We start from the raw sequence: 115,807 nt of genomic DNA on the forward strand, positions 1-115,807 counted from the left end.
TGATGAAGGTGGTCTGCAGGTTTTTTTAAGAAGATGATCCCATATTGGTCAAATTTAAAACATACGAGGGTTTCTGATGTTTCTGGGCCACTTACTTAAGCTTTTCCCTGCCCTTATTTACAAAACGAGTTATTAACTGCAATCTACAAGCAGTTCAACATTAAAAATGGACTTGCTTTACTTTAAAAAAAAAAAAAAAAAAAACATATCACATGAGAAGACTCATTTAGCACAGAGTGGGAGTCCTAGTTTAGCATAAAAGCTTAAACCAGGCAGAAATAGCACAAAAATCCAATATGGAATCAAAGCTTTTCAAACGCTCTCTAATTAGCACGTTATATCAGCTTGTTTAACAGATACAGAAAGAGAAATGGAAACACTTCCATTTGTGGTTTTAGGTGGAGTTGCATGCTGAAACTATTTCTTGACAAACAACAGGCAGATTGTTGGGCACTGTACCCAGCGTCACAGTCTTGTCTCAGTCGCCATGTTCGGCCCCACCGCCCATCGTCTACAGAACAGAAAGCCAAAATCAAACTCTGCAAAGACGTACCATGATGGAAGGCTGATTTTTACTTCAGTTAGAACTGTAGGCGGTTTAATCTTAATGCTGACCATATCTGAACTCCGGCACGATGTATTTATTGCACAGAGTTTAGCGGGATATCAATCTTCTTGTCCAACGTTAAGAAAAAACAGGAATAAGTATATTTGTCAAAATGCCGGCCGACTCCTTTCCCATTACTGACACAGAAGAATGTATTCAACTGTGTTCAAGGTGCTGATGCATGCCGAGGAATGCATGCAGACATTTTGTGTAATTCTTGGGAAACAAAGTCCACAAAATAAACAGATTCGAAATTGACACAACTACAAAGTGGAAATCATCACATTGGCTGAACCACATGAAACAATAACTATTAAGTCATTCTCCTGCCCTCTTAAAATCCATAATATGTTGAGTCTGTTAATCGTTTCCTCACTTGCTGGGACATGATGAAATGTGCTGACAATCAAAATAGCATTTGGTTTATTTTCTCTCCTCATGGTTACCCTGTATACATGAACATAAAACATGAAATGCAACTCCTGGCACAGGCCTCAGAACCCTGCCAAGTAATGAGTGCATGTGTGTGTGCTTTTACCCCGTTGGGCTTCGGATTGATCGTGATTGTTTCCTTCTACGTCCCTTCAAAAAGTTCTCATGTTTCTCAAGGCTGAAACTTTATGTTGACTGTGGTCTCGGGGTTTGGTTATTTTTGAGAGCAAATGCAGAGAAAAATATCCCAAACATTTTAACGGCCTTTCTTCAAAGGAAGTCGACTCTCTGTTGAATTTAATTAACAGACAGAATCGAGATTGCTCTTAAATAGCTTGGCTTTTTACTGTGCTTTTAAAAACTTCAACATAAAAACCACATTTAGCAGTCATTAAGTCCACGGATCGCCACACCACTTTACTTAAGTACAAAATTAGGCTAAAATGGGAGAAATCTTTATAAACGTAGCGGGACATTTTTGGGACTCGAATGCAGACATGTGCACCCAAGATACTCTGCACAGCTTTTAACAGCATCACAAAGGTAAATACGGACATAGCGATTCTTAAAGAACAGATAGGCGTATGTACAGTGCCTTGGCAGTTCTAGTCCAATATTCTCGGTGATGGATTCGTTCTCCAACAGGTTTTGAATAGTTTGTTTAACCTAAAAAGTATCAGACAAATAATCACGTCTGAAGAAACCTGAATCAGCGGTTGATACGTGCGCCACAGGATACATCAAAGATTTGTTTTTACGAATCTCATAACATCCTCGGTCCTCTCACTCTAGGCTACATGTTACACATAAATAAGGTCAAGCATGTGCAGCTGCTTCACGTCCCATCTGTTTAACATAAGAAAGAGCTCCCTCCTGAGGCCGTTCTCGGCGCTACCCGGCTTTTCCCTGGAGAGACGAGAGAAGAAGCGATCCAGATGTGGAGGAGGAGAACAGAAAGGGTGCAAGGGCAGGTAAAGTGACAGGACTTGTACGTGTGTGATGTCTTCATTGGTCCGGTGCGTGTGTGTGATGACTTAATGCAAGTCCCAGCGGGCTGCAGATTTTAACAGAGCATGGATCACAATTACTGTTCCTCAGAGAGAGAATGGCAAAAAAGGGACATAAATGTTCTCTCTCTCCAAGTCTCACTCTTTCTCATACATACACACACCACAGACAGGCACACACACATACATCTGCTTTGTTCCTTAAGTCCGGCAGCTGAAATTCCCATCAGAACTTTTACATCGTAAAGCCCCATCATCATCACTGCAGCCTCTCTTTGGTTTCCTCCTTTGTTCTTCGGCCTCGCTCTCCATTCCTTCATCTTTAGGTCACACACACACTATTCTCTTGCAATAGTTATTAAACAGAAAAGAGCTGTGTTTACTTTCAGTTTTAGAAGGAAAACTGTTGAGAGAACTACTGCAAACGCAGGTTCGTGGCAACAGAAGGTTTTCAACAGATTAGTGGATGTCAGCAGGCCTCAGCAGCTAGTTCAGCCGCCAAGCACGCCATCCAAGAAGAAAGAGGGTAAAGGTTTTATTCGTGAGAATGCAAAGCTCACCAGAAGAAGATCATAACGCGTTATAATGTGTTGGCAGCAACATATGAAAATATACGCACTGAGACAATCTTTCTTAAGGTGCCAGAGCTTCACTAGAAGTCTGTTCGGCACGCAACAGAGCGACACAGAGGTGACAGCAGTGATGACTAAAGCAGAAGTAACATCAGATGGTGAAGGACACACACGCGTGAAATAAAGCACCTCGGAGGCAACATATTGCCAGCTCATTACATTCACTTGCACAGTGGCCTTTAACACCGCACACCACCTAGAGAGCTGCGTGGCCCCCCACGCTGCAGCGTCATCTCACACATACCGACCCAGAAAACAATCTTCTTTATGTGATATGTTTTTGTCACATTAGCTACACTGCACAGGGTTTATATCAGAAGGCTCTTTCAGGACCTGAATCGGTCAACAAAAGCACCTAAGTTACACCTAAATACAGTGGTTAGAATTATTTATTGCCTCAAACTAAGGTAAGTCGATGCAATACAACATAGTCGAGCTGTCGCACACAACGGTACTGTCCTGGGTCGCAGGTCAGAGGTCACAGGTCCCACTGACATTCTGCTGACTACTCCTTCTTCAGCCAATCATCAATCAGCTTCCATTATCAGATCACATAACTGCAGCAACGAGCTCTGTCAGCAGTTAGCTGAAGGCCAAGAAAAAGAGCTGTGTGTGTGTGTGTGTGTGTGTGTGTGTGCGCATTCCAGGCCCTGATGTGGTGTGAGGGTCAGGGGTGAGCCGTATGCAGGCCCTCATCAGCTCTCCTGGGAGGGAGGGGGGAGGCGAGGGGGCGGATGAGTAAATGCACACTTGTTGACCACTCACTCTGTTTAAGTGACATGAGTGTAATGATGAAACAGTGGAAACATGCAAAGAATCCACCAGCAATCAGCACTGTTGTTCTTTGCTGGTGGTTTCGAAAACAATTAGATTTCAAAACCAATTAATTTGAATAATAATGAACTAATAATTTGAATTTAAAAGCTGTGGGTTGCAACAATGAACTCATAATTTTTACATCAAGGGGAAAGATTTTCTTTGGTCTTGAGTAATAGCCCTCCAGGTTTTTCTTGGACACTGTCATTTTGCGTGCAGTCCTTATACCTGACCAGAGTTGACCCGTCTACTGTAAACTGAAGTTTCATAAGAAACGTCTCTGGAAGGGTGGCTGTCAACAAGCTATTCTTAAGGAAGAGGGAGAAAAGCCTGGGATATGCCAAATTACACAAGAACTGGAACAGGTCTTTATGGAGTGATGAATCCAAATGTGACATTTTTGGTTGAAATCGTCATCAGTACATATAAACACATCAGTGAGTGTCTACAGCCATTTGTAAATCATGATGGAGTCTATATCATGGTTTGGGGCTGCATTTGCAATACCATCTGCAAAGCGTTTGATGCATGACAACGATACTAAACAACGGCCAATGCAGAAAACTACACACTGGAACACCATCAGTCATGGATTGGCCTCCCCATTATTGAAGCAGTGCAGGATCATGCCCAAAAGTTGATTCTGTTCATCTGGATGTAGCATTTTCAGTGGGAGAGATGTTTCATATTTGCATATTAATGATCAAAGAACTGACCTCCCAGCCCATTGTTCCTTCAGTGGGCTGGTTTCAGTCATTATGCAAATGTACTGTTTATAAGATTGGGGAAACCTGCAGTCAGCTGAGACTGAAGAAGTCACTTGGATGAGTGACGAAATGTTTCTCCCACAAAACGCTACGTCCAGATGAACAGAATCAACCTTTGGCGATTTACTTACCTGAATGATTGAGAATGCATCAAGAACTGTGGGATCAGAACAGAACAAAAGGCAGAAACATCCAAAGAAGAGCTTTGAATGTCCTTCAAGAAGCCTGGAGAACTATTCCTGAAGACTATTTAAAGACATGACAAGAAAGCTGCCCAAGAGAGTTCTGGCTGTGTGCAGAATAAAGTTAATCACAATTATAGACTCTGACTTGGTGCCATGTGATTGGTTGATTAGCTATTTTCATTAAACAGTTTAATTAACCGGCCAGTGAATACATACTGAATAAAATAAATACATTAAAAAAAATCTATTTATTTAAAACAGTCAGGCAGTTCAGGCTGGCAATCAAATCAAGCTAAACATCAAACAGATGTAGTTTTTACAGGTTAAATCCATTCACTTGTTCCCTATGTGTTCAGTTTTAAGTGAAAATAAAGAAATATAAATGTCATTTTTAATAAACCTTTTTAGGAACTTACATTACCGACTTTGTGCTCGTCACCTTCTCTGTTCTGAACATAGCCACTAAGTTCCTTCACTGTAATTTTCCGTATAGAAACCCCAGAGTGAGAATGTCCACCTGCACCTCAGTAAATTGAATTTTGTCCACTTTCCCTCCTTTCATCCTGTGTTTGGCTGAGTTCACGCACACATACTTCTGTCACACACACACACACACACACACACACACACACACACACCCCTCTGCTCTGCTTTAAAGCACTGCCTATCCAAACAGGAAAGTGGCCTCTGCCCTGCAGCAGTTGAGGGCACAGCAGTGGAGATTTCATTAGTCACAGCTAACAGGCAAATTATTCGCTTCAGCACACCTGTAAAACTTTACTGTGTGTCAATCTCACACAATCACAGACACAGCTTATAGGTGAGAGTGGGTGAGTTTGTGGACCTGTAGGTGGGTGTGAAAAGATGGGTGTGACACACACACGTTTTTGTGTTAATATGAACTGTGTCAGTCGGGCCTCCCTGGGTATGTGCACATTTTATGTCCAATAGTATGACTGGCAACCAAAGGCGATGGGTTATTTATATTTAAGGTAAAGCAAACTCAAAAGCCGTATGCTTATTTAAATAGCTGTAATCAACTTTTAAAACACAGACTGAAAAACAAAGTGTGGGGATGGAATAAATACTCTTCACAATTTAACACACAACACCACCCTGGGAATTTCACCCAGAGAATACTGGATCGAAATAATGCCAATTACCAGGAAGACACTCAGAGCCGTTATACTCGAGACCAGTGTTGGTCAAGTTACTTGAAAAAAGTAATCAGTAACTAATTACTGATTACTTCCCCAAAAAAGTAATCCCGTTACTTTACTGATTACTTATGTTCAAAAGTAATTAATTACTTAGTTATTTAGTTACTTAGTTACTTTTTAAAAAACACGATTTACAACCTGAATAGGTGATAAAGCGATAGATCTGTCAGCCCAATTCTACTTTTTCTGCATAATCCATCATACAAAATGTAATCAAATGGAAAAGTCTCTTTTTTTTTTATATTTGTTTTATCAGTTTTAATCTTTTAACTTTATGCATCAAGCAAAAATTTAATTATATGCACCATTTTCTGACTTGAAGAAATTAGTTTAACATTTAAACCTATTTTCTGCACATTCCAGCACATAAAATACATTTTTTTTGTGTTTACACTCAGTCTTTCAAATAGATGCAAGTAAAACACAGCAGAAAATAAATAAAATCAAAGACTAGCGGTCCTGTTGCTCTATTTTCACCTGTAAAGCAGGAGTGGGGTAGGCGGAGGTTTACCCTGGTGCAGGTGTGCCGCAGCGGTCAGTGGAAGAATCCGCGAGTTTCTCTGTGAATTTCCCATTACGTCGTTGTGCACGAGCTTGTTTAGGGGTTTTTTCGGTGTAAAAAGAAGTTTTCTTCCCACGCACAACAGACACTAATGTTTTTGTCACTTTTTATGGAATCAAACTCAAAGTAAGGTCAGTACTTCCACGCTTTAAACGCTGCACGCTCATACTCTCTCCGCACTCGATATATGATCCACTGTTGATCTGCACACAGCTGTTGTCACGAACGTCGCACTTGCTTACGTCACTGTCATGAGACATTCTCGCAAAAAAATCATGGTTTTAGTAACGCAGTAACGCAGCGTTCCTACGGGAAAGTAACGGTAATCTAATTACCGTTTTTGCAATAGTAATCCCTTACTTTACTCGTTACTTGAAAAAAGTAATCAGATTACAGTAACGCGTTACTGCCCATCTCTGCTCGAGACGCGGTTCAATGATAAAAACAGATTGTTTTAAATAGTTGATAATAAATTGTCAATGTAAAAGCACAAGCAGAGATATCAATATACAAGTATTCTAAAAATTCAGAGCAGAGGCTTACCAGTGTGGGGGGGGGGGGGGGGACAGGGATGCCACACACAGAACAATTTAAAAAAGGAAAACTCACCAATACACAAGTGCAGCACACTATCATACACTCACACTAATACAACTGAAAAACACAGGTGTGTCATACTCAAAGGATCCCACCACCAAAGCACCTCAGTCTCCTCCACGTCGGGCCCTCTGCATCTGAGTAAAAGAAACAAAGAAAGTTATAACGTGTTCATAAAAAACTAATATGCACACGCTGGGGTCAGCCCAACTGCAGAAACACACTGGTGATCTGCAGCTAGAAAAAGGGCCTCCTACCAGTGGTGTGACAAAAACCAAACTACAAATCAAAACAACAGAGAGCCAGGCATACAAACTCAATTAAACCTTAAATCTGGAATAGACGAGTCATTGTGTTATTCCAAATTGTCCCCCGCCCCACTACTCCAATCTAATAATTAAGTCAGTCACATGTACGCCAGCCGGCTCCCGTGGCCGTCATGTATGTAGCCACTGTCCACGCAGACGTCCACTCGAAGCTGGCAGCAGAAGGGAAAAAGAAACCTCTGTCAGGAAAAGACGCCCACACTTCCTGCAAGGTGTCATACCATACATATTTACTAAAAGAAAAACAACATCAAGCAGGGATTATTACAAATCAAAATTACACACCGATCAACGGCGCCACTCAATTTACTAACGAGGTGGCTCGTAGGAGGCTCCGGCAGCTACAACCTATGAATAGCATTAGTTTACCACCGAGCGACATAGTATACACATGCGCCAAATAAACACCTACCAGCCACAATGGAGGCTTCAAGAAGGTATCCGCGGGTGATGTCTGTAACATGAGTAACACCAGTCAACACACGCACCACCAAGTCAGGCTGAGACAGCAGCGACATGCACGCAGCTCCTACCTGCAACACCGGGGGAAGTCAGGTGACCGAAAGGAGACGACAACAGGTACGCGGATTCAGGGATGTTCAGATGGCCGGTACTATTTATACTAGCGCCCCCTGATGCGCCTGACTCAAAGTGGGATCAACAAGAACATCCTGCCCAGTGGAGTATTCTCAGGGTCTAACCTGTTCATCTGATAGATATTACTTTCATCAGTAGTTGAACTTGGTCACTAAACCCTGCTATTTTTGTGATATTACTCAAGATTTTCATCTTGTGAAAGTGCAGGTCTGGTCACTACAGGCCAAAGTTCAGCCACCATCTTTTTTCCCTACTTAAGTAATGGCTCGGTCACACTAGATGAGTAAAAACAGTTTGGAAAATTAGAGGAAAAAAAATGGTGGTTACCTGTTGATTGTACTAAATTTTGTTTTTTGCATTTGGCAACCAATTGCAAGTACAGGTTGAGCAGGCAATGCCCACTAGGAGACTAGTTCATCCATCCATCCATCCATTCGCTTCCGCTTATCCTTTTCAGGGTCGCGGGGGGCGCTGGAGCCTATCCCAGCTGTCGGAGACTAGTTCATACACTAGGAAATTGCACAGGTTTCCTGGTGGGAGGCAATGTGTCTCTAAACAACCGCAGTCCAACTCCGAATGATTTCAATCACTGTCAGACAGACAGGCGATGGTTTACAAGTACTTGCTGTCCAATTTATGGAGGCAAACAGATCGGCAACAGGTTGCAATCAATCTGAGTAAGTCTCACAAACAGACTGGACATGATGAACAACTTTACACTATTCAAATGCAAACTGATCTAGTGACTCTTTTTCTGTTTTCTTCAAAACCTTCTTGTGGTAACTTTTCTTTTAGGCCTTTGAAAGCAAAGGATACATTTTCAAGTTACAACCACGCAGGCTTTCGTCCCTCCAATTTAATAATGGTCTTAAGTTGGTCACATCTATAAAAATAACCAGTTTCAGCCACTAAGGAGTCTTCTGAGGTCTTGCTGTGAAGTCTTCCTTTTAGCGACTACAGAGGAATGAACATCTATATAACAGGATATTTTTAGTCAAAAATAGTAAAGGAAATCATTGTAAAGGCAGACGTCATCACTTGTTCAACACGTAGGCTCTTTAAAGCATGAATTGATGGTGAAATGACGCACAGCTTCCAACTAAACATTTAGTGTCTCAGGGTTTAATTATTTTTTCTACACGACCTCTATTTGAATGTTTCTCATTTAGTATCCTTTCTTTAAAGCCACACGTGCTGAGGCCCAGAGAAGAAGAAGACAGCATTAATCAAAAGCCCCATTCACCTGTTTGAGGGTTTAGGGTTTCTGTGTTTAAAATAACCTAAAACAGAAAGATGAAGGAAGGCCACCGATGTGCGTATGTGCAAAGAGGCTTTGAGGTTAAGGGAAATTCTCACCATTTTACAGCAAGTGCCAAAAATCTGCATCCTGCCTGATGAATAGAGCTGGAGAATCACACAAAAACGTCCACACACAGACACCGGTACCCCCTGTCTGGCAGCCTCTTTGTAGCCATGTTGTGATTGTATCAGATGTGGAGCGATAGAGGTTTGAAGTATGGGGGTGTTGGTAGGGGCATGTGTGAATTTGTAATGTGCTTATACTGGAACCGCAAAGACAGGAGATAGGGGCTCCAAAGCGGTGCTATACTCCCACACGCTCACTCAAAGACACACACACTAATACACTGTGGGGAGTGGAACTCTAGCTCCCTGAACTCCTTTCATCTGAAGGTGGAAGTGAGTGCCAGGTTTCCTGGAGTCACACCGAGATACAGCACTCTATATCCTCTGCAAATCTACTGCCTGCTGCCTGTGTGTGTGTTTTTGTGCATTTTGGTTCAAAGACTTAAAGTGTACATTGCTGAGGTGAGCTGTGTCTGATCTCTCGAGCTACAGCATATGTATAGCACCTCACAGTTTGAATTGTTGGACTAAACCGTAAAGCACCTTTTGTAAGGGGGCTCTGCAGATGTCGGAGTTAACAGAGAGGATTTTTTAAAACTTTGCTTTACTGTACCTGTGTTGCTGTGATGTACAAGGCTCAACATGCATAAGAGATCAGATAGCCTCCATGTGTGGTGGTGACTGAGGTCCTTGAAGGTCACCAGAAGCTAAAGGACAAGTAGCAAATGGTGTCACTTAGCTTAACGGCAGGTTAGGGGTCAAAGGAGAAATGCACGGGACTGTTGAACTGGACAGCAACAACATACCTACAGCACGCTGCACTGTGACATAAAAGAAAACATCCAGTGTGGTCCATAAGCAACCACAAGGGATTTTAAATCAAACAATCAATGTTTAATTGAAGTGCAGACTTTTAACTTTAATTCAAATTACTGCAAAAGGTTTTCATGAATGGAGTTTTTTTGTTTTGTTTTTTTGTTCTCCAAAGCTCAAAAGTAATTGGACAAGAAAAACTATTTTAAATGTAAGGATTGTTTTAATATTTGAATGGAAATTCTTTGAAGTTAGTGACTGCATATACATATAAATATGAGTGTGATGGGTCCTAACAAAGGGTCTATATCTAACAAGTAAGGTGTGAGAATGTGTTTCAATAATCTAACTGTGCACAAAGAGTGTAACATACTGAATTCTTCAGGCAGATACAGACAAGAACAACAAGCTCTCAGTCCCAGGATGTCGAATACTGACGTTTTGTGAATCCTTATTTCATGAGTTGACTTATGCTACTCAAAGCTGTCAGCAATTATCTTACCTCTGTGCAACTGATCATTTCCTGTCTGCTACCCTTAATAAATCCCTGAGACAACAAGAGGTCGTTATATTAACTGTGGTAGTGTGGTTAGGCTCTTCTTGCTGTGTGTTTTTGCCTTGTCGTTTGGATCAGTGTTAGTGATTGGACTCACCTCCTTCTATGTGCAGGTGCTTCCAGTCTCAGAAGACTGAGACAGAGAGAAAGCTGTCTCCCTGTGCCGCATTCCCAAACACTCCAAAACAGCTTCATCAACCTGTTTTCCTTCAGTTTCCACAATAAACATGTTGAACTTTTAATCTGTGGCCAGTGTTTGAGTCCAGCCCTCGGTCTCAGCTCGAACCGGACCACTATTATTCATTGATGATGTGGCTGCTGTGCACAGGGCTAAAGTCTCAGCTCACGTTCAGCCCAATGCTGAAGAAACTGATCACAGTGCAAATGGATGACGCCTTTCAGTTTTTTGAGTGGTTCAACAAAACTTTTTAATCACAATTTCATTATCGTCATACAACAGCCAGCCTGTCCTGGGAGAAGGACGCTATGTAAATACGAGATGCTGACAGGCACAAACGCATACGTGCACATAAACACACAGAAGACTTCCTCTTGCTCACTGTGGTCGTGGTATTGTGAGGGTAGCTGGTCTAGCTCCTGTTTCTGTTTCTTCATATAATATTATCAAAGCATCTCTCTGTGTCTGTGGATCTCAGAAAATCCGCCCTCACTTCCTGAGCTGACGTTCTCTCTTTATCTCTCTCTCAGGCTCTCGCTATCTCACCTTCTCTTTCACTCTTACACATATGCACACACCATGCATGGTGATGAAGGATGGTAACCCTCCTTTCCCCGGTCTCCTGCTGATTTACACACACCCTCTTTGACAAAGCACCTGGAATAACACCTCAACACACACTGGCACACATACCAGAAAGACAGAGCCGCTCTACTGTTGCTGTGCCAAGATAACCATGAAGCAAAAATCACACAACAGGACTGTTGCATTAGACATGACTGTGGGATCATTATGCAAACAAAAGGGGGGAAAAAACAATTTCCTTGTTTCTCTGTTAATGACATTTCAACCGAGGTTCTCCTCATTAAGCCATTACCACATAAACTCTCAACATACTGCAGCTGCGGGATTAAACTGCATATCTTTGACCAATACACCACATCAGCAACATTACTGTCATGGAACATTTCATGAGCTTACATGATTCATTTGACCTTTGTTTCACTTGCTCCTTAACATGACTTCTTCCTCCGCCAAATGGCAGACGCAAGGCCCCACTGGGCAAGTCTGAGCTGGAGGACACAGTGGAACAAATGGAGCAAAGAGAGAACGAGAGAGAAGGCGAGAAATGGCGAGATAGTGAGAGTGTTTTATCTTATGTGAAAGAAGGACATTGGCATGATGGAGAAAAGTACTTAACTGCATCTAAATGTGCACTCTCTGGGTGTTTTTGCTATGTGGGCAGGAGAGTGAGTAAAGACACCAATCTATGAAGATAAAGCCCATCCTGGTCAGGAGGAGGAGGAGGAGGAGGAAGGGGAACTGGAGGAATAAAAAGATAAGAGAGAAAAAAAAACAGTGAAGCCATTCATAGAGCTTCAGGGAATGTGTAGCTTTGTACTGGGAGGAACTGAGTGAAAGAGAAGGAATTAAAGTAATTTTTAGGAGCTACAAAAATAATAGGATAGCTACAAAAATCAAAGATATTAGCAAAGCAACGGGGCTGTTTGATCTATATGGAGATACATATACAGTGTACAGTGTGCCATGCGTGTGGTCTCATGCTCTCATCCTGTTTAGGAAAGAGAGACCCCTGCTTCCTTTGGCTCTGAACCCACTGTTGTGACTACATTACAGCTCCTCCACTGCCTCCCCCAACTCCATATGTCTACCATACTAAAACCCAACAGCAGCCCATGCACACACGGCTACACCCTTTTCAACAGCACCCTTTCTAGCTTTTAATTAAACACAATTAAGGTAACAGTTAAGGTTTAAGAGAACACATGAGAAACGCTTTGCTCTTTATTGTCATTTTAAAAGCAGATTTTACTATAGTGTGTGATAGTAAGTCCACAAATTTGCTAAACACTGCTCGGTAATTTCGATATTTCCCTGTTACCAGATTTAAATATGAATCCATTAAACTTTAGCAGCGTGTAATCAATTAGAGATACATAAGACTGCTTATGGTGTATGAAATAGCTTTGCAAATATTTGGGGGTTAACAGTGATATACCCTGTTTACAGCAGTGATATGCAACTACTTCACAGTTTAAAAAACTGTTTCGGTCATTCCTGGTGTTTCTTTTTGACAGTACAGCAACTCATAACACAAACAAAGAGTCTATTATTTTCTTTCGCTTACTAGCTTGGATGAGAAGTACAATCTTCCTAAAAAGCGCATTGCTATATTATGAAGGTTGTGTTTCTAATGTTGCTTAGAGCCTAAATTATGGCCAATGGGGACACATGTCTTATAGCAGGTCACTGGAGGAACAAGTTCTGGATGCAGCGAGTCAGAAGAAGCTCTGTCCACAGAAGCAGGAGAAGTGAACGCAGGTAACAAACTTTGCTTTTTGTGGTCAAATTTTACTCAATAAGTTCCACCTGATCCTACCACCCAGTTAAAACAAAGCAACAAAAGGAGAGGAGGAACCATTGTGCCTTTTATTTGATTGAAACTAGGCTTAAGAGCAACTTGGCTCTTCACAGCATTAACCGTGCATCACTGAAAAATGGTGCTAAAGAGTACCCAAGGTTCTTTAACCTGACATCAAGTGTTCCTCAACGATTGAAATATGTGACAAGTTGACGGTGAAACTCTTCTCACTAGTGTTATGTACAAACAGAAAGACAGCACATCACAGAAAATATGCCAAAAGCCATCTTAGTCATATCTCTGGGATACTAGCTGCTTTGATTCCCAGGAATGTGAATGGATTGTTTTAGCTGCTACTTAGACATCTTGATGGAAAGAAAAATCATCTGCTTTACCATGACACTGGCTTCTTTCTACAAATAAACTGTGTTTTTCCCTTTCATTTTATTTTGAACCCATCTTTCAGTATCCCAAAGTAGGTGGATGAATTGTACAAAGGCACCGTCCCAGCTGAAAATGAGCAAGAGATGGGGAAGAGCCATGAAAGAGACTTATAAAAGATTCATGGTCACATCCACACCTTCAGCCAATCTGGGATCACTAATTAACCTAAAGACTTACTAATAAACCACTCCAACCGTTGTTAAAATGTTGCACCAAACCAATTAACAGAAACTTACACATGTTTTTGTTTACAAAAGCGAAAAACAAGATGCACAGCTGATTAGTAAAGTTTCAAAATCTTTGTGGATGCATGACCGAATAGTAGATGAAGCCAGCGAAACAGTTTTCCTGTGGTTTCAGTCGTTATCCTAAGCTAACAGCATTAACAGAGTGGAGTCGCATTGATCTTTTCATTTTGTGCTCTCTTAGAAAGACAGTGAACTCGGGAATTCCCCTAAAATTTGGAAACATTTTTTTAAAGGAAAAAAAAAAGCTTTTAGACACACAGTAACATCTTTGTCTTAGCAGACTAATAGGAAATATACACTGGCAGTAAGGGAAAAGAGGAAACCTGGAGCGAATTTCTTTATGTTTACCCAAAATATACAAAGCCCAATTCCCTCCTTCCCAGCTGAGCCCTCACAAATCCGCCAACCGCTTATCAAATTAAACCCCCATTAGCAGCATAAACATACAGGCTCACACACACTCGCACAAACAAGCCATTACCAATACAAACATGCTTGTGCCTCACACATGTTTAACTACCCTTCCTGCTCAGAGTGTGTTACTGGCTCTCCAAATAATCTTTCACAGCAAACTCGACTTGTCTTCACATACAGGTAAACGGCTCTGTGCGTCACACGCTGCCCCGATACAGCACGGCTTCTTGACCTGCGTCTTAATTGTCAGCACTTGTCGCTCCGTGCGTCCTCAAGCATTTCAGATTTAGCCCCATATTGTCACACCTGATGAGACCCGGCACCCAGCATGGAGTCGGCAGTCTAATTCTTTCCATGTGCACTTGTTAACATGTAGGATTTTCTTTGCAGCCACCATAAAGCAGAGTGCAGGTAACACAATCTCATGAAACTTGGCTCTGTCTGCCAGCTGCTAAAGGGATTTACCTCGTGATGTGGTAATGTAAGCCCCCAAAGTAAGACACCGACGTAAAAAGGACAATTTCATTTGTCCTTCTTCTTCTTCCTGTGTGGCCCCGAGGGGATGGCTGGCTAGCAGTCGAGGGTGAGAGATTGGGGAAAGCAGAGAGTAAATGGAACGCTTATATGCACTCCATCAGCATAAACCAATCAACAGATGATTTTCAGGTGGACACCAGTGTTTGCATGCGTTTATGGGGCACGTCCAGGGTACGGATATAGCGGGGGTATTGGAAAACCCGGGGGCAAAGCTTTTGGTCAAAGGTAGCCAAAAATTCAAACTCTGTAAAGATTGTTTATGGATTAACTCAAGCAGCAGAAGCTGAAGCTCCCTCGGTATGTTTCAAACTATCTTATCTCGTCCATAAAGTTCGGCTGAATAACACCAACTTTAAATGAATCCCTCAAACGTAATAGAAAGTTCATCAGGAGTATCTTCCATTCTTCCCTCTTATTCAACTGATACGAGCAGGAAGGACCATGTCTCAAGGTCTTTGTAAATGTATTAACAGTTTGCCAGAACTTCTTTCACACATCATCAGTAGTATGAGTTATTCTGGAGGCCTGCGGAAACAGAGGGAACTCATGCAGCAGCTTCGCTCTTTTACTCTGCATTTGGTTTTGTTTGTAAGACGTTTATGGTCATTTGCTGAAACGTGCTGAAGAGCCATTTTGCTGCTGGCAATTTTTTTTCTGAAAGCAGACCCACATTTGGATCGCTGTTTTAAGTGAAATTACATTACTCACATTGCTTTATAGTCTGGAGACTTTCCATGATCACCGCTGTAAAAGGCATCCAATCACCTCTACTTAACTATGCACCCTCATAAAAGGTGGATTAGGAAGCCATTTTTATTGTTTATTTGCATGCTCCATAGAGATACACTCTGTGGCTCTTAAATGCTTGGAAAAGGCTCTAAACAAAAACCCTGTAGTCCTGCCTGCTTTCTTCCTCCTCTTTCCTCTTCTTCGCCTTTCTTCCTCCACTCTGGAATTCTACTCTTTCTCTATTCTAATAAATCTGAAGGGGCCTCTTCCACTTTTACAGGAACAGCAACTCATTAAATGGTTGATTTCAGATGGCAGAGTGTGAATGTTTTGAGTTAACTTTATTGATCTGCGAGTGGGTCTGTGGGCCAGAGAGTAACGGACGTCCCCTCCGGCACATGGGCAGTAGATTTACACCTCTGCATTTAAAGACACCACTAAACCCAGATGGCTGCAGGCCTGCTCTCGCCTGTGCCGTGCTGGCAGGGACACTGTGGTTGTCTCTGCTATACACATACATAAACACAGCAAAATGGGAAAAACCTATTTTACTCACTTACCTGCATGAATGCATCCTCCAAGGGCTGAAGTGACGTGTAACAGCCTGTGAGTCCACACCTTGGAAATTCAGCTCCGGCTGTCTGCGGCACACAAAGAGGTCGTGTGGCAGTCATGCAAAACAGATTTAAATTACAGAATAAATTATTTTAGCTGATTTTCATTCACAGTGAGAATGAAGGAGAAGCTGCAGAGCCTGGGGTAAGTGGAAGAAACAGAAAACAGATGACATGAAATCCAACTTACTCAGCCGAATGAATCAAGCCAAATTATTTTATTCTTCTGTGACATGTCTTTGAAATATGGCGGTTGCTCTTTGAGCATGACCTAACAGTGACACTTAAGGGGGAAAAGGACCTGAAAGACAGTCCCGTTTAATTAAGGAGTGTTTTTTAGATCCTGCAACTTGTATTTGTCCTCCCTTCACTGTATCAGCCAGAGAGAATTTGGTCTGTCTCCTATATATATTACATCACTCGCTGAGCATGAGCCATTTCCCATAAACCTCTGTGGTCCCCAGGGTTTCCCACCCATGAGATCAGGGAAACGGGCAGGGTGATTACGAAGAACCAAGACTGCCTTTTACCAGTAGTGAGTTCAGTTTTTATCTTGCCTGTTTCTGTTCAGCCATCCAACAGGTTCCTGTGAGAGCCAACCATGCAGCACATCATTTGTTTTGCAACCGTTTCATGCTCATTTAGTCATGGAGTCTCCATCTCTGTGTGCCGGATTAATCTGTTTAGACTGTCTCTTCCCTTTCTCTCTCCGTATCGCTGCCTCTCTCGCTTCCCCTCAGGGTGGAAAGCTGTGAGGCTGTAAGGTCCTTCTCTTCCCACAACTGCTCACAATCACCCCTGTGACTGTTCGCCTGTCAATCACTTCATCACATCAGACCCACACTGAGCAGATTGAGCCTGCTGGCATACAAACACATATAATACACCGGGACAAAAAAAAAGAGACGGGGTTTACGGGGGGAGTGGAGAGATGAAGGGGGTCCTGTCAGCACCTGCTGCGCCTCACCGGAAAATGTGCACAGATGCACACACATATACACACACCACAGAGCACAACTCTGTGAAGGTACCTCTTTAATATTGGTCGTATTTACTCAGCCTCCCTCTACGTTGCCTCCAACCATGCTGACCTACAGTGTCAGCAGGGGCTACTCTGCTGAGAACCACGCTGTAAAGCGCATAGATGCAGAAATGACACAGAGGCGCACAGAAGCATGTATGTGCAACGAGAAACAGGAAGGTCAAACAGCTTGAAATACACACAAACATCTAAGGCACCCTAAAATCAGGTACTCTCTATGAGCTGCGCAATCACACCGAAATATAGACTTTACTATTTCTCAGATTGCTTCTTATGAATGCTCAACCTCCCAATTAATTTCATCTGTTTCTGTCCAAACCACACACACACACACACACACACACACTCAGATGAAACGCACACACACAAACATACACACCGAGTCCATTAGGCTCATGTGTTGGGCCCAAACCACGGCCCAGAGTGCTCTTTCATGGCTCCATCATTACATCAATAAGTCTTCACATTAATCTCAGCACAGCACACAGGCTATTACCAGACCAGCCCTGCACCACAGAGGCTCGCTCCGAAGCAGACACAGGCAAAATAGTAGACAAATATATTCTGGATACTTGAAAAACACACTAAGGCGTGCTCGGTTTGTCTCGGTTTGCCGAGGGATGTGTCCACTTCTGAAGCTGCTTAAACAGCAGAGGGTGAATTACGTATGCCTTAAGCAGTTCAAATGCATGAAACCGTATCTAGATATATTCATCTCCGTCTGCTGTGAAAAGACCTCAAAAAGACTTAAAGAGTTGTGTTTTTTTAATGTAAATGCTGATTTAATACACAGCCCAAAATTATTTTTGAGGAGCTGGTTTCAATAGCGACTAATAAGAAGCTTTCGCCAGAGCCTTTTCGAATCTGTGTAACATAAGATCATGCCCTTTTAATAAAGCTCTTGAGAGTAGTGTGGAAAAAAAAGCATGGTAACTCTTGAGAGATTACCTTACATTGCTTATTATTAAATCAGTCTTTGGTCTGCAGTAAAGAGCACCTGTAAGAAAAAGCGGTTGCTTAATAATCAGTGGGATGAGCTGCTGAGGCAGCTAAGGCGAGGCAGCCGTCACAAACACATCATCAATCGCATTTAAAATGAAAAGAAAATGACTCAAGACATTCAGAGAAAGAAAGAATGAAAGAAAGGGTAGAAGGAGAAAACATGGAAGAAAGAAACCGAGTGGGCTTGAGAGGAGGCCACTTCTGTCTGGACAGGAAAGGGGGTTTTTTAACCCCTGACCCAGGTCCACTTTTCGTCTGTGTGTGTCTGTGTTTGCGCGTGCGTGTTTCTCCCCTTAGAACAGGTTCTTTCTGACACTGGTACAGGGACAGATGGTGCTTGTTGTCATGGCAGTCCACGCAGGTGCGTATGTGTGGGGTTTCCTGTCCCAAGGTTCAGGAAGGCAGTGTGGAGGGGTGTTTATTATTCGCAGTGCCAACGGGTAGCAGATTCCTGCCGTTCCCAAGAGTCAGGAGGAACGATAGAGGATAGAGGGAAAGGAAAAAAGTGTGTGTGTGTGTTGGGGGGGGGGGTGATGGATAAATGAAGAAAGTCAAGGAGAGAGTGGTAAGCTGTAAAACTCTGGAAGAGCGTCCACTTTTATCGCTCTGGATCTGTTCTTGGATGAGAAAAGCTGTGAAGTATGTTTTTCACTCGTCTCTCATTCTCTGCCATAATAAAAGAATAAAAGAATATTGCCTCAGAAACCTCCACTGTTCCCGGAATGCCGGCCTCAGCGCCGATGACCTCAGATATTGTTCCGCTGTATTCTTTTATTCTCTTTCAACGTTTTGGGCCGCAAATGCGAGACGGGAGAACGAAGGGGGGGAGGCGTGGCGGGAGCGGAGAAGCTGGGGCCAAGGGTCACTGCTGCAGAGTCTCCCCTGAAGGCAAGTCCGCTACAAACGGGGTAATAATAAACGTTTGTCGTTTTGAGTTTCCAAACCCCACCGCCCCATTACTCTGTCATGTTAGTCTGCAGGCTTCGACTCCTTTACCAAACACACTCGCCTAGACCCATCGAATTCAAAAACTTACTGTGAACGCAATCTTAAACGCATGTTCTACAAACTGTAAATCAATAGTTAGGGTTTTGGTTAAGTCGCTGGATAAATATGTTGTAATCGTTGTCCTCTGAACTCTCACAAAAAAAATCTAACATTACTAATGCCGCTTCAATTCAAAAATACTAAAAATCTGAAGTTACAAGAGCAAATTTTTTTTTTTAAATGATAATCATATCTACCAAAAACTCCCAAACCTACTAAAAAATAATAAGAAACCTATTTTCTTTTGTAAGAGTTAACCCCAAGCTCAATAAAAATTAAAAATGAAGCATGAAATTAAATAACCCTAACTGATTTGTCCCAACATGCGTAGAAACACATCGGCATTTAAGAAATATGTCAGTGCTGTCCGTCTGATCCCAGGCTTTGCTGTTTGACTTGTTTGTTTTAGTGTTTACTCAGGAATGTCAGACATCCGAGGACACAGCAGAGAGGAAGGTCAAAACCGCAAACCTCCAAAGGCTCAACAAACATTATTAAATTCTAATTTGTTATAAAATGTTTGTGGAAAGTGGCGCAGTAAAACTATTAATGATTTCACTGGTTTATGCACTGTGGGAGCGTGTTCCCTTTAAATCCAAACTACACAAGCCTGATGATTAAATCGGGCAGGTTTGTATATCGTGCCGGATCTCGAGCATACAGTGCATCATGTAAAGAAACATCACCGCAAGAACTGAGTGCCATCAAAACATAAAACAAAGTCGTAACTGAGGAAGCAAAACTTTAAAGGTATAAAAGAACCTAGCAAGAAAAGCCACAGGGTGCAAAGTTTGAGTGGACAAAGACTAAAAACCATCTCCTCAGAGCACATGACCTAAGATGATTTCATTGATCGTAACTTTTTTCTTTGGATTCATTTTTCTCAGTAGAAGCGTATGAGTCAATACCCTGATGAACGCAAACATTAATGACACATTCACTGAGCTTTAGAAACAAAAAGTTGATAATTAGAAAAAAGCTCCCGAGGAGCAGAGCTCTGGTTATTTGAGTGCATCATTTAGCAAGAATTCTGAGATCAGGCTTTCCACTTTTATCTGTAAAAAAAAAACCCAAAAAATGAGCCTGATCTATAGTGTGGAAGAGAGGAGAGGAACGGGGGATCATAGTGCTGAAAGGGCTGTTAAGTCAGATAGATCTTTTGGCACCTTAACAGACATAATTACTCTAATAATGACGGACTATACAATAGCCAATATCGCTGCAGCCTGCATGAGGGAAACATGTGTTGCTGCTATGTGTCCATTTGTGTGTACGCTGTGTACTCATTAGCGAAAAGCCTCAGTGCAGACTAGCTCCAGTTACAGTAGTAAACGCTGCCTTTGAACTTTTAATGGAGCCCTGAAACCCAACTAGGCCTTAAAAACACACAGATCTGCAGCAGAAGACAAAATGCTGAGAAAAAGGGAGAAATGGTAACAATAAATAAATTCACATAAAATGCAAGCAATGTATGAACTAAGACAGCGAGCTAAAACACATATAATACACCGGATCCACAACACCGTAATAACATCCAGGCACAAATGCTATGGTTTGGTCCATGTTAACAAAGCAGCTGTTAATTAGCCAACTAATGAAGCACAACATGTTAAATAATCGCACACCTGTTCACCTGCTGATGGACACATATTGTAGCTTCATATTGGTATATCAGGTATCTTAAAATTCTCATTTACGCACATCATTATCATCATTAGGGCCCCTGCTCTGTGCGGCACCTGTACCTGTGCCTGCATGCAGTAATTAAATCGCCAACCGGTGTGTGTGTGTGTGTGTGTGTGTGTGTGTGTGTGTGTGTGTGTGTGTGTGTGTGTGTGTGTGTGTGTGTTTGTGTGTGTATGTAAGTCAGTGGGTATTTATCGGGGTGGGTGTTTGTGCTGCACAATCTCCTGGTATGTATTGCAATAAACAGATGTTGAGTCTTTATGGGGTCTTTACAACAGGTTCAGTGTGTGTGTGTGTGTGTGTGTGTGTGTGTGTGTGTGTGTGTGTGTATGGGAGAGAGAAAGCTTACATGGGCCTAACATGGAAACCTCTCATCAGTGAGCCAAAAAAAAGACAGACCACAAATGGAAATAAGCAGGAAATGTAAATGTTAAGAGAAATACTGCTCATTAAAACATGAGCAGTTTAAACCATTGTGAGAAAACCGTCTACGTTAGCAAACAATAATGACAGCAATGCCACCTCTGCTAATTGTTTTATATGTCGATTTGTCAGAGAAAAACTGGATGTCACTACAAAATATGAATTTTAACTGCCTCAGTAGGTCTTCCCAGTGGGTAAGCATGCAGATTGCATTATCAGCATTAAACAATAAATTACACGTGTGCTTTCCTTGCTATCGCGTCTCCAAATCTCTACTGAAGGCTCGCTCAGCGATGAGAGTGGGGAAGGCTTGTGAACAGAACTGTTTATTTGACTATGAGCTGTTTACAGAGATGGACGCTGTGGGGCTGAGTGACAGCATGAGAAAATACCTCTGATAATATACTGACATGCAGAGAACTCGGCAGTGAACCTGACTCCTTGCTCAGCTCTCAGGACCTATGGGCATCACTCCATAGCTAATCGGAAAAAAACATTTTTAATCACGTTCCTAATTCTATTAACTCTTAAAATACCACGATCTTGACTTATCCCAGCAGGAAAAGGCCAGGTGTTTAAATAATATTAGCCGTGGCTTTGCAAGTGTAATGGCTATACATTTGTTTTCTAACACCTCTGCCAGGTCAAAATATCTGCTGAGAATAGGCCTATCTAACATTATCTAATATTTGCTTTTATTATTAGATACTGTAAATACTGCAACACACAGGCCTAGAGATCGGTCAGTGAACATCTGGCAACCACTGGGGGAAAATGTATATTCCACAACTGGTTGGCAAGTGGTTGCAGGAGTTGCTGGATGTCTGTGAAATCAGCTGCTAAAGTCCAATTCACACAAGCCTAGAGACAAGTCAGTGACCCCCTGGCAACCACTGGTCGCTAGGGAAAAGTGCGTACTCCACATCCGCTTGGCGAGCAGCTGCTGGAGATTCCTGGCAGTCAGTAGCATAAAACCAGTCACAAAGAGCTGAACGGTGCTGCACTAAAAACCTCTTAGTTGACTTCTACAGTCGCCAGTAGTTTCTTCCTTGATCTCTCGGCCTGTGTGACTGAGGCCTTATGCAGATGTTTGGATAGGTAAAGAACCACCTACTGCTTTTCAGGTCTGACTGAAGGATTTATAGAATATTGTCAGTACTGAATAGTTCCATAAAAGCAACTCCTTTGCATTTTACATTGTTAGATGAGTACTAGAGAAACAAATTCATCTTCTAGATCTTCGTGGTCGTATGTAAGTCTTATAGCATCGTACCAAAAATATCATATTACATGACACCACTTTGTTTTCTGAGAATGAAAATGTTCCACATGGAAATGTTTACTTACTCACAATCTTGGACAAGCACATGAAGCTAAGACTTCACCATCCTTTTTGCCGCTTGTTTTTCTCTCTGCCCTTCCTGTCGCACAACAACATAAAGATGATGATTTAGAAATGTTTCAACCCTTTTTCAGATCAAATTATTGAACTTTCCCAGTTATAATGACAGTGAAACATTGAAACAAGTCCATCTCATTTTAACAGTTGGGCCTGTAGGTACAGAGTACCTCCTGCTGACAAAACAATGATCACCACCTGAACCTATTGTTAAACAGAGCTGAATACTGCTGCTTTTATAACCAATAAAAGTGTTCATCGGAAGAGTCTGGAAACGTAAACATTGAAAAATCTCCATTTATTGTGTTTTCTCATTCTATCAGCATCTGTTTTTAACAGGGAGAGAGATTTGTGCAGGGAAATAAAAAGTGAAACTTTACTTTTTTTTTCTCCCCACTTTCACAATAAAGTTCTAGACAGATGACAGCTGTGGACACACAGAGTGCAAGCTGCATGTTTTATCGCCTTCACCCATAAATAAAAAACGCAGAGTGGAAGAAATACAGTCAAAACATACGATTTATGGCAACGGGCACAGAAGGGAGTCTGGAGATTTCTTGGACAATATGAAAATAAAACTGCAATAAAACTGCACGGGCCTTGATTGTGGGCTATGGAGAGACATGGAGGGACTCCAGCACAGCTAACTTTATTACTTCATCTAAGAGAGAGCAAGAGAAAAGGAGGAACACATCAACAGATTCAGACACTATTACAGTCAAATCCTTTACCCAAAGTGGCCACAGTCTCCATCCAAGGACCCCAGCCCCTTTTTCACCCAGCAAAAAGGGGCACAGTAGAGGACAAAACCTTCCCAATTGAGTTTACCCAGCTCTGTATTTACATAAACCTTTTACAACTTAACTTCATGGCAGGCATCATCAAGTCTTAAACTGATGGTAGTTGTATAAACATTGTGGGGAAAGAAGAATTAATGTTTTAAATAGTAAAATGGACTGCTGTTTATGTAAGTGGTTGGTAACCTTATGGTGATTGCCAACTTAACAAATAATTTACCACCATTTTCATTTCCCACAACATCACAGCACCCAACTCTGCTGCTCTAAGCATTTAAATTCGCTTTGAGGGAGCCATCTTTCTCATCTGGGAGGCAGAGAGGTGAAAGGGAGACGGGAAAGTGTGCATTTTTTAAGCGATTAGAGCAACAGATAACTGGGCGCTAGGCGAAAACAGCCTGATAGTCTGCAGGCCACTGAAAGAAAATGCTCCAGACTTCCATGGAGATTTAGCAGTAAGAATCTTCTCCTTTTCCCTCTTCTCTGAAAATAGGCTATTATATGGTGTTGCATCTTTCTTGGCTGGAGCTTCGCAAAAGATGTAGGGTTTCAGAGAGCATACCGGGGGACCGGTGAAACTGGAGACAATATCAACAAATATGGCCTTGTATTTTTAGGTTGTGATTATAAAGCTCATTTCACAGTTTAATACTCCGGGGAAGCCAAACAAACATGGTTGTATAAAGAAACCAGCATCCAGTATTGGATCAAATCTCTACTGCTCCCAAATGTCCTGGACATACAAAAAGATATGCACATGCAGTATATATACTTAGCACTGACCCTATGAAGTTCAGTGACAGATTTTAATGCCATACACTGACGTACAACAGGTTCTCTTTTAGCAAAGGAGTGATTCCTGTCATTTACTTAATGCATGCTATTCTGAGGAAAACGAAGACACATAATTAATTACAGATAAACTAGATCAACACTGAATTTTTTTTAATGGATAATTTTCTTTTCATATTTAGACTTTTATTTGGTTTATTAAAAAGTCCTTTCAAATATCATGAAATACTCCTTTGAAAAAATATAAATAAATACGAGAAAAATAAGTGTTGTACATATCCAGTTCCTTATTTAATACTGCCAGAAAACAATTATTAATACTTTTTTACTCTTTTTATTGGCCTCTTCATTCATCTAATAGAAGCAATTCAGTTTGAAATTATAGTTTTACATCAGCAAAAAAAAAAAAAAAAAAAAAACTAGGCTATTTCTTTAAAACAAAAATTATTTTTTTTAGATCGGAAAACCGTGTATGGTGCGTTAAAAAGGCATGACCATTTGATGCATTTTTTCCTGTCTGATTATCGGTACTTTGCTGGCCCCTGCTGACCAAACAGAACAGAACATTTCCACTACTGATACCTTCAGTTGAAAAAACAAAATGTGGAAGCGGCATAGCAGATATCATGTAAAATAGGCTGTCAAGTAATAAACTGTACTTTATTAGGCTATGATACACCTAAAGGTAAACTTTGCATGCCCACTAATTTGTTTAAATTCATCTTGTTGTATATACTCCTCTTGTCTGGCACATCTGGTGTGGAGCATGCACAGTTTTGTTATACATGTACAAGATCAATAAAAGGCTATTTTATTTTATCCCAATCTATTTAACATTTGCACATTTACCTTAGTTGGTTAATATTTTATTGACTAATTATTTAATTTTGCTTTTCAAAACTGTTACAAATAGCTAAAACACACATAAGAACCTGAATTTTATGAGGAAAATGACTGTCAGCCTACCCGCTGCAGTTTTTGTAAAGTTTTTTTGTGCTTTGACCAATGGCAGCTAGTAGCTTAGAATTAAAGTAAAAAAAATTAAGTATTAAGACATTTAAATTGATTAAATTAATATTTTTTTAAAAAGCCTTAAATTACTTAAGATGTTGTATCCAGAATTGGAGAGCATTTGTTTCACTAATAGCAGTGCTCTTTTCAAACAAGCTAATTGGCTAACTTTTTGTCTTATCAGCTAGCAGTGCTAAACCAAGGTGTAAACACAATCATATTAGAGCAGTGCAATTCAAATGGTTTTATTTAAAAATAAAAATAAGACTGTGCCACAAAGCAAAATTGAGCTATTTATGGTTTGCAGTTTTGTTTTTCTGCAGATATATCAAGAGGCCTGATTTATCGGCTAGCTTAATTAGAAGAACAAACAAAAGTGTGTTAACAAGAATTGAAAGCATATCATTGCAGGTTTAAATAAATTAGCACTTTATTGTTATTAAAGGAGATAGTGTTTCTTACCATGGCCTGGCCATCTACATATGGAGTGTAAATGTAGGTGTAATTGTAGTGTTGAGTTTGGCCAAAAGTTTCTGTCACCACTGTAAATTACTGCTGCCTTATACATACGGAGCTTGATTGTTGATTTTTATCCATTGTCGACATCAATGCATTCTCAAGCCTTTTATTTATAGGTTTAACAATCTCACCTAGATGCCAAACACCTGAAGCTAATACTAAGTTTAAAACAAAATCCAACTCTTCAGCCTCAAACAGCTCTTTGAAGGGCTAACAACAACAACAACAATAATTTATTATTATTATTATTATTATTATAAAAGTGCAAATGATCGAATGCAATGCAGGTAACTATACTTACCTTTAACCTGTGTAGTTTAAGCCACCTAATAACTAAATTAGGTGGCTTAATAACTACATCTACCCCTGGTGGGGAAGCCTTTTATTTCCCTGACATGTGCATTTCACATCATCTTAAATTCTTTTTAATCCGTTGACAACTACCTTCTCTCCATGTACAAATGGGCTGGATTAAGCTCTCGCCGCACCAGAACAGGTAGCCTACAAATCCCAAAGACCATTGCGGCTATTGCTATAGCAGCGGGAAGCACAACGGCTGTCGTTTGTGCTTAACCCTCCATCATGGAAAGTCAGAGTCGAGTCTTCGCGGCGATAGTACCGGCCGGGCGGGAGCTCTCCGGTAACGAAAAAGAACAGGGGCTGGAAGTAAGAGCGGTTAGTCGGCAGAGTCCCGGTAAGTGTCTACGGGAGGTCCAGGTGACAGGGACAGCGGAGGTTCGCTGCCAGGCGGACCGAGCATCGGTGCGGGTTAGCGTGGGCAACAGCAAGGAGTCCGTCAGCGAAGCAACCCACAGCGTTTCACGGCGACTTGGATACATTTTACAGGCTCTCAGGTGAGAAAAGAAGTTGGAGCGAAGCAGGAGCAAACTGTAAAGTTAGCTAGCTACTGTTAGCATTATGCTATTACCGGTTAAAGAGGCAGCAGTGAGAGAAGTGCGTCCGCAGATACAGCCAACTCGTTTAGGATTACCAGCAATGGAAGAAGCGATGAAAAGTTTATTAATGGTATATTTAAAAACGAGAATACAACTAGAAGAGTTTCATTTCGAATTTTAAAATAACCCCTTAAGAGGACGAGAAATAACCGTACTTATTTCTGTATTTATTGGTCCTACTGCTGTTACAGCTGCATGCAGGGGCGGAACCTGAGGGTGGCCATCACAGACTTAACTCCTGCTACCCTCCATCCTTGTATATTTGAAGTCAATGATTTTGGCAAACTAACTAACTTGGATTTTAGTGCTTGTAAAAACGTAAACTGCACAATTACTTCAAATTAGCAGAAGGAGCACATTAAATATGCTTGCAAAGCAATTGGTGTCCAGTAAAGCAGTGTTTTAAGTTGATACAGTTTTGTTTATATTTTTTTAAGGGACAGTAGCTAATTTTTCAAAGTACACGGTAATTTTTGTGACCATGTGTTTATTTTTAATCCATTCTGCTTAGACAACATGACATCAGAGAAGAAGACACTTCAGTGAGGAGGTTTCTCCACCGAGACGCAGACATGTATCGGATGGATGCAGAGGTCGAGTATTTGGACAAACACAGATGAACGTGCAGCACAGACGTGTTGACCAGCATGTGACCGTGCTGTAATATATCTTATAGGTCATAGTGACTTTCTCAGACTTTGAGAAGATGGAGCGAATATGTAGCATCCTGCTGGAAAAGCTAGACAAGAGTGTTTCTGTGGGGACACCAGAGTTCTACCACAGTGCTGAATGCCTGAGTCAAATGAGGTATGAAAAAAAAAACAAAAACACACAATCGTACCTCTTTATTATTTTCATTAAATGGTGTGACCGTAACTAGCCTGTGTGTGCTGCAGGCTGCGTGCGTGTGTGTCTGCAGTCGAGAATGCTCAGCTGAAGGCCAGCAAAGTCAGTCAGCTCCTGGGACAAAGTCTGGGACCCCCTCTGCTGGTTAGAGAGGACGAAACCAAAGAGTGGAGGAACAACGAGGACAACGGTGGTGGGGGGCAGGGGTCTGCAGCCCCTTCTTACTTTCCCAGCTTACCTGCAGTCACTGCTTCCTCGCAGGTGTCCGTCTCCTTCAGCCTCAGAGACACGAGCAGGAAAATGAGATGACAGATGTAATGCTTAAAAAAAGTAGTTTTAATTCAGCCAACACTTTCTTGAAATAAAAAAATAATTTTATTTTGACTTTAAAAGCAATTTAAAGAATCTCAGTCTGTCAACGTTGTTTTTTTTTTTTACATATTTGGTAGACACTTTAAATTATTTTGTATTTGTAAACTTCAGAGAAATAAATGTAGTAATTCAGAAGCTTAATCACATTTCTTCATCTTTTATCATTTATCTTCAACTCCGTTAAAGGCAGGGTTCGATGGTCACTCTTAACTCCAATTTTTACTTGAGCGGGTCGATGACTCTTAAAGACGGCATTTTGTGTCCACTCATTGGACTCCAGTAGACAAACAAAAAGAAGAACCAGGCTGAAGAAAACCACAGAAGCCAAAGGATGAAACTGTCTCTTGGCTAAGGCTTTCATACTCCAGAGTCAAAAGTCCTCGCCCTCATCATCCTCCTCGTCTTCGGGGAAGAGCTCTCTGAGCCAGGGCTGCATAACAAAGCGTTTCCCATTAAAGTGCGTGAAGTAGTTCTCCAGGGTGGGAATATCCGGCTGGAAACATCCAACAGTAAGCCCAAGACCTATTTTAATATATATGATTGTATGCGCTGTGATTTTCAGGACTTACCCTCATCCCTGTGATGCGCTCCAGCTGTGTCTGGGGCAAGTATGCAACTATGACAGAGGAGGGTCCAGGTCCTCCAAAGATCACCTTGTAATGAGGTGTCTTTTCTGCTCTTGTGTCCTATATGAACACACGCTTCCGTTACTAACACTTAAATGATATATTACCAATAAATGATCAGAGGAAGTGAAGGAGGCCACTGACATCAGAGCCGGAGTACATTCTGTCAACCCATTCTGGAGGAGCTCGCAGTTCAGGGTCCCAGCTCACCACTACTCCAACCATGTGGCCTTTTGTCTCCAACACCACCTCTCCGACCCGCAGAAACACATACGGGGGACGAGGGCTGCGTGCCGTCTTGGATGCTGATGTGACAAAGAGAAGAGATTACTACAGAACTGACATGACATGCATGAATAAGATCTGTTTTTAATGAAAAACCACGACGTCTGTGTCTTTCTAGAAAGCTCTGCTGTTGCCAGGCAATAAAACTAAAATCCCATGATAATTTCTAATATGACCTCGGTAGGTTTTCTGAGTGCACAGGCTGTGATTAGCTAAACTGCTGCTCTTTGTGGATTTACACAACTGAATTCACCAAGACGTGTTTCACAGCTATCCTGGCCGATATACATTCCCTACACTGTTTATAGTATCTTTGCATTAGACAGTTGGTATAAAGTTGGAATTCAGTGAATGAATCTAAGCATCATAGTCTTAAATGCAAATTCTCTGCTACACTTCATTCTTTTTTCTCTCCTTGCAAATACAGAAGCTGGACCCATAGATAGCAACACATCGTGAGACAAACTGCACACAAACAGTTTGTGTGTTTGCTGATGTTTGTCGAGCTGATAGAAACGTTGAATTTGAAATTGCCTGCCACTTAAAAAACACATCACTCCCATTCATGCTTCCTCCCATCTGTAGAGCTATCTAGATGCTGAAGTACCGCAAACACAACATACGGATACGAGCACTCCTTCCGGCCGACTTTAAATCCTGAGCATAAATGCTATAAACGATACTGTTGAACCAAATGTAAGGAATAAAAAGTACAGATTTTTGGAAGTAAAAGTTGTCAGAAAAACAAATACTAATAAGGTGATTGCCAAAGTGCTTAGCTACAAACCTGTTATATCCCAACATGGTGTGGAGTGATTCTTAGGGCAAAAGAAACGACAGGCCTTAAAAAAAAAATACCTACAGCAATCCAAAGTCACGAAACGGAGGAAAATGCTACAAAAACCTGACACTGGGCCTGAGAGCTGCATCTTCAGCTGATCCGTCGAATGCCATGGTTTGGGGCTGCATTTCATACAGTGATGTTGGGGATCTTCTCAAAACCAATGGACTTACAAACAGAGCAATGTACCATCATCATCATTATATTTTGATCCACCATAGAGTAGCATCTGGAAAATGTGTGACTGGCAACAGCTTTAATTCATCAGAATGACACCAAACACAGCCAATGCAGTAAAAGCACACCTGGATAGAAAAACCGTGGAACACCATCAGTCATGGATCGGCCTCCCCAGAGCCTGAACCTCAACATTACTGTGGGATCATCTTGACAGAGAATAGAACAAAAGGGCAGCCAACATCCAAAGAAGAGCTTTGAATGTCCTTCAAGAAGCCTGGAGAACTATTCCTGAAGACTACTTAAAGAAATAACAAGAAAGCTTGGCTAAAAGAGTTCAGGCTGTGTGTTGAAGAATAAAAGTATGCACACCAAATATTGATTTTCAAGCTTTTTAGGATCATACAAACTCTTGTCCTCATATACTGTATTTCCATGTATGTTTCACTGCATCTATTTCCTATTTTCCTTGCAAAATATAAAGATATCAGGGATGGTTCAAGACTTTTGCACATTACTGTAAATGTAGTGCTTTTCAAAGTGCAATAGTTCAGGAGGACATGTAAAATTAGAATTAAATATCCATTAGTTTTTGGTAATTAATTGCACTCGATGGGGAAGGTGAAATTTCACATTTACCTATGAGAATGAGGATATGGACAGACTGTATCACATGTGGCTGGTTAAAAATGCTTCAGTATAGCAGAGCTATAGACACAAACCTCCAAAGAATCCCAGGTCATTGTCAAAAAGCATGGTCTCCACGGGAGGTGACCCTTGTCCCGCTTGATCTTCCTGTCCCAATCCAACCAGAGACCTTCAGGAAACAAACACGTCACCAGTCTCTAAATACAACTCATGTGTTTCCATAAAAACACCAGAAATCACTTTTTAGGTGTGTGGGATTTGAATATGAAACAAGATTATGCAAATAACTGTAGCCTCAGATCCCGAGTGAGCGAGCGATGATTCAGGTTAAATTCAGTCCTCATTTGAATGCCATTCATCTCAAACACTCACATGGCTTTGGACATCTGCTGGCTTGTCCAGTCTGACCATGCAGTGACATTCATGTATGATTTTGTCCATTCTCTCCATATTCGAAGCAATCTGAAACCAAAAAATGTTCTTTTTATTAGTAAAGCAGAAAGAAAACGGCCACAACAGTCCTTAGTCTAAGTCCCACTTTATCTAATAGTTCACATAAAATGTTACTGTGGGTCATTCACATCCAGCCAACTAAAGGCGTTTTTCCCCTTTTTGCAAACTTCGATGCGGTAAATAAAAGCCGGGTTTTGGCGCACTGATCTCACCGCGTGGTCGCATGGTAGCGCTGCGCCGCCGAGGAGCCGCTCCACCGAGAGATGAAGTACTGCGCGGGCACGGCGGAAAGCAGCAGCGCGATCTGCAGCACCGCAGAGGCCCTGAGCACAGGCATGACCGCACAGCTGGCACCTGCCCGGAAACCAAAAGTACATGCACGAAAGTGAGCGCCAAAATTAACCTAGGCGATAGCTATATATATATATATATATATATATATATATTAAATAAAATAAATATAGGAGGTTTAAGTTTGTTGAGCGTAGGCAACTACTTTCAGCTCAAACATATGTTTATGGCGGCTGTTAGATTTATATAAAGTTGTAGCAGGTAAAACTTTAAAAGACACGTGACCCCGCAGGTAGGTCAAACCAGGTCAAAGCTCTTTACTAATTCTAATTGTGACACTTACCTCTTGTTAAGCTCTAAAGTCTTCCCTCCGACTGTGTGTCGAACATTGCGTTTGAGTGAGTCTGCTGCGCGTGGAAACCAGAACACAGCGGCGCGGTTTCACTTCTGTTTTATTTACATAAACCACACTCCGGCCCATGTCGCCTCCAGCCACCTGTGTATTTACATTTTTGGAAAAATTGCCAAACAGGTATTCTAACCAATAGCCGCAGCCCACGGAGTACCCAAGGACCTTTAGCGGCTCGCCACGTCAGGAAGAGCCGGAGGTGTGGGAAGTGATTTTTGTGCACTTACCGTTTCCAACGCTAGGTGGGAGTGTTGTTCATTTTTCTGCACCTCATTTCCCACCTACAGCTCGAGCGTCAATGGAATAGTGTTTGTTCATTATCATTATTATTATTTTATCTTTATACAAAAAAGAAGCAACAAGCATTAAAAGTGAATATGGAAACACAACTTTTTATTCACTTAAAATATTGGTATGAACTAACAGGACAGCAGTACTCCCCTACACATACATTCTAGCCTTATGCTTCTTTTTTTGCATTAATTCCTTTATATATATATTTATATTAAAAAAAAAAGTATCCAAACTAACAAAGACGACCTCATCAATTCACATGAAAAAGACCCCTTCCCCTCCTCTTCTGAAAACATACCCAAAATTCTTCCTGGTGGCTAACATGAAGCCCCTTCTCTCTCTCTCACACACACACACACACACACACACACACACACACACACAGTGACCATTAACCAAAGACTGTGATGCCAAAACAGCACAGCTCTGCCACACATTAGCACAGGCCAGTGTGAATGTTTACATGAGCTCTGAAATGTAGCGTCAAGGTAGAGGTGCTGCTCTGAACCAGTAACACCACTATCTTACATTAGAATCTGAAAACCTAACGGCATATATACCTCCACCGTATAAAGAGCTGGATACAGATGTGTGTGATGTCTGTTTGAATGGCTTAACACCCAAAGTCTTGCTTATACACCAGTGAGTTCTTTTTAAGGCCCCTTTAAAATGATTAGGTTGCACACATTGACCTACCACGGTTAAGGTAATATGACCAGCTACGCTATATCAGCGCATCTACTTTGACCCGTGATGAGTACAGGTAGTGTGATGATCTGATGAACAGGGTGTCACAGCAGAAATAACCACATCTGATACCCACTGCATTCCCACTTTGACTGTATTTCAGTGAAGAAAAAAAAATAGATGGGAAAAAATATGCAGTATCCTTACCCATCACCTTATTGCATGGGGATTAAATGGCTATGTAGCACACCAGTAGTTCCTAATTTAATATGGCCGTGTAACCGATATCTCACAGTCCCATGTAGTTCTGGAGTACTGTTTATTTTTCAGCTGGCTCATGTAAACACATTAACGGGGATCTATTAAACTTCTTATTTTCTGATATATTTATATACTGTTATAATGGTGCCGATTCAATTAATGACATCAGGATATGTTATGGTGGCCCATCTGAGCCAGAAGCTCAGGCTAAACACTTTGTTTCCAAAAGTTTTTTTCATTTCTTGGCTCTGTATGATGTCAGCGAAAGCCGACACCTCCTTATACGGTCATTTGAGCACAGAAGCTCCGCCCACAGATTGTTTGTTTGCGGGAGCCACACAATAAAAGGAAAGCTGGCATAACAGCAGAGGGAGAGCTTGTTTAAGACACTGGATCAACTAGAACTACACCAAGGTCCAGTAGAAGGTAAAAAGGATAATTCTGAACTGTGAATTAGGCAAAACTATTGTAATGGAGTCCATTACAACAGAATACATGGGCATGGACGTCAGAGTAAAAGGTCCCCTTTAAAAATAAAGTCATACCTCAAATTTGAAAATCCTGGGTCAAAGCAAGCCTATCTCTGCTTTCATCACATGATAAAAATCTTTAAATCTTTGTGTTTCTGAAGAGTTTTTAGAGTGGTTTTTTTTTTTTTATTAAAGCCATGAATTATTACAATAAAGTTTCTCCACAACATAAATATTATCAAAGGCAAATATAACCTTGAAAGCTCAAGAATAAAATTAATTTTCATGTCATTTGTGGAGGATAGTGTCAGTGTTTTTAGGCAATTTTTGAATGAAACTCTTCACAAACACAGCATAAACAAAGCAATTATGAACCACCAGAACATCTGAAATAGGTGTGGCAGGGGATAAAAAACCCATCTTCACATATGCGGCCACTGGTATATCGTCCTTTATGGCAGGGACACAAACAGAAAACAGCCAACGCGTCATATGTAAAACAGCTCAACACACTCACGATGGAGACAATAAAATCTCTTTAGAAAATAAAACACATTCAAAAGCCATGTTCTACAACTTCAGTGCCCAAAGACAGAATTTGGCATTGACAAATCCATAACAACAACAAAAAGACATTGACAATAAAGATGAACAGATGAGATATATGTTTAGTAATATGTGACGAGACCTATGAAAAGAACCAGGTGTATATTGATGCTACCATCCAGTTCCGTCCAGTCAGTCCTGCAACACGAGTGGAAACTCATGGATTCTGGCATTCACTCACTCCGTGCTGTGGGGAAAAAACCCCAAACAAAACAGAAAAACCCCCACAAAAAAAACAAAACCCATCTTTATAAACTCTCACCTGTGTGTACAAAGAGTGACATAATATGTTTGTCCCCTGTCAAAATGTTAATGTTTCGGTCTTTTCATTATTTTCCTCACGAGCCTGTCAGGTCTAGTCCGCTCCCCGAAGTCCAGTTTCTCTGAACCCAGTGACGAGCGGGACCGGGAGATCCGAAACGATAACAAACACTAAAAAAATAAAGGCCCCAAAGAGGAGAAACCAAGGATTCAATATGCCAGAGTAGCAAAGGCACACAATCAGAAAGATGAAGGTAAGACTTGTCTCTTTCTCCGGTTTGCTTTCAGTTCAAATTCAGTCCGATGCCAGTTTGATCCGTCTCCTTCCTGTTTGCAGCAGGCGTGAGAAAGTGCTAGAACATGCGAGACAGATTTGCGTGTGTCTATGTGTGCGCGTACAAGTTTGGAGTCACCGTGGAAACATATCGACACTTTAAAACTTTATATGTTTAAAGATTTTAAAATACACATGGTTACTCCCTAAGACTGCATTGATAACCGGTCTCTGGTAAGTGCATCTCAAAGCTAGTCACCCGAAGCTCCACCCCTCTGTACCTTAGGTATAAACTGACAATAGGTTGGTTATAGGATAATATATCGACATGAGTAATGGTATGCTTACAACAACAGTAAATTTCTTTTCAGCTGCTATAAATACATTTCTTTGAGAGGTTTTCACAACGATCAAACTGTATGCCACTGTTTGCACGCTGAAATGACACGCTCAGTTGTGTTATTAAAAAAACAAACAAACGAAAAAACATACACACATTCCTTCAATTACCCGCATAGTCACAACTAAGTTCGTACACAAACAGGCACATGTACTTTGCAGGGCAGAAGCCAAGCACGCATACACCTACATGCACGCACACACCCATACAAAAGACATAAAGGCACAAGGTATTGCTAATGTTGAGGACGCTTTGAAACATGAACTAGAGAGACATAAATGACCCTTTTCACCCATGCATCCTTTTTCTCCTCCTCAACACAGTAAAAACAGCATCAGGAAAAGGAAAAAAAAGTTGCTTCCTCTTTCTAATAACATGCAAAGAGAAAAGAAAGGAAAAGAAAAAACACCCACACACATCAATAGTAAACAAAACCTACAGATCTACAGTACCTCCGAAAAGGTACACCATTTGGTATTTTAGCGCAGACAGATAGGTCAGCCAACGTGTAAGACTTCCAAAACAGAGAGCAGTGATCACGTACAAATCTTAGAAAAAGCAGAGAGCAGGTTGTATAAAAAAAGACTGGGAACAATGAGGAAGGGAGGGAGAGAGGGGGAAGCGGGCAAAGGACGTTGTTAGGCCAGCGGTCCCGTCGTCCATTACCGCGTTCAGCTCCGTGGGCATCTTCCATCTGTCCGGCGGAGACGCTTGAAAAGTCCTCAAAAATAGTAAAAGTTAGATAAGATACATCTGGCCTCCTCGTGATTTTTTTTTTCAAGTACTAAAAGTCTCCAACTACCAACAACTTTACCCAATCTGACACCAAACTGTGTACAAGGTCAGAAGGAGACAGAGTGGTTCACAAGAGAGGAGTCACAACACCGTCGACATGAGGCTCTGTGATTCGCGCTCCTGCGGGATCCAACATGGATCAATAATGTAGGAGGAGCTGGAACGCGCGAACATGCCATCGGATGTCGTACAGATGTGCTTACTGGGCAAGAGAGGAAGGTGGGGGGGGGGGGGGGCAGCGACAAGGAGTGGGCTGGTAACTCTTTGCACTCCTCAGCTTCAAATAGCAGCAGCTGAACCAGCGACTCCATGGATGTACGCACACATACGCACACACAAATGCATACACCGCTAAGCGTGACTTCCTCCACTCCGCCCTCCCAGTCCTCCAACGCACGAGCGAACATGTCCCAGCCTGCGTGGCTCCTCTGTTACCAGCCTATCAGGTTGGCTTTGGCTTTCTCTGTCAGTTTGCGGACACGCCCTTTTGAGGAGGTGCCAAAGGTTATTGATGAGTCCTCAAACAGCAGCTGCCTCTGCTCCTCCTCGGAGTCCTCCTCCATGTACCAGGCTGACCGTCGACCTTGGTTACGTGTGCGCATGGACCCTCCTGCCTCGTCGCCTGCCTCCTCCTCCTCCTTAGGAGGTTCTTTCCGGCTGGGTCGTTGGGTCTGGAGCGGAGGCGTGCCCTCTTCGTTGGCCCTTCTGCTGCTCCTCCTCAGTGGCGAGGGCTCCGGTGACTCAGGAGGAGGAGCAGGTTCCTCGATTCTCACCACTCGGGGCCGGCCACGCCGTCTCGGCGTCGACGCCATGCCAGAGTCCGACAACACTTCCTGTGCAGAAGACATGCCGCCTTCGTCGCCTGTAGACGGGTCGACCTCGTCGTCAGGGGTGAAGCTCCTGCGGCTGCCGCTCTGTCTTGTGTCCTCCGCCTCCTGCTTGCTCTTCCTGCCTCTCTTCTTGCCAGGTGGGCGACCTCGCGGTCTTGAAGGGCTGGCCGGGGTTGAGACCTCTGGTGGACTCACTGGCGGCTCTATTCTCGACTTCCTCCCCCTTCTTCCCACACCTAGGGTCACATGACTACCGTGGCCATTCAGGTGGACTGTGCTATGAGATGAAGTGCTGCCAGGAGAGCCTGAGATGGAAAAGAACAGAAACGTAAATGTTTACGTCCTGATCCTTTGCTTTACACGGTCACTTCACTGTGACGTGATCTCTTACCTGGTGTGTGTCGAACAGGTGTCCTGAGTTTCCGTCGAGTGCTTCCGCTGCTACTCTCTGTGGGTTGGGAAGGTGTCACCTTCTCAGGAGCTGGTGATGACGAAGCTGGCACAGAGTTATGAGCCCGCAACGAGCGAGTCGACTCTGTTAATGAGAAGGAGATAGAAGAAGGAAATAAACAGTCAGGCTAGGTAACAGGCGAGGAGATGTAGTGTGCTTTCTTGTCCAGCATCAGATAAGAAAATCAACATCACTTTGGTTAGCATAGCTTAGCATAAAGGCTGAAAAACAGGCAGCGTATAGTTAGCCTAGCTTTGTCCAAAGGTAACAAAAGGTGACTGTCAGCGACTCTGACTCACAAACTTATGTTGTGTGTGTATAAAAACCAAAATGTAACAGCAACATGCTGTGGCCGACTGCTCCTTTGCCTGCTGCAGTGACTTCCTGGAGCGTTATCGTATTTATTGAACACGTCTGTGATGATACCTGTTGTGCTCGGCGTGCTGTTCGTGACGTTATGTGATGAGGATGAGGAAGGTAGTGAGTGTGTAGTATGGCGCGCAGCGCTACGCGTGCGTCCTGGAGCTGGCGTTTCTGCTTTGCCGTTGACCATCTGAGGCGGCTGCTGCTTGACGGGGATGCTCTGCCTCAGAGAGGAGGGTCGTGAAGGGACAGGCGAAGGCTCCTTCTTTGCGTTCACTCTGGACGATACGCGTCTCTTCCTCTCTGGGCTAGAAATGAAATCAAAGAGTAACCGAGTGTGACATCGGGTTAAAAAAATATATATTTAAAGCTGCAGAGAAAGTTAGTCCCAGTGAGGGGGGGATTTCATCTACCTGGACGCGGTGCTGCTTGCAGGAGATTCGCTTCTCCTCCTCCTCCTCTTCATTACGTGCCGTGTCTGTCTGTCTGTAGTGTGTCGTGTCTGTCTGTCGGTGCCTTGTTTGGTCACTTTATCAGTCAGGCCGTGGATGGCTTTGTAGTCAGCCAGGATGGGGCTGATATGCTCCTCAAACAGGGCAGAAAGCCTTAGGCTCATACTATAAATCTGAAGAAGTTAAAAAATAATAATTTGAGGATTTAATTTTATGGACCCATAAAATCTATATTATAGGCATAATGAGCTGTAAATGTGTGTGTTTGTGACCCTCACCCGAGACTTCTTACTGGGCGTGTAAGCTTTGGAATTACTAAAAATGAGCCTGACATCCTTGCAGAGCTCGATGGGAGACTGGTACTTTCCTTCCGTCAGCGTGTTGAGAACAGTGCCAAAGTCCATCGGTGATTCAACTATTTGCAGGTAGTCCTTGAAGAAGCAGAGGGACAGTTGGGATATTTCATCTTTCATTGAATTGTTTTCAAAAGATGACAGAAGGAAGAGAGAGAGAGAGACAGAAATGGGAAAGAAGTGAGAGAATAGAGAGGTTTGAAGTTTTTACTGTCAATGAGCTGAAAAGGAAAAAAAACTAAAGCAGAAGTGAAAGAACTGCACCCTTCTTCTTTTGAAAAGAACTCAAGGCCACTGAAGCTGTGAGTCTGTTCACATCATCTCCTTCACAACATGAATGAAGAGGCATTTGCCTCAAACAGCAACTCCTCATAACTGAACTGGAGCCACTTGTGCCCCAGACTGTGCGATTCAAGGACCAAATAGGGTAACTGAAAACACAAATCAATGTGATTGTGATGGAAATTTACAAGGAGCTAAAAATTTAGATCAGTTCCAGAGAGTTGAGTTTGATTCTGAGCTCGCAGGTATGCACCACACATAACACAAAAAGCGAGAGGTTTGTTGCATAGTTACCGGGTACTCTTGTAGGTCTACAGGTTCTCTGAAGGGCTCAGAGTCTTCACATTGAAAGATGAGATCCAGCAGCTCTTTGCAGCGTCCCTTCCACGCGTGAGGGTCGTACGAATGAGGTCGAGCTCGCAGCTGGCGCTGCATGGGTCGACGGGCCTGTGGGAATTAGTAAAAAAACAGTAAACTGCCATTTCTGATACTGAACCTGCTTCGACACTGACACTGTATCCGCTCGTGTGAATCTGTTACATATGTTACCTTGTGGTTCCGTGTGGATGTTCCAGGAGTATTAGTATCTTCGTCCTCTTCCTCGTCATCCTAAAAAGGATAAAAGAAAAATAATCGAACATGTTTCTCTGTCAGCTTAATTAATTATATTTTTTAGCTCAATAATTTAAAAAAAGAAGGTAAAAAAGCAGGATTAATGTCTGTTTTCAAAGCTTTCCGCTTAACGTGCCCGGATCATCGTGTGAATGAATGCAGTGTAAACATGCATACGGACAGTCACACACACCTCATCTTCAGAGTCAGAGAAGGTCGCCTTCTTCATAGTTTTATAGAGGGGCATGATGTCTGTCAGACTTTGGTCCCTGTGGAAGAAATGAGGAGGAATCAGGAGTTATTCCTCTGTGATAGGACAGGGTCAATGATCTTAAAAATATTCATGTCAAATTATTAAACCCAAAAAGTCGACTGTTGCAGCTGTTGGGAAAGCTGTGGGGAATGAAACATTCACTGATGAGTAAGGAGGACATTTCAGATGATTATTTTAACATCACGTAACTGTGATTTAGTAACGCTCGACATTAAATGTGCTCACTTAATGAACTGCAGCATGAGGTCAGAGACAAACTTGGCGGTGGTGACGATGAATGACCCCGGCTCGTTGAACGTCTGGGCGTTGTGTTCTATGTAGCGAACCTCCCACATCAGAGAGGAGAGCCGCCTGAAAGGAAAACGCAGCTGTTACGGTCAGTCTCTTTCACACACGCTCTGTATCTGATAACCCGAGAGGACGCACCTGTAGAAGCGGTTCACCAGCCTTTGGCGTATAGTGCTGAGGTCAGTGACGTAGGCCACTACTGTGCAGTACGTGGGGTACGCCTGCAGGTCCACTGGGAAGGCAAACGGTGCTGCAACATCTTTGTTTGTTGAAGTAAGTACGTGATAAGAGAAATACACATGAGTTATATTAGTGGTGCACACACTAATACCACATTTGGTATTATGAGGAATTAAATCAGTTTAAACATAACATAGAAAAACACGAACTGATTTATTTTCTATGGCAGGATGGTGTGCATGTGTTTCTTTAATCCATTTGCTGAAATTGATTTTGATTCCTTTCCAACAAAAGAAGCCCTGCAACAGCAATGCAAACACTTTTATCCTGTTTTTCTTTCTGCAGCTATTCTGAACATCCCTGTCTTAATTTAGATGTTTCCAATGGAGGAAAGTATTTGATAAAAATCCTGTTCTGCAAAAAACAGTCTGCTCTTCATTATGATTACTTATTTCTCTTCATTTCCTTTCACCTATCGGACCATCATGGAGGATGTTTCTGTCCCTCAAATGCACTTTGAAGATGGCTGGCTCCTTTTATCATTTATTACATATAAATACCACGTGTTAGCTCCATTTAACACTGTTAGGGAACAAAATCTCTCTCTTTTGGCATCTTTGCTTCCTGCACCCTTTCATCTCATCCTCATATCTCTGTTTAACTTTGTCACTGGATGGAGCTAAGAGGTGAGGAGGCCCTTTAGCATAACTGGAAAACATTCCTGATAGTGAACCATGGGCTCTTTGCTCATTTCACTCAGCGCGCACACGGAGCTCTGCAACAAGATACGTTATTTTTATGCATTTTACTTTTTTTATCGCTCTATAATAGGATCAGTTATAGAAAACTTTGAAATGTCTAGTAGTACAACGATGTTTAGTGTTAGTATGTGTGTAGTAGTGAGTAGTAATGTGTGTATTCTTACAGAAAAAAAGAGCAACGTGACCATTTATAGATGTGGTGCAGCTGCAGCAAGTTCATTAACATGATTGGAACCTGATCCCTGCTGATCCCCATGTTAATGATTTGACTGCACAGGTTTATATGGTGGAATCATTCTTTATAAAGCAGCCCTGCTCTGGATGAATCCTGGACACAACCCAAGCTCTTTGATTTACTCTGAGAACGACTCAATCGACTTCCAAGACCCCTCGGAGCCCGCTCGTTTCTAACACAGTCCATTGCCCTCATATCAAAACCCAGTTGACATGCAAATTTGCGCCGCTTTTGGTAGATTGCATTGGTCATTATTTAAAAGTACCAAGTCTTTATTTCATATTTAGCAGAGTCGTACGTTGTACATACGTATATTGAATGTGACACGTGACACAAACACAAATGGAGAATGTAACATTGCATTTCAATAAATGTAATATAAATGAAAATCAAAAGAATTGGGACAGATTTAGATTTTTTTTAAACATATAGATGTTAATAATCGTTGTTTGTGAAACGATGTTTGTGCAAAGTTTCGTTTAAATTGGCACACCGATTAACCCTTTAAAGCCGGTCGGAGCGGGCTTACCATCAGGGCCTTATGAGCCTATACTGGTGTTTTTAAAAGTTATGTTTGACTTTATGACTTTCTGTGTCGTTTCTGGGATGCTTAGGACTCATATTGCCCTGCTGGAAATAGTTTATTTTGATGCATATGCTGTTTTTTTTTGCAAATTTGCATTGTAAGATTTCTTTTCGTTTTTCCTGCAGTATATAAAAATTGGTGTATTTCAAAAATAAAACTATGAAGACACTTAAAATAAATTTCCTGTGGTGGGAAACTATTTTGTGCAACTTTTTTGTATTTACAGTTTTGAGGGATAAGCTTCTTAAATTTCTCTAACTAGAAATAGATGTTAAAAAAACAAAAACGATTTTCAATTTTTTTGTAGTTTATTGCACCTTTTTGCAATTTATGTAATTACTATGCACTTAATGCATACATATTATTAAAATTTGGGCTATAATGGTTGTATTGATGTATATCAACTTGAAATGCTCCCAAAAATGGCACTACAGCATGTAAAAATATAATATAAGCTCTGGCGCACTTGGTTCTATGGTAGGTCTTAAAGGGTTAAGGAAGACATGAATACAGACTTATATAGATATGTTATAATCAATATAGCAGGATGGGCTGGCTGACTGTGTGTTCATAAATTAGCCATATAACCTGCCACTCCCACATACTTGCAGCTTCAGCATCACACCAATTTGCCCTGCTAAGTAAATCTGAGGCCAAGTGTGCTGTGCAGTGAGAGCTTGTGTGTGAATCTGTGTCTAATCCCCAAACTGTCACTAGAGGGAGCCATCACACCATCTTTCTTCCACTAGCAGGCCTTCAGTCTGTTCCTAATGTGTCATTACATCACTTAACGGGAATTCATGAAAGCACCTTAACATTTAGTTCACTGTGTTAGCAGCTTACTCCTTTGACCATATGATCCTGGCCCCTGGCTGGTTCATCTGACTCATGGGCTAAGAGTGGTGACTCACACTGGGAAGAGTCATCCAGCTGCTACCTTACAAGAAATGCGCCCTCATGGCGGAACTTCATATCACCGCTTACGTGGCTAATGTTAACGGGCGCTTTGTGACATCATACCGAGCGTGCAGAGCTGGTCGATGGCTTTGATGATGCGTTCGCACTCCTCGGCGCGTGTGCGGCAGCCCCATTCACCGTCCAGGGGAACGTACAGCAGCTCCTTCTGCTCCTCCTCGATGAGCGGAACACTCTGGCCCAGCTCATCTGGAAACGTGGCTGCAAAGACATAAGGACAAAACTGTCACAACTGCAAGCTGTTAAAACTGAAGGAATGAGTTCTTTGTTGTTTTTCAGATGAGCACCGCATTTCAGATTCCTACCATCATCAGGGATGGGTTCCATATCCCAAGGACTCATCTTCTCTGTGTCTCCATTATCCCAGCTGGATGGGAAACAGGGTTGGATTATCATCATCATCATCATCATCACATTGTAATCTTACTATTTTGCTAGTTCTTTTGTATTTTACAAAGTCGGCATGTAGAATTGAGCATACCGCTTCATTCTTTAACAAGGTTTCAAATAATGTTTGATGGCGAAGCGCTCAGTAAACATACAATATATGTATCAGTGCTTCAAACTGTAAAGTCACAGCAATGCAAAAGGTATTTTTAAAGTTTTTCCAAACCACGAGGTGTTTCGTGCAATAGCGAGGGAGATGCAGCATAATCACAAGCAGCTATCTGTCCCAGTTTGTCCAAGCAAGTAAATTCCTGTTAAGTGTTAATGGGAATATTTTAATGACAAATATTCTGTTGGTGTTTCAGGATGTAAGAACTTGAAATCGTTAAATAATAGTATTCACTATTATCTTTTTGTACCAGGAGACCAACTGGACAGTAGACAAAGTGGGAACTGATTCGAGGGTTTCACACTTTTGCAACAGCCAACATCAAAGAAAACAAAGAAGACCAAAAAAAAATCCTGGTTGAAATTTCTCTGAGTCATAGCGTGCAATTTTTGGGGGAAGTTTCATGGTGTCACTAAGAGGTGGCACCAGCTCTATCAAGTATGCCTCGTCTACGTTATCGTATGCCATTGTTGTACATGACTGTAGTGGAGTCTAGTAGAAACTGTCTGGTGGTGATTATCTATACTTTGGCTTTCTAACCCATTGTTTCAGCGTCTCAGAGATATTTCTGGCATTCAGAGGAAAAACACGTCAAGTATGTAGTGACTGTCATCATCACCTTTGAATCTGATAACAGTCAATGTGACACTTTGCTCCTCTTTACTTCCTTTTCCTCACCATCACCAGCGAGTTCTTTTGAATGTGATTCATGTTGGTCTTGTTTGCGTCATTCCTTTGATCTAATTTCTTTGTTTCTGTATGCATCTCTGCCTGTGCACATTTTTGTTCTTATATAGACTGTCTTGCAGTCTTGCCGATGCAAGACAGTCCTACCTAATGCAAATGCAACGGATTTGCTGTTATGCCAAAAAGAAGTGCAACCCTCCTGAGAACAGAGCAAATCCAAGCTGTGGTCATACCAGACATTGTAGCATTGGAACAAGCTGTCAGGATACTGGGACTGGTAGGGCTCCTGGCTCTCAATGGTCCCAAACCACCAGGCATCATCGATCACTGACCGAAACCTGTCACCTATGGAGACATCACATTACTACAGAGAACTCTGCAAAAAAGAAAATGAATGTCATATACGATATCATTTATATTTGAGTGAAGTCGCACTGCAAAGGTAAAACTGACCTATGCGCCACTGCCTTTTTCTGCCGTTGTCAAACTGCTGCCGCAACACCAAGAAGTCGATTACATCAGGCATGTCGTGGTACCTGCAAGTAGTCAAGAGATTTGTAGTAGCAGTTCATTTCTATATGCATAAAGTATATGCTATCTGCTGTCAGGAAATATTACTGGAGTCAGTGTTTTTATGAATAACCTCTTGTCTTGTGTAAAGATATGAAACCTTGCTGAAATGTGAGTTTTATAAATGACTTCAAAGAAACATTCAGCTGCCATGTTGCAAAGTTGAAGAGAGACCATATAACATCATATAAGACACGAGTCCCGTAGTGAACGGTTTTAGAAAGATTAATGACGTCGGCATGTTTGGCATATATTGCAGTCTTTTTACACCTATGCACAAACTCTTTTACAACAGCAGTTATTCCACAGATGATTTTAGCCAGAGCCAAAGAAAAACTATCAGTATTTAAAAAACAGCACACACATTTTTGTTTCTCAACTCAGAAATAAACTTTTCTACTTCTTAAAACTATCAACCAAATTGGTACTGCCAAGTACTGATTTGCATGCAATCAGTTGGTGCCAAATTCAGGTATTAGAACACATCTGGACGAAAGGAAGATGAAGAGCGAGTGAGACCATGTGCCGTTAATTCAGTTATGTGTCAAAGAGCAACAATCACACAGGCCAATGGCAGCAACGGTGTGCAAAAAGCAGCCTTGGGTGGGGCTACGCTTTTCAAAACGCAAAGCAGGCAACACAAAGCTGGCCGTGACAACACATCTAATCTGGGGAAGCACCTTGTCAGACTCAAGAATACATCTAAAAGCTGTGGAGTGTTTGACATCTTGAAAGCCAAATACACCAGAGGTCTGTTGCCAACATATGAGCCACTGAACCCACGGATGATGGTCGGGACCCCTACATCGTCTCAGGTAATTAGGTAGCTGGATAAAAATGTTTTATGTATTATTTTACAAAAAGCTGTACTGGAAAAAGGTATAATTGGGAAACAGTCCCAAATTCCCCAAATACCGGCTCTGGTACCAGCATTGTTTCAAACGTGAAAGGTACCAAACCCTGTTATTAGGGTAACTAAGTAAGGTAACAGAGTTGCAATCTGACTTGCAGTCAGAGGCCAGATATGAGTCAGGAAAAACCCTGTACTCTTATGTGGAGGCAGAGAGAGACACTTACTTCATAGAGAAAGATCCCCCGGTTAATTTTCCAGTGTCTGGGTCCAGAAACGCCAACTTCAGGCAGCACAGCGTGGGCAAACCCACCTCATACTTGATGCCAACTATCTTCATTAACTCCTGCTCCTAAATGCCACAAAAAAGACATAACGAGCATGTTTGAGTTCTCAAGACAAAAAAATAAAGAAAATCATCCTGAAAGTCTAATTCAATTCTCTGGTTTCGATTAATGATTCCTCTTTCAGTTATTTCTTGTTCTTTCCTACAGGAAAGCCCCAAATCAAGTGTTTGGTGTTTTTTGTTTGTGTGTAGGATGTAGGTTTGTTTCCAGCTGAGAAAAAGTGAAACCTAAAGATAGAAGTCTGGCTGTACAAAATACTAAGAGAAAATAAAAAGATGTCGTAGAAGAAAATGCTGCATTTCATACACTACAAGCAGCACATTCACAAGGAAGCACACTGTGCCCGCAATGCATTATGTTCTGCTGTCTGCACAGGGATTGCTATTTCGGCTTCCTCACGCAGAAGGACAGAAAAAAAATGAAATGTATACCAAATATAAAATGCAATCCTATAAACTGTTGCTCTCAAGTGTTAAAGTGTCTGAAGGGGGTGGCTTTTTTTCATGCTTCCGTAGACAACTCCATATGCAGTTTCATAACCTTTTTTTTATGCTCAGTAGACATTTGTCTTTCGGTAGAGAGACGTTTTTAGGAAAGAAAAAATACGATTAAACTAGGAGTGTGAAACCAGACGTGTGGCGGAGATAAAGAAGCCACACCGGTGAAAGGTTTGCAGCAATAATCCTGTCGACTTTTGCATTGCAACAAAACAGCAGTTAATGATTACACTAACATGTGCGTGAATCCCTGGGTCCTGCTATGTATTCCTAGGAGGACAGTGTCATTTTTTATTTATTTATTTGTCTTATTTTGTTTTAATTGTGTCCCGTCTGGCAGCTTTTGCAATGACAAATAGGAGCTGAGCGCACTGTTGTGCCAAACACATTTTGCTTTTCCAAGATCAGCTCTATAAAGTCTCTATAGGATCATCTTGTTCAGGGTTTAACTGTTTATTTCTTCATTTCTATTCATGTTATTCCAGTTATTACATTCAATGGGGTATACAGTATGACACGGGTAACAAATCAACACTCTTCTAGTGGTGTGTGTGTGTGTGTGTGTGAGAGTGTGAGAGAGAAAGAGAGAGCGTGTCAAGTGTGAGTGTGTTTGTGTGTCTTTGTCACCAAATGTACTTGAAAATGAGGGTGGAAAGCTGCAATGATGGCCCTCAAGAGCCCAGGCAGACAGAGATGGATCCGGGAAAACCGGGTAATCCCCATCCCTGCAGGACAAGGAGGGAGAGCCTAGATGGGGCGCCCAAAGCAAAGGGGCGCGAGTCCCAGATGACCAGAGGCAACGGGCAACCGACTCCACCAGAGGCCAGTCGTACTGGTGTGAGCCGAGATCAGGGTCTCAGGGCTCCATGTGCCAAAGAACCACCCCGTACCCGGCAGATCGCGGACCACCAAGGAAGTGGGTCAACGACCACGCCAGAACATCCAGCCACGCACCTCGGAACTAACAAATATCCACATCCCAGTGGGAGGGGGTAGCAGCACCCAGAGGGGAGATGTGAGGAGGGTGAACCCCTCCCTACACGACCATGTCCCACACGGACCAAAGCTCAGCAAGCCCACAGCGTCGTTTTTAAAAATTTCTCATGGGCTCGCCTTTTTACCTTTGGATGTCTACATTCCTAAAAGAGAAATGTCACTGAAAATATGACACCTTCAAAATGTCAGTGAAGCCAGGATATAACTGCTGTTCACTGCATATTTAGGAGAGAGGCAGCGCTTTTCAGAGAAACGCTGCTTTGGTTTGGATTTTACTGTCAAACTGTTTCTTACCCGGAGCTCCATCTTGTGCCACGGCTGCTTCTTAGGATTGATGCTGTAAATTTTTTTCTGTTTGGCCATCTCCACGTAAGCTTCATGGCCCTGTCTGAAGTAGTACACCTGCACACACACACACACACATATGCAAAAGAATTAACGGCTTTAACTGCACTTGTAAATTTCTTTGGTGCGTGTTTGCAATGTAATTACAACTACATGGCATAACTGCTCGAGATGTGCCCTTTTGTTTTCATGGGTGTAATGACCGTTAATGCCACATGAGGTCTCCGACTTGTGATGCAGACTTTAGTCCTTGTTGCCATGTAAAACATGACCCTGTGTTTTGGTGTGAGCAGACATGTGGTGAAGATGCGGTCGGCGTGTACCTCGTCGCCCATCTGGGGTATGTAAGGACATCTCCGGGGGACCGTGTCCGTGATCCAGGCAGAGGGAAGCCATTCCTCCAGAGTTAGCCCTTGCTCCTGAAACTGCGTCCTCTGCAAGACGCACAGCAGAATAAATATGACACATACAGTACTTATAATCCGGCGTGAAGCAAAAGACCTGACTGAATTAAGTTAGTTCATTCGTCAGCTTCAAATAACTTAGGAGAAGGAAAATGCAGTTCATTACTGATAACAAACCTTCCTCTTCTCCTTTGGCTTCTTCTTCTTTGGTAATGCGCCATCTTTATCTGCTTTGTCTTTCTTCCTTTCCTTCTTCCCCTCCCTCTTCTTCTCCCCATCCTCCTCTGAGCCGCTGCTTTTCTTCTTCACTTTAACGCTCTTCTTGGGCGGTTCAAGGTTGATCCCGGCATCGGCTGTCCAGTCCGAATAATCGCTGGAGTAATCGCTGCAAATACATCACGGGGCCGAGATTAAACACACAGATGTGCGGCGTCTGCTCGTGCAGCTTTCTGATTTGCATTTAGTGTGCGAACACATCGTCGGGAGATGAGTGACGAGATAAATTGGAGATACGCTCGGTGTTTCTTACCTCGAACTACTATGCTCATCTGGCCAGGGCTCCTTCTCCTCTTCATCCTTCTCCTCCTCTGAGGAGTGCCCGTTGATTTGCCGTACCTCCACCTCTCCCTGAAAACACATACAAAATTAAATTAGGACACAAAAGCAAATGGACAAAAAAAGACAAAGAATGACAAAAATCATCATAATAAAAAGTAAAATCCTCAGAACATCAAAACTAAAAACTATTCACTAAATTCGTAACAATGCAGTATGAATATGTACCTCTGAGGTGCTATCATCCTCATCTGCAGCCTCAGCACTCTGCCGACTTGTCTCTTCCATGGCAGCGCGGGTTTGATAGCCATGGTTACCTTGGCTCCTCCTCGCTTCGTCTACCACACACTCTGATGTCGGATGAACCTGGAAAAGCAAAGAACGGAGCTGAGTGTAACCAAAGTCCTGCGTTTGAGACATTTCTGGTTAAGAAATTCAAAATTAAAAGAAAAAATCATAATAAAACAGCCATAATCTAGTCGAACAGCTATGCTCATGAACTCACCCTGCTCTCCTTGGGGAGAGAGTGGAGAGTACGTCTTCTCCTTTCTGACTGATAAATATTGATCTCTTCCTCTCCTTTAGCTTCACGCCAGTTCACTTGTCTCCTGCACACACACAGATCACGAGGTTCATCATATTTAGGAGATCCTGTGTGAGAACGTGTTTGTGTACATATCTTTTTCAGGAGTTACCTGACAGAGGCTTCTTCGAGCTCAGGGACCAGCACCCTGCGGCTCCAGGCTACCAGATCTCCCTCTGTGGCCATTTGGCTGCGAGGGGCGTTGCTGTGCATCTGGCGGACTCCCTCGATCTGCCCGCTGCGCCGTAGACCCACGTTGGGCGGGGAGTGCACCTCAGTGGGAGATCCCACAGATCCTGAGGGGGTGGGGGAGGAGAGATAGGGTTTCACTTAAACTGTTGGGGAACTGTTGCACAGCACTAAATAAATGATGAGACCGCTAGCCAAATCTCAGAATTATTTCCAGTAGACCTTCTGTTAAGGTGTGACATATGGGACACTTCAGTGCATCACAGTAGAAAACTTTGATATAAAATGAAAAAGTAATGAGAAATAAATTGGAAAAACCTGTAACTAGAAATTATTTGAATTATCAGTAATAATAATTAAATCTGAGATTCTGAATTTTAAAAAATAAATGAAACTCATTGATTACATAAAACCCACAGAATTATCTGCAGTTTTCTTCCAAAACCAAAAGTTTAAAGCTCAAGTTCATGTTTTTCTTATTTAAATTATTTTCAAAAAAAGAACAATTTTCCATTTATTTTATCTCCCGCGATTAATCGACTAATCACCAAGGACTCAAACACAATTGGTTTGCATAGGTAAGAAATAGGAGTTTAAAAAATACTTTTTTAAAACGTGACTTCAAATAGTAGAGAGTCGATTATTAAGTATTTTAGGAACCCATCAGCTAATCTGCTGACTCTGGGGACATAACACAGGGGCTCAGGTGCAGCCAGTAGATATACAGGCTGAGACGACCAGTCACTGCTTAAGAATGCAAATAAATTTAATGCAGCTAGTAAAAAGCTTAATTGTCTTCAGCTGATGGTTTTGAGACTGAACATTGGCCTTTTTTGTCTCCACACTGGCCGTTTACCAGCATGTACCCATGTCTAATGTCACTGGTCAATAAAACCAACACCACAAATGGAAGCTGGGAAGCTTCCGGTCCAAAAAATGTTTATCTTTGTCTACAGATGTCTCCATCTTTACATGCAGATATCAGTTATTAAGCCACCGACTGATGGAATCTATAAAGGGAAAAAAAAGTGTTCTTTCATAATGCTCACAGTCTATTTTCATGTGCTACCACGGAGCACCAGAGCTGAGGACACAAATAGTTCTGATCTTCTGTACTCATCACTCTGAGAATTAATTGACCAAATAAAAAATCATATCCCACAAACACACATTACCTACTCTCAGTGTGCTCTGTGAAAACAGGTTCCCTGCATTCACTAACTCTTTGAATCAGTTTATTACATTTCCTGTTTAAAAATCCACTGAGACACTTATTTACATAATTGCAGTTGTTGCAAATTATGCATGCTGCAGGTTTCATTGAATAATAATAATAAAAAAACCTCTCTTCACGATCCACGAATCATGTTGTCAACCTAAAGGTCTGAGAAAACATAAATAGTGGCTGTAATACATGTGCTGTTAATTCTACGAATTAATCAATCACAGCAAACACGTCTGCTTCAAGTGAAAGATGATGCTCCAACATATTAGTGCTGCTATGGATAGATGTGAATAATGACTGAAATCCAGGAAAATGAGAACAAAAGAAATTTGGGTGGAGAATGAATCAGATTAAACAGTCAGCATCGCTTTAATGTCATGACTCCTACCTCTGCTGGACCTGGTGTTTGAGGCAGCAGCAGAGATGTCATTGGTTCCCAGTCTTTGGTCCTGTTCCTGCTGCAGCCTCTGAATCATGGTGTCCAGAGGACTGGGACCATCCACCGCCTGTTCACTCACCACTTGATTCAGGCCTGCCAGGAATAGCGCAAAAGTGAGAGAGAGAGAATTAAAAAAATGAGCTTAAATCCAACCATTGTTACAGCCATGACGAATACAACTGTGCCTAATAACTTAACTATCTCTGCTGTGCCTTACTAACACATTTCATTAACTGCTGATTGCTTCTGTTTATATCCCAGCCAACAGCCTTCTGAACTCTAATCTTAATTGCCATTACTACTGTAGTTTCAATAAAAGCCTCACATTGAGCTCATTTAAAGACAAATAAGATTATTGTCAGGCTATGACAGCACAGACAGATGGCCTCTGATAAGACAGAAGACAGCATCACCTCCAGGCAAATATCTAAAGCGCATAAGCAGAACTCCAAAGAAAGAGCTCTTATTTCAGCCTGAATACCTGAGGAAGTGACCCCCATCTGAGGAATCAGCTGCTCATCCCTGCAGTCCTCCCTTCCGGGCACCAGCCGCTGGTATCTTGGTGGATGTGGATTCCCATCCACATCCACCAGGAAGGGAGGGGGCATTAGGTGTGGAGCTTGCTGAGTTTGTTCGTCCAGCACGTAGTTATTGGCATCCCGGATCAGTGGCCGGTAGTCGGTATGGAAGAACATCTGATCTGCTATCTGAAACAGTTTTGAGGTTGAGAGGGTGCGGCGCTGTTGTTATTACTAATAACATGCGATGAGTTGTCGTGTATGTGCATAAATATTGCAGGTCAGTTTACCTTGTCGTACTTGCTGCTGGAGCCGAAGCCAAAGATGAGCAGGTGACCGTGGGAATCGGTGGCTGCAAAGTGCTGCCCATCTGGACTGCATTTGCAGTCAAACAGCGCTCCGTGCCCTTGGCCCTCAATCTATCAAGGGTGAGACAGAGTGGAGGGGAAATCTTAAAACTGCACTGTAGCTATTTGCACTGCATGGGCACAACCCACTATTAATGTCTTGTCAACAAGCCAGCAGAATTGTCCAGAAAGAAATATGCACACAAAGAACAAACATCAAACAGTTTGTAGCACAACAGTAGCCTGTTTATGCAAACCGACATGAACTGCTCCCCAAAAGGAGGACACCTGCAGAAAGCAAACCTTCTTCAACAGGAAATCAGCAAGAAACCCCTGACTGCTCTGACCGTCAGCCAGCTGCTGCTTTTGGTTTGATCTGCGGGTTTTCCTTCATTCTCACAAAGGCTCCATTCAACTGATGGAAATATGCCTTTATAGCTTCTCACACTTCTCATTCATGCAAAAGTGCCAAACTCAAACAGCACATAGACTACTCAGTTTTATACACCTTGCATGTGTTTTTGCCCAACTGGATGACAGAGTTGTTGGAAATTAGCACCATAATTTTGAAGAAATACCGATTCAAAAGAATTCAAGCTTAAAAGTGAAACCAGGGCATCCTGTAAACAGCCTCTGCCGTCCTGCACTAGTGACATCGTTCAGAGAGTCTGTGCAGCAGGTATGGGCCTCAACAGCAACTTTGAAGCCATGCGGTTTAGAGGGGACCTTGTTTCTGTGGTCTATGAGTGGGCTGTGTCCTCTGTTGGTGCTGGTAGTGGTCAGTGAAATTTGCTTTATCGAGTCCAAAGTCACCACAGGTGTGTACCAGGATATTTTAGACCATTTCATGCTTCCACCCACTCACAAGCTTTATGTAGAGGGAGCTCTCCCTACCCCACAGCGCCCAAACGACTACCAGATGATTCGCTGACCATGTTATCACAATGTTATTACTGTGTAAAGGCCCCTATAACAGCAACCTGGGATTCAACAACACCTCAGCAGTGCCCGATCTGATCACCTCCATCCCAGCCCACAGTGATGCAGTGATATGCAGGCAGTGAGTTTAAAAATGAACATACTCTCCAGAGGCTGGACCGATCTTCAGGGTTCAGACAGCTTTAAAAGCTACGTTATTTACATCACTGTGTAAAGTCAATGAGAGCCGATCTCTCTAATAGGGTCATCTCAGGCACTCGGCTCTGACGGTAAGCCACACCCACCTGCTGTTCACATTTTCTGCTTAAGAGGGGCAGCCAATTAAGAGCAAGACGTCTTAAAAGCAGAGGGAGGAGGGAGTTAACAGGGCTTGTTGCAGGCAGAGGATGAAGTGAGGGGGTGCACTAAGGCCCGGTGTAAGATAATTAAGGATTATGCAGTTCCCTGCCTGTGTGTCCTTTCTGCTTGTGCTAATCTTACTCTACATTCACCTTTACTCTTCAACCCTCTTTTGTGTTTTTTTCTGTCCACAGGGAGGTTTTCAAAGTTTGATCGGACCCAATGAAAAAACTGCTGTAGTAAAATTATTTTTCAAGGCATTGTTTTTTATGTTACTGCTGGGCATTTTTGACTTACTACTTTATTTTCCATGTATCTATCATCCCTATTGTTGTTCCTCCAACCAAAAGACCCATTCAAAGCTAGGAAAAACCCTGACAAGAGGACGCTTTTCAGGAGAAGTCTCACAGTCAGTTTCAGCCTGAAACTTGGGCCTTTTAACATGCACAAAGACTTTGTGTTGTTAAGCAACACTATTCACTGTCTATGACCAACACCAAGATTTGGCCAAATGACCAGCTCACTATGTGAGTCACATGTTCTGGGAATGTGGTTAATGCCGTCCTTGGTTACCATAGAAGCAGGAAGCAGGAAATACTACAATAATTAAAACACTGGATAAATTTGTAGAGTGGCATATGTGATTCATTTTGATGAGAGAGCCACGAAGGCACGAAGGGAGGTGAGAAGAGTAAAGAAAGCACAGAGAGAAAGTGAAAGTATAGCGTTGGGAGAAGGTTAACAGCGGGTGAAAGTGAAATAAAGGGTGAGACGAGGAGGGGAATGGGAAAAGAATGTGTGTAAGAGAAGCAGAAATATACCTGATAAAACCACATATCTATGCAGATAAACAGAGAGAATACAGTTTAAAAAAAGTGCAGGGAGAGGATCGAGATCTGGACACTTGTGAATGAAACAGAAGCGAGTGAAAGGCGATGACACGCGAGCGAGGAAACGTTCTGTGGACGAGACGCTCACCATGTTGAAATAGGAGCGGATCTTCACTCCTCTGGCTAGATCCCACACAATACAATTCCCATCATGCCCCGCTGAGAAAAGGATTCTCGGATCAAAGGGATGTGGCTCCAGAACAAACACTTCATCCTCGTGACCCTGTCGACCAACAAGGGAACATCTAGGATTAGATTAAGAAATAAGAAAAGAGAAGCAACAGCCAAACCTGACTTTTTATGCTTAAGCCCACACACAGCTGAGCATATTTTGCATTCCTCTCACTGTTAGTGTGCAAACCCACATGCTTTTTAAGTTAACAAGTAAAAAATTCATATTCATCTGTTTTTTGTTTGCTTTTTATATACACTGTTTTCATCAAATGTTCCAGTTTTATCACTGCGTCACCAAGGAGACTCTGACAGCGTGTTAGCAACTAGATTTCTGATCAAAAGATAAAGTAAAAATGATGAAAACAAGGCCAAGAGCTAAGTAGTGAAACAGCAGCAGCCTAAGATGACCCTAAGAGCAACACCGTAATACAGAAGAGTTACTTGAGTATAATGTTTAGTTTGTTAACTGACAGGAAGACAATAACTTAAAGCAGAAGGATGGCATCTCCATAAAACCGCTCTTGACACGTCTACGTGACATTAAAGCTTGGTTGGCTTTAAACATTTTAAATTTTAATGAAAAGAAAACAGAGGTGTTGGTGTTTGGTGCTAGTGGTCCCTGTGAGTCCTCCTCTGTTGATTTGGGATGCCTGGAAGTTTATTTTACATCTGTTATTACTGACCTTTGTCCAGCTGTTATCATTTAAGGCGACTGGCAAGAGTGACATTTTCTTTCTAGGCAGCATTTGGAAACAGTGATCCATGCTTTTATTCCTTCCCGTCTGGACTACTCTAACTCACTTTACGTGCGGGTCAGTCAGTCGTTGCTCTCACTATGTCCTTTAGAGCAGCGGTCCCCAACCCCCGGGCCTCGGACCGGTACCGGTCCGTGAGTCGTTTGGTACCGGGCCGCAAGAGTAGAGGCTCAGGTGTGAAATGTATGGTTTCCAGGGTTTTTATCGGTTTTCAGCGTTATTTTGTTATCGTTTTTATCGTTAACTCGGTTTTCCTGGGTCTTTTCACGTGTGTTATGAATAAATCTTGTTTTTTTTGGTACCGGTACTAGTTTTATCTTGTTGTATTTATCCGCGACACCTTAAAGGCCGGTCCGTGAAAATATTGTCGGGCATAAACCGGTCCGTGACGCAAAAAAGGTTGGAGACCGCTGGTTTAGAGTTCATCTTAATATTCTTATATTTGTTTTTAAACAATCACAATCTAGCCCCGCCTTACCTCTCTGAGTTTCTACGTCCCTACACACCCTGTCGGTCTCTTAGGTCAGCTGATCAGCTGCCCCTGAAAGTACCGAGACCCAAGAGGAAGCTCAGAGGGGGCGGGGCTTTTTCTATCATTGCTCCTAAATTATGGAATAACTTGCCCTCGCACGTTAGAGAGGCCCCTTCACTGTCCACTTTTAAAACACGTCTTAAAACCCATTTTTATTCTTTGGCTTTTGACCGTAGTGAGACTTAGTTTCTCTTGGAATTAAATTAGTTATTAACTAATTAATTCTTTTACTTTTTTCTTTTATTTGGCTTTTATTTATATCGTATGTAATTTTATTATTTAGTTCCAACGTACAGCATTTTCCGTCAGCTGTGGTTTGTTTTAAAGTGCTTTATAAATAAAGATGATGATGATGATTAAATAACCACCTGTTACAACCAAAAGTTTTTTCTCATGCACTTTGCCAATTCAGTTTTTATTTAGATTATTTTTACATCTTTCTCTGATATAGTGATGAATAATCTGAAGGACTAAAAAACTTATTAGCAAATAAATAAAAATGACATTTTGGCCACATCTGTACATATCAGCGAACCAGAACAAAACTAACTGATTAGCCTCAGCGCCAGTTCTATTCAGAGTAAAAGAACATTAATATTCTAATCACACGGTGCAAATATCAACACTCAATGGACACAACAAATCAAAAATTCACAACACAACATGGATGACTTATTCCGGAAACAGCCTACACTGCAGCTGCTGAGCCATATCACTCATGTGCTAATAGGCTGTAAGTCTGCAGGTTTTTTTAAAGTCACAACATCCGAAAAAGTGGAAATCTGTAATAACATCAACATGTGGATAAGTGAATAAGAGGGTTTAACCTCTGAGGGCCATGAATGTGTATACAGTGTGAACCGGCAGTGTGTTGTGGTCCAGTCAACAGTGATCTGAGCTGTTACAGAATAACACACAACACTGAACTACGATATTATGATGCACATCTTTGTTTGTGTCCGAGTGTCAAGTCACCACATACCATCAGGACATGGACCAGATTTCCAGTGATGGAGTTCCACACTTTCAACGTCAGATTGTTGGCCGCCGTTATCACCGTGCTGTCATGGCGATCCCATGCCACCATGGTAACCTTCAGCTTGGTCACTTTGTCTTCCAGCGGCGGAGGGTTGTACTTCCTGAGGGGGAGAGTAGTGATGCCGTTCAGGACTAAAATTTAAGCCCAACTAAGGTCTTTCTAGTTTAGTTTACACATAAAAATCAGACACAGAGTCGTTGCCAAAGGTATTAGCAGCAGCATCACTCCAAAATTCAAATTTTTATTTATTTCCAATAAAAGTTCATCTTCACTATATCACAGAAACATGGAAGAAATCATCTAAATAAAAACTGAGCAGCATACTGCATGAAAAACAAACTCTGTGCTACTGCCAAATGTTTTGGCCATGACTGTGTATCAAATATGAAAATACTGTAAAAACAAAACAAAAAAAAGTAGACGCAACAAAAAATTAAACGCATCTTTTTCTAACTACATTAGTTATAAGTTTAAAAAACTCGACTGTCCTTTTGAGGAATGTATTCTATTTTCCTCAGTCCCTTTTTACACCGTTAATGAGGAGCCAGACCAATCTGACAGTTAGACCTTATCTTTCTGCAGCTTCAGATAATTATTCACAACCCCAGCTGTTCCTGTTTACATAAGAAAGATGTGAAAATCAACACACCCAAAACATCCCAATACTTTTTGCTGCAATTCCCTGACCCAGACTTTCTTTATTTTACAGACCGATTGTAGGAGCAATGGTTATAGATTTAACTCTATTAAATACTTTAAGTAACTTCTTGTATTATCCAAGTTGAGGGCATTTAGGACTTTTTTTAGGTTTTGTTTTAGTTGACCTCATTGCTGCATTAGGTTTGTTGCGTTTGTTCAGGCAACAAAGACATAAACAGTCTGTCAGTGTACTCTACTCATGCACCGTCTGGGAATAAATCTATACTCTGTCTAGGAGCAGTCAGGTAATCAATCACCATGTCACACTTTATTCCACAGGTGTGAAAGAGATTTTTCTTTAACTTAACGATGCAGCTTCTCTATATTATGCAGTAGGTCATTGTACTTTAAATACATAAAAGCACGTGTAAAACACTTCAAAACTCTGCATTTTTCATGAGAAGAATTCATCACACACTGTAGCGTTCAATGCAGGTGATTGATTATTTTAAAATGTAAACTGACATCATCACCTGCAGGATGATCCCAGCTCACAAGGTCTTTATTCCAAGCACAAAAGCACTAATGGGAAGGCCAGGCCTTGACAGCAGTGCAGAGACACATACCCGGGTAATTTGGTCTGCATGTCCAGCAGAATGCTCTTCCAGCCCTGAGGGTGAAGCTGCCAGATCCGAGCTGTACCGTCCCTGCTGCCGCTCACAAACCTGCAACACAAGCGCGCGCGCGCACATTTATGTGAATGAAAATATAACACTTACTTTGAGATCAGCTTCCTGCAGTAAAATGGTTCCCTCCGTCTCCACACATCAACAGTAATTACATATACCCCCGGATCTCCACCTCTACCACCCTGGCTCTTTGCATACACCGTCTACACCTTCCTCCCTGCTTAGATTACAGCAACCCAGGGGAATTACAGCTGAGCTTGTTTTTCTGCACTCCGTCTAGGTACACGCCGTTTAATATGTCGCGCACAAGCACAAGTGTGTGTCTGAATGTGTGTTTGTGAGAGAGAGACACACACAAAGAGTGTGTGTTAGACATTAAGTAAAGCTGCTGACATCATCAAGTTATATCACAGCACCGCGAGGTTCACAACGCAACAGTGGTGCAGAAAAATTAACTGCAATAACTATGTACCTCACGCACACATGTATAGAAATGCAATCTGTGTAAACTCACCTGTCACTGCAATGTGAAAACTGGATGCTGTCAACTTTGTCCTAAGTGGGAAAATATGAGAGAGAAACGTCAGCGCAAGCCTATTTCTTATTTAGTTAGCGTTAAACTGTATTTTCAGCAAATTAAAAAATGTCAAATAACTAATTCATCTCAGACATTTTCAATTACAATTCCACGTTTCATTGACAAGAACAATATTTGTGACAAATCATTTCAAATCCACCTTTAAAGTTGACTACTATTAGAGCAGCTTTGTATTTTTCACATTTCCAAATAGATATTCCTATTTTTTATTTATCCTCTCAATTCCTCCTCTTTGGCTCTCTTCACAAACTGAAGGTCTGAACCGCAGCTGGTGCTCATGATCAGAGCAGTATGTCTGGAATAACTATATCCACTCTTGCTGAGATCATACACAGGCAAGAGTGGAAAAAACTGTTTGAAAATGAGCACTGTTTGTGCACATGTTGTATTTGTTATTTGAAGCATCTGTGGTTAGAAGAGTATATACAGGACAGAAAATAAGGAAGACTATTATAGGTCTGCTTCAGATGTTCATGAGGAGGTTAATATATGGTTGAAAACTTCAGAAGCCAGCTATAGATCTACAGCTACAGATTTGATCATTTTTAGTAATATTCTCAGAAAACTAGCTCAAATCTTAAACTTGTTCAATAAGCCAACACAGTGCGCTTGGATTAAAGCTGTTTTTGTAGTAACTAAATAATAAATAAATAAATAAAAAGGGCTCTACGCTGACTCACCGTATGGGACTCAAGCTCAGAGATCTTTTCTGGTTGGCCTGAGCCAAAGTAGTATACCCTGATGATGTGGTCTGTGCTTCCTGTGGCGAGGAACATACCACCTGGATGCATATATTTTTAAAAGGAAGAAAGAAAGAAAAAAGACTGGGGTAATATTTGTTTCACATTCATTGGTTTACCTCGGGGACATTGGTATACATTAACTATTTGCAAATGTGCGTGCTTTTGCAAACCAGTAATATTTCTAACCCTTAAAATAGAAATACCCACAAAAAACAGACCACAGTCATCCCACATTTACTGATAAGGAGCTGCAGCCACACAAGTGGTGACGCACAATGTGTGCTGTTCTCCAGTTAGTCTGAGTGAGCATCTTGTTCTGTTTCTCTGTCAGTGCTCTGGAAGCATGCATAAAAACACCACAGCGAGCTGCGTTCACCTGCGCTGAAGGAGGAGCAGATCATCTGGACGCCGGGTCGAGAGCGCTCTGTGAATTTACTCGGCCTCTGACTGGACACACACACAAACACACACACGAGAACAAAATCGTTTATAACACAATTTAACACAAAGAACTACCACCTTTGGCGTCTTGGCTGAGTTTGGCGTGCTTTACATACTGCACCTAAACATTTCTAAAACTGGCCAGTTGGCCATTAAATACAGTGACAATTATAAATTCATGTGTACTTAAGATCAATACAATCTTATAGAAATCTTCAGCATAGGATCAAACTTTTACACAAATAAGCCCCTTTCGGACATGCACTCCTTTCCATTCATCAAAATTTATCAACTTCATGTCTCTTTTTAAAAAACAAAAAGACCACGTGCGACTGAGTAATTATTTCAGTGCAACACATGCCTAAACTGCAAGCAGTCGAATTTACGTAATAAGATTACACCGCACTGACTTCCAAGGGCGTGCACAGGTTTCTAGCCAGTATATAGAGACCCATTAATGAAGCACAGGCTCTCTGCATCGAGTAGCAGAGACAATATGGGGACAAGGTTCACAGAGAGGTAATATGAGAGTCAGGAACAAGCCAGTGCAGGTAACAATAAGGAAGAAGATGCAGGAGGCTCAGATCAACTTCTAAAAATAAAAATAAGTTTTTTTACTCCACTGAAAACTGCGTGTCATCTCATGCCAAATATCGCATCCAAACCATGGCTTTCTACATCGCGGCTGCGCAATTCACTGAATGAGGCCTTGAGGAGCATGAGCTCAAAAAGTGACCTTTATCTGAATGACAGAACGCTGTCACTTACAGATTGATGAGGACAACTGTGTTATGTATGCCGTGTCTGAAAAGGAGCTGCAATGACGTGCTGACAAAATGCTTGATGCACAAAGTGTGAGAAATGTTTGTGCAGGTGAGACCATGTGTTTTTCTCACCCAAACTTGAGTGTCCGTGCATCCCACTGCCAGAAGCAGATGGTGCCATCAGCTCCGGTGGAGGACAGGTAGCGCTTGGAGCCACTACAGAGAGGAGAAAACTGCAAACACAACCAATCAGAGGTTAGCGGAATGAACAGAGGACAAAGACACACACAAACACAGTCGCTCTCACTGGGCACTTCATTAAGTTCTTCTTAAAACAAATATGGTATCAGCCAATCGCATTGACGGGCTACAGCAGCAGAAAGACTACATGAGTGCCACTCCTGTCAGCTACGAACAGCAAACTGAAGCTACAATTCTCATGGGTTCACCAAAACTGGAAGAATATTGCCTGGTCTGATGAGCGTCTGCTGTAACAACCAGATGCTGGGTCAGAATTTGACGTCAACCCATATTCTGATGGCTGCTTTCAGCAGGACGATGACACAAAGCTCCAATCATCTCAAAGTGGTTCCTTTAGCATCTCAATGAGTTCACTGGCCTCAAGTCAGCCTCCACAGTTACCAGATCTCAATCCAGTAGAGCACCTTTAGGATGTGATTTTTAATACAATGGATGTGTAACAAATCTGCAGCAGCTGTGTGATGGTATCACATCAATATGGACCAAAATCTGTGAGGGATGCTTCCAGCATATTGTTGAATCTCTGCCATGAAGATTAAAAGCAGTTCTGAAGGCAAAAGAGCATCCAACCAGGAGCTGATAAGGGTGACTAACAAAGCTTCCAGTAAACTAAAAGCAGTTGCACATGAAAAACTTGACACAAGTTAAACTGTGTGCTGTAAACACAAAAACATTTATATAGATATATATTGCCTGTTAAGTAAAAACTTAGCTTTCTACAGTAAAATGCAGTTGCAGTTTGTGGTGGCTTCTCCCAGTCTGTAAAGAATATGAAATAAAAACAGCTTTAAAACAATACCTGCAGTGAGGTGATGGAGGCTGCGTGTCCCTCCAGGACAGCCAGAGGAGCGCAGGTTTGTAAGCACCACACTCTAATGGTCTTGTCACAGGAGCCGGCGGCAATCATGGTGTTCTCATAGCTGACGGCCATGTCAGAAATCTCGGCAGCGTGGCCGCGCAGGGTTGCCAGCAGACGCCCGTCATCTGTTCCCCAGATCTTCACGAGACAGTCATCTGAGCCCTGGGACAGAAAGAAAACACCACCGCACATGAGTGACGATTCACATTTGAGATCAGCGCATCTGCTTCTGGGCAACGGTTCCGGGAAGACAAATTAAAAATGTGAAGTTGAAGAAGATTTCCAAAATCTATCTGGGCACGCTGCAGAGCAGGACTCTCAGCAGATTGGCAAATTTGGAATACAAACAGAGGAGGGAAGGAGACTCTTGAAATGTAAAAATAGATTAATGATTAATTTGCTTTTTGACAAAAAAGCTACAATGAACATCTCAAGGCACTGACGGTGCATTTGCATGCACTGTAACCAGCTTATTGTTAACTGGTAAAGAGAAAAAGACCGCAGCTGGCATGTAAACACATTCCCTGGATAATGTTATCAATGCAAAACAACAGTGAGCACTGCCAAATGAACACGCACACTGTTACTGTGGTCTGAGAATATCTTAGGCTGATTACATTTGACTCAGTAGACTGAGACTGGATGTGATGACACAGAGTTGGTTTTGCACACATGAGAACTCGACTGTTAGAACGGAGGGACAGAAAATAGATCAGGCAGGAACCAACTCATATCCTCTTACTTTGTAACAGTTTTGTAGCAAAGTAGAAGCAAATAATAATTCTATTAATATTTATAAATAATTACCAAAAAAAAGCTTTGTTAGTGAAGCATTTACAAGAATTGTTAGCTCAGATTCTCCTTAAACACTCATAAGTCTGCAATCAAAGTGCACGATCGAGTCTTCAATCGTGAAACCGTCTTTGGGGAGAGTGCCTGACTGCGATCCAACTCGCTGACGGTTAAAATGCTCGTGATTCAACATGTTGCCAGATCCATCTGTTTTTTGGTTAAGAGCTCAAAATGATTTAAGTAACAGGTAACCGTGATGAAGACGCGAAAGACACACAAACACAAATCCACTTGTTTTAAAAAGCCAGCGATTTCAGGATGTAACGCTTCTTCGCTTTAAAATAAGAATTTTTGTCACGCTGAGGGTCAGACACTGTTAATGACGGTGTTTCATTTTATGTGCTCCAACATGCACCTGAAACCTTTTTTTAAAAAATCATAACGCTTTATAAAATAACTAACACAGTGCTGTACATTAAGTATCAGCTGATGTATTGGTTGCCCCGAAAGCCTTGACCTTTTACTACAAAGCATTTTGGGAGACCTGCCACGCCGTCTGCACCACCATAGATTTAAGAGCAAAGTGCAATCCTCCCTGTTTCCTCACAACTACAGATAAGATTTTAACCACAGTCACAAGGACAACCAGCACAAACCAACTGTTCTCGATTTGTCTTTTCAAGCGACCACAAGAATTGGCTGTTTTTAAAATTATGTTATGCAAATCGATATAACTGACTGCAAAGCTGTTGTTGGACCAAACTTGCGTGCACTTGTTCACCGAACACAACGATCCCCGCGAATCTTTAGGCCGCACAAAATAATCAATTAATATGCCTGAAACAGCATAAGAGCCTGAGCAAAAGGACTGAAGAGATCTAAAAATAAGAACATATATAAATAAAAATGATCTCGTGATAAAAGGAGGGGAAAAAGTAGCAGAGAGAGAGGGGGGGGGGAAAAGGAGAGAAAGAGAAAGTGAGGGAGAGCAAGAATGAATTTTAATTCTGGCACTTAGCCAGCGCCTCAGAGGAAACATTTTCTCCAGTTATGATGAGAAATAGCAAGATGAAGAGTGGGGGGGGGGGAGGAAGAGAAAGGAACAAAGGAGGGGCAGCATAGCATGAGGACGGGGGGGAGAGAAAGAGAGAGAAAGAGAGATAACAGGAAAAAAGACACAGAGACACTCAATCTAACCCCCTCCTCCTCCTCCTCCTCCTCCTCTCAGCAGCCAGCCATTTTTAGAGATTTAAGAAGTGAAAGCTGAAAATGGTGTAGAACAGCAGGCAGTGTTTGACTCAAGATTCCAAACAGAAGGACGGCGACATTAAATCAACATTGTCTCATTGTTCCTTCACCATTTAACACGTTACCAGAAGCTGTACCTCTCTCAAACTAGGTGGAAAAGGCATGCGGCAAATGTACACAACGGGCACCCAGGGGTCAAAGGTCAGCTTACTTCTTTTGAGATAAATGCTTTCACTTCATTACCCGTGATTATTATCATCGCACAGCTGTCTGAGTTTTTCCGACGTGTAACCCAACAGGTTATAGCTGTGAGTCACTGAGTAAAAGCGTCCTACCACAGTTAGGTAAACAGTAATTACCGCCTAGCAGAACCGTTACAGCATGAAACGCAGATGCTTGTGCATCTTGGTGAGCGAGCGGCACCTTGTAACAATCTAGCACAGAATGCGAGAGGTGACTCTAAACAAACACAGAGCCGCCGCAATCGCGCAGCAGCCACAAGAAATTAGACTCAAACAGGCTCTCGTTCACAAGCTAATGTCAACGCAACGTCGAACAAAAACGCGCGTGGGAAAACTTACGGTGAAGATGCGTCGCCCCGTCCTGTCGAAGGTCACGCAGTACACGGACGACAAGTGTCCCAGGATCCTCTTGTGCATCTTCATGTGTGTGTACACGGCCGTGGGCACCAGCTGACGGAGACGGTAGGCGCCATTCAGTCGACGGCAGAAGCTCGTCTCCACTGGATGTCAAGAAAAACATGCACATTAGTACGGAAAGACACGAGTGTACAGAATGTACAGATGTAAACGTCACTAAATATTCATTAAATTGACAAAAGTCTCCACTCGTCTGCTTTCCCATGCACACTCCAATCTTAATGCAGTTTGGTACCATAACAGCTTTCCACAAGGTTTAGGAGTTTGTTTATGGGAATTTTTGAGCGTTCTTCCAGAAGCACGTTTGTGAGGTTAGGCGCTGATGTTGGATGAGGAGGCCGGGCTCGCATTCTCTGCTCTGATTCATCCCAAAGGTGTTTTATTAGGTTGAGGTCAGGACTCTGTGCAGGCCAGTCAAGTTCTCTTCCATACCACACTCGATCATCCATGTCTTTATGGACCTTGCTTTCTGCAATGGTGCGCAATCATGTTGGAACAAAACGAGGCCCTCCCAAAAGTGTTCCCCAAAGTTGGGAGCATAAAATTGTCCAAAATGTTTTGATATCCTGAAGCATTAAGAGTTCCTTTCACTGGAACTAAGGGGCTCCCTCAAACCCCTCAAAAACAATAATCCTGCCTCCGCCAAACTTTATACTTTATACTTGGCACAAAGTAAACCCAAACGCCAAACTCGTCCATTGGACTCGTCCACAGAACACGACTCTGTTCCTCTAGAGTCCAGTGGCGCCGTGCTTTACACAACTGCATCCGACACTTTGCATTGCGCTTGGTGGTGTAAGACTTGGATGCGGCTACTTTCATGATGCATAACCGTTTCCATCAAGCTCTCTACACACTGTTCTTCTGCTAATCTGAAGGACACAAGTTTTTACAATAGAGCATAAGAATGCTGAAATATTTTAAAGGGAATTATTTAAAAAAAAGACCTCCATCTTTTCACTCTTGGACTTATTAAGATTGGCTTTGTATGATTCACCATTCAAAATAATCCTCATTTATCTTATTTATCCTCCGCAGCACAACCCTCTTCTGATTGGCTGTCCCTGACACACAGTAGGTTTGAATGCAGCTGAGTAAGGCTCCTCTGCGCTGTATCTGATGCCGGTGGTATAGTTGCTGCATCTGCTAGTTTATAGAGGGTCTTTGGGTCCTTCACGTTTCATGAGATACTCTGTAGAGAAGTGTCCATGTGACCTGCAGTTTTTTGCAACCAGTGTGCCAAAATTCGCATGAATGCTTCAGATGGATTCCAAGAGGACTTGGGGAAAAAAATAGAACAGGAAGGACTACTCATCCATGGTGTCCACAGCTGTCCATGTGCATCTCCACAAGCAAGTATAATCCTGGACTGAGATGGTCGTACTGAGCACATCCGCTCTCACTGACACTGACATCAGATCCAGGAGTTAAAAAAAACTGCGCTCTTATACACGTCTGGAGTTGGAGCTTTTGGATTATTTGTAGATGCATCCCCCTGATTTTTGGAAACTTTTGCCATGTTTATTAAGCGCGAGGTGAAGCACAACAAGTCCACTTTAAAAAAAAAGATCCAAAACTCTGTGTGCAAACATACTGACTTCTTTAGGCAAATCAATACTTGGCCCAGTCATTTTGGCCCAATTTACCAAAATGAATGTTTTCCTTACCAATATTCGGCGGGCTCCCGTAGATAACAGGTGGCTCCGGTGGACGTCCACAGTGCAGCGCAGCCAGCGCTGAGCCTTTCCACACAACATGTTTGCAACCTGGAATTTACACACACAGCACAGATGCATAAGCACATGCACAGCTATAGTTAAGTGTGTGTTGTGCATGTTGATCTGGATGTATGCAGTCATATTTGCATAACCACGCAAATGTATACATTCACTCCATGTCTTGGTAAGTCAGCACTTACATGCAGGAAGACAAAGGCATTGAGCGTGTGGGTGTTTTTGCGCGTGTGTATATTTAAGGATGCAAATGCACTGCACGTGAACTCACTCTTGGCGGTGCGGAGAAGATTCTGTCTGCCAGCTCCTAGAAGGCTGGTGAGTCCAGGCACACTGGCAGGGACCTCCCTCTCCAGCAGCGGACAAACTCTGGTGCAGACCTGCAGCAGGTGGTCTGGCGTGATGTGCCTGTAGAGCTTTACCTGAACGCAAGCATACACTCAGATTAAATCTGTCTTCAGGCTGGTAAATGACCACAAAATACAACTACTGCTAGTGGGGGGAGGGTGGTAGAGTTTAAAAAAAATAAAAAAGGAAGCTGAGAGAAATGTGCTCAAAGAGCTTTCCTGCCATAAGCTGCTGTGTCAAGACATCAAACCCCCACCAGCTGGATGATTTCTGCTGCTCGAACCCGACGACAGTGGTGTGAAAAAGAAAACGTCTCAGTGGAGGTACAAATGGGTTCCACATTACTACGCCAATTTTCACACAAAAATCTACAAATCTATCGAACACATCAGGGGGTGAAAACATGTCAGAAGGCAAACAGTGGCTGCAAAGTAAAGGGAAATTGAAACTTTAATTTCAAATTCAAGTATTTCCAGCAAACAGAAACACTGAAAAATCCAGGCCACTTCCACAAATGAGTGTTGAGAATCTTAAAGTAAAGGCCCCTCTGCTCTCTGAGTGTGTCAAAGGAAATCACACTAAACCGATAACAGATAAACTAACAGATAAGATCCTCCTTTTTTTAAAAAAACAATACAACCTGAGACGTATTTATACACTAAAATGAAAAAGATGAAGGCTTTTAAATGGTGCGGCTCCCAGCAGCATACCCACTACAACAGTGGTGGTGGTGGGATGGAGGGGGTGTGGCATGCAACATAAGGATGAAGCAGAAACCTACGCTGTTATAAACACACAGCTTCTCTGATTCCACTGACACACGGGGACCCTCCTGCGTGGCCTACTTCTAAAGAAACATGCACGCCTGAATGAGTGGAATGGCACGCACGATACGGCCGGGATGAAAGCGAGACACGGAGGGGAATAATGCAGCATGCAGCAGTGTGTTTACTTGGAGGAAGCCAGATCGGTTTAAATGTATTCACTCAAATCAGACGTGCAGTCATCGGCTTTGTTTCAGACACGTAAGCCTGAAATTAAACAATTATTCCACTCAGTCACACACACACACACACTTTCTCCATTCCTTTATCTGTCTCTGTGACACACACACACACACACAATTAATGACCCCTTAATTGCTTTCAACATCCTTGCTGGTTCACAGACGTGATCAGTGTTTCTAAGTACATATCAGCCCCTCTTAGGTACACGCAGACCCACAACTGACACACACACACACACACTAAACTAAGTGATGTGCAATAACAATTTGCTCCATTTTCCTTCCTTCTGAAGGGTAATGGTTAACACTCCCCCAGCCACGGCTGCACCATCACAAAGCACATGGCCCCACACCACTACAAGTTACCCTCTATATAATCATTATTAGTATTGCTATTATTCTTATTCTTATTATTCTTATTATTATTACCATCCTGCTTTCCATTCATAGGCCTACAAACATCTTTCACCTCAAGCATCACTGCCTCTGACATAGATTTGCATTCATTAAAATGTATTATTACTGACAATTAATCCATTAATAAATGAGTCTAAACACATTTGTGCTGATAACGATGCAGGCTTCCACTTCCACTCAAAAACACGGCCGTATTTCATTGCGCTTCGTCTTCCTGATCAGTTTGAAATGCGACACGAAAGCAATCGAACATCTAATGAATCCGCCTTCGTTAATTAGCCGCAATTAATATCGTTAATTATTACAATATCATTGTTGAGTCCTCATTGATGCCCAACCCCCTTCTTTAACAGCGTCCCCCCCCCCTAGACATCTAACTACAAACGCCCACAAAAAAAATAATAAATAATCATAAATAAATAAATAAATCCAGCCGATATCCTGCCCTCCTGCCTCTAACCTCCCTGCTTCCGCTTGGTCTAATAATTAAAACCCCTCCGCAGTATTTTTTTAATACGGGAAATTATGCACAATAGACTGGAGGCAGGCTGAAAGACTGGGGACGGGAGGAGGAGGAACGGAGAGCCCAGCGAGCCAAGCAGGAAGAGAAAAAAAACACACACTCATACGAGCGGGCAGAACGACGCTGTCAATAATTTCTTAAACCTATACATTTACATGGCGATCAAGCTGCACTTTACGCCATCTAGTTCCGTGTGTGCTTTGGGACGTGAAGACGGAAATCGTCCCCCACAAACATTATCTCGTAGATTAACCAGGTCGCTGTTTTTTAAAATCAGTATTAAAATAAAACTTTTAAAATAACACAAAAAGGGGAAAAAAAGATAACGGGGAGTGCGCGCTTTTAGCAGGTCTGACTCGGAAACAAATATGTAAGAGGATGGTGAATTCACTCCACGCCCCCATGCGTAAAACCGCCGCTTTCAGGCGAAAGCCCCGTTTGTTTACATGACAATTAAGCGCTCCAATTAATAGCGCGATTATAAGACATCAAGCTGAACGTTACCTCGCATCTTCACACCGACTGATCCTTCCTCTGCTTTTCCGTCCGAGCTCGCACCAAAACAACCCTCTCCCCAAAAAATAAAAAATAACCACTCCACAACAACCTCAAAGAACAGGGGGCGAGCCGTGACTCCGGCTATACTGACTATACTCTTTATATTCCCCACGAATAAAAAAAAAAGTCCTGTTTTCTAACTCTTGTGCCCCCCTGTGTGTTTTCAACCCATGCACACAAATTATGGTTCTTGCAGGACAAGAGCGCCTCCATCTCTCTCTCTCTCCTAGAGGCTCGTGGCGCAGGGAGTCCCTCCTCCGGATCCTGGCGCTCCTACACCACAACACTCATGACGTATCAACATTTCACACACATTTTTCACCAACAACTCTCGCAACCTTTTGGACATGCATGGCCACCAAACTCGCACACCGTGGCGCACACAAGGTTGGGACCCGAGCCCCTTGTAAGTGCTCCAAAAAGAGCAGCTTCCCTCCCCCTAAAGCCTGCAGCCGACTCGCCCTGCAAAGTCCTTCTTCAGTTTGTGCTCCACCACCTGATTTAAAAATTGCGGGAAATTCAATTTTTATTTTGCTCTCTAAAAACTTTTTCCTCAGTTATACAGCACCCTTACCAAATTTTCGTACGTCCCGGGGTGTTCCTGCCCCGTCCAGTCCAGCCTTTTGGGCAGCAGCTGAGGTGGAAAAACAGTGTGGACCGTGATCATCCAGTTTATAGACGTTACAGGTGATGTTTTAAAACAGTAAATGGTAAATCAGAGTCAAAGCAACATCACAAAGTACAGTGCAGAGAGAAGCATCTCTCTCGTGCTGCTGACTGCTTACCTCCTTCTCCTCCACCTCCCTTATCAGGGTCTGAAAATAGCATAAAAATACAGAATTACACCTCGTGACAATTGCCGACATATTATAAATTCTCCTAAAATGCGAAAACACCAACCTCGGCTGCTTTTTGACACGGTCCAGCTTCTAGAAATCGGGCTATTAGGAAGTACAGTTCTGGTATGGTTGGAGGGGGAGAAGAGGACGGGAGCTGCGTTAGAAGAGGGCACCGAGGAAATTGGGGGGATATTACAACGACCGTGACATAGTTTCCGATCTCCTTTACTCACCAGAAGTCAACTGCGCGATGTGTGTACTGTCTGAAGCCATTTTGGTGTTGTTTGCCAGGGCAGCGCCAGAGCCTGTGTGGTGGGTCTAGGTGGCTGCCCTGTAGCTGTCACTGTTTATCCACCAGGAAGAGGCTGCCTCCATTCAGCTTCGCTCGCACGAAGTCCCGGCTGCGGGAGTATACCTCCGCGGAGCGATAATTAGTGCGCGCTGAAGGCTTCACCCCGCCAAACACCGCCTTCCTTTAACAAAGACCGAATGGCTAAATTGTGGCTGTACTGAGCGCCGGCTGGGGCGAATTTCACTTACGACCGGTTTGCCGTGGAGGCATGTTTGTTTTAATCCCCCTCCCCCTCAAAGGAAAAAGCGCAAGCCCTCTGCGGAAGAATACAGGCGCTGTGTCTCACGTACGCCGCCGTCGAGGGGAGGTAGAAATGGCAGCCTGCTAAAGGAGAGGACACATTGCTGCAGAATGGCTGTTATTTTGAAACTAGACGGCATTTATCACATTTTTATTCATTAGAGTCCATTCCTCTGTCATTTAGTGTCTATTGCGGATTACCACAGCCTAATTCTTGTCAGATTTTTTTTTCTGTATATTCGTAGCTGGCGGGTTCAGAACATGGCTCCCGTGTTTGAGAGGGATTTACAGGCGAGCAAACGTTTCAGCTTAGTTTATCATTATTATTTTTATTATCAAACACCACAGCTAGCCTGCTCTCTTATCAGCTCTCCGTGTTCTTGCTGCTGGTCTCGCTTGTCGTAACTTTGTCGCTATTGTGTAATAAGATGTCCTAGCTAACACACCCACTCTCTCAGGGAGCCGTTTGGTGGGGAAGTCGTCCATTTCTCTTCCAAATACTACCAGGCAATAAAATGGGGGAAGGGTTGGAGAAGGGGAATGCAGCTTAATGAATGAAACCCCGTGAGTTACAGCAATTTAATGGCAACCGAGACACTGAGACAAGGCACACACATCAAGGGGGATTATCAAGGAAATGCATGAGAGGATGCCTCAGTGACAGCTGTGAATGAAAAAAAGGAACAGCAACTCTTTAGTGTTAATTTTTACTTTTTAAAGTAAACTCACAATAATATTTGTGCAAGGGACGTACGTTATAGTTTTATTAAAAGCCAGTTCACCAATGACAAACAACCCCTCCTGGTCTAATCTTACTTCCCACATTTAATGTTTACTGCTACAAGTAAGACACAAATGAAAGTGAAGGTAAATACACACCACACGTGTTTCAGATCATTTTACAACAGTTTGGAGTTTTCTTTTTCGAAATATTTTGCCACATATCTTCTGTTTTTTTCTCTCTTTTCACTCATATCTATAGCCTACATGTGTGAAGTTGCCTATGTGGTACAATTGAGCTAAATTGAAATATTCACACCCACTTACAGTTGCATATAATTCAGTCTACCTGCACAAATGATTAACACTAGTACAGAAACATTTCACCTCTACATTTTAATTTCTTCTTTATAAACTATTTCAAATCTCTAACACATCAACAGTGCATCTGGGAAGATGCTACAAGGCTTTGTGCTTCTAAGAGTCAACTTAATTTTTTTGTCTAATTTAAACAGTAATGCCATTCTATTTTAAAACTAACAAGGTGTAACTCAAATAAAACCATTTTGTCAACGTTAAACACAAATAATACAACATTTATAGGCTGCCAGATGGACAGGAACTCAACAGAGAGTGTTCTCATCACCAGTGGCTACACCACCTACCATTATTCCATGTCAAAAGCGTTCTGGCAGATAGGTGGGTGGACGATTACTCTGAGAGGAACAAGCAATATTTGAGCTTTTCAAAAATCCACTTTAGTATTCTGACCCTCCACTGACAGAGTTTTCGATCTTCTCTTCCAAATGTGTGCATCGTATCAGGCCAGATTAAACTCGTCCATTGACTGATTGGGTGTAATTTGACCAACAAATTCTGTATATATTTTTTAAAGCACAGAAAAAAAGTTAAAATAATACTTAAAATATTTAGATGATCAGTTATGGGTTTTTCAGCCTAATCATTAACTTGTATTTTACCGGTTGACCTGAACCCTTATGACTAAGTTCATTGTGTGGGCTGACACCACCACAAGGAGGCAACCTCACCATGTGTCACTTTACGGGCCAAAGAGGAGTCAAAGGTTATGAAAAGATGCAATCAGTTACAGATTGTCTTTTACTATAAATAGCTCACTGATAAACACTGATCACATTAAAAAAGAGATCTGAAATGGTTTGAGGTTATCTTGACAACAGTCCACACAGAGATACTTGTTTATCCACACCCTTGCAAATCCACACCCTTTACTAAACTTTGCCAGATAGCTTAAAAATCCTGTGAGGTGTGGAGAATTACTTGGCTTCAACACTCTTTCCCTGCTAGAGACAATCATCAGACAATCAGGACTCTGATGTCTTCACTAGTTAGAAAACAGAAGTTTCAGCTCATACTTAGTAGTTTTGCAGCCACGTAACCTTTCTCATATCTTTAGTCTGGATTCAGTGGTCTGCTCTATGGGTTAATACAATGGCTCTTTTTTAAGTGTCACGATCAAGGTTAAGTAAAACTAGGTGTGATAAAACATTTTAGTTAACCCCAATGAAAATACTAAAAAGTAATCGAAAAAAACGTGAAAATAAATATTATAGTGGTCAAATCTTTCACTACTTTTGTTGAGACTTGTCATGTTTACAATACTGTGACTCTGCTACGTTCAGAGGGTTGTGTTTGCATTGCTACACTTTTTCTGAATTTCTGAAATTGTCTCACTTTCAAATTCCCTGCATATTTGAGTAAGTAAAGATGCTACAGCTGACAATGAAACGAATAAAACCACCTGAAACATGAGTCAAAAAAAAAGGTAAATAAAAAAGTAATAACAAAATATAAAACTATATCACTAAGGGTGGTTCAGTGGTTTGCACCATAACCTTGCATCTAGAAGCTCCTGGGCTGATGTGCCCTGCTTTTGGCCCCATGACAGCTGGGATACATTGAAAATAAAATTCTGGTCAAAATGCTTTAACTAATTTAATCACATGTAAATTATCCACATAATTTTATATAATGTAAAATGATCAATTTAATCAAATCTGCTCAAAAGAGATTTACTTGATTGGTGTACATTCAGCTTCTACAGTTCTTTAGTGTTTCGGGTTCTCTGTCCTATGTTTGTCTTTTATGTTTGCGATTATTTTAGAGCACTTTGGTCAGCCCTGCTGTTTTTTTTAAGCACTTTATAAATAAAGTGGTATGGCTAGGTAAGCATTTGAATAAATCAAACCTTTTATTGTATATATTTCAGTTTCATTTTACTCAAAATGATTGTTTCATGTTTACTGAAGGTGAAAAATCATTTTTTGGGAGTTGGCAGCGCAACCCTAAACTGGTTAAGTGGTTAAGAAAATAGATACATTGTTGTTTAACAATGTATTAAATGAACTTGTAAATTAAATGTGACCAAAAAAGGACACTAGAAGGACATATTTGCACAGAGTTGGAACTTTCTGATACATTGCACTCATCGATTCTTTGTGGGCAAATGCGCTGATCAAACTCCTTTCTGTGTCTTAAGTAATTTTATGTATATTTTTTAAATGAACCTTTTGAAAAACCTGGAGGTCCCACAGCAGCACACCAAAGTACCTATAGGGGTGACACTGGGTTAAAAGGTGTTTCCAGCTTAAACACATTATAGCAATATTTGTGTTTTACAGCATCCAACAGCTGAATGGTGATAAAGAAGCATCATGTTGTTGACCGAGGCTCATCTCAGTACAGTTTTGTCTCCTCAGTATGTGGCAGTACCTGCACAGACATCATTTCACCTCTACATGCTAGAGGGAGGAACAGGCTATAGGCCCACAAGTGTGAGTGACAGGTTGTCCTGCAATGGAGAGACCCAACACTTTCACTGGTCCCACCACTCTGGCAAATGCTGACCTTTCACTTCCTGACGCAGCAGTTGTATTTAACACAGCCACGTGCCCCTGGCGACCTCACACACATGCACACAAAAGTGCACACAGACACAGAGTGGCAGCTTTGTGTTGGTTAAAAAAGTACTTGTAAAACCTGAACACAGAGAGGAAAAGCAGCCTGTGTGCAGGCATACAGTTAAAATACAGCCCACTAGTGTCTGGGGAAAAACAAAACAAAACATGGCATTGCTGTCCAAATGCAGAACCTATTTCACAATGTTTTTATTTACCAATGAGTGAAGAGACACTAAAAAAAAGAGTCCCACGAGACATCAACTTTTTCTTTTATTTCAAAATATTCTCCCAACAGGATGAAACTCAGAGAAGCCCAGAGGGTCCAAAGCCAATAGAGCCGTCTAGAACAGAAGCACCACTCATTATTGCTATGTCACTCTGCTGCAGGACAAGGCGTTCAGGGAAGAGAGAAAAAGAAAGAAAGAAAGGAAAGGAAAGGGGGAGGAAACAAAGTCAAGCACAGAGACTCACAAACACATTCACTCCAGTATACACATACAAAAGGAGCTATGTGAAACACAGTGGTGGTGACTAAAAAGTAAGATTTTTAAAAAGCTGCAGATGTTCTCCATGGTGACTGTGGAACTGGTTTCTTGTGGCTCTGCAACCAAACTGGTGATATGCTCACCTTAGCCGTAAGGGGGTTACATCATCCGATTACAGGCAAAGTGCCAGTAAGTGATGTATTATAGAGAAGCATAACTACGAATGAAGGTAGAGCCGGTTTATAGATTTAAAAAAGTCTTGTTTACAGCTCCTCTCGGGCAAAACAAAGAACATCTGCAGCTGTCTGATAAAACCACTTCATTCTGCCTTTCTGCTTCTAAGAGGCATACAGTATAGCAATACAGAATGCTGGGGGGAGGAGGAGAATGGAGCAAAAACAGGAGGTGGGGGAAGGAGCGTGAAGATACGGGAGGTGGGGCTGCTGGTTGTCCATCTCTACTATCACAAGTCTAAAAAAAATTCAGCATGGTACAAAATCGTCAGTAAAAAAAGATGCTTTGCTGCCATGGAGTCAGAGGGGGCGAGTTGATGGACGCGCCCGTGCCTTTACGCCTTCTCCTCGGTCGCCTCTTCTGCTGCTTCAGTTACCTGGAGGTGAAAAACACACGTGCAGGTGTAGCCGTTATTTACCCCAGGAGACGTAAGAAGGCCAATGAGGTACACGGAGGGGAAAACCCAACCAGTAAGTTGTGGTAACCAACAGCGAGAGATTTATTACTTGAACAAGACTGTGGTCAGGGTCGTCCATAAAGCCGCAGGCTGAAACATGTTGGTCGAGTAATAAAGCTTCAGCCTTTTCAGACCCTTGTTTGTCTGCATGCAACTTGGAAAATGCTCTGCAGGCTTTGCAGGCAACCCTTCAAACAGTGTAGATCCAAACTTATTTTGCATAAAGATCACTTAATGTTTTGGTTTATTGTCTGTAGAGTAAAAGGCTTTCCAAATGAGTTATCTGGATGGTTTTGCTAACAACTACAGGGAGTTATAGGGATGCTTGTCTGTGTAGAAATTCTAGGCTTATAAATATTTTAAAAGTTGAGCTAATGTGTTTTTTCACACCTTTATTAGATAGTTTTCACTGAAGAGAAGACAGAGAGCAGGTAGGACATGCACCAAAGCGGCTCGGGTCAAAAGCAAACCCATTTCGATGCCGCTTTGGCCTGGCAGCATTTGGTTGCCACCCCAACCACTGAGCTAAATCAGCACCTGATTTATTTCACTTTTGTCGTATCGTTTCCTCGTTTTCTCCTGGGGATGCCAATAACTAGTTGCTATTTTAGTCTTCTTGCATTTTGTCATACTGTCTTTAAACATTGAGTGTAACAAAGGATAAACATCAGGTCACATCTTGGGTGTGAGACTGCGCTAAGTCTGTAAAATAAAAGCTATATAAATGTCATATTTTTAAACTCTTACCTAGAAGTCTTGTTTGATTCTTTACATTCAGTCTAGCGCATGTCTTTTTTTATCCGCAGGCTGATTTTAGGTCTTTACCAGTCTATCAACATAGACATTTATGACAACCAATAAATGAAAATTTAAAAAGTAAAGAACAGACGGCAGGAACACAGTTTGCCCAGCTATTAGCACTCTGCAACTGCCAAGTTGGCAACAAATGTTTGGAACCCCACAAACACAACAAACGGCAGAGTTGAGCAGAGTGTAAATGAGTAAATAAATAACTACAGATAAGGGGTGGGTGATATTTCCTCAAAATTTCAAGAAAATTTATAATTATATTTCTGACGATAGAGAAAAAACAATACTGAACTACATTTTATTGATGCTTGCAGACAGCTGCGTTTCTACATTTTCCATTCTTTGTATCCAATGAGCCGTTGGCACTGATGGCACACTTTCTAGTTTGAAGTATTTAAACAACGTGCCTAAGTAATTTCCTCACCGGACATTTTAAGTATAAAATAATTGCGTAACGCTTTACTTTAACAATAACTAAAAATAAATTACATAATAAAAATGTAAAATATTTTCTTCATTGTATCTTGAACAAAGCTTTTTATTATCTCCTTACAGTCCTAGTTTTACACTGTGTAACCACGTCAGTAATTTCCACCCATCGTCTGCTTTTCCTCTCATACGGAGTGCAGCTAGCATTACTTGCTGGAGTCATTTATGACAAGATAAGCAAGATATTGTGATATGACATTTTTCTACTACATAATAATAATACTACGGGATTATTGTGGATGTTGCTATATGCCGCAGCCCTACTACTCATGACAAATTATATATTTCATGTATCTTAAAGAAAAAAATATTTTGACTTATTTATCATGATTTTTATCTCAGACTTTTAAATGACCAAATATTGGTATCAGTATCGGTCTTAAAAATACTTTATTGGTCAAGCTGTAATGCTGTACCACTCATTTTTCTTAGACTGCACTTCTTAAATGTAGCCTATTAGTGCTTATACTGACAAAAAGTTACAGATGGGAGGAACCAGGGATCAATCTACCAACCTCCCGATCAGTAAACAGTCTATTCCAGCACTTGAATCAAGGCCATCTATGAGCTCGACACCACTTTTATGACTATATGCTGAATATTAAGCCAGAGGTAGCAGGTGGTTGGCTAGAAATGAACTACAGTCAGGAGATAGCTTAGCTTAGCATAAAAGCCACATACAGAAATAAAATTAGCCTGGCTCCATCCAAAGTTGTCAAGATTCACCTGAACACACCAACAAGATATTTCTATGGGCATTCAGACTTTAAAGGGGTTTAAAAACATCCACTTTGCAGCTTTGAACTTTTCATGACATCTCCCAACAAAGGTGCATATGAGCACACAAACTCACAAACTGCTCTATCCAGGCAGAACATCACCTTAAACCACATGGAGTATTTCTGGTAGGGTAGATGCATCTGAAGCTGACTGTTTCCTGCTGTGGTTTACATGTCAGAAAGAAGAACTGTCAGAAATATCCCAGCCTCATTCTTGCCATTGTTCATGTGTAAAAATGGCTTATGCTAAGCTAAGCCTGGCTTCATTTTTACTGTACAGACACACAGAGAAAGTGCTATAATTTTTTTTCATACAGTAAAAGCAACCTATTTATCCAAATGTCAGGCTCTTTCTTTAATGGCTCAATTCATTTCCCCAACAAAACACCACATTTACTCACTTACTGCCTGCAGTGGCTGATTTCTATTTATGGACCTCTCAAACCTCCAGTAAATAAAAGCAGAACTATCAGTACTGCGATTCGACTGAATTCAACCTTCAATAAGAAATTTACAAAGTCAGGCAGGTCGGTGTTCATGAGTTTCAAGGTAACATATGACCTCATTTGCCAATGAGGAGCTTCAAGCTGTTAGCTCAACTCATCACTCGTTTTTTTCAAGCTAAAATTTTGCAGCGGCACAATTATTTTATCTTACTTACTTTTTACATTCTCTCCTGACTTAGCAATAATTTTGTTGCGATCTCCTCTGAGAGCTAAGTTCAGCACAGCCAGGTTTTCTTTGTGTTAGTTGGTTTGACCAAACCTAACACCCTCAGAGGCAACAGGTACCACAATAGTGGTTAACAACTTTTTTTGTTAACCCAGGCACATCAGACAAGTCAGTTGACTGAGCACCGATTATAAAACAGTGCAATGCAACACTGTACCAAACAAGACGACAGTGGTGCTGAGAAAAAGGATAATTTTGGGAATCTGTGATCATCACAAGCGCACAGAGCAGAAACATAATCATACCTGGCACTCTTGCTGTGCGGTTGTTGGTTAGAAACGTAACAACTGCACATCACAGCTCTGATGTTTTTAAATGAATACTTTTAAACAAAGGTCAGGGTACAGTCTGTTCAGTCTGTGCCATAACCTAATGAAGAAGATATGAAAATCACTTTATATTAAAATCAAATTTACTGTATTCATCTAAAACTGTCAATAAACAACCTGCAAATGTACAGATTTGTTATAGTTTTGTATTTTGTATATTACTTTTTATTTTTATTTCATTTTGATGTTTAATTTAGCTGAAGTTTCCAGAGTGCATTCTTTTTTTTGTTTCAGTTGAGTTTTTAATGCTTTGTTTTAGTTTAATTTTTGTTAATTAAGTTGGAGTGTCTTTCATTTTTATTATAATTATTTTATGTTTTGACTCACAGTCTTGTGGACATCCAGTAAACATGTTCATCAAAGCCTCGTCAGGTGAGTTGTAATAATATTTTTGCTAAAGAAACAAATACTACATTTAAGAATATTTTCTCTATATTTTTTTGTTAGTTTTCCAACTTTACAAAATGTAGTTTTCATTAGTTTTAATTTTTTAATTTTTTTGGTCAACTAAAATGTTTTTTAACGTCTACATTAGTTTTAATTAGTTATAATCATTTTGGAAATGCAGTTGATCGGTTTTCTCACCTGGGTTCTAGTTGCAGCACAAAGAAGAATTAGCAGCAGGTTAGAGCCAAGCATAAAAACATTCATACATTTTATGCATCACCAGCTGAATGCATGCAAACTCCAGTGACACCGTGACGCCCAGTTTGGGCTGCTGAAGCTGAGCTTCATGGTGGTGTTAGTAAGATATTGCTCAACAGGTTGCATACAAAATATACTCCTCAAGCAGATATTTGTACTGAGAAGTGTACTGAAAATCTGAACGTAAAGGTTATGAGTTTAGAAAAAGCAAACACGTTAATGTTGCCGAGTAAAAAGAAAGTCACTAGTGACACAGAAAACTCTGCCTAAAAGCTAAACATAGCTCGGTAACCTGTTAATCTCACCTCCCACTACACCCCTCTGGTCAATAGTGGAGTCAGCTGTTCGTGAACCAGAGCACATTTCACATTGCAGCTCTGTGAGCAGCAGCTAACCTTCCTGCTAATGGAAAAAGTTGTGTCAGACCCACTTCACTGCACACAGAGAGCAAGCGGGACATCCTTACTTCTTCATTGTGTTTCCCAAACACTCTAATAAACACAGCACTGCAAAGCACAGCGAGTAAATGTTTTCCCTGTTAACGCAGACGCGACTATTAGCAGCACGTTAGTGTCCAAGCACACATACCAAAGACCAGTTAGAGACACTCAACCATACCCTTAACTCTGACTGTCTCACTCTGTCCTCTCACTGACATCATGGAGGGAGCCGTGCTTCTGATGGAAGACACACTGACAGACGGACGAGACACATAGATCTGTGTGTGTGTGTGTTTATGTGTGAGGGTATATCCATGTGAGCAAAAACAGACGTGTGGGGTATTTGTTGTAATGTTCGTTTGTACACAAATTGACAGGATAAGGAAATAAAGATTATTATTTTTAGAACTGAATATAATTTTTCTACATTTGATTTAAAAATTACATCATGTTTTTATTTTCCCCTCCTCATACCTCATTGGCCTTGGTGTCTCCATTCTGGGCAGGACCGTCTTCCTTCTTCCCCTTAGCGCCACCTTTCTTTGCCTTTGCCCCCTTATCATCTACCACCTTCTGCACAGAACAGGTGAGAATAACATAATGTGCATATAATGATAATTATAGTAACATTTTCTAAATCAGCATTGCAAAAGCTTCACAAGGGCAGCAAAGAGTCAATACACAGTGGTTACAGTTAAAAAATCAAACTTGACTAAAACCAGGAAAGGACTTCTCTATTTTATATTGTATCTTAAAGTGGTAAGTGGTTCAGAAAATGACCTTTCCAGAGCTTTGGGGTCCTGACTGTTAATGCTCTATCCCCTTCAGGCTACAGCCAGGCCCCTGGAGCACACAAAGGATCTGCCCAAGGATCTCAAGGCAAGTACTAAGATGTCAGCTCAGAGCAAGGCCATTAAGTAACCAATATAATCTTCCAAAATATACTGGGAGTTAATATAAATAAGGTTAAAGCTAGAGTGATGTGATTCTGTAAAAACTCAGTAACAGTACAGTAATGTACACAAGTCTTGAGCTACCCCCCATTTCTTTGTTTTCAAGTAAAAATAGCCTGAGTTATTGCATACATACTCATCACAGTTAAGCCTGCTTTCAGTTTGTGTTTTGTTTTTCCAATCCAGCAGCTTTGAACAGTCATATAAACTAATACTAAAAGGCAGCCAATTTCCTCAGATTTTTGCAAATTATTGCAAATAATTTAGTGTGTGTGTGTGTGTGTGTGTGTGTGTGTGTGTGTGTGTGTGTGTGTGTGTGTGTGTGTGTGGGTGTAATCTGTTTCACCTTGACGACAGTTTTCTTGGGCTTGGCCTCAGGCTTGGGTGGAGCAGGTCTCTGAGAATTACAATAAATAAATAAATCCTGTCAGAACTGATTCATGGTTCATGGAGTTTATGAAGACATGTTGCTCTTATCTATATTATCTAGAGTTCTCTTTTCTCTTTACACTTTGAAAGCAGTTTCAGCTACTTTGCTGTACAGAGTTATTCACTGAGATTAACCCAAAGCCTGCTGACTGAAATGTCTGCACTTGATCTTACTGTAGCCCAAATATTGATAATGATTAAGTACTTGCACCATATTTCATAACCCATGGGCTTTCATCATATTCCCATGGGTTTTAAATATCAGATGTGGGCTGACCTAAGACCACTGTGCAATGATTATATCAGATGGGAGCAAAGATTCTGGCCATTTTTTTAGGCTGCTGCGTGTGGACCATGTTACCCTGAAGCCACAAGCTACAGTAACGCTGCTGTGATGAAATGAAATCATGTGATTTATTCTCACAATATCTCTGTGTTGCTCAAGAAATGTCTGACACAGCACATGAGATCTAAAATAAAAAGGCTTGAATTAAGACAAACTGTGCTGAAGAGGGTCAATCCTGCTAGTAACAAATTGCCTAAAGATACAATTTAAAAAGTAAAGCTACAGCTAAGAAATTGTTTGCTAGGGTGACTTAGAGTTGAAAATAAAAGGATAAGAGGCACTTTAACTGTAGCTAAACCTCAGTCTACTTGGCGTTAGCTTGAATGAGGCACGCACAGCTTGTAGTGTAGACAAACCAACGTTGTGGCTACACAGACATGGTCTCACATACCCTTTTTAAAAAAAAGAAAAAAAAAAAAGAACTTACACCATACATTTTTTTGGTGCAAGTAGTTAATTTGTACCTTTGGACAAGCCTAGGTAGCATAAAGACTGGCTACCAGTCTTTATGCTAAGCTAAGCCAAGCTAACTGCTAGCATATCTAGCATACAGAAATGAGAGATGAAAGTGATAAAGATTTCCCATGAAACCCTTAGCAAGAATTACATAGGCTCAAAATGTCAAACTAATGTTTAAATCAAGGGTGTCAAACTTACAGAGAAGAACCAGCCCCTCAAAGGCTATTAAATGACTCTGTAAAGTGTGAAAGAGGCAGAGAATGCATTAATAACTCAGGTTTTTTTCTCTTTTTTCTTGGTGCTGAGAAAATTTTTCAAAGCCAAAAAGTATGTCTAGATGTTGACAGGTTGCTTGAATCAGAAAGAATTAAATTGTGGCCTTTAACGAACAACTGCTGTTTACAAATTGTGTTGCACATGTAATTAGGGGAGATTGACTACATATGCCAAAAAGAGATTTTGTTCAAATGAAAGAATTAAAGAGAATTCAGGCTGTTCTTCGCCAGTTTGATACCCATGATTTCAATAGCACATGCAAATAGACGGGGTAAAAAGACCCAGCACCGGTGGATTTAACATGCAAAGTACGCACACACAAACACAATGACTGCACGGCAGGGCTGCTAGACCACATAAAAATAACACTATATTTCAGATAACATTGTTTTAAAATGCCATTCACAATCAATAGCTTAATACAAATTAGACATAACGTCATCAAGGAAAATACTTATTTTCATCCACATGATTACAGAATTTATAACGCCACTGGTGGCAGCCATGCAGCCCTGAACATCAACAAGTTGTGCAACATACAACACTGAGAATGGGCAAAGACAACAGAGAGTAGACATGCATACCAAGCCGGGAGCCAGTCCTCTGGGAGCACATTTATGGAGCTCTTTTAATAGTGATTGCCTTGATGAAATCCATAAAGGTCGAGAGGACTTTACTCTGAGCCTTGGTAATGTGACATGTTTTAGCCCGGCGGGATGAGGGGTTGACACTGAGAGGAAAGAGTGGACAGTGACAGAGGTGAAGACAGAGAGAGGGGAGAGTGAAACTTACCGCTGACAATCTCTCTGACCTTCTGGTGGGCTACCGGAGCAACAAATGATCAACAAGAGAGAGAAAGCGAGGGAGAGACAGTGACAGAGAGAAAGAGAAAGAGATATCAGTTGTACCTTTGCCAACTGCTCTCGAGACGATCTACTTGGTGACTGTTACACGTGTCCTAATCATTAACTCCTCATGTGAGTATTCTTTCACTCATACACAGTACACACAGCACGCGGAAACACCGCCACGCACACACACACAGCACACACACTCACAAAGCGTCTACCTGTTTTGTGACTTTGGGGGCCTCCTTGCCCTCAGGAGCCTCTGGGGACTACAGGAAATAAAATTAACATATAAAAAAAGTTCAAATGTAATTTTTCTCATGCACAAGTGAATTATCTCTGCGAACCAAAACAGAGATTCCAGGATGTCTTAATGGAAATATCACTTACTACTCATGGTATAACACATCTGTAACAATAGCTGAAACAATTAGAATGTTTTTGATTACTTACAAAAAAAATAATCCTCAGATATTATTTACATCATAATTGAGGATTTTATGATGGAGGAGCGGTTTTTCTCATTCTGGCCGAATGACAAGAAGAATGTAATCACAATTAAATTTAATCCTTCTTAAGAAAAGGATTCAAATAATTTCCCCCAGAAATCAATGGTCTTAAAAAAGAATAAAACCACTGTTTAATGTTTCACATAATCAAAGCACAATTTCCATCACACGTGACCAAAATTCTCCACAGATGCAAATCACATTATGTGATGATGATATATGATGATGCCACAATCTCTCTGGTTAATTCAATTTTTTTTAATGGAGGCATCTTGCTTACGTGCAAAAAATAAATAAATAAATAAATAATGGACCATAAACATCGATTCACTCGGGGGAGGGCGCTTATTAACTAACAACACGGGCGTCATTTGTTGCTCCTAATGGACACTGTATTTCCCGGCTCCAGGTAGGCAGGGACGGCGCACGAGAGAAGCGCGCCCACTCCCACCATGAAAAAAAAACCCGAAAAAAAATATTGGTTTAGCTCGCAGGTTGACATTCACATTATTTGCATCATTTGCATGTGGGCGACCTCCGCCCCTAGAGGCCCCCCATTCTCTGTCCTCAAAGGCGAATCTGCGAGGACAATAGCCGTTTTTTTAGGTGACAGAAAAGCCAATTTCCATGTATGCGCTGATACAATGCACAGGAGCTTGTCGTGCAGTCCTGTTCAGATAAGAGCCACGGCCTCTTTTCACACAGCGGCGATTGTCCCCGATCCTTCCCCCCCTTTATTCCTTTCTCTTCATGGGGCTAAGGGTTTGTTCATTCTGCGTGGCGCCTGCCATATTCATCACCACCCGGAGAACCAAAATTAGACAGGGAGGTGGAGGGCTTTTATTTTATTTGTTTATTTAATATTACATATATCACGCATTATTAGGAATCTACAAGTCTTCTATATGAGTGAAATGCGCCCAGAAGAATGATCACAGCGCACGTCTCCAACAGGATTTACGCGTCCATCCATCCAGCGGCTCTAACATTCACCGGTGCGCACTGTGGACAGGGAAGTGGCGGGGGGGGGGAACGACCACAAGAACGGCCATTGGGATGAACACGAGGGGATTTATAATGAAAAAAGCCCCAAAATGTCGCATATAAAATATCCGTTATTAATAAGTGGGTGTTTAACGCCTACGCGTGAAAGGCTGCAGTCGAAAAGACGTTTCCTCAAACTTTGGCATCACCTCACCTGCCTCGACGTCGCCACAAAATATTATTCCCATTTTTCCTCGATTGCATGAGCTCGAAAAAACTACAGTGAAGTGTGCTGCACGCAGGGACGACACTCACCTTTCTCTTCGGCATTTTATGCGTCAATAATTCTCCACCGAGCAAAATAAAGGTCAAAGCCAAAGGGCCAAGATAGGTGAATTTAAACTACCTCGAAATACGGGATCAATATCTAAGCACCTTCGATAATATGTTGATTATATGCACTCCCCCAAAACTTACACCTTCCGCAGCCATTGGGCAGAGAAGTCAAAATTCACTCCTGTGCTGACTCCCGATTGGATCGTCTGGTCTCTATGTAAATAAGAGGGTCGCGGGCATTGGCCGAAATTTACCAGAGCCTCCCAACGATTGGCTACGCGCTCTTTGTGCGCAGATCCCTCCCGGTGAATCTGGGTAATGTAGGATGGGATAGAGAGAATGTTGTAAATAAAATACAAAGGACCAGAAAAAATGGGCACAATGGCACAATGTCAGCCACAGGCGAGATCCAGAAAAGCTGGAAGGTACTGTGTCTTGTAGGGGTTTCCCTGCTACAGAGAACTAGAGAAATCATACACAACGTTTCTGCAAAAAGGTTGTCACATTCCCTTCAGGAACGTGATGGTCTGTAAAACGATGCAATACGGGGGGTGGGGGGTGTACCGTGTTAGATTTCAGCGTGTCAGACAGGGTTACAAATATTGTGCACAAGTGCTTTTTTTGCATTTGTATTTACATCCTATAAAAAAAGTCAGAATTAAATCAAGTTGTAGATCACGAAACAAAATCTGTCATTCATGTGTACAGTACAATTTTTAACATAACATACCTTTGAATTTAATTACCTCTTGGGAAGTTTTAGGACCCCCGTAGTCAGGCAAAGGATTCACTTGTAATCCCAGCTTTCCATCTGGTCAGCCTTGGTTGCCCCAAGTGAACTCAGATGACCCAAAACTGCCCTCCTGATAAGCCAAATTGCACACTCATCATGACCTGAAGGACAAAATGAACCCAAGGTAGATATCTGTGCTTAGGTATAACAGTGTTACTGACAGTGGAGGCACCATCAAGAATACAACTGTGTTCAGAATTTCAATTTCATTTATATATTTATACATTTCTATGGCACCAAATCACAATGACAGTTTCCTTAAAATGCTTTATATTGTAAGAAAAAGACTCTACAATAATACAGATAAATCCCCATAATAAGACGACCAAGAGCCTTGGTGACAGTGGGAAGGAAAAACCCATTTTCAACAGGAAGAATCTCCTTTGCTTAATCAGGATGGATTGATGGATGAATGACCCTTATAAAAACTACACATTTTGTGCAACTACATGCAGATGATTTGAACACAGAGAAAAACATTTTAACAATTCTGTAGAAATTATTTATTGATTGTCATTAGACTTTTTTACTAGCGGTGGCTTATAATATATTTATTTATTCTAGGAGCCATGACACTTTGTTCTTTTGCCTGCTTTCTTCTTATGGACAAAATAAACCAGAATAACAAACACCTATCGCCTGGAATGAACTTATTTTTGATTGCATGCATCACATCCTCTTAGTACATCAGCAAGTACTGGAAAAAAATGCCATTCAAATGCTAAGAGGCCAAGGTGCTACCTTCAAGCAGCTCAAATAAAGAAGAAAAAACATTTCGTTCAGCCATCCAGTCAAAGAAGTCAACCAAATACTCAGGATAGAAGGTGTCAATTCATTTCTTTTCGCTAACTTTCTGTTTCTACTCCAAATCTGAGCTAAATCTCATGATGTTCTAAATTACGCCGCTACAAGGAGTTTAATTTTCTATTAAAGCTTTAAAACAGGTGTTTAACTGTTTAGTGCTCCCATGAGTAGGTATAGTCAATTTTGAACTTAGAAACAATGAACATCCAGAACTTACAAAGCAACTGTTTTCAGCATATTCTACAATATACAAATGCACATATTGCACTGTTTTGACACACAATAGCCATAAAAAAAACTGCACAGAAATCAACAAAAGGCACATTCTTGTTCAACATAACAACAGACAGAGAAACGCACAGAGAAACCAGTTTTACAATAGGCAGAGCTTTCCTGCCCTAAACAAGCCAACAAACAAAACCCCTGATTTCTACACAGGTATGAACGAACAACCGCTGTAGAAGCCAACCAACCCAGAACCAGCTTGATGGGAGCTGCAGTGTTCCCACATAGATTGACACAGTCAGCTCAACGGAAGAAAAGAAAATCACAATGGGGCGCATCTGCAAGCTTATATATACAGACAGAGAGTTTTAAAAAAATCAAGGAAAAACCTGAACCCACAAGGCCACGGGGTGAAAGATGACACAAGTGTGAAAACTGTCTGAATCATCAATATGCTGCACAGGCTTGTACGGGCACTATTTGAACTGTTTCCAATAATCTGCCACTAATGTGAATGCAAAAGATGCAAAGCAAATACATTGTCTAAAAGGTTAAATTAATAGAATGGAACCATATTTGTGTAAGTTAACGTAAAGAGAGAGAGTTATGTTCACAGCAGGCCAGTGAGATTTTGCAAATTTTGTGTTTGGTTGACTTCACCCAATACAAAATAGTTTAGGTTTTAAAGTTTACTGTGTTTAATGAGTTTCACTTCTGCTTAAATATCCAGTCAGTGGGGCAAACATGGTTACTTTGTTTCTCTTTTTTTATTCATTGAATCCCTGATTTCTTATCGCCTTACTTCCTGGTGAATTCTTTCACCTCTGCTGGTCAAAATGAATCTATGTTCCACACCGAACTTTTGAAAATGCCCTATATACACTAAATCATGCGTATCATGGATGTTTTCTCCAGGTACTCCAGTTTCCTCGCAAAGACAGCCTGGAGACCTGTCCATGTTGTATCCTGCCTTTGACACTATGACAGCTGTGATAGGCTCCAGACCCCTGTGCCCCTGAATTGGGTAAATGGAACAAAATGGATAGATAGGCTGTATTAAAAGGAAAGATTAGGCCTTTAGAGCATGCTAACATCTCTATAAGGCTGTTCAAAGAGATGAACAACTTATTAATGTATCAGGCTAAGTGCCTATAGTCTGATAAAATAATGCTCACATGCCGATGTTTAACAAATATAATATTTATTCATAGTCTGTATCTAAAAGATAGAAATTTAAAACATGGCGTCACCCGTTGGTCTGAAAGTCTTGCTTTGGAAATCTGAAGCTGAGCATTTTGATATCGCCATCCCACCTTTTTTGAAACCAGACATTGTGAGCGAGGCGTTGATCTAACTGAGGACAGCTCACGTTTATAAGTTAGCGACATGCAATAAAAGCCTAACAGCCCCAGTTTGTCACCCCTTCTTGTAATGATGGAGAGATAATGTACAAAACCAACATGACTGTTTTATTTCATAAGACTTTAAGCTTGAAACTGGGAACATAAACTTATTGCAAAATGTTTAACCGAGGTCATGGTTTATGGCAGCACAGGGTCATTTGCCTCTAGATTTCCACAAGTACAGCGCCTCTGGGTGACATAATGAACACTCAAAAGTTGGTATAGACATTAAACACAAGTGATATTTCTATTGCTCTGATAAATTTAAATCAAGCAGAACCAAGCTCATTCCTTTTAAGCTATATTAAGTCATAATAGAGGACATGTTCAGCCTGATCTTTAGTTTGTTTGATGGGGGTGGAACAGTGGTTAACATTGTTTTCTCGTAGCAAGAAGGCTTGAATGGCTTGAAAGGCTTAGTTGCCGGCTGGGGCCTTTCTGTGTGAAGTTTGCATGTTCTTCCTGTGCCTGCGTGGGCTCCCTCCGGGTACTGTAGCTTCCTCACATAGTCCAAACTGGCCATAGGTGTGAATGTGGGCAGAAAAGATTGTATGTTTCTCCATTAGCCCTGTGATGGCTCCAGGGGTCTAGATATTAAGACTGTTTGTCATTGTGACCGTAACATCTTTGTCTGCGCTAGCTGATAAAATATCTAAGATCTACAGCTGGATGACAAGTTAAAGTATAAATCAGCACAAATATTTAACCTCATATGGAACTGTTGTCATTTCTTTTCCTGCAATTTGTCACCTGTGTTTCCTCCTGCTTTAGCCCACTTTGAACGAGAACTAGAAAAGAAGGAGAATCCACGCCTGCACAGGGAAAACATGCAAACTCCCCACAGAAAGGCCTCGGCTTTTCCAAGAGCTGTCTTGCTGTGAGGCAGCCGTGTAAATAACTTCCCCACTATACCACCCCTGGGAACATTAGACAACAAAAGCTGAACTTTATGTACCCATGAAGCTTTTAATCATCCCACATGATGATAAAAGAAAAAAAAGGAAGTCTTCCACTTTTTCTTAAATTCCAGTTTCTTTGGGCTGTGCTCAGGGCTAAATATCAAATTATGCTTGGTCAGTTAAGAATGTCAGTGTGTTCCTTTTATACAAATAAAGGCACAGTTTATCAAATTAATACAATATGGGTTATTAATTTCCTACACTCCTCTGACAGATTAAACACACCGTGTCTGTGTCTGATTAAAATTTGGGTTTCCATATTCATTGTACTACTCCAAATGAGAAGGGAAATCAAATGACTCGCTGAAGCAGTACACATCAGTAAAAGAGCCGAGGCTGCCTCTGCAGACACGGAAGTGCTCGTCAGCAAGTCAGAAATAGTCTCACTCTCACCACGCAGTGACATTATTGACATGCCATATTTCGTTGTAGAGAATGTGAAGAAAGCCAGACCCAGGCCCAAATACACCCGCATGTAGGCAGGACGTGACTGACACCTTGTGGACAATCTTTTGCATGATTATTATAGATGAATACTGAATTACAGAGGATTGAAAGTCATTTTAATATGTGCACCGCATACAAGCCCAATTCCATCCACTGAAACCTTTTTCTAATAATCTCTGTAATAATAGCAAAGAAATTCTTCATATTTCTTTTTCCCACTTTCTTCTTCTGCAAGGAAATTTAATAAGCACATTCTGAAAACATTCACAATTAATAAGCTATCCGCTTTTAAAAATGATGATCAGGAACCTAAGATCTCATATCTGATATGTGTCACGGACTCTAGTGTAAGTCCAAGGACAGCAACACAGACTCCTTACGCTTAAACTGTAACACATGAAGCCATAAAGAAAACAGCCGTTACAGAAAACGCAATGGAAGCTGAACATGAAGCACTTTCATTAATTCATACAAAATTTGCAGTAAATAAAAAATAAAATAAAAAGGTGTTGTATGGCAGTATGGCATGCCAGGGTGCCTGTCAGGTAGAGAGGCTCTAAGATCGATGAAGATTCAGATCTCAGACTCTCAGATGAAAGTAAAACTCACTGCTCCTCACTGCTCACAGATGCCTCATCTCTGTTCATGTTTCACATTTTGCAAAGCCCTCCAGTGGGTCGAATTGGATCCTTTGTTCAGCCAGGTCTGGCTCCCTGGCCTTGTGTTTAACATCTCTGCCCTATTACACGTTTCAGCATTAGTATATTATTCAAGGAAACTGCTGAAGGGTTTAAAGCAGCAATACATTTTAATATAACTATTTCCAACGCAGCGTTTTATTATTTATGTGACACATTTAAACGTTCTCCTTTTTACTCTTAAAACGAGACAAACTTAACCCCTCTGACACCCAGATGTCTATTTATAAAGCTGGATCACCCTCCCACCCATCACTCTTACCGGTCCGGCATTACGTCATTGGGACACACACACAGTTTGCGTGCACACTGGGAAATTTGAGGCGAATCATGCGTCTGCAGGAAACACCGGTCAGACTGCCTTTTGTCTGCATATGATCCGCTTTTGGTTTATAGCCTCTAAACACATAAAAGCAGCAGAGGGGCAAAAACACACAGCAGGCTGATAGGCGGGACTTCCTCCTGGCATAACTCAGCTAGTCGGGCTGTTTATCTCGTCGTGCAGCGCAGGGATCGAGCCAGTGCAGGATCTGATAACAAGGTAAGCCCGTTGACAGCAGCGGGGTTTGGCGTGTTTCTCAGTTTGTGCATGTAGTCTGCCTCGTTGTCGCTCCATCCGCTGCACTCGTGTAAATTGCACTCGTCGCTGTGCGTGGTTATTGTTGCAATCAGAACTGCGCGTTTTTTTTTTTAGCTGTTAGCAATGCAGCACAAAGGCTAAAACACGGAATCTGTTATAATGTAGCGGACTGTCGGAGGGTTCACTTTAATTCGTCTGGATGTGAGTGTCTCTCTGATGTGTCGCCGTTGTGATATCCTCAGCTCGCCACATTTCCAATGACATCTTTGCTGTCATGAACTGAAATATCTAAATGTCATTTTTATTATTATTTTATTATTTACGTTATTTAAATCAATTTTCTCAATCAATTTCTGCATTGTTTTCATAACCAGCTTAGTGTAATGTATACATATATTTATTATAATTTGTTTAATTAAGCCATTAGTTTTATTATTATTAATTAGTGATCCAAGTTCCAAGGAGGCATTTTCAGCTGTTTGTTTGATTCGGCCAAAAGTTCAAAATCCAGAGATCTGTTATGTGGAACAGCCCTCACATGTGCAAATGTGTGTTTCTTTTGCGTGATTGATTTCCGAACTTTATATATTAAAATATTAGTAGAGTAAATCTGGGTAATCAGTAAATGTTGCCTTTGCATTCGTAAACTTTACGGGGCTCAGGGTTAGGGTAATTATCATAATGTCATGCATAGAGTGCGTTGCAGTTAATATTAATGTCACCCTTCAACCCATGTTCATTGACATGAATCCTGTTAAATCCTGATATTTGTATCAATTAATATGTTCTATTTAGAATGTGAAATTGTGGACAAAGCAGAAGTTACCTCAGCTTTGTAACTTTTCTTGACTTGCCTTCATGTCCACTCTAACCTGTTTTATTTTGCTCTCTGTCCTTTTGCTGTCTTCATCCAACTCTTTCTCCTTCTCACCTTCCCCATCCACCTCTCAGTCTTTGTGTTGTCACCAAAAGGTAAATGGAACAGTGAAGCTGAATTTATCATCCAATAAAAAGCTGATTTACGTCACGTTAGAACAATATTCTAATTAAATACTTGCTGCCACTGGCTGTTGACAGTCAACACTCTTCTGACGAGCTCTCTGGAGCTCTGCTGTACTGTAAACAAACAATGAGACTCAATTCAACCAGAACAGGAAACTAATAAAGCAGATCAGCTACCTGGTTGGCAAATAGCGGCTTATTGCTTAGAAAGCTGAAATTAGTTAATAAATCAGGTGGTCTAGCCTCCATTAGCTAATGTTTTTGATGCTGTTTAGAGAAGAAATATGCATAGGCAAACAATTTTCACATCACAGCAGTGACCCTTCATTACTGGAACAATTTGAACTTTCCCTTGTTAATGTTTCATTTGCATATGAAATTACATCTTTGCCTTCTTTCAGCTGCAGCAACGCAAAATCTTAATTGTTAACAAAAAGCAACGCTGCAGCACCTCTGTGTGCGAACACTGGACATTTAAACTGTTTTTAATGGTCACCTGTACTGTTTCCAATAGACAAGTTGAGAGGAAAAAATAAAATACATACAGTTATTAAGGAAGGTAAAATGATGCCCTCAATGTTTTTGAACATTTTCACAAACTAGCTCACAGCTTCTTGTAAAAAAAACAAATGTCTGTGTAGGCTTGTATCAGAAAACATATAATGGAATATGGATGTGTCTGTGATTGGTTAGTATCCAATCTAATCTGTCAGGCTTTAGTTGAAACCACACGTAGTTCCTCCAAAACTAGATTAGCAGACAGTACTTTTATATTGATGAGGAAGTGCACTAGATGAATAAAACAGTAAGTGCAGCTGATCAGATAATGTTGAAAGTTGGGTCTGCATTATCATACAGTTTGCGATTTTCTAACTTTGTATGGATTAAATAATTTATCTATGATTTCAGTAAAAACCATAGATAATCATAGATTAATAACAGGTTATAGACTTAGAGGGATTAAATGCCTAGCTGTAGTCATTAATGTGTTGTTTTTTTGTAGGCTGTTTCATCAGACTGCACACTATGCTCTGCTACTTGTTGCGAAGAGGCCGCAGTCCTCTGCTCTGCCTCTGGGCCCTGCTTCTGCCTCTGGCATCCCTCGATCGCCCAAGCCACCGTGGAAGTAGGGACTACCTTGTAACGGAGCGGCCCAAGCTGCTGCTCGTGTCCTTTGACGGCTTCCGCTGGGACTACATTGACCGTGTTCCAACGCCTAACTTCCGCAGCATCATGGACACAGGGGTGAAAGTGGAGTTTGTGGAGAATGCTTACATCACCAAAACCTTCACTAATCATTACAGCTTAGTGACGGGGCTGTATGCTGAGACGCATGGCATTGTGGCTAATGAGATGTACGACCCTGTTCTGAACCGGTCCTTCTCCATGGAGACGGACAGTGTTTATGATTCACGTTGGTGGGAGGAGGCTGTGCCCCTCTGGGTGACCATCCAGAAAGCTGGAGGACGGAGCGGGGCAGCAATGTGGCCCGGGTCTGATGTCAAAATCCACAACATGTACCCTAATCAGTACCTCCCCTACAACGCCTCAGTCTCCTTTGAAACCAGAGTGGAACGGATTATTGAGTGGTTCTCTGCACCAGAACCTGAGGCGGTGGACTTTGGAGTTCTGTACTGGGAGGAGCCTGACGAGAGCGGGCACAACCTAGGACCTCAGAGTTCCTTAATGGACGTAGTCATCGCGTGGATTGATGAGAAGCTCGGCTTCCTTATAAACAAGCTAAAGAAGGCAGGGTTGTATGACAGAGTGAACCTCATAGTGACCAGTGACCATGGGATGGCTCAGCTTTCTCCTGAGAAGATCATAGAACTGGATGAGTACGTGAGCAGAGACCTGTACACCTGGGTGGATAAGAGTCCAGTGGTGGGAATCCTGCCCAACGAAGGTATAAACAGTAATGTTTTTGGAAATTCATTCACTTTCTTCTTTACCACCATCATGCTTGTATATTAAATATGAAGCTGCAGCTGTAAATGAACTACTTTATGCCGAAAACTTTATCTGGCCAAAAAGGGAAAGTGGATGTGCAGGACTGACCTAAACATTATCAGTTTAGTTAACAGTTCATACCACAGACAATCCTCCATTATGACCAAGGTTTACATCACAAACTTAATTTTTATTAAATTTGATCCAAAACCAGTGACTGAGCCATTTTCCCCCATAGACGTCTACAGGACTGGAAGTGATCGCCATCTGGTGGCCTTCATATAGAAGGGAGGCTTAAGGCATTTCTGCACTGGCTCAATTTTTCTGACCTAGAAACTATAGTCATCTTATATTCATCCTGTCTGTAACTGTAGGCTATGTCCATCTTTTATATACAGTTGCTGCTTTTCAGTTAATCTCTAAAGTATTGAACTTTTCTTCCTCATGAGCCGCCGTTCATAAATCAGAATTTGCAGCCTCTATAAAGATTTTCTGCTACCGCTCGTTATGTATCCTTCAGGGAAACTCGACGAGGTGTATAATCTGCTGGTGGATGCAAACCCGAACATGGTGGTGTACAAGAAGGAGGAGATTCCCCAGCACTACCATTATCAGCACAACACAAGGATCATGCCCATCGTCATAGAGGCCAAAGAAGGCTGGACCATCATGCAGAACAGGACCGGACCCTTCATGCGTACGTTTTCGCACATCACGAGGCTCTGCTGAGTCGTTACTGTGCACATTAAACAGGTTTTGTCAGTTTGTTTTAGCAGCAGCCTTTTTTCTGCTCTAATAATAGCTTCACAGAAGGTTTATTTCAGTCACTGAACCAGCGCTTGGTTTAGAGCAGCTGTAATTAACAAAGAAAGCTGGATATGGTTTCCCTTAGGACCAGCAAGAGTGTGTTTGAGTTAAAAAGTGTCTGTGTGTGTGTGTGGATGGGTTTGGAGGCTTTTATTGCATTAACTCTAAGTGCAATCATTTTTTCCTAATACAATACCTACTGAGCATCACCTCCTCAGATTAGAGCGCTCAGACCCATGTGTCATGGAGGCAGAGTGTCTTTTCACCAGCTAATGTCACTGCTTAATTCCTCCTCGCTGCTTGAAGGCTTGTTAATGAGTGAAATGACCAGGTGGAGCCTGCAGCTGGAAAGAAAACTAGCAGACTTTCAGTCTTCGGGGACAAAGCGATGTGAGACTGCTTAGATACACATGTGTGTATTATGCTTTCCTGCTATAACAAAGTTTTTGAGAGGGAGCGATATGCATTCATGACTAAAACATGCCTCTTCCCGTGCAGCAGTGGCCCCTTCTGTTTCTCAGTGCATCACAGATCGCTGCGGAGTAATGCAATACAAATAACACTGCAGCTCCACAAACCCAGTCATTCTTCTTTGTTTACATCAATTGAAAGAAAATGTGCTCTACATTTCTTGGTATTCCATTATATGTCTGTCTCTATTTATTTGGCATTTGCCTTTATTAGATACTGCAGTGGGAGACATTTTATACATCCATATTTAGTTGCTAGCAGCATTCTTCTTCCCTGCCTCCGCCAGCTGATTGCTGCACTTCTGTGCTCATTCCTTGCGACATCGATCAGTGGAATGGGATTACAGCACTGGTAGAATTGCTAATGTTCTTGCATGCGCGCGCATGTGTGTGTAGTTGTGCATGTTTACAAAACAAAAATATAGAGGAAAGAAATGTCGACCAGGCAACGTTGGGGATCGGAAATCTCCGCAGGGTATCTTTAAGGTAAGATTTATGGCAGATCCTGGACCTGCTCGAATGGCCGTTAAACCCACTGAAGCTGCCGTCACAGCAGCGCTGATAGAGTGTATTGATTTTTACTCACAGCACGCTAAGAGAATCACGTCAGATCTTCTGGATGTAATAGCACTGATAAATTTTAGGAGCGGCTGTTAGCCTGTCTAAGCTTTCATGTAAGGTCTTTGTGTTTTGTGATTTCATTTTCAGTTTTTGTTTGGGCTGTGCTGTGATTGATTTAGCCTTATCCCGTCTGCTGAGGCAAGTCGTTTTGGCAGTAAATCATCAGGTAGAGCTGCGGTGCCAGGTCCCATAAATCTGGAAACAAAACGAGCTGTCTGTGATTTATGGGATGTGAAAACCAGATATAGATGTATAAAAAGTCTATTAGCAACAGAATAATAATTTACATCAAAGATTTCCACCTTCTTATGCAAATGTTTTTTGTCTTTTTTTCATCTCCAGTGGGAAACCATGGCTATAACAACAGCTTACGTAGCATGCAGCCTGTGTTCGTGGCTCGTGGGCCGGCCTTTCGTGAGAATTACGTCAAATCCTCCATGCGCTCCGTTGACCTTTACCCTCTCATGTGCCACATCCTGTCCATCCGCCCCATGCCGAACAACGGCTCCCTCTCGAATGTTCAGGACCTCCTGTCCATAGAGCCCACTGTGACCACGCCAGTCCCGCCTCACCCTCCCGTTCCCCCTCCAGGCACCGGGTACTCCTGCGCCCCCATCGTGGGCTCGTTCCTCGGTGTGGTTTTGGTGCTGGGCTTCCTTGTGGTCTACGTCATACTAGTGACACTCAAACAGCGGCCCTCGAGAAAACACAGGAGCTGGGAGATGTCGCAGCCTTTACTGCAAGAGGATTTGCACCTGTAGCTTGAGAGCGGAAAGAAAGGCAGACGTAAAAGAAGAGGAGGTATTCCTCCTCCCAAGGTACTCCCACATCCAGAAGCATCCCCTGAATGCCTCCCTTACAGCACTAAATGCCGTTGTGCTGCTCTTGTTATTCACTGAAGATCAAGGAAATGTACCCTCCCACTCGTGCGTAGGGGTACGTCTGGTGTAAGGGAAACGTCCCGGGCGTGCTTCTGGTTTGGGTTTATTCAGAATAATGGGTTTCGTAGTGGCTTTGCTTTGATTGTGAATTCTACCTAATAGCGTCTAACATTTTCATTGTCACTTTATGAGTAAAGATACAAAAGTATACGTGAAGTTTGAGCCTGTGATTGTAAAAGGGTGAGCTTTTGGTGGCCAAGCCTGTGACACGGATGATATCGAGGTATCAGTATGCTCAAATCCCACTAAAGCTGTTCTTTTCCAAGGTGGGGTATAAAAACCTTGTAATGGTGCGTACCTTCAGACAATCTTACCTTGTTGGAATTTATAATGTTACACTCATTAGCTTGTTGGGAAGCTGTGCCATGAGCACAGAAGGTCAAACGAGTAACTTTTTGGAAAGCCTACTGACACCTTTCCCATCCTGACAGTGAGAGTCGTCTTCAGTCCGTTTGCTTTGACATTTTCAAATCTATGCAAAACAGATTTGTATGTCATAAAGTGAAAAAGGGATCTGGTGAGATTTTTTTTTCGCCACCACCTGTTCTTCTTGTGGTCTGAGCACTGAATAAGACGTTACTTTGAACTACAAATGCTGTGATTAATCTAAAGTATTCCAAACTGTTCGTTTTAAGCACTTGACTGTGGTCAGTGTTACTTCTGAATGTTAACTGGAACCACTAAAGTCTCACTCTTCGTGCCAAGCTACTGCTCATACGTGTAGGTCATTCCATGAGCTAATCACTTCAGTAGTCAGTTACCATTTGCCTTTGAACTTAACCGAGAACATCTCTCGAACGTGTGCAGTTGTTTGTGCGTCTGTCCTTTTTTTGTGTGTGTCAGGAGGGCTTCTTTTTTTTTTTCTTCCAGTGTAAGATGATTGTGTAGTGCCCTTCCATTCATATGTCCGCTGTCATTACCATGGTCATTTGTTGGTGAAATGTGAAGTGCAATTGCTATTGGTCAGTATTTGTGTTAGGAGTTTTAAGGGTTCTATTTGGTTGAGAAGACTATTTTGAGCATGACTTGCGAGAGCTGTTCCCGTAATTTGCACTACAGGATTGAAATGAAACTGAATAAAGGGGCAGTAGCTGGAAGCTTTTAGGTCATGTATAATTTGCACTTCTAGTTTGTAGTTGCTGTTTGAAATGACGAAAAAAGATAGGTGCCTCTTGCTTAAAAGCTTTTTAAGTAGCATAATCGGAGAGAGAGGTAGAAGACTAGAATTATAATCTGCAGATTAAATACTATCATTTTTTTCCAGCGTCTTTTAAGAAAGAATTGGTTCAATTTCAATTTTCTCCTTTTTGCTTTTCGATGCACTGACTTTACCCGTGCCCGAAAATGACAGACATCACTGTGATATATACTTTTTACAAAATTTAAATTCATAAATTGAGAGCATTTATATGAAATTGTTAATTTTCTGAGAATTGTATTGTTTTATGACAGAAAAGTGTTGTCTGATAATTTTCCCCTAACTTGTTGACAGAGAAGTGAAATGTATCTGTGCTATATTCCAAAAACGATTTATTTGAAGTTTTTAAGAAAAGAAAGAATATTAGATGAAGCTGATCTCAGTTTGTTACTACCTTGGATTAAAATCATGGATATTTAATATCATTTACAAATTAACTATCTTTGCCATATTGAAGCAAATAATGAGTCTTCTGGAAATAAAGGGACTAATGTGAAAATAACTGTTTGTTTATTATTATTATTATTATTTTTAACTCTTGTGTTCGAGGCCCAGATCTTTACATTTTTTCTCTTAGTCCACAAAAATGTAAATTTTGTAGTAATCTGTCATTCTTCAGAAATGCAGCTAAATACTGTAAAGTGTGATGCATTTAAGGAACAAAAAAATAAATAAGAGCAGCACGGTGGTTAGCACTGTTGCCGCACAGCAAGAGTTCAATTTCACCATCAGGCCGGGGTCTTTCTGTGTGGAGTTGACATGTTCTCCCCGTGTTTGCGTGGGTTCCCTCCGGGTATTCTGGCTTCCTCCCACCGTCCAAAGACATGCAGCTTGTGGGGATAGGTTAATTGATTAATCCAAATTGCCCATAGGTGTGAATGTGAGCGTGAATGGTTGTCTGTCCCTGCGACAGACTGGCGACCTGTCCAGGGTGTACCCACGCCTCTCACCCTATGACAGCTGGGATCGGCTCCAGCGCCCCCTGCAACCCTGAAAAGGATAAGAGGAAGCAAACGGATTGAAAAATAAATGAAAAAAAAAAAATCAGTCACTTAGTTGAACCGTAAGATTCCTCTTTTTCAGACTGGACTATAACTGTGCATGCAATCATGCCTACCTTTTCCATTTCTTTGAAAAAAATAGTGATGAGGACGGTTTTGTAATTTTAATAATTTGGAATTAAAAAAATATTCTCACCCTGCAAAGAACATCCACCAAAGGAAGCTCAGCAGTCTCGTGATACCATCTTTTAACCTTTTTAAGTTGGGTTTTATTGTTCATCAATAACACAGATTCACCTCAGTAAGTAAGTAACACAGACTCTTTGCCTTAACAAAACTTCCTTCCTGTATTTTCCAATGGGTGAAGATAACATCTAATAGATGTCAAACTCATTTTATATCAAGGGGCACATACAGCACACTTTAATCCTAAGTGGGTGACCGGTGGAACTCCCCTTTCTGTCAGTATAAAGAAGTTTAATTACACATTTAATCCCTGAATGTAATAAAAAGACGACAGTATGTCTCAGTCATTCCACATGACAAAGAAAGGCTGGTGCAGTAAATGAAAGACACGTGTCAGCATCACCGTTTGAGCTGAAACTGCAAGAAATAAATACAGAAAAACTGGAAAACTCATTAAAATACATTTGAATGTCTGAAATTTTAAGCCCTCTTTTCTGCACCCATCCAGTGGATGTGTGTTTCTAAGTTACCTGGCCACAAACAAAGCTTGCACCTCTGTCATGTTATAATCATTACAGTACCCACTATCCCCCTCTTTTCTATCTTACTGCCAGCCGCAGGGTGGAGGAAACCTGGCAAGGTGCATTTACACAGATTTTACGTAAGCAAGTCTAGAAAATGCACAAGGGCTCTACAGCTTATCAACCTTGCAAAGGTCCCAGAAGATTAAGTCATCGTGTTCTGATTTAAAGTTCTGAAAGGTTTTCGGTGTTTATGTGCTGCTCTCTGTCCTTGCAAGCCATCACATTTAAAACCGGAATATCCGTGAAGGGGCACGGTCCTCCGCTTTTACGCTATCCACTCGTTAACTTGCAGGATCAAAGGTCTTTTATAAGTTATCACTGGAATTTGCTCAGTGCGCTCAGTCAGTGAGTCAGAGGCAGGCACACTGTGTGAAAACACTGACCACTCCAGCACTACTCCTCCACTTTCAACTTCAAGGTCTGCTGCCAGACATGGACAACATCTACGAAACACTAGATCACGAAGATGTGCCCGCAGGACGCGATCGCGTTGAGCCCAAATATGAGAACTCGGGTGAGGCGAGGGAGCAGCTGTACAGCGAGGTGCTGGTCCACAGGCCGTCTCAGGAGGAAGACCGCAGCTCCCCAGATTACATGGAGATCAGGGAAGGGGGCAAACACAGCGACTCCTCTTCTTCATCCAGTGACGATGAGGACGCTAAAGCGAGAAAGGAAAAAGTGGAGCCCCAGCCTGCGGTCGAAGTGGAGGCACAGGTGCAGGAGGTGAGCGGCGAGGCGCACAACGGATCCAGGCGCTCATCCTCCTCCTCAGATTCATCCGCCTCACCCGGAGATCCTTGCGACGACCCGCCGTTTCAGAGGAAGATTCAGGAAGAGGATAACGCCGAGGATGGGATGATGATGGCCTACAGCCGCCCTAAAACTGACCCCGAGCCGCAGGAGTCTGTCGACTACACCCTTAAAACTCTGGAAAGTGTCACTTTGGATGAAAGCAGCTCTGCGCCAGCTGATCCCAACCAGCCTAACATCGCCCTGTACATTAAGGTGAGACATATGCTATACTATATAAAAAGAGCTCTGCAGGGTTGATCCAGGCATCAACAATACACAGCCTCAGGGTTCAGCATGAGCCTTCAGGCGCGTGGAATTTCACTGAGGCCAAGTAGCGCATCCTTTTGAAGAGACTCTCATCATTTGCTCCTGTGCATATTATATTATATTATATTATAGAAATGATAATTCACCTCATTAGGCTTCCATGTGGTTACTAGTTAAGTCTAAATAGTTATATATATATATATATACATATATATATAGTTATATATACATATATATATAGTTATATAGTTATATATACATATATATATAGTTATATTTAAATATAAGTGTTACTAAGCTGTGTATATTTAGAAGAACAATGCATGTTTAAAAAAAATAGTGCATAAGCAGTGATTTCTTTGTATCCAAATCTTTGTGTGTGACTTTAATCACTCTGCTGTAATAATTAACTTGTTCGCTTTAAGGTCACAGGAACCAGGGGTGAACTCTACGCTTGAGCAAATCCGTCTGTGTGTTTTGTTGCTTTTTGGTGATACCTGCTCTGGTGAGTGTACTATCAGCTAATGCAGGGGTCACTTTGCTGATTAGGCTGCTGGCATCAAGTCAGTGAAAGTCATGAAATGGGTAATGGCAACAGGCTGTTTTGGTTTTTATTTTATTTTAAAATTGCCTTGTCTCCCTGTAGCGTGAAGCGTTGCTGGGTGAGACGGTGAATGAGTTTGATTCCAGCTGTGTTACATGTCATAATCTTCCTCGCCCACACGTTTCCTGTTTCCCTGTTTACTCCACCATAAAACCAAAAAGGTGATTATGACAAGGAGAATAGAAAGCACCAGACAGCTTTTCAAGAATAATAATGTTTTGTCTTTGAAGAAAAAAAAAAAAAACACATTTCAAGAACACTACAAAAAAGCACAGTTTTTGTCTGAGCTGCTCCTTCTTCCTCGATGAGCTGGAACGACATTGGCAGGATCTGAAAGCTCATCGCAGTCTACACACTTAACACACACGGTGTACAAAACTACATTATATCACAATTATGATAAATATGCAGCATAGTTCACCCCCGAAGACCGTAGGAGACGACAGACGTGATAACATCCTCAGCCCCTTCAAGAAAAACACCCCACCATCTATCCTTTATGTGTCTTTCCGTGGGTGCGTTTCTCAACAGTTTAATCATCAACAATGGCCATAAACTTAACACGAGCTCCACCATAAAAGTAGGAAGGTGAGTTATGAGGTCGCGTCTCTGAGGGGAAAATTTAAAATGAAACCTCCACAGTCAGATAAAGTGGGCTGCCCTAGGCTATCAACAGTATCGCTAACGTGCACTTTTACTGGCTCTGTCACTGTTTTTGTGCGATAAGACCTTTTCACATAACTGCAACTGTCCAAGACTCTTCAGCAGTTCTGGCTCGTGCGTATACGCTGTTCACACACTCCCCGTCACCTCAGGTTTGGAAAGAGACAATTCTCTGTAACCGTTTGATGTTTATGGTGAATGATTAGCCCAGCGAGTCACTGATTTGAACTTCCCTTTGTTTCAAAGGGATCGAAACGCCAAGGCCATATCTTAGAAACCACTAATGGTCCCATTATTATTGATTTAAATTACTGATTTAGAAATCCATGACAAGAAAAGAAGACATTCTGGTCGATACTTTTACTTGAGTTAGATTAAAAACTGTACAGTTTCTGTGACTGCACACTGAATGTAAGGCTGGAAAAAAGGGGAAACCGTTAGTGTGATTCAGCACTAACCTCCTTTGTCCATGTTTTAGTCCATTTGTTGAAAGAATTACAAGCTACAGGTGATAAGAGTCTTGGTGGTGGAAATTTGAAACAATCTTCTCATCTAGACTTTATTATTATTATTCTTTTTTAAAATGAATATAAATCCAGTTGTGACATATTTTTGGTATCCTCAGCTCGTTATTATGGATAGACTTCCCTCATTTTGGTGCTGTTCACTCAGTAACTTTGCAAATAAACTAACTAAGACCTAAAATAACACATTCAGGCACTGTTCAATAATGATAATGAGCACCTTCTTCCTCTGCAGCTCCCTTTTAATTGGTTTGTGCTGCAAGTTGGTACACCAGCCAGGAGAGGGAGCTGCTCTATAAATAGAAACAGTTAAAACGTTTCTCTCCAGCCGAGCCATCTGTCTCCTCTTTGCTGTTTTCATCAAACTTTCTTTCTCGGATCTATCTCTCGTAAGCCACACACACACACACACACACTACTCAGTTTCCATGTGTCAAATGTACCTGCTTGTTTTAAAAATTATTTTTGTGGCCTCTTTCTGCAAACAAATGCAAATTTTTGCCTTAAAACCGCAGCCGTGCATCAATAATTTAGAGAGGAATCTTCTCTAGTCTACTGCTGGTGATCAAATATAACCTGCCAGAGTCAAACACATGTGAACATGAATTAAATATAAATGCTGCTGCACAACTACTCGGTAACTGATGGACTGACAGCCTCAGAAACTCAAAGTGACGCAAATAGTGTCCCATTTTTGGCAATGTTGTCAGATGGGGAGAATATATTATTGATGGTTTGGGTGTTCAGGAAGTGTTTCATCAGTTTGGCAAAAAATAATACAATAAAACATGTAATAGTGGAAAATATTGAAAAATAAGAATGTGTCAGCTGTGGGACAGAGAGATAAGGGAGTAAGTGCTGCCTGTGATGCGATTTTGATGTCAGGTTTGGTTGCAGTGGTGGGAAGAGAGACACGGGGCTCCACCCCCTCTGCTATAGACTGACACCTGTTTTCCACTTTGTGTCAGTGAGATCTAATGCTGCCCTCCATCTGTGTCTAAATCAGAGCACAGGGCTGTGACTATCACCTGGACCGACTTTCAGCCTCACCCAGGAGACACAAACGGAGCAGAAAACTGCCTTTACAGCTGCAAACGGTGGTGAAGGTGAAGGGAACAGAACTTCCTTAGGTGTGAGAGAGGATAACCTCAGAGAAGATAAAAGTTTCTCCTCCATTTTTTTTGTCTTTCCAGAAGATGTAGAGCTCCAAGGATAAAAAAGGACACATAGTTTAAAAAAAGTAAAAGAAAAAGGAATCATGTCTGATGAAGACAGAGACCCTGATATTGAACTTTTTGTAAAGGTAAGATAGACACAAAACTATGACTGCAGTGAGGGTTTGATAACATTTAAGGGACCAAGTATTGCCTGAATTTCTCAAATGAGCATCGCTGCGTGTTATGGAGCAGTTGCGTAACCCAATAGCGGAGGTAGAGTTACAGCAGCACCAGCAAGCACCCCGACCCAGGATGGTTGTGACAGTGATACCGAAGCTGCTTGTTGATGGTGAGAAGCTCACATCAGGCCATGCAGTGGTACTGTTACTTCAGTCCACACTTTTTCAGGGAGGACTGTGCTATGCAATCAGTCTCGAGAATCTGTCTAATGTCTCAGATGTAAAACAGACATTGCATTCCTGAGTTGAAATCTGCAGTATTCAGCAGCAGCAAAGATGTTGGTAGAAACATGACTTCCAGGGGATGAACAACTTTTATGATCTTTGTTTTTTGGGGGCAAACTTTTAAAGTACCTTTTAAAGACTTGACTTATAATGCTATACCTGAAGTTTCTACGTTCCAGTAACAAATGAAAATGAATGTTAACGCAGACAACTACCCAAATAGATCTCTGGAAGAATTTCAAGATTGCTACCAAGTGGTGAGGCTTGCTTGTTCAAGGGCCTTTCAAAAAGACGTTTTATATAAGATAGCATGTAGGATGGAAACTTTGAAACTGGTAATAATAAAGTGAAAAAAAAATGATAACAGTTTGAAGGTGGTACCATCAGTGGACACAGCAGTGGTGTTTTGTTCTCTATAAAAAGCTTTACTTCAGGTCCCCTGAGGAATCACACAGGCAGATGGATACACCTGAGGCAGGTGGAAAAGCTAACGTGCTGCCTGGATGCACAGTTCTAATTAGCTGGTGAGAAGTCTGACTTTCTGCAGGCACGTCGGAGGTCAACTAATTAACTTTTAGGCCTTTATCTTTGATTTAGTTTCTAAACTGTCATTTTCTTTCAATAAATCTTAATGAAACACAAACTGTATTAATATATATATATATATATATAGAGAGAGTGACTACAATCCTAATATAATAATTTATTCATCATGCTACGATCTACATGGATCTGATGGCTGGAGAACTGTCATGCTCCACCCCACATACAGGAATTAGCCTATAAACGGTGACTATCGGGGGTTATAGGAGTCTTACGTGCACTAGAGGGATCAATCTTAGCAGTTTTAATCTTCGTATGCCTTTAGAAATTACAGTATTATTCTGTGAATGACTGTAGTATCGATGTTTTCAGTTAATATGTCAGAACCCCATTTATGAATTCTTTGTTAAAATGCAGGCTTAGGCAAACTAAGGACACCAAAACCCAGTTATAGTTATAGCATAACACAGCATGTGATGGATCGTATGACGTGAGAGCCCCCAACAGTCATCATCTGATCACTCAGCAGCTCCATGCTCTCACGTTCCTCGGGCCTAGTGGTCTAGCTGTGTGTGGCAGCTTTTGTGCTCTGTGTTCTAGATGTTGATTGGCGATTATTTGAGGCCAGTGTATTGTGTTACCACCATGCGACTGAGCCTGGCCATAACAATACACAGACAGCACTGAGAGCATCAATGGCTGGCGTCCATACAGTTGGCTCAGCTACTTTGAGCCTGACGGGCCTTTTATTTCTGGTCTTTGCTAGGAGCTGTTTACTGATGATGGACGTCTGTGGTGAATGTCAAAATATTTTTTAACGTCGTTGCAGTAACTTCTTTTTTTGAAGGGATTGTTTGTGTGTCCAATTATTTGTTATACTGGCCATTCAAAGGTTTTAGTGACATAAATAGTGAAATAGCATACAATGAAGTTCATCTTCCGTTCTAATAACTTTAATGTGGTCAATGGTCACACTTGTCATGTAATGACCGGGACGTCATTGCACTCACATATTTGTTATGTGTTGTGGGCTTGTGTGCGACTGCAGGTCTGCAGGTCGAACGCTGCTCTCTGTGCCCCAGGGGCCAATGAACCAGCTTATCAGAATCACCATGTATAATTCAGAAGGTTCACTGGATCAGATGTCACTGTTTGTGCTCCTCTGAGTATCCGTGCATGCCGACACATAATATCAGTGCATGTACACAAGCATATGATAGGAAGGAAGTGATTCTGTGTAGCTTTGTCTTCATCAGAAAATAAATAAATAAATAAAAATACACAGTTTAAAGAGAAAAGCAGTGAACAGGTGAATCAAATCAAACCCGTTACCTGATTTAAATGTGGCCTAGCTCATGTTCGACAGCACATTCTCTCCCATATCAGGACAATGTGTCCTGCTACTTTTTAGATCTTTCGGTGGAAGTCCTCTTGCATTCGTGTCTCTACTATGCACGCTGGATCCCCCCCAGGGGGTCAAAACAGAGACGCTTCCACCTGATTCTCATTTTCAGGATGTGCACGGGAGGCACAGGAAGGCCGATCTTGTGAATCAGGCAGGTGGTGCGTTAGGACCACATAAACCTCCTCCATTTCTCTGTACGGGTAGATGATGGAACCCTGGCACACATCTCAGTTCTGGTCATTATGCCCATTTTAACTTGTTCATTCAGCATCATCTTCTCATACACATCTGTGCTGCTGCAATCTGCATGGCTGCTATTTCTAGATTACAGTGCAGAAGTTTTCGTCAGGCTCCACTTGCACTTGTACCTCAGCACTGCACATCGAATCTCCTCTAGTGTGTCAAAACAGTGATTATTCAGCTTGATCTTTATTTACAGGAAGTGAGCAAAGCAGGAGGTATCTCAGTCTAGTGTGTCGTCCAGGTAGTGAAGAAAATTGTGTTGGAGCAGACAGAAAATTTCCTGTGTTTTCTGTGCACTTTGAGCAGGCATGAGACAACTTGCTGACAAGCACCACAGTTCATCCTCCAAACATGTTTTGCGCCAGTTTGAGACAGAAGTTGATTTGAGGTCTGTGGTGAAACTGCAGAGCACACAGTTTAAGTGGTCAGAAGGGGACTTCCAGGGAGCAAACTATAAATAGCACACGTGGCTGAGAACATGACCTTGAATGTGAGAATGGCCAAGAGTAAATCAGGCCAGGTTTTTAACTTTTAAGGACCTTCTCTCAGAGCTTTTTGATCAAAGCACAAGCGTACTGTCAAAAATCAACAACCTTGGGCACTGTTGATACACTGCTCGGAGGCACTCGTATGGTCAGCATCTGCAAAATAACAACTACTTTAAATTCATCCAGTTCATTCAATTAATTTGTCATGAATAGTTCCATTTCACATCACTGGCCATCTCAACCCTATCATTAAAAATATTAGGGTGTGAAACAGCAATCCCCTGTGAGCAAACACCCACTGACAGTGGGGAGGAAGAAACCTCTGACTTAACCAGACTCAAGGAGGTGCCTGAAGCCACGCGGCACGAGTGGGTGGGTTACGGTTGGGAACAACACAACAGACAATCCAGAGAGAAATACTAAGTGCAAAAATGCAGCTTCAGAAAACAGAGACGTGTGCAGAAAGGTACAGGGAGACAAAAACATAGACGACAGCACAGAGAAGACACAGTGTTAATGGCCTGTAATAAATGCATATACAGGAAGAGAGGAAAGGAGATCCAGTAAGTGTGTACTGCACTGACTGTGTAAATACTGACGTTATTGAACCTACTGTAAAAGTTAGTTAGTAAGTATTGTTACTTAAACTTAAGTGCACTGGTAATAATTAGCCAGTCATGTCTTACATAATTATTGACATTATCACTGGTTATTTTTCATCTAAGTGTTCTACGTGGTTATATCTGATAGCTGTTATGTATTAATATAATAAAAAAGAAACACGATGTTTCCATCACCGTACTGGTCCACTTGGGAAAGTAAATATGTTGGGTATTTTTTTTGGCCTTCAGACAATAATTCTGATTGCTACAAGTATGCAGTTCACATCAGATAATAACACGTGCACAGACTGTAGGTTTAGTTTGACTCTGTCCTTATCACGAATCTGTCACAATGACCTATTTATGTGTGCTTATGTAATGTTATATGTTACTTATTGGAACAACTATATCAGGTAAAGAGTGAGTTAACACTTATCGCTTAAGATAACAGGTGCCTTATCCCTGTTAGTAGCAAGGTTGTTACATTGTCACCAAAGGGTCATGTACTTGCTTCCCACAGCTGAATTAGAGAAACAAGATGTAAGTCTTTTCATCCTTTGTCTGCTTCCAGGCGGGCAGCGATGGAGAAAGCATCGGCAACTGTCCCTTCTCTCAGCGCCTCTTCATGATCCTCTGGCTCAAAGGAGTCATGTTCAACGTCACGACCGTCGACCTCAAGAGGTGAGGTTACAAAAAGCCAAGTTTGCAAACATGAAAACAAAACGTGCTAACGTCGCCCCTCACGACATTCTGCTTTCTCCGCGTGTGTCTTCTGCAGGAAGCCGGCAGATTTGCACAACCTGGCTCCAGGGACGCACCCTCCTTTCCTGACCTTCGAAGGAGAGGTCAAGACAGACGTCAACAAGATTGAAGAGTTTCTTGAGGAGACACTCTGTCCTCCAAAGTAATTCAACTAGAGGGTTTTTCATAACAGAGTATCAGATTATACCACCAACTACACACATCCTGGTTTGGCTGGATTTATTTCACTTCAGCAGCACTGCTGAAAGAACAGGAAACTCTTTAGTCCAGTAAAAGAGTGCTGGATCTGATGAAGGCTGACGTTAACAGAGATTACTGTTTATAGCTGCTGCAAATCTATTTTGAGTTGATATACAGTATAATGTAAGTGTCCCAGGTATGTGTTTTTGCACTTTTAATTCCTAAATGCAAAATCTTTAACACGCTACATCCAAAGCTTTATTGACAAAATCTGATTTGGGTAATTTTAGTAAAAGAGCCTAAGAGGGTTCTTGTTGTTGTTATTCCAGTAAAAATGACCAGAGTCAGCGTGTGAGCGTTTGCAGAGAAAAATGTCAGATTAACTAAATCTTTATTTTATTGCCTGTAAAGTTTTTTACATTATAAACCGACCTCAGTGTGAGAAGCTTAAGGGGCGAGTAGCCAGCTTGGTGAGAGTGTGCAACATGTTTGGAGTGTGAGCTGAGTTTCAGCCCAGGTGTTAATGCTATCCAGATGGTTTGGTCTGACTGGGTCTCTGACTGCCTCTCCTGCCCCTGTCCCCCCATCCACTCAGGTATCCCAGACTGGCTGCCAAGCACAGAGAGTCCAATACAGCTGGAAATGACATCTTTGCCAAGTTCTCAGCCTACATCAAGAACACCAAACCAGAAGCCAACGCTGGTGGGCTGCTTATTTCATGCCATTTACATTCACACATGTACATGCGCAACGGAACAAGATGAAATCATGCGGGAGTGATTCCTAAAATCCTCCACTAGGTGGTAGCAGAGTCCACTTTTTAGGCATGAGCTCATGCCGTTTGCTTTGCTGCCACCTAGTGAGGTTAGCGCCACACGTGTTCCGTCACCTTTTAAAGGTGTTGTATCTGTGCGTTTTAGCTCTAGAGAAAGGTTTAACCAAAGCCCTGAAGAAGCTGGATGACTACCTTAACAACCCATTGCCAGATGAGATTGATGCAAACAGCATGGAGGAGGAGAAGGGCTCCAACCGATGCTTCCTGGATGGGAACGAGTTCACTCTGGCAGACTGCAACCTCCTGCCCAAACTCTACATAGTGAAGGTAAAGAAATATGGCATGAGAGGAAAATTATTGAGGGGCAGTAATTAGTGGTGGTGATTCTACAGCTGCGTTGCCCTTCAACAATCATTCTTTACCAGCCCCTTATTATTCTCAGATGAGATTTTCATATCGGTACCTTGAGCAATCCAGATCCTATTATCTGTTAAAGTTAGACGTGTGTTTTTCCAAGTAACCTTTAAAGCACACACCAGTTTGTCCAAGTTCAAACCACCTTATGAGGTCGGTTTCTGCAATATTGGACTTTGTTAAAAAGTTTCATACATTTTCACAGGCTAAACAAGTTTTCCAGTCTACAGTAAGGTTCACAGAAGTTGTCATATCAAGCTGTTCCTCTATTAAAGCCAGTGATAAATAAACACTTTGATATATCAAAACCAGATTTAGTACATGGATTTTGAACTCCATTTTGATAATGAATTCAGTGTTTTGCTGCATTTGAGTAATAAAGGCTGTGGTAATAAACCTAATATGTGCTTGATGATGATGATGATGATGTGTTTGCCTTAAATTGGTGTCTGGTAACACCCGGGGAGGTCCCAAGCAGTATTACAGTTAACTAAAACGAAATGTCAACATACATTATAGTTTAAGTTATAACAGAAACTAGAGACTATAAATAAATAAAATTAACTGAAACAATGTGTATTTAAAAAGAAAGAAAGAATTGAAGTCAAATAAAACTATACAGTCAAAAATCGTCAACAATATGGTCAAATCTGTCAACAGCCTGCCTGAGGAGCCTGCAGTCCAAATGAGACTCGGGGTGTCTACATGACTGCGAGCCAACTCCCTCCACAAATGTTGCATTTGTATTCAATTTTGTGCCACAGGAATACATGAATGATTTTTAAAAAAAGACTAAAACTAACACTGGAACTAATAAAAACTAAACTAAGACAAGTAAATCTATTCTGGAAACCAGCAGGATCTGAAAAAAAAGGAAAAAGGAAAAAAGGAAAAGATTGAAAATGTCAAGCAACTCTGGCCCCAAGATGTGTTTAAGTTAGGTTTGCTCTTAACTTTGTTTTCCACAGCCACAATTTTTAAAAATCAGATTCTTAGACTTAAAAAATTAAGTTTTTTCTTTTCCTAATTAAGTAAAAAAAAACTATCTTGAATTTGTTATTTGGGGCATTTAGTATCCATATGTCAAATTATTAGTAGCTAAAGGTCATACTGATAAATCCCATTTTTAGTCCAGGAGGACACAACAAAATGTATTTTGTTTTAAACTAAAACTACAATTTTTAACAAGAGCAGGTCCTTTCTACGGTGGGTTAATATATCAGGCAGATAAGCATTCACCACTGGAGGAAAGTATCTAATGAATCTAACCAGCATGTCCTGTTCCTGCAGAGCTGACTTACTTAATGCTTCATTGGTTTTGCAGTGGAAGTGGTTCTGACTTACCTTTTGGATGCAGAGCACAGACGATACACAGAGTATTGCTGAAAGGCATTAATTCTTACATTCACGAGCTAAAAAAAAAGCATAAATGTTATTAGTTTTGTTTCAAAATGGCAAACTGGAACACCTCATCCAAAAAACATACCTCCTGGAAGGTGCTGAAGATATCAGCTCGAGTCTGAATGAACGGGGTAGTTTAGTTATCGCCTTGCATTCTCTCCTAGGTTGTTGCTAAGAAATACCGTAACTACGACATCCCAGCGGAAATGTCAGGGGTGTGGCGCTACCTGAACAACGCCTCCACGCGTGACGAGTTCACCAACACCTGTGCTGCTGACACTGAGATCGAGACCGCCTACAAAGACGTGGCGAGGAGACTGGCCAAGTAGCCTGACCTGAGCGCAAGGAAAAATAAACCGGCAACACACATCATAAAGAAAACATCCCCCATGAACGTAACACGCGACTGTCCTTTGTGAGATCCTTGTCTGTCATAATAAACAAGTCCGATGTCTTTGTTTCAGCTCCAGATGTGGATGGACTTTAGCTACTCGGTGCACAGTGTGTATGGTATTTCAATCACCTCGGCAGAGACACGGCTAAGCAGAAGTGGAGCAGAAGATAAATCAAACACATTTAACGTGATTCGCATTTCAAAGCCAGGTTCCAACGTTGCTGCTGTGAGACTTCTGACATAACTCTTTTCGCTCAAATGTGATTGTGTCTGTCTGTATTTATTCCTCATAACACAAAGCTCCCTTTCATACCTACTCTACCGCACGGCCAAACATTTTACTAGCTGCTGATGTCGAGGTCGTTCACTTTATTTATTCCCGAGCCCACATAAGTCTAGTCTGACTCCAGTGTTTATTATCGGGCTCTGGCTCCTGGGGAGACACCTTGATTCATCTATGATTGATGATTGATGCTAATTGTTTGCTGAATATGACTGTTCCACTCTGCAGTTTCATTTTCAGTTCATTACTGTGGGTGTTGCTGTAGTTTTTTTTTCTTTTTCTTTTCTAATGCTTCTGAAAATTTGATGTAAAGGCAAAAAATATATATATTATTCAAATATATGCTCGACAAAAAGAACAAATGTACCTAATAAGGGCATTAAAAGTTTAGAACGAGGCTTGTTTCTGAACTGCTTGCATGGGTGAATGTCTTTCAAACCAATTCGGAGCCTTCGGAAATATGAAAACTCCACAGATACGTGGCTTTATTTGGAAGTATGAGAAATCCATGCCAATGTCACTGATGGATTCATTCTGAAAAATGTATTGCAGCCAGAGCTGGGACGTTTGTTTTGCCTCAAGCTATTAGTGTTCAGTCTCGAGTATTGATTTTGTCTTAAGTTACGCATGATATTATAAATGGAGAGAGTATTTATTTAGCAGCCCCAATCAGGCCTGATTAGCCAGAGCCATTAGTGCTGCGATGAAAAGCGTCTTCCAGGCCAGGTCCGCGATGGTCAGGAGCCCTGCCCTCCAGCCCTTCATCAGAAAGACATTTCCTCCTCTCTGAGGACTTCATCAACATCCGCAGCCTAAAAGTTAAAGTTCAAAAGTTTCATTGTCTAGCAGAGGACAGAGAAATTTGTCTCGGGGCTTATCGTCTTTGGCTTGCTGTCGGGCTTGCAACTATAGCGCGACTTCCTTGAAGAACCATAAGGCTCTTGTGTGGTTTGGACAAACACATGATATGAAACTGGAGCATGATGACTGAAAGGCTTTCTCATTGCAAAGCTCTACAAATAAAATAATATTTTCACAGATCTGCTTCTGCCTTTTCTTTTCTTTTCCAGCTAAGGTAATCAATCAACATCCACGCTTGCAGGTTGTCAGGAAGGGGAAGGCTGAGCAAGTCTCTCTGGGTGATAGTGAAGGTGCTGGAGGGGAGACTGGATCCCGGTTCTGAAAAAGGGTTAAAGTGTGCAGCACTGAGTTGATCAAATCCAGTGGTGCAGGTCTGTTTCTCTATCCATAACAGAGAAAGAAAGAAGGGGGGAGAGAGAGTGATGACCGTTGACAGGCTTAAATAGAGGCTTCCATGCCAGGGATCAAACGCCATCCCTCTTCTCCACTCTCTCATTAAGACGGAAAACCCGAGCGCCGCCATCCGATCTGTCTCCATTTTTCCTCAAAGGAGTCTAACTTGAAAGATCTGCGCCTGTCGGATTTACAATGGTGGGCGAGTGGTGTTTACTGAGACGCGGCCTTGCCAGAAACAACAGTCAAAGAAAATAAATGGAGCCTGCCTAGTGTTTCCACAGGAGTAAGGAAATATGGAGCGAGACTTGTGCCTTGCTGTTTGGTAATTAGTACCTAAACATCCCTGTCCTTGGATCCCATCGCTCACATCCAACATTTCTGCAAGCTGGATAATATACAGTGGAGCATTAGCGTCAAACACGTCTGGTCATGGGGCCTGGCACGCCACATTAATCTGTTATTACATTCCCAGTGGATCTACCAGTCGCTGGCCTTGGCTTGGCCACCATAGCGCAGGGAGTCCATATAGGCTGACAGGGGACTCACACAGTGCACTTTTATAGCCAGGTTTAGTAAACCTTTTCAGCTCAGGCATAAATTTTGTAAATTGAGTCTTGCTTTGAGACCTGAGCTGATTAAAACAAACGGGTGTGCTTGACGTGTGAGGACCTACCAGAAACAGACCTGTGATCCAATTAAGGGCCAGACCCATAGTTTAAGAAATACTGCCATATAGGCCCCTGTGCAAGAACACGTCAAATTTAGCTGCTGCTAAAGACATTGCACCTGGGAGACAGACATATATGTTTCAGGCTGAGGTTAAGTTTAGTTTTTCCTTCTCCTGTCCTGTTTTTGTTGTTAAAGCGCAATACAGTTGTTGTAATTCCTCTGCTGTGTTATCTTCAACAATTTTGCTTCTTCTTCTTATTTTTTTTTTAAGTTTTATATTTCCAAATTTAGTGGAATTCGTCAACTGCCATGTTATTGTTTGTTATTTGAGACAAAAGTGGCATTTTTCGGCAAGAGTGCGCAATATCTTAAGTAACATTAGCTGGTTTCATTAGCAAGTTGGCTAATTAATGCTAAGTGACATAAAAATAAAATACCGGAATTTCACTCACCAAAACTGGCACGCAGGCTTCTGGAATGGTCTGTTAGAACAATCACAGTGCACCGAGTAATATTCACTGTCAGATAAATGTTTTAAAAATGCTACAAAAGGGAAAATGCTCCAGCAGAGGTCCAGTTCAGAGACTAGAAATTAGCACAAGTGAAGAGGAAACGCTAGCTAGCGACCACAGGCTGTATCCGCCACAGGCATTACAAAAGATAGACGCCGCCCATTTGTTTCTGAAATTCAGTTTTTAAGCCTCAAGATGAGTGTTGCAGTCATCTTGGCTACCCCAAAAACCAAAACATGATGAGACATGGCTAATAGTAATAGGCAGCTCGATAGCTAATTTCTTACCAGAGACAATACACGACTTTGAAACGTGGCATGACCAAGATTTACAAAACAGACTTAGTTTTTAAAATTCAGTTTAACCCAAAACGAGTTACGAGTCCATAAATTAAGAAGGAAAGTATTTAGATAGGTCAATGATCAAAGCAACCAAACCTGTAACAGCTCAGTCTATTTTTAAGCCTAAACATTTTTATTTTTGTTAAGTTGGGGATTTTAACCTGGGAGCCTGTGAGGATTGACTCATATTTGGAGCCTGCTGTAAGTAACTGTTCGAGGAACTGCTGTTTTAAAAAAAATTATTTTATATTTGGCTCATGGCACTATGGTTTGTTATTAAGTTCAAGCCACAGGGCTAAGCGTCCATGTTTCTGAAAAGTAAATATCTAAAACTTGAAATAAAGCCACAAACCAAAGTTTGTCCAACAAACAAGTTACCTCACATTTTCATAAAAAAATTGGTCTTTAAAAAAAAAACAAAAAAACCTCTCTCTCTCTCTCTCCATATATATATATATATATATATATATATATATATATATATATTAATTATATGAACTGTTTTAAAATTGAACCCTTGACTTGTGGTTGTGCCTTCAGACCAGAGTAGTGGTAAGTTTTGTTAAATGACTTTCGGAGATTTATTTTTGAGGGATACAGATGCTGAGCTCTGTGATTGGAGTGATGACACAGAAATGCATGAATTAGTCAGTCTGTTTTTTCATAGCTAATTTTGCGAGGAACAGAATCAATGTTTTTTTGTTCGTTTTTTCCACCTTTGTTTTCTTACATTAAGTAGAATCGTAAAGGTCTGAAGTATGACGTCTGCATCAGCCCGTTTAGAAGGTGAGGGCTGAGAAGGAAGTTTCTAATCAGAGCGCAGGAACATGTCATAACAGGAGATCCTGTTTTTAAAAAGAAAGAAAAAAAAAAAAGAGCAACATGGCTGCTGAAAACGACTCATCTCTTCCATCCACTCTGAGACAGGGAGCATCTTAGAGAGTATCAAATTCTCAGCAGGTCCCCCAAACCTCCTCTCCTGGCCTGCCCTCAGAGCTTTGACTGACTTGTGGTGAAGGTTGATGGGGATTATTGATCTGCCTGGCGCGCGCCTGTGGTTACGGCACAAGACTGACGACCTCACCAGAGGGATTTTTTGGCGTTCACGGGCCCCTGTCTTACATCAGTTGCTGGGACAAGGCTGCCATGGCTTCCACTGTGGACTGTTTGAGCTTGGAGCCAGGTGATCAAGACATTTTTCTATGTATTTAAATAATCAGACCCAAATTTAGGCAGAAGATAACAATAAACATATCTGATTGGCTTTTTGGAGAGGAGCCGTCGAAGTGAGTAACCATGTCTGCAGACAGCAGAGCCTGGGGGTATTTATGATCTTGGTTAAATTCTCTGGTTAGGGTTTCTGTTCCAGTCGCGAACCACATGAAATAATCCTTGGTCACTGGAGAAGGATGTGGACACTGTGCTAATTATGTGAGATGATGATGTCAGGTAGTGATACCTACTACTGAGACACAACTTTTCCCTCTGTGCTGTGTTCCAACGTATATAACCACACTGCGGTGACCACACTCGCTATACGACCACACTTGCATCCACATGTCGGACATGTCTGGATCCTCAGCAGCCCTCACACATCCACACACTGTCAGACGGGCGCTCACTTTATCATTCATACTTATAAATCATCACTTCGCCTACAGGAAGCGCGGAGCATTTTATTTTCCAGTCATAAACCATAAAACCCGCCTCTAACACGAGTTATGATCCTTGGAGACAGAGAGGATGAATGTCTAAAGCAGAACCAGACACGATGGCGGGCATCCTTCGTCCCCCACTTTTCCCCTGGCACGCCTCACGCGGCCACGGTCGTACGGAAGATTTTCCTTTAAAAAAAAAAAAGGCCTCCGCATGATCTAAATGTCACCAGGGCTGTATGTCATTCAGCAGCGAGCTGGATTACCGTGACTGCTCCGAATTACCAGTCCATTAGCTCTCAATTAACACTTGCCTGATAAAGTTTTAACAACCCTTCATCTGACACAAAGAACGCACAGGGCTCCTTCATGCTTGGTTTCAGGCAATAGATGGGGCCCGGGCCCAAATTTTTAAAATTTTATTGCCTGGCTGAAACCTATGGAAAAACGCCTGTTTTACATGAATATTTGGCACAGAGTTTATCCTGTCTTATGTTCTGTGCATTCGGTTGTGCTGCGCCACTTTGCCATTTTTCTGACAGTCGAGATGGTGTATAATTTGAAACACTGACATGAAGCAAAGGCATGGGACAAAGAGGGCTTTTGTTTGCATGTTTGGTCGCTCTCCATGGTACTGACACTCACATTTTCACAGTAATTCCCGCTTCTTCTTCCTTCTTTTTTTTCAGGCAGTGTGGCCAGTATCAAATTGCATAAT

The 115,807-nt window shown here is 41.7% G+C and overlaps 6 protein-coding genes across 11 annotated transcripts; 3 read left to right on the forward strand and 3 right to left on the reverse strand.

Moving 5' to 3' along the window:
- Positions 1-26,263: 26,263 nt before the first annotated feature.
- irak1bp1 (interleukin-1 receptor-associated kinase 1 binding protein 1) lies at positions 26,264-28,062 on the forward strand. The gene is made up of 4 exons (XM_084954203.1): positions 26,264-26,601; positions 27,215-27,296; positions 27,380-27,510; positions 27,600-28,062. The coding sequence occupies exons 1-4, from the start codon at positions 26,330-26,332 to the stop codon at positions 27,856-27,858; spliced, it is 744 nt and encodes a 247-aa protein (XP_084810329.1). The 5' UTR covers positions 26,264-26,329; the 3' UTR covers positions 27,859-28,062.
- Positions 28,063-28,162: 100 nt separating this feature from the next.
- On the reverse strand, positions 28,163-31,839 carry LOC146371426 (uncharacterized). Its single transcript, XM_084954204.1, has 7 exons — positions 31,586-31,839; positions 31,164-31,305; positions 30,871-30,960; positions 30,573-30,667; positions 28,692-28,852; positions 28,491-28,607; positions 28,163-28,414 (listed from the first exon to the last, which is right to left on the reverse strand). The coding sequence occupies exons 2-7, from the start codon at positions 31,286-31,288 to the stop codon at positions 28,292-28,294; spliced, it is 711 nt and encodes a 236-aa protein (XP_084810330.1). The 5' UTR covers positions 31,289-31,305; positions 31,586-31,839; the 3' UTR covers positions 28,163-28,291.
- A 184-nt stretch (positions 31,840-32,023) lies between these two features.
- On the reverse strand, positions 32,024-69,636 carry phip (PHIP subunit of CUL4-Ring ligase complex). The gene is made up of 40 exons (XM_084953925.1): positions 69,468-69,636; positions 69,296-69,354; positions 69,181-69,210; positions 68,970-69,029; positions 65,815-65,965; positions 65,478-65,576; positions 63,733-63,893; positions 61,052-61,273; positions 60,124-60,224; positions 59,163-59,233; positions 58,724-58,824; positions 57,960-58,000; positions 57,383-57,481; positions 56,061-56,217; positions 53,706-53,840; positions 51,393-51,521; positions 51,066-51,291; positions 50,534-50,677; positions 48,844-49,027; positions 48,654-48,756; positions 48,377-48,514; positions 48,123-48,220; positions 47,771-47,978; positions 47,513-47,623; positions 47,139-47,246; positions 45,232-45,356; positions 44,038-44,120; positions 43,818-43,929; positions 42,647-42,708; positions 42,387-42,542; positions 39,743-39,863; positions 39,542-39,667; positions 39,236-39,311; positions 38,980-39,039; positions 38,725-38,877; positions 38,074-38,226; positions 37,757-37,968; positions 37,407-37,651; positions 36,921-37,064; positions 32,024-36,834 (listed from the first exon to the last, which is right to left on the reverse strand). The coding sequence occupies exons 1-40, from the start codon at positions 69,505-69,507 to the stop codon at positions 36,131-36,133; spliced, it is 5,508 nt and encodes a 1,835-aa protein (XP_084810051.1). The 5' UTR covers positions 69,508-69,636; the 3' UTR covers positions 32,024-36,130.
- Positions 69,637-73,737: 4,101 nt separating this feature from the next.
- Positions 73,738-84,192, reverse strand: hmgn3 (high mobility group nucleosomal binding domain 3). 3 transcript variants are annotated; one of them, XM_084953933.1, is made up of 7 exons: positions 84,005-84,192; positions 82,418-82,465; positions 82,141-82,170; positions 80,185-80,235; positions 79,360-79,455; positions 79,064-79,163; positions 73,738-74,580 (listed from the first exon to the last, which is right to left on the reverse strand). In XM_084953933.1, exons 1-7 carry the CDS (start codon positions 84,017-84,019, stop codon positions 74,573-74,575), a joined length of 348 nt encoding a protein of 115 aa, XP_084810059.1. In that variant the 5' UTR covers positions 84,020-84,192; the 3' UTR covers positions 73,738-74,572. The 3 variants fall into 3 exon arrangements, with proteins under 3 accessions (XP_084810059.1, XP_084810057.1, XP_084810060.1); XM_084953931.1 differs by having other exon boundaries at positions 79,360-79,458; positions 84,005-84,187; XM_084953934.1 differs by lacking the exon at positions 79,064-79,163 and having other exon boundaries at positions 79,360-79,458; positions 84,005-84,182.
- A 5,440-nt stretch (positions 84,193-89,632) lies between these two features.
- enpp5 (ectonucleotide pyrophosphatase/phosphodiesterase 5) lies at positions 89,633-97,425 on the forward strand. Of its 3 annotated transcripts, XM_084953927.1 has the most exons (5): positions 89,633-89,895; positions 90,886-90,906; positions 91,940-92,842; positions 93,407-93,583; positions 95,127-97,425. In XM_084953927.1, exons 3-5 carry the CDS (start codon positions 91,963-91,965, stop codon positions 95,543-95,545), a joined length of 1,476 nt encoding a protein of 491 aa, XP_084810053.1. In that variant the 5' UTR covers positions 89,633-89,895; positions 90,886-90,906; positions 91,940-91,962; the 3' UTR covers positions 95,546-97,425. The 3 variants fall into 3 exon arrangements, with proteins under 3 accessions (XP_084810053.1, XP_084810052.1, XP_084810054.1); XM_084953926.1 differs by lacking the exon at positions 90,886-90,906; XM_084953928.1 differs by lacking the exons at positions 89,633-89,895; positions 90,886-90,906 and adding an exon at positions 89,930-90,872 and having other exon boundaries at positions 92,082-92,842.
- A 1,452-nt stretch (positions 97,426-98,877) lies between these two features.
- On the forward strand, positions 98,878-111,709 carry clic5b (CLIC family member 5b). Of its 2 annotated transcripts, none has more exons than XM_084953929.1 (6): positions 98,878-99,699; positions 107,018-107,127; positions 107,225-107,350; positions 107,984-108,090; positions 108,309-108,490; positions 110,143-111,709. In XM_084953929.1, exons 1-6 carry the CDS (start codon positions 99,127-99,129, stop codon positions 110,305-110,307), a joined length of 1,263 nt encoding a protein of 420 aa, XP_084810055.1. In that variant the 5' UTR covers positions 98,878-99,126; the 3' UTR covers positions 110,308-111,709. The 2 variants fall into 2 exon arrangements, with proteins under 2 accessions (XP_084810055.1, XP_084810056.1); XM_084953930.1 differs by lacking the exon at positions 98,878-99,699 and adding an exon at positions 100,689-102,847 and having other exon boundaries at positions 110,143-111,708.
- The last annotated feature ends 4,098 nt before the right edge of the window (positions 111,710-115,807 follow it).

This window comes from Perissodus microlepis, chromosome 15, assembly GCF_051167445.1.
Source record: "Perissodus microlepis isolate ML-2025 ecotype Zambia chromosome 15, ASM5116744v1, whole genome shotgun sequence".
Classification (NCBI taxonomy): Eukaryota; Metazoa; Chordata; class Actinopteri; order Cichliformes; family Cichlidae; genus Perissodus; species Perissodus microlepis.

Coding starts and splice junctions, on each gene's coding strand:
- irak1bp1 (XM_084954203.1), top strand. CDS start 26,330: ATGGAAAGTCAGAGTCGAGTCTTCGCGGCGATAGTACCGGCCGGGCGG. Junction 26,602..27,214: donor TACATTTTACAGGCTCTCAG/GTGAGAAAAGAA, acceptor CATTCTGCTTAG/ACAACATGACATCAGAGAAG. Junction 27,297..27,379: donor TGTATCGGATGGATGCAGAG/GTCGAGTATTTG, acceptor TATATCTTATAG/GTCATAGTGACTTTCTCAGA.
- LOC146371426 (XM_084954204.1), bottom strand. CDS start 31,288: ATGCCTGTGCTCAGGGCCTCTGCGGTGCTGCAGATCGCGCTGCTGCTT. Junction 30,961..31,163: donor CGCTACCATGCGACCACGCG/GTGAGATCAGTG, acceptor TTTTGGTTTCAG/ATTGCTTCGAATATGGAGAG. Junction 28,608..28,691: donor GAATGTACTCCGGCTCTGAT/GTCAGTGGCCTC, acceptor GTGTTCATATAG/GACACAAGAGCAGAAAAGAC.
- phip (XM_084953925.1), bottom strand. CDS start 69,507: ATGGCTTCAGACAGTACACACATCGCGCAGTTGACTTCTG. Junction 58,001..58,723: donor CTGAGCTTGAGTCCCATACG/GTGAGTCAGCGT, acceptor TTTCCCACTTAG/GACAAAGTTGACAGCATCCA. Junction 56,218..57,382: donor ATGCAGACCAAATTACCCGG/GTATGTGTCTCT, acceptor TCTCCCCCTCAG/GAAGTACAACCCTCCGCCGC.
- hmgn3 (XM_084953931.1), bottom strand. Junction 82,171..82,417: donor CCCCCAAAGTCACAAAACAG/GTAGACGCTTTG, acceptor TTGCTCCGGTAG/CCCACCAGAAGGTCAGAGAG. Junction 79,459..80,184: donor CCAAGAAAACTGTCGTCAAG/GTGAAACAGATT, acceptor TGTTCTGTGCAG/AAGGTGGTAGATGATAAGGG.
- enpp5 (XM_084953927.1), top strand. CDS start 91,963: ATGCTCTGCTACTTGTTGCGAAGAGGCCGCAGTCCTCTGCTCTGCCTC. Junction 92,843..93,406: donor GGGAATCCTGCCCAACGAAG/GTATAAACAGTA, acceptor TGTATCCTTCAG/GGAAACTCGACGAGGTGTAT. Junction 93,584..95,126: donor CAGGACCGGACCCTTCATGC/GTACGTTTTCGC, acceptor TTTCATCTCCAG/TGGGAAACCATGGCTATAAC.
- clic5b (XM_084953929.1), top strand. CDS start 99,127: ATGGACAACATCTACGAAACACTAGATCACGAAGATGTGCCCGCAGGA. Junction 107,128..107,224: donor ACGACCGTCGACCTCAAGAG/GTGAGGTTACAA, acceptor TGTCTTCTGCAG/GAAGCCGGCAGATTTGCACA. Junction 107,351..107,983: donor GAGACACTCTGTCCTCCAAA/GTAATTCAACTA, acceptor CCATCCACTCAG/GTATCCCAGACTGGCTGCCA.